The 144179-nt window shown below is 37.3% G+C and overlaps 1 protein-coding gene and 1 long non-coding RNA gene across 5 annotated transcripts; one reads left to right on the top strand and one right to left on the bottom strand.

Moving 5' to 3' along the window:
- Positions 1 to 750: 750 nt before the first annotated feature.
- Positions 751 to 79879, bottom strand: SHOC1 (shortage in chiasmata 1). Of its 4 annotated transcripts, XM_047701084.1 has the most exons (28): positions 79798 to 79879; positions 77975 to 78055; positions 75307 to 75430; positions 71354 to 71444; positions 67225 to 67409; positions 59302 to 59464; positions 58460 to 58556; positions 56473 to 56623; positions 55463 to 55564; positions 53712 to 53820; positions 48458 to 48552; positions 47495 to 47737; positions 41192 to 41605; positions 39017 to 39142; positions 37654 to 37830; positions 35530 to 35634; positions 32579 to 32757; positions 31217 to 31289; positions 25626 to 25698; positions 23889 to 24067; positions 21900 to 22017; positions 21156 to 21267; positions 19272 to 19393; positions 14626 to 14719; positions 9043 to 9174; positions 6834 to 6983; positions 5147 to 6110; positions 751 to 920 (listed from the first exon to the last, which is right to left on the bottom strand). In XM_047701084.1, the coding sequence occupies exons 2-28, from the start codon at positions 78017 to 78019 to the stop codon at positions 820 to 822; spliced, it is 4524 nt and encodes a 1507-aa protein (XP_047557040.1). In that variant the 5' UTR covers positions 78020 to 78055; positions 79798 to 79879; the 3' UTR covers positions 751 to 819. The 4 variants fall into 4 exon arrangements, with proteins under 4 accessions (XP_047557040.1, XP_047557041.1, XP_047557042.1 ...); XM_047701085.1 differs by lacking the exon at positions 9043 to 9174; XM_047701086.1 differs by lacking the exons at positions 75307 to 75430; positions 79798 to 79879 and having other exon boundaries at positions 77975 to 78024.
- On the top strand, positions 5964 to 24098 carry LOC125084013 (uncharacterized). The gene is made up of 3 exons (XR_007122436.1): positions 5964 to 6052; positions 6860 to 6967; positions 23823 to 24098. It is a non-coding gene; the product is annotated as an uncharacterized LOC125084013 (long non-coding RNA).
- Positions 79880 to 144179: the final 64300 nt, after the last annotated feature.

Genomic DNA, 144179 nt, shown 5'->3' on the forward strand with positions numbered 1-144179 from the left:
TCCTGGGATTAAGTCCCTCACTGGGCTCTCTGCTCAGTGGGGAGTTGGCTTCTCCCTCTTCTTCTCCCTTTGTGCACTTTCCCTCTTCTTCTCTCTCAAATAAATCTTTAAAAAAAAATGGGAAGTTCTCTAACTTCAACTTTGCCTAGATTTTAACTTTCTTGGTAATGTAGGGTTGACTCTGGTGATCTTCACTTCTTGACTTAAAAGGTCAGCCTAAAATGGAGGCTCATTTTAAAAAGCTTGCTGGAGGGGTGCCTGGGTGGCTCAGTGGGTTAAGCCTCTGCCTTCAGCTCAGGTCATGATCTCAGGGTCCTGGGATCAAGCCCCGAATCGGGCTCTCTGCTCAGCAGGGAGCCTGCTTCCCCTCTCTCTCTGCCTACTTGTGATCTCTCTTTGTCAAATAAATAAATAAAATCTTTTAAAAAAGAAAAAATGGCTTGCTGGAGGAAAGGTGGGAAGCAGTGAGCCCTTCAGAAGACAACTAAATAACCCTTTTATATATAGATACAATACTGTATATACTGCTGTTGCTCTAGATGTATATATTGTACCTACTGCTCTAAAAAAAAAAAAGGCTTGCAGTGTTCAGGTGAATCTAGAAGATAATTGGATCTTATGATAATTATGCCAATTAAAATATTTAACATACAAAGATGCAAACAATAGGGCAGAATATATATTTTGAAAATTTAATATGGAAAAACCAAGAACATGTAACAAATGTATTTTATTTAATGAATGAGCAAATCTAAGTCATTTTGTTACTAGATTTTCATCAAAAACAAAAGAATGTGGCACAGAATACTATCCTTTCCTTCAAAAAAACCTCAGACGAGTTTGTCCATCAGCTCTACCAGGGACTTTTTCATACACCAGACGCCGTTTTTTGAATTGTGGTAGTTGTGAGCACATGAAATCTGTTAAAAGGAGAAAAAGGAAAACCGTTTTATTTCTGATAGTAATAAAGTATAGCTATTTTTTCTAGCTATTCTGATGCATCCTATTTCTTCATCTATCTACAAAGTGCTAAAATTTCCAAACTGAGATAAAATGACTATAAAAATTACATTTTTATCAGAAATGCACCTGTAGGGGCGCCTGAGTGGCTCAGTGGATTAAGCCTCTGCCTTGGCTCAGGTCATGATCTCAGGGTTCTCAGATCAAGCCCCACATCGGGCTCTCTGCTCATCGGGGGGCCTGCTTCCTCCTCTCTCTGCCTGCCTCTCTGCCTACTTGTGATCTCTGTCAAATAAATAAAATCTTTAAAAAAAATGCACCTGTATCTAATAGCCCAATACTAATTAGTATCATGTACACATATTTTTATGCTCATACTTTGCACAAATAATTAAATCTCCCTGGATTTAAGACCCTTTCATTTAAGTTTTCCCTCATTAATTACCTTCTATCTGTAATGTTGTAGAATTTATCCTGAGCTCTGATATATGATAGGTGGTGATCATGTATGGACTCACCTTCTATGACTGTATTATATATGACACTTTAGCCTGAACTACCCCAAATTTGGATTCTTATAGAGGTTAATTAATTAAATCAGTAAAAAAGGAGGCTAAAATATTTAAAACTATTTTGGTAATTATTCCTGGAAATGTAATCTCATAATTAGAAGAGTTGGATGCCATTATAAACAAATTTAAAAAGCAGTATAATAGGTAATTTTTATCATAGAGATCACAAATACACTAAGACAGATGGAAAATTACCTTGAGATTATGCCAATAGCTTTGGATAAATTGTCTAGGCCTGAATTAATATGAATTCTAAAAGTTTATATCTTAAACAGTGAAGGTAATGATGTGCTATGGGAAACCCACAGTAAAAAAGTCAAAAGTTTCCATAGTGATAATGATACTAGTATCAAAGATTCATGTAAACTGTTTAAATAAAATTATTTTATGGAAGAAGTTTGAAAGTGGAAAAAAGCAATATTTCTAAACAAAATTATTTATCTAATATATGATTTAAAAATATATTTATAATTAAGTTAGTGAATTAAAATATAAGTAGATATTGACTATTCCATCCATATCCCCAAAAGCTTAAATATAAAAGTTATTAGAAATAATTTCTGAGGGGTGCCTGGGTGGCTCAGTGGGTTAAAGCCTCTGCCTTCAGCTCAAGTCATGATCCCAGCGTCCTGGAATCAAGCCCCGCATCGGGCTCTCTGCTCTGCAGAGAGCCTGCTTCCTCCTCTCTCTGCCTGCCTCCCTGCCGGCTTGTGATCTCTCTCTCTGTCAAATAAATAAAATCTTAAAAAAAAAAAAAAAAAAAGAATTTCTGAGATCTTCTCATTGAGAAAATGGGAAGATTTTCCTATACATTGGGATGACCTAAGTTCAAGAACATATAGTAATTCACATGCTTGATTTGGTTCAAGATGGGAAAAAAATGGAATTTTTAATTCAGTTCACTTATGAAGCTGGAATAAACTTCATGTCAAAAATGTGACAGTACAAGTAAAGAACACAATAGGTTAATTGCATTATGAATATAGATATGAAAGTCATAAATATTAGTAACCATATTCAACAACAAATTGAAAGAATCACTCTTCCAAAGCCAATTAAGTTTATTACAGAATAATAAGAATGATTTAATATTAGTAGACCTATTATAATCCTTGACTTTAATGGATCAAAGGAGAAAACATATTTGATTTTCCCCAATAGGCACCAAAAAATATTTGGATAAGATTCGGAAACTATTCCTCACAGAAGTTCTTATAAAACTGGGATAGAATAGTTCCCATTAAGATCAGGAACAAAACAAATTATGATTATTAAATAGGATCAAATCCAAGTTTTGTGAGTCCTGGCGTTTATACAGTTGATCCTTGAACAATGAGGGTGTTAGGGATGCTGTCTCGCCCTACTCAAAAATCTAAATATAGCTTTCTTTTAAAGTAATCTCTGGGGGCGCCTGGGTGGCTCAGTGGGTTAAGCCTCTGCCTTCAGCTCAGGTCATGATCTCAGGGTCCTGGGATCGAGCCCCGCATCGGGCTCTCTGCTCAGCAGGGAACCTGCTTCCTCCTTCTCTCTCTGCCTGCCTCTCTGCCTACTTGTGGTCTCTGACTGTCAAATAAATAAATAAAATCTTTTAAAAAAATAATAAAAAAAAAATAAAGTAATCTCTGCATCTAACATGGGGCTCAAACTCATGACCCTGAGATCAAGAGTCACATGCTCCACCAACTGAGCCAGCAAGTCACCCCAAAATTCTATATATAACTTTTGACTTCTCTAATACTTAACTACTAAGAGCCTACTGTGGACTGGAAACCTTACTGATAACACAATTAACACATATTTTGTATGTTATATGTATTATATACTGTATGCTTACAAGGAAGTAGGCTAGAGAAAAGAAATGTTATAAAGAAATCTTAAGGAAAATATATTTATAGTACCATATTGTATTTATCAAAAACTCCGTGTGTACGTGGACCCATGCAGTTCAAACCTGTGTTTTTCAGGGGTCAACTGTACAGGTTGGGAGGTCCTCTTTATTTTATTTTATTCTTAATTTTTATTTATTATTATTATTTAATCCCAGTATAGTTAACATACAGTGTTATATTAATTTCAGGTGTACAATATAGTGATTTATCCAAACCCATATATTACTCAGTGCTTGTCATGGCAAGTGAACTCTTTAATCCCCATCCCCTATTTCACCCATCCACCCACCTCCTCTCTGGTGACATCAGTTTGTTCTCTATAGTTAAGGGTATGTTTCTTGGTTTGTCTTTTTTTTTTCTTGTTCCTTTGTTTTGTTTCTTAAATTCCACATATGGGTGAGATCATATGGTACTTGGGGAGGTCTTCTTTTAACAAAACAAAGAATACCAGATTTTCTGGGAGTCCCTCAAGCCTCACAAAAGGACCTCTGCAAAAAAGGAGCTTTGAAGTTTAAGCTTCTCCCCTTTTTATTTATTTTTTTCCTATCGTGATAAGGCTACATTTGTATGGCCATTAGAACTTAATATTTTGTTCTAGATGTTCAAGCCAATGTAATAAATGACATAGAAAATAGAGGTACAAGAGGTATCTTTACCAGGAAAGAGAAAACTGTCCTTTTAAAAATAGATATGATTAGGGGCGCCTGGGTGGCTCAGTGGGTTAAAGCCTCTGCCTTCGGCTCAGGTCATGATCCCTGGGATCAAGCCCTGGATTGGGCTCTCTGCTCGGCAGGGAGACTGCTTCCCTTCCTCTCTCTCTGCCTGTCTCTCTGCCTACTTGTGATCTCTGTCAAAAAAAAAATTTTTTTTTTATATGATTAAACGTTCAGAAGCATCAAATGTAAAGTAGAGCTAATAATAGTATTTATCTGATATCTATTTAATAGTATTCTCAGAATTCAGTAATCTGCATAAAGGGCCTAAAAGGGTATCTGGCCTATAATAAGCTCTTAATAAAGGTTATCCCATTAAATATTCCTGCCCGGGGCGCCTGGGTGGCTCAGTGGGTTAAGCCGCTGCCTTCGGCTCAGGTCATGATCCCAGAGTCCTGGGATCGAGTCCCGCATCGGGCTCGCTGCTCAGCAGGAAGCCTGCTTCCCTTCCTCTCTCTCTGCCTGCCTCTCTGCCTACTTGTGATCTCTCTCTGTCAAATAAATAAATAAAATCTTTAAAAAAAAATAAAATAAATATTCCTGCCCAACAAAGAAGTTAATTTTCTAATTCATTGATTTCTCTGGTTAATCTTTGCTAATTTTATAGTGTTCAGCTTTACTTAGACTTATTCTAAGGTTTTATTTTTAACTTTTTAAATTGAATGCTTAGTTCATCTAAAGCTATAAGAATTTGACATATTTTGTTTCCATTTATTTTCTTAGATGTCTATAATTAGAATTTTGATTTTCTTTTTGACTCCAAAGTTATTGAAGATTCTTTAAGTATATTAATTAAAGCAAACTTTTTTTTTTAAATTTAGAGATGGTTCTATCTTTTAATATTACATCTGTAAGGGGTACCTGGCTGGCTTATGTTGGGATGGCATGTGACTCTTGATCTTGGGATCATGAGTTTGGGTCCCACACTGGGTGTCGATATTGGAAAAAGAATAAATAAACTTAAAAAAAAATTACATCTCTGAGTAGTTTTATTAACATTAGGTAGTGTTACCTGGTAATGATTTCTTGTCTCCTGAGTTAGATGAGGAGTCAGAATGCCTCTTCTGTCCTAAACATTTTCCAGCTCTTTGTTGGAAATAAAGACTGTTGAATTCTTGTTGATTTACATTAGGATCAGAAGCACAAAATAAATCCAAACTGGGGGCAGACGGTAATTCTTTCCAGGAAGTCCTTTTAGTCCCAGCATTTGACCTTTCACATATGAAGTCTTCTAACTCATCAGATAGGCATTTTTGCTGATTAGTGAATAAATTATCTTCCTGAGAGTACCATTTGTCACATGCAGTCTGCTTTGCACCATATTTTAAGTTGAATGAGTGATTCTTTTGTTCCCATACATCTTTCTTAAAGTTCCAGGGAAGAGGAGATTGGGAGCCTTCTAGTGAAAAGCTAGGGGCAGACACTTCTTTATTTATATGTCCTTTTGCATCATGTGTTCCCTTTTTCTGGTAATTTATAAAATTAGGGGCAACTCTCTTCTGAGTGTCAATTGGTGATACTATGTTTTCATAGTTTATTTGTGTTAGATCCAAACAAAAGACATCTGACTCTGAATCATTTTGGTTTTGAAAGGAGTCACCAGCTACATTCCTTGATTCTGTATTAATCAGGAAAGGATTATGCACTATGTTTGGGTTACAACTGGAGTCTTTCCAGCAGCTGGCCTGATTGTAAGAAGTCACAGGTGGTAAAACGCATGGCATTTCTCTTAGTTCCATAAGGGAAGAGTTATAGTTTGAAGAGCTGTTTGTGTCTCCATGCACTGCCTCTCCTATATCTGAAAAGTGGTAATTTTCATTATGTCCTTGAAAGACAGAGTTTGAAGGGCCAGAAGCTGAACTCTGGGAGGTGAAGGTACTAGTCTGATTTCCATTTTCCTGAGGTGATGGACTTTGAGGTGAGTTTGTTATGGAAGAAGAACTAATCTTGAATAAGGAAGTGATGCTACAAAAATGCTAAAAAATTTTAAAAATTAATTAATATAATACAAATACAATATAAACATCAGTCAAGTAATATAAACAAATATAACATAAACATTAGTCAAGTAAATATAAATAACAATGCTTATCTATATGTAAAGAAAGTAAAATAAAATAAAAATAAATAAATAATATATATAAATATACATATAAAATATATAAAATAAAATAAAATATAAAATAAATAAAAATATAAATAAGTAGGGTATTATAGTGATCCATGTTGTAAGAACAGAATTAGGCTCCATTAAAAGAAAAACTTATTATAATTAGAAAATCCATTTTCTAATCCAATTTCTAATCCATTTTCTAATCATAATTTAATAGAGTTTTGAGTTATACAAGTTACACATGAATACCATCTGCTTGATAAACATTTAAAATTTTTACCAATAAGACTAAAGTTTTCTTTATTACTATAATGAAGGGCATCAGGATTGTAAGCACATATGAATAGAGTGTGTGATCACATACTTGTGGGCACAATAACATTTCAAAATAATTTAAAGTGTGATAAACTGTACTGAATTATCTATATAGGATAGCTTGAGAATTCTATGTGAAATTTAGTTCAAGTAAATTATTTCTTTGCTACATGAAGTCCAAAACAATCTTGGATACCTTCATTTTGAAAACTGCTACGGTAAGTGGAAAGGAAATAAACTCATGTAAGACTACGGAATTCAAATAACTAACCTTTAACACTTTTTCTGGAACTTCAGGTAAAAGCTCCTGAAGTTGACACAGAGTTGCTAATAATACCCAGTGCAGTGAACGTCCTTTATTTAACATGAGCTGAGCCACCAATGGGTTAATACATGGAAAATCAAGTAAGTACATTTCTTCCTAGAAAAGAGTTTAAAGGAATAATCAGCCACTAGTCATTTGCAAATGACCCATTTTATTCTGCTCAATCTAGCATATTAAATTTTTTGTCATTGCATCTCTCCTCAATTTGAGATGTCTGGGAAATAAGTATGGCTAGTAGGGAAAGGAACTTCTTTGGCAGTTAAGATTCATATGCTCTCAGAATTAAGAAAGATCTTAAAGTTCATTCACTTAAATCACTCATCCAAAAAATTTTATTACAGTTCATCTCCTTTGAATGACAACTGTTTTACCTAACGGTAGATTTTCTAATGAGAAATGTGTTCTAATGAGAAAAGGGGACTTTTATAACTCAAGATTTCTTTAGCTATCCCTTTGTAGGCCCTATACCACTATCACTATTTGATTAGGATGAACCATATTTATGAGAAACCATGTTTATGATACTTTCAGGAAAGCCTTGCTGTGAAGAGTATAGGAAGAACTTGTGTCGACCATAACTGACCTTAATGGTCTAAAAATGTGTGTTTTCAGAGAGATCTCATAAAAGTCTAGAAATATAGCAGCCATGTTTTACTATTACTGCATTTCGTTTTCTTTCTGCATTACACTGGCTTTTTGCACTCTCTTTGATTTTATCAAATGACAGACATGTGGGTAGATTAGACATGCCTTGGTGAGAGAGAACCTGCACAGACATACATGCATCCATAATTAATTATACCCATACATGCTGAGAGTACTATTTTCTCTTTAGGCATATAAAAATTCTATAATTTAATAAATATGAATGTTTGATGAACGTATATGAATACATTAATATTTTATTAAATTTATTTGCTTTATAATTTTTTTTAAAAGATTTTATTTATTTATTTGACAGAGAGATCACAAGCAGGCAGAGAGGCAGGCAGAGAGAGAGGAGGAAGCAGGCTCCCTGCTGAGCAGAGAGCCCGATGCGGGGCTCGATCCCAGGACTCTGAGATCATGACCTGAGCCGAAGGCAGCGGCTTAACCCACTGAGCCACCCAGGCACCCTATAATTTTATTTTTTAAATAGGTAAAATAGTCACATGGTTCAAAATTCAAAAGGTACTAAAAGGTGTGCAGTAAAAACTCTCATCCTAACCCATTTTCCTAGTTCTCTTTGGAGATAACTAATGTTATCATTTCTTGATATCCTTGCAGAGATGTTTTATTCATTTACAAACACTTATAAATATTAATTTCCTTTGTTTTATACAAGTGGTAGTATACACGCTCTATGCTGCAACTTCATTTTTCATGTAATATATCTTGAAGATCATTCCATATTAGTATGTAAAAAGCTTCATTTTTTTTTTACATTTTCATGATTTGAATATATTAAAAAAAAGGTAACAAAGATACTAGGTTGGTATAAGAACTTGGAAATATTTATGCTTAAACAAAAGGAATTTCTAAAAATTAACTAATCAATCTCAAATATATTTCAAAACTCTACTTGCAGTTTCAATTATGTAACTGAATTACTGAAAAAATGGAAGGATGGAATTTTGCTGTACTCATGTTTACTACTCTTAAATGTTAAAATTTAGGAACTAGAAAAAGTTATCTTTTGAAAATATTAGACATTAAAGTCATTATATCACACTATAATACACTTGATTTGAAAGTTCATTATAAAATATCTCATTAGTATACTTCTGTGAGGGGCGCCTGGGTGGCTCAGTGGGTTAAAGCCTCTGCCTTCGGCTCAGGTCATGGTCCCAGGGTCCTGGGATCAAGCCCCACATCGGGCTCTCTGCTCAGCAGGGAGCCTGCTTCCTCCTCTCTCTCTCTGCCTGCCTCTCTGCCTACTTGTGATCTCTATCTGTCAAATAAACAAATAAAATCTTAAAAAAAAAAAAACTTCTGTGAAGTTGAAAAATACCCATGATTCTGGAAAATGATCTAAATAAATGTTGTACATATGGTTACTGCTATATATGCTCATGCAAACATTAACGGACAAAAATAAGCTACCAAAAAGAGAATTCCAGTACATGTATTTATATTTGCCTTGCAAATATCTAATTTACATATTTAGGAAATGAACCTTAGATGGTGAAACTTCAAGCCAGGATTTATCCAACCATTCACGAGGATCTCTCTTCGAGGTCATTAAATTGTGATCAGCAATTTGCCGAATTATCAGTGCAGCCTCTTCCACTCCTGGGGCAATTATAAGCTAAAATATATTTTTTATATATTAGATTATAGGAAATATTAGGAAGCAAAATATATAATTCAGAAATTGTTTGTAATTAGAAGAAAAAAAGCCCAGCAGTTTTCCATCTTTGAATATAATTTTAGATATAATTTACTAAAATATGTGAAAGCCAGCATATTTTGTGAGGATAAGGAGTTTTCTTTCCTTCTTTAAATATGATATCCTTATAGTTTTCCAATTTTTGGAGCTAAATTTCTTCATTTCCATTTTGTATTTATTAATAAATTTATTAAAAATTTGGATGCTGTTTATAATATTTACTATTTTTGTTTTTTCCAAGTTAAATCTAGCAGTTCTCAAAAATAAGAATTTAAGGGGCACCTGGGTGGCTCTGTTAGTTAGGTGTTTGCCTCCAACTTAGGTCATGATCCTGGGATCCTGGGATCAAGTTGGGCATTGGGCTCCCTGATCCATGGGGAGACTGCTTCTCCCTCTCGCTCTGCCAGCCACTCCCTGTGTTTGTGCTAGCTCTTTGTCAAATAAATAAATAAAATCTTAAAAAAAAGAATTGGGGCGCTTGGGTGGCTCAGTGGGTTAGGCCTCTGCCTTCGGTTGAGGTCATGATCTCAGGATCCTGGGATAGAGCCCCATGTCGGGCTCTCTGCTCAGCAGGGAGCCTGCTTCCCCCTCTCTCGGCCTGCCTCTCTGCCTACTTGTGATCTCTCTCTGTTAAATAAATAAATAAAATCTTTAAAAATAAATAAATAAAATAAATAATTTATTTTTTAAAAAGATATGATTTTTCAAAATGATATTAGAAGATAAAGGATAGGGGCACCTGGGTGGCTCAGTGGGCTAAGCCTCTGCCTTCGCCTCAGGTCATGATCTCAGGGTCCTGGGATGGAGCCCTGCATCGGGCTCTCTGCTCAGCAGGGAGCCTGCTTCCTCCTCTCTCTCTGTCTGCCTCTCTGCCTACTTGTGATCTCTCTCTGTGTCAAATAAATAAATAAAAATCTAAAAAAAAACAAAGATAAAAGATATTTGCCAATGAATTTGATGCTGTATTTGATGCTAATGAAAAACATTATTTTTAAAAAGATTTTATTTATTTGACAGCACAAGCAGGGGGAGCAGCAGGCAGAGGGCAAGGGAGAAGCAGGAATTCCAATGCAGGGCTCTATCCCAGGACCCTGGGATCATGACCTGAGCCGAAGGTAGATGCTTAACCAACTGAGCCACCCAGGCACCCCAAAAAGGAAGAAGTTTTGATTTAGAATATTTTGGGAATTGTTCCATCCAATACTGGCTTATTTGATGCTAAGCTCTGTGTGTGTTAAACCTAACTCTAAAAAAAAATTTCTTAATATCTCCTACTTCCTGTCACTTGTGTGTTTCCTCCATGCCTTTCTTTCGAAATGCCAGCCTTTTACGTCTGCTTTCAGTTCCATTTTTTACTTCTTCATCTTTTAGATTCAGTTGAAGTAAAAATAGTCCATGGGTTAGCAGGCTTTTAAAAAAAAAAAAAAACTTATTTATTTAATTTACAGAGAGAGGAGGTTGGGGAAGAGGGAGAGGGAGAGAGAGTCTTAAGCAGACTCTGTGCTAAGCAAAGAGCCCAACAGATGGCTCAGTCTCAAGACCCCGAGATCATGAGTGGAGCCCAAACCAAGGGCCAGTGGCTCAACTAACTACCACCCAGGCACCCTAGTCCATGGGTTAGCAGTTTAATGTGAATAGGAAACACTGCCCTAAACAATCATATCTTAGAAATATAAACATCCTGTCCTGTAGTGAAAATTCAAGAAACAAAGACTGTACAAACCTCATAAAATAATTATGACAATATTTTCTTTCACAAGATAACAAAAAAACTGTTAGTACATAAAACTGGGGAGTATATGTATTCTAAAGAAGGATTTTCTTTAAATTATATTAAGTAGGTATAATTTTTTTTCTTTTTTTTTGAGAGAGAGGTAGAGTAAGCAGTTGAGGAAAGAGGAGGAGGGGCAGAGTGAGAGGGAAAGAGAGAATCTTAAGCAGGCTCCATCTGCCGTGGACTGGGGAGCCTGACTAGGCCTCAACTCAGGCTCAATCTCATGACCCTGAGATCATGACCTGAGGTAAAAATCAAGTCGGTTGCTTAACTGACTGAGTCACCCATGCACTCCAAATATGTATAGAGTGCACAGACATAAGAGTATTTGATTCCAAATTAATTTTTTAAAAAGATTTATTTGACAGAGATCACAAGTAGGCAGAGAGGCAGGCAGAGAGAGAGGGGAAAGCAGGCTCCCCGCCGAGCAGAGAGCCCGATGTGGGGCTCGATCCTAGGACCCTGGGATCATGAACTGAGCTGAACGCAGAGGCTTTAACCTACTGAGCCATCCAGGTGCCCCTCCAGATTAATTTTATTGCAGTTTTGGATATTTTAAGAAGATCTGATGCTTTTATTTAAATATAAAAAGGCACAATTTTGTGGTGATGGTAATGAATATTACCTTAATTTATTAGGCAAGAATTCTGGAGTTCATGGCTAGACTTTAGGAGATTCAGGAACCTCAACATTATTTTCAAAATTTTTCATATATGTTTATCTATGCTTTTTTCTGTAAAAGGAGCTAATAACAAATTTATAGAACTTTTTGACATTAGAATAAAATACAGCATAACACTACTAGCAGTATTTTCTTTTAGCTTAAGAAAATGTCGTTAAGGGGCGCCTGGGTGGCTCAGTGGGTTAAGCCTCTGCCTTTGGCTCAGGTAATGGTCCCAGGGTCCTGGGATCAAGCCCCACATCCGGCTCTCTGCTGAGCAGGGAGCCTGCTTCCCCCTCTCTCTCTGCCTGCCTCTCCACCTACTTGTGATCTCTGTCTGTTAAATAAATAAAAAAATATTTAAAAAATTTAAAAATAAATAAATAAATAAAAGAAAAGAAAATGTCGTTAAACTTCTTAATGTTTCCTTTATGGCTAGGTCTTCAGATGCCTAAAAAAATTTTTTTTACATCCATACTGATGTGCTCTAACAGGCCCAAAGCCATATTACTAAATTCAGTAAACTAAAGCAACAATATACTCTAAAATAATATGAGTCTAGGGAACCACTTGTATTTTTATTAATTAATTTATTTTTAATATTTTATTTATTTATTTGACAGAGAGAGCAAGAGAGCACAAGCAGGCAGAGCAGCAGAGGGAGAGGGAGAAGCAGGCTCCCCCTGAGCAGGGAGCTGGATACGGGCTCTATCCCAGGACCCTGGGATCATGACCTGAGCAGAAGGCTGTTGCTTAACCACCTGAGCCACCCAGGCGCCCCTTTAATGTGGTAATGTCATCAAGTCAGGAGAATAGGAGGCTTGAGTACTGGTGACATATTGATAATAGAGCAAACTGGTATTTGTTTCTTAAATTCTATGGAAAAACTGATTTACTTTTAAGATTATTATGTATAACTTGAAAAGCTCTTGGAATAGTTTGATTCAGTTGGGAGCAGAGTTTTGTTTGGAATGGATTGTGCCTGGGCATACTTCCTGTGTCATCCCTAAATGCCTTCCTTGGAACATGTCCTCTTTGGGCCATGTCACTGTACCTGAACAGAGCATTGCTCACTAGTATCATATAACCCATATATAGTGGAATAAAATGATTCCCTGAAGGATATTTTGCAAATAACTGCTTAGCATTAGCTGAAAAGAGGCTGGTTAAGTAGTGAAACCACACTTGAATGGGTAAGGGAAATATACTTACATTTGCCATTCACTAATAACTTTTCCAAGAATTTTATTTCAATGTTTAATATGCATCACAGGATCAAAATGATTAGGATTCTATTTCAAATAGATAATTTGTTAATTTTCTTAACAGGTTGTACTTTGATTTAATTCTATTCAGTAGATGTTTGTTGAACATTTTTACTGGGTACAAAGTACTGTGCTGGATGCTATACATTTTTCAAAGAAAAAGGCTCTTCCCTCCAGAGTGGAAGGCATATGAATGAATACATCACGCTACCATAAAGATATGAAGTGCTCTTGCGAGAACAGGAGGAGAGATTTATCTTGAGAGGGCAGACTTGGGACACATTTCTTAATGGAGGTAGTGTTTGAGCTGGGCAACAAAAGATATAACTCAAAGGCTAGCAGTAGGAGGAAGGGGGAGACAGCGTGTGATGACATGTTTGTGGACTGGCTGACTGTGATAGTGTGGACATATTCAGGAAATAGTGAGTAGGATGATGCTAAAGGAAGAATTACTAGGGGCCAAATTATGAAGTTTGAATCCAGCTGAGTTTGATCTCTATTTTGAATGAATTAGGGAGCTACGAAAGGTCTTTCGAGCAAGAAAATTTTGATTTAACAACACATATTATCAAGAGTCTACTACATACTTGGTGCTGTGCTGGGTGCCAGGAACACGAAAACAAATAAACATGTTTCCTTTCTTTCAGGAGTTTACAGTTCAGGAAGTGAAATGTTCACAGCTTTATTTCAGAAATGTAATTGGTGTGAATCTATATTATGCACCGAAGGAGGACAACTAGAAATAAGGAGATTAGTCAGGAAGTTGCTTTAAAACTCTAAAAGAGAGCCAAAGGTCTGAATTTGGGGAAAAGCAGTAGGAGTAGAATGAGACACATATTCTAGGGAGACATTGCAGCTACAGATTAAGTTATAGTACTAATGCCATAAACTAAGTTTGGGGAGAATGAGAAGTTGTGTTTTGGACATATATTATTTGAGGCACCTGTTGGATATTCATGTAGAGATTTCCAGTAGAATGCCAGAATATTGGTGCAGACCTTAAAAAAAGTCAAGAAATTTTTAAGAATTATACTCAGAAATGAAAGCTAAATTTGTGGGAATTTTGAACTTATTAAGGAAAGAGTTAAAGTGGTAACAGAAGAGGAATGAGCCCTGAATTTGGGGGATTATCTAAATTTCATAATGGGACATTGAAAAAAGAACCAAGAAAGGACACTGGTTAGGGATCACTACAGCAGATTAAAAAAAAGTGTATGTTTCTTAAGTGAACATATTTGATCAATGCATATTTACTTTTATTCATATCCTGCCAAGCAGCAACTAAGAGATAAAATATGACTTTAAATTTTTTAAGGGCTTTAATATTTATTTATTTATTTTATTTTATTTTACTTTATTTGAGAGAGAGAGAGCACAAGCAGGGGAAGTAGCAGAGGGAGGAGAAGCAGGCTCCCCGATGAGCAAGGAGGCCACACATGGCTTGAACCCAGGACCCTTGGATCATGACCAGAGCCAAAGGCAGGATGCTCAACCAACTGAGCCACCCAGGTGCCCCAAGGGACCCTTCTTCTAGAACAGAAGTTTAAATGGAAAGAATATTAATTTTTCAGTTTATTATTTTAATATTTCTTTGCACTGGGCACTTGAATTTGAGTATAATTTTGGTTTATGAAAAATACTTATAAACAAACATTTAAAAAAAAGAATACCTTTACATCCAGTTCTTCTGATTTTAGACCAAATGATACCAAAGCTGCATAAATCAGTGCTAGATGATGAAGTGTTTTTTCTGTAAGATGGTATCTAAAAAAAAATTATATTACTATACTTATACTCATTTGATATCTGATTGTACCTATTAGAAGTTCAATTCTTTTTCCACATTTCATGTTAGGAGAATAATGTGACTAAGTTAAAGCTTTGTGGCAGACTGAGCACTCTTTTAAGAAGATGTTTCCACCTCCGTTCTTTAACAATCCAGTTGAATCTAGGGGATGCTGAGTGTGTGTTTGAGGGGAGAAGTTTAACTCATCCCCTTACTGGCTCCAGGAATGGTTATCTGACTGATCCCAACTAAAATACTCTATCTTCCTGGCTAAAGTAACAGGTTCAGATAGGAACACGTGACCAGAACCAGGATAACTAGAATCCTTCCTGGGTCGTTTCCTTGAACTGTTCGAAAAAACACTTTTTAAAATGATCATTATGTGATGTGATAGAGGTGTTAGCTAACCCTACAGTGATAATCATATTATAATATATAAATGTATCAAATCAGCATGTTGTAGACCTTAAACTTACACAATCTGGTATGTCAATCATATCAATTAAAAGAACACTCCTTTTCCCCCCGCTATGGGTATTAAGCAGATCAGATGTGAGTCTTGAGCTATCTGCCTTGAGCTACTGACTTTATCCACTTTAAGTACCCTAAGCGCAAAAAGGAAATTTATTGGTTCATAACTACTAGGAAGTCCAGGAGAAGACATTATTGGATCCAGGGACTCAAACCATGTCATCAAGACAAGGTCTCCTTAATTTCTTGGCTCTCCTTTCCCCTGCTAGTTTTTTTTCCTCGGGTTAGCTTTTCCATGAGTGGCTGACAAGAGTGGCTTACTGTGCTTACTTAAACTATTTGTACAAACAATGTGGTTTCTGCTGAACACCTGCTTTTCTTCTTGGGAGTCTAGAATTTTAATATGTGCTAGGCAGAGAGTGCCTACATGATCAATCCTTAGTGAAAGCCCTGGGGATTGAGTCTCTAGTGAGTTTCCCTGGTACACAACACTTTATAAGTGTTGTCACAACTCTTTCCTGTGGAAATTAAGCATATTCTGTGTGATTCTACTAGGAGAAGATTCCTGGAAGCTTCCTTCTATCTTCCTCTGGATTTTGTTCCATGCACTTTTTCCCTTTGCTGATTTTGTTTGGTAACCATTTACTATAATAAATCATAGTCATGAGTATAAGTAAGGCCGAGTCCAGTGAATCCTTTTACCAAATCATCAAAAATGGGGGTAGTCTTGGGGACTCCTAACACATTTTCTTAAACAAGAACTTATGGCATGAACTACGAAGGTAATTCAAGCAATTTTATTTTGTATGTTGAATTTTCCTCATTTGGTCAGTTGATTAAGATATTTCTTAAACGTTTTATATATCTAAAAATATGGAACTGAGAAACCTAGAAGTCTGAAAATAGCTACATTTTATAATAATATCTTATTGTAAATAAATAACTCTTCATATCTTGAACATCAAACTATCTCAGACTATTACATAACTGGGTTTTTTTCCCATGAAAATCTGGGTAAAAATAGGTGTGAATCCCTCTTTTTTGCTGTACTTCAATTATACCTCTGGAATACAGGTGACTAGCAATCTAAAAACAACCTAAATTTTTTTCCTAAACAGTTTTATCTATAAGATACTTCCAAGATCTTGAAAAAGTTAAATGCTTTACAAGTAAGTTCCAAGCTTAAAATGCTATACAGCCTTTACTAATATTCAAAATGAAGATTTTTAGACCTAAATTATTATTTTTATTTTTCAATTTTGGTAGTAAGGAAAAGCAAGGTTAAATGATTTGCTAGATGTTATTGTTATTAGAAAAAGAAATAAGAACCAAGGTGTTTGGACTCTTAAATTTTAACTCATACTTATGGCCCCCCCCATAACAATAATAATTGTATAAAAAGAGCTTGTATATTGGAGCTGTATACTGACTGGAAAGTCAGTAAAGGAAAAGAAACCACAAATGCAATGTCAAATAAGGAAAGATCTCTATACCTTCTCTATACCTATCTCTATACCTTCTTTTTCTATACCTTCTAACTAAATAATATATAAAGACTTTACTTATTTGAGAGAGAGAGAGAGAGAGAGCGAGCACAAGCAGGAGGAGAGGCAGAGGGAGAGGGAGAAGCAGACTCCATGCTGAGCAGGGAGCCTGACACAGGGCTTGATTGCAGGACCTCAGGATGGTGACCTGAACCGAAGGAAGATGCTTAACCAGCTGAGCCACCCAAGGCATGGCAGAATAAACAATACTTTAAAAACTTATACTATAAGTGATGTGGTATGTGTTATGAGATACTGTAGAGATGTAAAAAAAAAAAAAAAAAAGGAGACCAGTTTGCAATTTAGTAGGAAAGATTCATTCATTCAGTCAAGGAATATTTACCAAGTATCTACTATATGAAACAATGTGCAGTGCCATGGGGCAAGTACTCCTAAATGGTAATACAAAGCAAAATGTGATAAATATCAAAGAAGAGGGGGCACCTGGGTGGCTCAGTGGTTAAGCCTCTGCCTTCGGCTCAGGTCATGATCTCAGGGTCCTGGGATCGAGCCCTGCATTGGGCTCTCTGTTCGGTAGGGAGCCTGCTTCCCCCCCCCCTCTCTCTGCCTGCCTTTCTGACTACTTGTGATCTCTGTAAAATAAATAAAAATCTTAAAAAAAAAATCAAAGAAGAAGAAAAGATAGAGAGCTAAGGAGTCCCAAGGATGGAGAGGATGGAGAGGTCACAATTAACTATCTATTTTTGTGTATGAGATGGGGGTATTAAAGAAAGATAGAATAGAAAAAGTGATATTTGGGGATAGGTTTTGAAAAATAGGCATGATTCACCATATCAAATAGTTGGAGGAGATAGAGAATATTGTAGAAAGAGAGAAATGTATCAGCAAAAGTAGAAGCAACAAAGGACCATATTTTTGAACCAATGAGCAATCCTTCTGGCTGAAATGGAAAACAGTGAAAATTAAGCCTGAAAATATAGGTCAGGATTATATTCTGAAGATTTTGAGTATTAGGGTGAATAGTATGTATGTATGCAGTAGATAATAGGGAAGTCAGTGAAGGCTTTTTTTTTTTTTATCAGAGTGAAATAATAAAGGCTTGATTTTTGAAATATTAATCAAATGTATGATAGATTATGGAGAGTAACATGGAGAGCCATGAGGTGGGAAAATAGTTGGTAGTCTGTGTTAACAGTCCACATAAGATCTGAACTAAGATGTTGGTAATATAAATGGAGAGAGGGGATAGATAAAAAAGAGACTAGTGGTTATATCCATAAGATATGTTTTCTAACTTAGGTGACTAAAAGAAAGGCAAGTCATAAATAGCCAAAGGGCAAAAAAGAGGTGATATTGCTTCAGAAGGGATAGAAAATATAATGAACTCACCCTGGAACATGTTAAGTTTGAGAGTCTATAAAATATTAGGGTGAAAATATTTAATAGAAAATTAGAGAGAGGGACGCCTGGGTGGCTCAGTGGGTTAAAGCCTCTGCCTTCGGCTCAGGTCATGATCCCAGGGTCCTGGGATCGAGCCCCGCATCGGGCTCTCTGCTCTGCAGGGAGCCTGCTTCCTCCTCTCTCTCTCTGCCTGCCTCTCTGCCTACTTGTGATCTCTCTCTGTCAAATAAATAAATAAAATCTTAAAAAAAAAAAAAGAAAATTAGAGAGACATGTCAGCAATTTCAAAGAGAGAAACTGCAGCTGCATATAAGTATAATAATTATAGGCAAAAAATGCTAATTGAAGCTATGGCAATGAATAAGGTTTCTAATGGATTGAATAGAAGAAAAAAGAGAATTTAGATGTATCTGTGGAGACTGGGACAAGGAAGAAGAAGAGGTAAAGACAGAGAAAGTGGTTAAAGAGAAGATCAAAACTGAAGTGTCATAGGACTGAAGAGCTTCAGATAAGGAAGCACTGACAACAGTCTTCAATACTGTAAAGCAGAGAAAGATAAAATGCTTTTTTGGAGGTGGAAGTGACACTGAGAGACAGATTAGTATGGATGTAGGAAAAAAGCCATACTGCAGAGAATTAAAAAAGGAGGTGGAAGCTGTGGGTTCATAAAATTTTGAGATGAAGGAAAGAAGGGACATATAATGATAACTTGAGCCAGTGTCTTGGCATGGATTTTTGTAATTTTTAAGTTAAGCATGTCAATGAAAGAAAGATTAGCAAGGTGCTATTTAGTTGGTAAACTTAATAAGCATTTAGAGAGAAGTGATTTAAGAATGGGATCTTTTAACAGACAAGTCAGAACTAAAAAGTAATAAAAAGTGAAACACTTAAAGCAGCAACTCTTAGTGAACTAGAGAAGGATGATTTGCACAGAATGTCCCCCAGAAATATATCATCTCCAAAGTTCTGATTTGTTTTCCTTTCATTTTCCCCCCCCATTTATTTCCCTATGGGCACACCTCCACCTTGAAGATCCCTGACTCAATGCAAACTAGATAAGCAAGTGGAAAATTTGCATAGCTACTTTTATTCAAAGAGGAAGACCAAATAACTTAAATAAAATGTGACTGTGGATGAAGAAATGTTTACTTACTCTGAGTTTAATGTTTTTTTGGTATACAAGATTATCCAACAATAGCTGTACTGGAATGATAATGCCATCAGTCTCATAATGATATTGTCTGATGCCTTCTCACAGTTCAATTCTTCTAGGTCCTACCAGAAAATAAATAAAATAAAAAGATTCACTAGGTTGAATAGTTGTTATGAAATTATTATTACCATGTTTCAATAATCTAATATATATACTAAATGTAATATATATATAAACTATATTGGGGCACCCAGGTGCCCCAATCTTAGCAAACCTTAAGCAGGCTACATGGAGCCTAACTTGGGTCTACAATTAATTATTTTTTAATTTTTTATTTTTTACTAACATATAATGCATTATTAGCCCCAGGGGTACAGGTCTGTGAATCACCAGGTTTACACACTTCATACAATTAATTTTTGATAAATGATTCAGGAAGTTTCTTACTCTAACATTAAATCATGTAACTATGAACTAAAATTAAATGTTTCGGGACGCCTGGGTGGCTCTGTCAGTTAAGCCTCTGCCTTGGGCTCAGGTCATGATCCCAGCATCCTAGGATCCAGTCTCGCATCAGGCTCTTTGCTCAGCAGGGAGCCTGCTTCTCTGCCTGCTTGTGCACGTACTCTCTCTCGCTCTGACATATAAATAAATAAAATCTTTAAAAATAATAATAAAATAAAATTTAAAAAGTTTCCCAAATGATATTTTGCCCTAAATAATTGTTTTTTAAAAAAACTTTAGGGGCACCTGGGTAACTTACCCGGTTAAGCCTCTGCCTTTGGCTCAGGTCATGATCTCAGGTCCTGGGACAGGGCCCCATATTGGGCTCCCTGCTCAGGCAGGCACCTGCTTCTCCCTCTTCCTCTGATGCCACCCGCCCCGGCTTGTGCTCTCTCGTTCCCACCTTCTCTCTCTCAAATAAATAAAATCTTTTTAAAAAGCTTTAAATATATAAGACATAGTAACTCTTAAGAAACCCTCTAACAGAGCTTTGTGTTTCCATTATATAATTCTTATACTGTTAACATTTGCTCATGACTAGACTTCTACCTTACCATATTTGCCATTAATTTATATTCCATCCCATCAAACTTGGTTTCTGCTCCCCATTTCCACCCTACTGAATTAATTTCTTTGTAATTTGTACTCCAATCAAGCAAACATATCAGGGAGATTTAGTCAAGAATTTGCACATCTTAAATTCTAAACTATAAGGTTTTTTTTTTTTTTTTAAGATTTTTTATTTATTTATTTGACAGACAGAGATCACAGGTAGGCAGAGAGGCAGGCAGAGAGACAGGAGGAAGCAGGCTCCCTGCTGAGCAGAGAGCCCGACGCGGGACTCGATCCCAGGACTCCGAGATCATGACCCGAGCCGAAGGCAGCGGCTCAACCCACTGAGCCACCCAGGCGCCCCTAAACTATAAGGTTTTTTTAAAAAGAATTTTTCTTTTTTCTTTTTTTTTTCAAACTGGCTTACTTGCAAGTAATCCCCACTTACCTTAGAGGAAATCCCGTATTACTAAACATGCATTAATTTACTACCACCTTTTAAGAAACATAATGGCTGGGATTTGATTTTTAAGGTTTTCAACACTTTAATTATTCTATAAATATATTTTAAAATAGGTCAATATATAACATTAAAGATTCCATATTTGCTTTGTCATCTTAAAGTATGGTAAAAATTGTAAGACATTAAAGAAGCTTGATAATAGTCATTTTCCATAGTGATGATTTTAATACCTGTCCATTTGCAAAGTTTTGGAAGAAAACACTAATGGATTATAGTTAAGCTCTCTATAGTAAAGCTAATAATAAATTACATGGTCAAATATACTGTACTATATTTAATTTATACTTTTTACTGTATAATTTTACCTGCAAAATTATGGCAGTGTGTTCATCAACTGTCACCACTACATAACACTCTGTACCTCCAAAGAGTTTCAATGACTCACTGCAGCATCTCTCCACTAGTGTGATATTATACCTGTAAAAATCCATATTTTGGGGTGACATAATAAAATGGCCAAGAAAAATTCTTCAAGAAAAGTTGTATACTATACCCTGCATACTAAATTATTTGAACTTCTGTGCTTTTTCGTACATCAATTTATTCCACTCTACAAATCTGAGGAATAAAATTAAAATTTATTCAGTATATGTGACAAATTAGTTGAGATGTGCATTGCCTTACGTACTTCATTTAGAACATCATAGTTCTATTTCCCATGCAATATTTAAAGCCCTCTAAATAGGAATATACATTTTCAATATTATCAATGACCAAAAGATATGATCATAATATTTGCAGGGAAAAAAACACATAAAGTGTTCATATTGGCTGATAACAAAAGAAATTAAGTTAAGATATAAATTTAGACAATAATGAAATATTTTTTTTCACAAAATTGATATATATTGCTAAAAAAGATAATATTCAGTAATTATGATGTATACTACAGGGAGAGAAGTGTGACTTGACATAAACTCTCTGGAAAACTATTTCTATGTGATATAATTGCAACTTAAATCAGGGAGAAATATGTCACATATATAGCACAATGTTTAGCCATTTAGGATATATATACCTTTGTTAAAGTTATGAAGTCAATAACTTACTTGGATTCTAGCAACTGAAGTATTTCTTGAGTATTAAGAAGTCCTTCAGATGCAAAAAACACATATGGAATCTGAATTTCCAAAAGAAATCCACCAAAACTATCCAGCAAGGTGCTTCCTGAATAAGAGAAAGTTTATAAATACTTCTCTTTTTTCTCATCCTTCATCTCTTTCTCTTTTTTACTTAACATGAGAATAGCAAGTGTATGTTCAAGGAGTAGTACAAAAATAAAACATAGTCATTGTAAAAAATCAGAAATCAGAATAAAGAAAGGTCTGAAGAATAAAATAAAAACCACATGTTATCCTACTACCTAAAAATAAAACAACATTAACAAAATTTACTAAAACTACTATATGATACATTAACAGGAAAATATAAATACAGCAACAGATAAATGGACAAAGAACATTAATAGGCAATTTACAAAAGAATGGCTATACAAGATCAAATCACATCTGAAAAGACATGGATAATCAAAGACATCATCTGTAATTAACTATAATATAACATATTATATATATTATATATAATATTTTATGCCTATAATTCTGTCAAAGATTCAAAAGAATAATAATACCTACTTACAGTAAAGATACTGGGGAAAGGATTCTCTTATACTTTCTGTACAAATATGAATTGAGATAGCATTCCTGGAAGGCTATTTGGCAATATATAAATGTGTGCATACCTTTGACCTGGCAACTCATTTTACTTCTTAGAACAAGTATATAAAAATAAATAAAATAGGGGCACCTGGGTGGCTCAGTGGGTTAGGCCTCTGCCTTCGGCTCAGGTCATGATCTCGGGGTCCTGGGATCGAGCCCCGCATCGGGCTCTTTGCTCAGCGAGGAGCCTGCTTCCCCCTCTCTCTCTGCCTGCCTCTCTGCCTACTTGTGATCTCTCTCTGTAAAATAAATAAAATCTTTAAAAAATAAATAAATAAATAAATAAAATATATAAGCTACAATAAATCTTAGAGTACAATAGTTGAAAATTGAAGCATTATAAATGCTCCAAATAAGGAATTGGTTGAATCAATTAAGTTTATCTTTGAGAGAATGGAAGAAGCCTCTACATATAAACTGGGATATTTATCTTTTATCTTTTTGGGGGCCCTCACTTAATCAATTTAACATTTCTTTTTTTTTTTAAAGATTTTATTTATTTGACAGACAGAGAGAGATCACAAGCAGGCAGAGCAGCAGGCAGAGAGACAGGGGGAAGCAGGCTCCCCACTGAGCAGAGAGCCCGATGTGGGGGCCCAGGACCCCGAGATCATGACCTGAGCCTAAGGCAGTCACTTAACGACTGAGCCACCCAGGTGCCCCAACATTTAATTCTATATATCAAAGATTACAAAGTAATCATTATGGTGACTCTACTTTTAGCATTGAAATGGAATATCTCAGAATTCAAACTTCCCACTCAGACTTGAGGTGAACAGAAAATAACTTATGGCAAGTATTGAAAGGCTTGCACTGGGACTAAATGTATATAGGCTTTTAATTTAATGGACGTGAGAATTCACAACCTGAGTCATATGAAGTGCTGCTGAGAAATACAAAGAAACCAAAAGAGATTTAAATTATTTTTGAAGTGTTTGTGTATAATTTCTTTTTTGCACATTAAGTTTTCTGAATCGGTCAACCTACTACAACAGAATTTTCCCTTAAAATTCAATAAAAAATACTATTGCATAGAAGTATCAGGTGAAGATTAGATATAATTGTAATAAGTTGTGCGATAATAAGTAAAATTTAGCAGGTAAAGGGATGATGACAAATATAATCAGTAAAGCTTACTTCACAAATGAGCAAAATAGGGTAAGGGGTAAAGAACCGGCCCAAGGTGACGTGGAGTGCTGAGGTTAGAGCTTGAACTCAAGTTCTCTAATACCATTGCTCATTCTCTTTCCACAGACCAGAAGCAGAAAACAGACAATTTCCATTCTACTACAACAAAAGGATTTTAGTTTATATCCTTACTCTGTAAAACTGTGTCTGGAAGAATCACTTTGAAGACCTTGTGAGGAATATTCAATTTCTTGCAGTGTTTAGTCCAACAGGAGTTTTCTACAAAATTATATTCCACCACAAATGAGAAGTTACTCCAGGGGAAATCTGATCCAATATATTGATTATGCACAACTACACAGGAACTTTTACTGAAGACAAAATAAAGCCAAGAAAATGGAATTATATTTGTGTCATTATTTACTTGAAAGGTCAAAAGATGATTGTTTTGGCTCTTTTATTCTTCTCTAGTTTATACTTGCTTATCCTGGAAAGGCACTGGTGTATTTTCTGTTGATTTGTTCTCCAGTTGTGCTAATTCCTTTTTATCTTTCTTTTTGATGGTCATACATTTTTTTAAAAAAATTAAAGTTTAAAGATTTAAAAAAAGATTTTATTTATTTATTCTAGAGCTAGAGCCAGCCTAAGTGGGGGAGGGACAGAGGGAGAAGCAGGCTCCTCACTGACCAGGGAGCCCTACAATGAGTAGGATGATGATGAGGATGATGATGACTATGATGATGATGATGTGGAACTTGATCCCAGGACCGTGGAATCATGACCTGAGCCAAAGGCAGCTGTTTAACTGAATAAGCCCCCAGGTGTCCCTTTTAAGATTTTATTTTTTAAGTAATCTCTACACCCAATGTGGGGCTCAAACTCACAACTCTGAGATCAAGAGTTGTATGCTCTTCCAACTGAGCCAGCCAGGTGCCCCTATGGTCACACATTTCTTTAAAAAACAGGACCTAAAAAACTGTTGACTACTTCACATTCTCAAATGCAAGGGACCCTAATTTTATTAACTGAGTCCTACCAATAACAGACAAGTCACTATGAGAATCCATTTTTACACATGGAAGGTTTCATCTTTGAGGATCTACATAATAGAATATTACCTGACAACTTTGAAATGATTTTTCTTTTTCTTAATGAGCTTCATAGGTGATTTAGCAATGACAAAAAACAGATACTTAAATATCATAAGTTTATCTTTCCTATCTTCAAATTCCATATAATAGCACTTATTGTAATGAAAATTCTCTACTGCTGCTTTCTATCTAAAGCAATCTAGATAGATAACAGACATAAGTTAAATGCTTTTATGGGCTTCTATTTGACTTACAACTTCTCTTTTTGTTATCTGGCTCCCAATATTAGCAATAAAAATTTCTACATAAAATAAGGCAAAATAAAAACATTTTTAGATAAGTCAACACTAAATATTATTATTAGCATGCTTTCACCAAGAGAATTTCTAAAGGATGTACTTCAGGAAGAAGGAGAACTCAAAAGAAAGGAAGAAGATAAAAGAAACAATGCTATGCAAACTTAGAAAAAAAAGAAAGGAAGAAGATAAAAGAAACAATGCTATGCAAACTTAGAAAAAAAAGAAACAATGCTAAGCAAACCCCCCAAAACTGGTATAACATGGGTAAATCTAAACGGGTACTTCCTGTACTAACAGTAACACTTATAATGGTAAGTGGGGGACATTATAGCAAGATTAAACTAAAATTCTGGACAACAAAAATATATAACACACAAGGCAATGACCGGAGTTGAAGTATTCTAATGTAAAACACTTTTCAGGAAGAGAAGAGACACATTGATTTTGAACCTTTTAAAAAGTTAAATTCCAGGAGAAACTGGGCTTTTCCTATGGAACTGGTATGCTTATTCCCCATAGGTGAAGAAGTACATTTTTACCCATTTAAAACACCTTCAGATTCCAGAAAATCTTTCCTTTTGTTGTTTGAATGTAAGACAGTCAATGTTAAACCTGTTGGAGAAAAAAGAGTAATAAAAAAAGTGTTTTTCAGTGTTTTGTTCATAGATAATTTTTAGATGTTATATATCTCATTACTATAAAAAATGAGATAAAGGCCTTGAATTTGTTGAATTATTCTTCTGTCTGTGGGTATCAGAAAGTTTGAAGCTTGGGCAATATTTCTGTTGTGTGTGTATGTTTTTTACACACAAGCATGAAATTCTGAGTTTATTACGTAAAATAATAAAATGTATCAAAGTCTTAATTTTAAAGTAGCCAAATTAAACACTCATCCATTTTGCGTATTTCACTTTGCTAAAAACCCTGGTCGATTTTACCTTCTTTCTCTAGTCAAAAATTTAAGTATGTAACTAAATAGCAAGAGACTAATTTTGATGTCCCTTTTTCCTTTTTTCTGTATAAGAAGCAGAAATCCTATTGGGTGCCATCTGCTCCTTAGATTCACTTCTGCTTTTTTTTTTTAAAAGATTTTATTTATTTATTTGACAGACAGAGATCACAAGTAGTCAGAGAGACAGGCAGAGAGAGAGGAGGAAGCAGGCTCCCCTCTGAGCAGAGAGCCCGATGCAGGGCTAGATCCCAGGACCCTGAGATCACGACCTGAGCCGAAGGCAGAGGCCTTAACCCACTGAGCCACCCAGGCGCCCCTAGATTCACTTCTGCTTCTTAATCATAATTTAAGTTTCTTATGTTACTGATTTTTTAGCAAAATAAAATAAATTTTTAAAAATTCTGTAGCCACAATACAGTTTATTTTTGGTAGATATCATTGGTTTAAGAATAGCTAATTCTAGTTAAAATAAATTTTACACTCTATTGGTGTATTTTTGTCAGTTGTAAAGTTGACAAAGGCATATGTGATAATGACAGAGTAATGCTTAATAATTTTATGTTACTTGGCTTGATATGTCAATAGTTTTGGTAGCAATAAGAAGAGGATGAGTAGGGACGCCTGGGTGGCTCAGTGGGTTAAGCCTCTGCCTTCGGCTCAGGTCATGATCTCGGGGTCCTGGGATCGAGTCCTGCATCGGGCTCTCTGCTAGGCAGGGAGCCTGCTTCCTCCTCTCTCTCTCAGCCTGCCTCTCTGCCTACTTGTGAGCTCTCTCTGTCAAATAAATAAATAAAAATCTTAAAAAAAAAAAAAGAAGAGGATGAGTAGTATTTTTCTTTTTATATAAATTTATAAAGTCATATTATTATTATTATTTTAAAAGATTTTATTTTTAAGCAGTCTCTACAACCAACGTGGGGTTCAAACTCACAATGTTGAGATCAAGAGTTGCATGGTCCACCCACTGAGCCAGCCAGGCACCCCAAACTCAAACTATTTAAAACCTAATCTCTTTAGCTGATTTGTCTTAGCTATAATCTTAAAGCAGATTACTTGCTAAAAGCATTTCTAGGATCTTGCAAGCACAGAGGAGATGAAACCACATTTCTACTTGCTAACACTAGACAGAAAAAGAAGGCCTCACTCCTAGACATAGAGGATAGCTGCAAATTAGAAAGATAGAAAAAACATTTTTTTCAGCTTAAGGAGTAAAATATTTTTGTGTCAGTAAACCTTTTTGAAAAAAAATAGCAGAGTAGTGATGATATAATCCCAAAGCCAAAAGAAATAGAATAATTTCTATTATTGATATTATTAATACTATTAAAGCCTATTAATAATAGCCCAATAATAGCCTATTAATAACTATTAATAGCCTAGATAAGAAGTGATACATACAATAATAGTTTGTCCATGTGTCTTAAGTACACCAAAAGAAAGGGTGCCCCATTAAGTAGGTTTAAGTAATCTTCTCTATGGGGCAGGAATATTTCCTCAGCCTCTTTACAAAAGTATTACTTCAGTAACCTAAATCCCTTTGTTTCATAATGCTACATTGCTTAGCACTTTCCTAATTAAAAAAAAATGTTTTCAGTTACCCTGATTCCAGACACGTGTGTCAAGTTCAAGCCTCACCAATTGTCAACTACTACTTTAACATTTTTGGTACTAGTAAAATATTGTGAATTTGGTGGATAAGACCTCATCTTCCCAGGACAGGAAACCTGGATGAAATAATAAGACCCAAGCTTGCAAATTTGGACTCTAGACATATGATAATGTCTAGAAATAGCACCTTATAAAGTTCTATTGGAAAGAGACTTCCATTCTCATATTACTATAATTTAAAAGTTAATTTTACCAAGAGCACTGATAAACCGACATTTGTAATATTTGTATATAATTCAGTTCAATTTTTTTCACTAGTCTCAGTCTACTATGTATATAGAGAGGCATTCATTAGTTCAGTTATTCAATTCATTTTTATTAAGTTCCTTCTATATTCCAGACATTTCTGTGGGTGCTGGGAATACAAATTAGGGCATGGTCCTTACCCTCCAGAAGGTGACATGCTAGTAAGGAAGAGAAAATAGAATCAGTTGTTATAGCCTAGGATGGCAAGTAGTGCCTTAAAAATATGCACATAATACACTAAGAGCACAGGGGAAAGCATTTACATGAACAAGTGTTTTAACTAATTTTTAAAGGATGTGTAGGAGTTAGCTGCTAAAGAAGGGAGAAGAACATTCTGATAGCAGGAACAGGAAGCATAATATAGGAAACAGCATGATAAATAGCTTGGTAGGTGTGGAGGCCAAGAAAAACAAGGCTGTATCCACCTCCAGTCTAGCCCTAACATCGCCCTCCCCTCCATAAAACTGAAGGAGGCTGAGGTGGAAGAAAATGCAAACAAAGTTAAACCTAAATCTCACTAACAAGAACGCTTTAGGAGAAATGTGACATTCCACCAGGAAACACCCAATTGTCGTCATGTTAGTGCCTCATCAAAGGGAGAAACGGCCTTAACTTGATAATAACCAGGCCTCCAATATCCTGACAGTCTTTTTTACCCTGATAGCCCTTCTGAACATCCCCTTTGTCCTCACCTACTGCTGAGCCAGCAGTCATGGCCCAATTATTACTGCCAAGTTCACCCCCACTCTGCCTTTAAAAACCTCTGACTGTAATCTGATTCAGGGTCCAAGTCCCTACTCTGCTGTGTCGGGTATACTTGGGCCTAAGCTTAAGCTTGTCAAATAAACCCTTGTGTGATTGCATCGGTGTTGGCTCCTTGGTAGTCTCTCGGACACGAAAACTTGGGTGTAACAGTAGGGTTACAGCAAAGGTATATTTGGAGATGGTATGGAGGGCAGAGAAATAGTAAATAAAGGGTGACATAGGTTGAGGGTGGTGTTTTATTTTATTTTAAGATTTTATTTATTTATTTGACAGAGAGAGAGACACAGGGAGAGAGGGAACACCAGCTGATGGATAGGGAGATAGGGATAGGGAGAAGCAGGCTTCCCACTAAGCAGGGAGCCCAAAGCAGGGCTCGATCCTAGGATCGTAGGATCATGACCCAAGCTGAAGGCAGATGCTCAATGACTGAGCCACCCAGGCACCCCTGGTATTTTATTTTTAATACTGGAGGGCTTAAAGATTAAGGAAGAGTCTTTGGAGAGGAAGGTTGGGCAAGGAAATAACTGATGGAGGAACACTGATGCAAGAAGACATGGGATCCAAAGCAAAAGTGAAAAACTGGTTTTCAAAAGGAGGAGGTTCACCTCCTTTACAAAGGAAGGAAAAGATAAAAGAATAGAAGAAATGAAGTAAGTTTGTAGATGGTAGGTTGTAAGATGAAAGGTTGTTAAGAAGTATTAAGAGATCATTAAAGATCAGAGAAGTTAAGTTTGTAGTGGTATTAAACTATCTGATTTTCTCTGATAATGCTCAGGAACTCGTGTATAGGAACAGAGGGGTTAAATGTCTTGGTGGATTCAGAGCTGAGAGTAAATGGAAGGTACAGCAGAAGGACAAGATTGATTAAAGTCATGGGCACATCACCAAGTCTGGAAAGAGAAAAATACTGAGGAGTTAATTGATTACAAGAAAGGAGTTGACTGATTACAGATCTCTAAGTTGCTGAACCTCATGGAAGAGGTAAGACAGTTGTGGACAGAGAGCAATGTATCAGAGTTTAAAGTTCAGAAGTAGCACAATTCTGCACAATTACAAGGTTGATGGCATAACCAAAAAGTGAATACTATTACTCCTGTGGAGGTCAATGAAACTACAAGGTCAAGGTGCTGACCTTGTACAAACAACAAGGTGTTGAATGAGCCATTCACATTAAAGACACCTAGGATAATGGCAGGACTAGGAGTGGAAAGAATACCATGAACCAGGTGCGCAACTGTCCGGGAATGTGTGGGTGGTTACTAGATGATGGCAAGACAATGCTGTGGTAATATGGCATAGCCTCAGATGATAGAGAAATAATGTTGTTGGTTTTTTTTTTAAGGTTTTACTTATTTATTTGAGAGAGAGAGCACAACAGGAGGAGTGGGAGAGGGAGAAGCAGGTTTCCCACTGAGCAGGGAGCCCAATGTAGTGCTTGATCCCAGAACCCTGGGATCATGACCTGAGGCGAAGGCAGATGCTTAATGACTGAGCCACCCAGGTGCTCTGAGAAATAATGTTTTGGAAAGGATAATGGAAAGCAAGAAATGGCCCTTTCAATCCTATGATGGGTATATATATATATATATATATATATATATATGTGTGTGTATATATATATGTATCTATGTGTGTGTGTATACACACACACACACACACACATATATATCATATATAAGAGGGAGAAAATTATCAGCTTCTATATGAAAGGGATACAGAGGAGGCTGTATCATCTGCAGAAAGCTGGGTTCACTTAAGACAAGGATATAAAATGGGTGCCTGGGTGGCTCAGTTGGTTGAGCGACTGCCTTCAGCTCAGGTCATGATTCTGGAGTCCCGGGATCGAGTCCCGCATCGGGCTCCCGGCTCCACGGGGAGTCTGCTTCTCCCTCTGACCTTCTCCTCGCTCATGCTCTCTCTCACTGTCTCTCTCTCTCTCTCAAATAAATAAATAAAATATTTAAAAAAAAGACAAGGATATAAAAAAGGAAAAGGGTTTACATATAAGCAATGGGTTCCATGGCACAAGGTGGAAAAGGTTGGCAGAGAGACCAATAGTTGGTAGAAGGGTTGAAGAATGACACTAGAATAAGACAGACCTTGGTTTAAATCCTGATTATCTCACTTACTACCTGTGATGTGCGGCATGTTACAATATCTCTATGAACTTTAGCTTTTTTCTTTGTAAAACTGATTTATAGAGTCGTTGTAAGTATACAGAATCGTTTAGCAACTATTGGACAATCAATAAAAGGTATCAATTGATAATAATAATAAACAGAAAAGCATATATCATGTACATATAAGTACATTATAGTATATTTATATTGCAGACTTAAAGTCCAGATTTATTTAAAAACTGGTTAGATTCCATTGAGTTATATACTTTTAAAGAATGAATTTTATGTTATTATATCTTAATTTTAAAACTTAGATCACTACATTTTCATATGTTTCAAACATCTGTTATCAAATGAGGCATAATTTAAAACTCCCTACCTTCCATTTTGTTAAGGATTTTAATGAGTAAATGTTTTTCACCATCTGAGTCCATTCTTATTATAATCAGCACCTGATCAAAAACAAGAATTTCATATATATCTGAATAATTATTCTTTTTCATAGTTTTGCTACTGTGATAAAACAAGCTTCAATGGTTACATGAAACTATTGACAAAAAGATTAGCAAGTAAATATTTGTGCTGTAAAAGATATCAGTGCTTAAACACAAAGGAATAAATTCTGGTAAGATCAAATATCAATTAGGAAAATATTCTGGAGTGGGGCATTTTTAGCATTCATGTACTCCCATAAGGGTGACTGTATACATAAATTGTTTTTACCAGCATTGTTTGTGTTAAATTCAACCCAGACAAGTTTGAACTAGTGGGAAAAAAATCAATGATTTGTTGCTATAATTTCCTAGTTATCATTATAGTTTTGTTTTTTTTTTTTTTGGTTGAGTGGGGGGAGAGTACAACAAATAAACAACAATTTTTAAATTTCTTACTGATTATTTTACTTTATTTTAATGACAAGCAAGTTATCTAAGTAACCAGAGAGCTGGAGACAAAGACACAGGAGGGACAAAGAAAAAAAAGGAAGAAAAAGGCCAAATTTGTATCTAGATTTAGCATAAAGCATTTGAAATGTTTTTCAGCTTGAAAACATTTAAGAAAGTCTTTCCTCGTAAGTCTTTATCAATGTAACCTTCATATGCTTGAGGTAGGGTGGATGAAAATTTCCAATATGATCCAAAACATAAGTTAATGCTTTTTTAATAGAATCACATAAGATAAGCTTCTGGCTCAATATCTAAAATTAATTACTGTAGTTCAGTTATTTGGTATATGTTCATGAATTTAGACATACCAGACAACAGTTTTGAGATTTGGAGAACCAATTCATAGAAAACTGCGTATAATAAAAATGAAAGTTTTTTTTTTTTTTAAAGATTTTATTTATTCATTTGACAGAGAGAGATCACAAGCAGGCAGAGAGGCAGGTAGAGAGAGAGGAGGAAGCAGGCTCCCCGCTGAGCAGAGAGCCCGATGCGGGGCTCGATCCCAGGACCCTGAGATCATGACCTGAGCCGAAGGCAGCGGCTTAACCCACTGAGCCACCCAGGCGCCCCTAAAAATGAAAGTATTTTTAAGTTCAAGATACATGAACATTGATGCAAAGCATCCTTTCTCTGGGTATAATTCTGTTTTGTTAACTTACTCAAAGAGAAAACTATCAAGGTTTTCTCTAGAAATAGTCTAGACTATTTCATAATTTCAGAGTTAAATGCAAAAGTTTATCTGACATTCAATTCTTGTTTAAGCTGATTACTGTCATCTGCTTTATTCCAGCACTTACCTTAATCTGTTGTCCACTTTGCATCCAATTTAGTATCTGACATTGTAGTTCTTGTATCTTGTGGTTGGTTTCAGGCTTTGTTTCCCTAATAAACTGTACAATCTCCAGCTGTCTGCAAATGTCATCTAAATAGGAGCCTAAAATGCTTTTGTAGATATCTTTTGCATTTGACAAATATCCTGTTAAAAACAAAAGTGGGGGGAATGCAGGAAGGCCTATCTTTTTGTTCTTTGAGAAAAGCCATGTGTCATAACAGAGTTAAAATTTCCTTTAATCTTTTTCCAATTTTGATTAAAGATATTGACTAATGAAAACCTTAAAACTGAGTGAAGCTGAAAAATAATACCAAATGTCTTCTTTTAAGCTACATAATGACATACTCTATATATCTTCTGAATATACCCCCATCTTTTCCTGCCTTCTGGCTTGGTCTACACTTACATCCAAGTCCTATGGAAATGTCACTTCATTGGAATTTTCTTGGTATTTTATCTATAGAGATTTTGTACTTGATTTCTTATGTATGTATATGACAATCTCATTAGTCTATAAACTCCTGGGATATAATCCATGATACTTATGCATAATTCATTTATAGAGCTGCTAAAAGAGCAGAGCCTAAATTCAGACTCACTAAAGCAGTTTCTAAACAGAATCCTGAGACCAATCCCTGAAAGTTCATATTCAGTTAATCTGGACTCTTTCTCAGGGATTTCTGCCTAAAAGCTCTTCCTGCTTCTCTAGACCTCATCTTCTGAAAGAGAAGCCCAAGCCAGTAGCATCCGGTTTCAATGGCTCACTATCATCTACAGGATAAGGTCTGAACTCTTTTTTGTGCAGCCTAAAAGTCTATTCATGATTTGTTTCTTTGTTATGTCTTCAGGCTTAGTTCCTATTCCTTTCTACCTTATTCTCTTCAATTTAGCTACATGCAGCACACCCACTGGGTCATTCTTCTGGCTCTCAATTCTGCCTATAATACCCTTTCATCCTTTCTTTTCTTGGCAAACTCCTACTTGTTTTTAAACAAATATTCAGCTTTAAGGGTAACAGTCTTGATCCTTTGTGCCATTAGTACATGTTGCTGCTCTAATGCCCATTACACAATACTGAATTTATTTCTGGGTTAAACCTCGAGAGTGAAACTTTATACCTTTAGTCTTGAAACTCATTAACTTCCTAGCTTGGGAGAGGTAGAAAACCAGAAGCTGGGAGAAAAATCCAGAATTCTGGAAGGCAGCAGGCAGACAGCCAGACCCCCATGGATCTTTCTTTCTCTGCCACTATGCAGAGAAAAAGGAAAAAGAGGACAATCTAACTCACTCTTTGATTTTGAGAGGTTTAGAGGAGTGAGACATCTCTCTACTAAAAATGTCCAAGCTGGTTAGGTTATTCCTTATGGCTTGGTTTGTTTTCCAACAAGGATTTTACTTTCATAGTGTTCCTCAAGGTAGCCAAACAGCAATTCTCAAGTTTGATTTGGTGAAAGTATTCCTTTAAGGAACAAAAATAATTCAGCTGAAGTACATAGTTCTTAATGGTCTCACCTAATCCTAGAGTAGATTGTGAAAGTACAAAGTACTTAAACGTGAATATATCTCAAGTAACCCTCCATAAATATTACTTCTCTAATTCTAGCTCTCTAATACTAAGTATTGAGCAATAGTGAGTCAAAATTGTACTCTCTTTACAGCACTGGGAGCTCAGATATTCTAGATTCTGACACTCTGCCTTATGTTATGCTTTAACAATCAGCCTAGCTTTTGAAAGAACTGATGATCTTTTACGGAAGCTGAAAAGTATAATGAAGACAGGTGACTAAACAGAGGGGCATGTAAAACTACGCCCTTACACCAATTTCAGGTACTGTAAACTAGGGTAAGAGTCCCCAATCCATACTTGTCTGGGGATGGAGATAGAACAACCAAATCCAGCATCAACACCCAAGTGGTTTAACTGGAGGAAAAGCACCACGTTGGGCTTTCTAAAAATAACTGTAATTTAGTTTTAATACTCGGCCAGATAATACTAATATAATACTTGGCCAAATATTATAACTCCCAGTGCTGCTGAGGGAGTACAGTTGTAATTCACTGCTGCTCAGTACTTACCAAAACCTTGGATTAGAAAATTCTTGTCTGGGTCACAGATAAAACAAAACCTCTGGGTCACAGATCATAGTAAAATTATTTTCACTTTATATTTCAAGCAGGTTCTAGAAATTCTAAACTATAAAACAATTCTATAAGTATACCGTTACTAAACAAGTCTAAATAATCCTGCAATAAGGAGTCTCAAGCAGTAGGGTATTGAGACAGATATTTAAATGATTTTGATAGTTTAGAAGAAATTTCTAAAATCTTTAAATTTTCCAATGTATTCAAAATAGCTTGATTTTTATTCCTCCAGTAATTCATATCCTAATTTACAGAAAAAACTAAAAAAAGAAATTACAAAATATCTACTATTAATAATTTGGTTATAGTATATATATTATATATATTATTACATATGTATGTAACATATGTTATAAATAACTATATATACATATAGTATATATAGCAAAGATTCAAAGATTCAAAGCCACATTCAATGAAGACCTAAAATGTACATGGCAAAATATCTTACATTAAAAGGTAGTATATGACAATGATTATACAATCAAATCTGTTTAAGGCATTATGACTCTGTAATTCAGGCCTAGATTAGAGAATCCTAAACCTATTTTTCTAAGTGATGATATTTATTACAAATTGTTTCTTTTAAAGAATACAGGCAGAATAAAACATATATTCTATTATAATTATGTCAAAATGTATATAAAGTTTAATGTGGAAGTAAAAGAGGCTACATAATTTCTTAGAAGGTGCATCTTTTTCAGAAAAGTAAGTTATTTCAGATGAAATATTTCAATAGGAAGAAAAGGGGAAATAAAAATTTTCCCCACTAACCCAATGCTGTGTCCAAGCTACATGTTAAAAGGACATCTCTAATTGTTACCAGAAGATGTAAGAGAGCAGCATGCTTGAACGTCACTTCTTTTTCATCATTTGTACCTAAGCAAGCAGAAACATATTTAAAAACAGAAGATACACATCAGAATTTTAGAATATGTATCAGAATGCTTAACAATAATAGCTAACATTCTTTATTAGGTGCTTAGTATGTACCAGGCTGTATGTAAGCTGGTTATTCCACTGAATCTATAATGATAACCCTGTCAGACAAGTTTATTGTGAACCTCATTTTTTGGATGAGAAATAGTCCGAACAAGGTTAAGTAACTGTCCAAGGCCAACATGTGAATAAATGATGGAGCTGGCATTCAAACCCAGATGACTAACCTTAGTGATCATACTCTTGCTGCTTTCCCGCTTTTGGTAGGAAAAAAGATCAGTGATTCCCAGTTATAAAACAAGAAGAAAATTAAACTTGTAACTTGCCAACTGGTGAAGATAAAGATGGGTGATCCTAACATAAAGCAATACCTTGAAATGGAGGCAGAGATACCTGGGAATAATAACTGTCCAAAGATATGACTTGAGCAAGAGATGTGTTCACAGGGACAGGCCAATTGTCTACTTAATGTGTTCCATATAGTTTTAGAGTTTTTTGAAGATGATAGATTGGATTTTACTGTGTGCAAAAGTGAAACCAAAAAGATAAGGAATCTAGGCCACTGCCCCAATTCAACCAGAAAAGCTCTACTTTTCTGTATTATATAGTGGGATCCCATGAAATATTTATTTGTATAAAAAGTTCTGCTAAAAAGTTTGAAAAGTGCTCATCTAATCAATCAATAAAGATCAAGGCAAATATGAAGTAGTCACTGGGAACCAAGAGGCAACAGGAGAACCATTTATGAGTAGTATATTCAGCCCCTATAAGGACTTGTGGAAACAAGATGACCTGGAAGGGATGAGAACAGGGTAGAGAAACCAGATTTGGTATCATTTTTCTTCTTTAGGAGAGTATTTCTTGAACATCTCTTAGAGTGAAGATTTGCAGCTGATGAATTCTTTTAGTTTTTGTATGTATGAAACATCTTTATTTCACCTTTGCTTTTTTTTTTTTAAGATTTAATTTATTTATTTGACACAGAGAGATCACAGGCAGGCAGAGAGGCAGGCAGAGAGAGACGGGGAAGCAGGCTCCCTGCTGAGCAGAGAGCCTGACACAGGACTTGATCCCAGAACCCTAGATCATGACCTCAGCTGAAGGCAGACGCTTAATCAACTGAGCCACCCAGGTGCCCCTCACCTTTGCTTTCATAATGTATGTTTGCCTAGTTCTATACTAGGATTTTTTCTTTCAGTATTTCATTTTACTTTTTAAAGATTTATTTATTTAAGAGAGAAAGTGTGGCGGGGAGGGACAGCGGGAGAGGGGGAGAGGGAACCCTCAAGCAGACTCCCAGCTAACTGCAGAGGTGGACCCTGGGCTCAATTCCTGGACCCTGAGATCATGATCAGAGTCAGTTCTGTTGCCTCAACACAGAATGTCCGCTGGGCTCTGTTCCTACTATCTGTCCTTGTGCTATGGCCTGGTGACTTTTTCAAGGGAGTAAGCTAGGCCAATAGTAGGGCTCACCTTACTTGTTTCCCATATCTCAGAAATCACTGTTCTTCACTGCCTGATGTCTAGGGTCTTAAAAACTGGTTTCATGTATTTTGCCTTTGTCTTTTCTTTTTTTCCTGAAAACTCCATTCTTGCCCAGAAGAAAAGTCCAGGATTGACTTTAATTAATCTATTTTTAACCTCCCCCCTACCTTAGGAGGGAACAGGTGGTTCAGATGTTCATAATAGAGAGTTAATTTAGTTTTTGCAATAGGAATCTGTCAAGTAATATATGTCAATTAGGAGCATTACTGAGAAGCAATGCCAGGTGGTATTTGTTACCTTTTTCTCTTACTTAGCTCACCCTCCAGTATTAGTTTATAGTGTCATATTCTGAATTAAAGTGATGCCTTCATCCATGACTAATTTCTATACCTTCTATATTCAATTTTTACTCATTTGATACAATAACCCATACGTTTTTATCCTTTTAAATAACATGATTTTATTTGTACTCACCTTGCTGAATAGCATCACTTATTACTTTTTCTTGTTCCTTTAGGAGGAATCTTGTTTGGTCAAAAATGACAGTGGCAAATGTCCAATTAGCAGCAGGGAGAATACAGAGGCATGCAAGTTTTTTTAAAATAGGAGTAGCTGCTGCTTCTAGGAGACAGAATGCTTGGCACTGGCTATCTGTGAAAATAAAAGCATTAAAGATAGTGTTTTATAAGGGTGGCATGCTGGGCACCTGGGTGGCTCAGTTGGTTAAGCAATTGCCTTTGGCTCAGGTCATGATCCTGAAGTCTCGGGATCAAGTCCTGCATCAGGCTCCCTGCTCAGCAGGGAGTCTGCTTCTCCTTCTGACCCTCTCCCTCTCATGCTCTCTCTCATTCTCTCTCACTCAAATAAATACAATCTTAAAAAAAAAAAAAATGATGGCACGCTCCTTTTGACAAACCAATTAAACATGTCACTTGATGGAAAACTGAACTACTTCCAAATTATTTTCTGAGTTAAAAATCATGAGACTGAATAGAGGTTCATTTAGGGTATTTATTCTAAATAAACTCATAACAACAAAATAAAACAAAAACCTTCTGTAGAATTTGCATAATTTAATGGTTATTCTGCCTATTAAATGTGCATTCAGTAACTAATTTGGCATGGCAAGCATGAGGAGCCATATAAAGACAATTACATTTTTTTTTCTTTTCCCTCCACAATTAGCTTACAACCTTAAGCTGAACAAAGTTACCACAATGACAAACTGTTTCTAGTTTTCACTAGAATAGCAATACTTTAAGATTTGCATTATCATCTAAAGGTCATAAATAAAACTGAACCAAAGAATTGAAAAGATACTAGAAACTAGTGTCATATTTCCTTATTGATTTTAATTATGAGCATGATGTTCTTAAGCAGACTATTCTTTAGGAGTCAAGGAATATTCTTCACAGCAGAGGCAAAAATTTTAATCAGTATAGGAAACAATAATAGCTTCTTTAACATCACCCTGATGGTGGGTAAGAGAACAGAGGGAGTAAGCCTCAGCAGTTCATTCTTCTGACTGGGCAGAAGCGTCTCAGCAGCAGCAGTTTGCTGTTGTCTGAGGAATGTAGGGAAGCAGCAATTTAAATGAAGGAAGAAATAACAGTGAGTGGACTGGAGCAGGGAAATGGAAAGAAGAAGAGGCAGTGAATGGGGTGTTCAGGTGTGGGAATATCTTAAAAGTAGAAATGGAAGAAGAAACATCTGAAACAAGTGAAAAAAATTACATGGAAAATCGGGTATGTCCTGATTCATACTCAGGAAAGGGCTTTCAAATTTACTTACTTAGAATGCATTTTAAAAGCATACAGCATAAAAGCATACAGCATACCTGATGCTTGAATTTCAATGACATTATCCACTATCCTTTCCTGATTTATTTTCTCTAGAGCTTTATTAGTACAAACAGGAGGACTTTCTTCCTGAAGAGTCAAAGAATGTTCTTTATCTTGAAATCCTAATAAAAATGTTAATTCGCATTATTCAGGAAAACTTAACATTGTTTTACTTAAAATGCGTCCATGTAATACAATCACAATTGTTAAAGCTCTTCCTTGAAACACATCAGTATTAAATTGAACAACTACTCAGGTTGATGGATATAACACAGTGCTGAATGGCAATAGCAGAAAGAATCTTGACATTGAATCACTGTTTCAATCTCAGTTCTGACACTAGCTTCAGTGTCCCCATATGTAATATATAGATAAATCTATCTATTTTGAATATTGTTATAAAGATTAAACACCAAGTACAGTTCCTGACACCTAAAATGTACAAAGAGCTCAATATCATTTCTCTATGACTTTCTACATACCCCCTCCTTCTGCTACTAATTCTCTCCTATGCCCCAAGTCCTCCCTGGCTCTGTCCTTTCTTAATTAGGTCAATTCTTAACCACTCACCTTTCAGCTCTCAGGAATTTTTCTATAACCCTACTCTACTATATTGCAAGCTTCTCGAGGTCAGCAGTGGTATCATTTTTATCTCTAATATGTATTTTAGTGCCTGGCATACAACATTCAACAAATGTCGCTTTTCTTCCTTCTTTCCTAGGTATTATAGAGTATTGTAGAGGATTACAAATATATATATATACATATATATATGTATATATAAAAAAACTATTTATAGTTTTATATACATATAAAACTAATTATTTATAGTTATATATATAACTATATTTTATATATATAAGTTAATGTATATATAAGTTATATGTATAACATATATATATAAACATATATATAACTAATTATTTATAGTTACTTATATTAACTAGATAGTAATGTTATCTGTTAATAATACAATTACAGGGTAATTTTAAAAACACAATACCATCTTAAAAGATTTTAACATATGAGTTTTAAATACATGGTGAAAATTAATGGAGTAAAATATCCTAAACTAGATTATGCTATTATTTTCAAGTATGCTTTTAATTAACTATAAATAACTGGAATAGCTAGGATTAAATTATATGAATTACTAGAGTTTTTGAGGGGGCCCAGTAAGTTGTAACATTCTTTCTTGCCCCTGAATTACCTATAAAATAAGGCAAGAAGTAAAATATATACCAAAATATTACCTCTTTTACTAATAAAGTTTAAGCTGGAGAAAGGAACTTAGTTTAAGAGTCAAGTGGGCTTACTAGCTAAACAGCAGAATTGAATGTTAATAATATATGAGACTGGGATGCCTGGGTGGCTCAGGTGGTTAAGCGGCTGCCTTTGGCTCAGGTCATGATCCCAGCATCCTGGGATCGAGTCCCACATTGGGCTCCTTGCTCGGCAGGGAGCCTGCTTCTCCCTCTGTCTCTGCCTGCCTCTCTGTCTGCCTGTGCTCACTCGCTCTCTCTCCCTCTGTCCCTGACAAATAAATAAATAAAATCTTTAAAAAATATATATATATATATATATGAGGCCATAAGACCTAACTATGCTGTAATTCTCTCACATAAATATTTTTGTACTTAATTCTTCTGGGTAACATATGTCAAATATATTCTAGAATACTTACTGTTTCTTTACCAGAAATGAAATGATATGACACATACTACCTTTGACATGGTCATAAGCAGTGAACGTAAAATAATTACAACTTACACAGAACTCTTCAGTAAATTTAAAAGAGTAATAAGCAATCAAATGGGCAAAGTGTTTTTAAGTACACATTAAAATGTAATACTGAGAACTGTCAGCTAAAAGAGAAAAAAGAATGGCAGAATGATCAATAAAAGAAATACTGACTCTGTGTGGCCAAGTTGCAGAAAGCAAGTTTTACAAATAGTGGCTTTTCTTACAAGTTCAAAAGCACTTATAAATTTTTTGGAAAATACCTATCCACATCTATACCTAAATAGCCACATGAATATCATTTTCTTTGACTTTGAAAAAGAATATATTCTGTTTGAAAGATCTTTAAATTTTCTTACTTTCTCTAGTAAATTATACATTTAGTCCTTAAAGCTATTATATCTATGCCAAAATATTACTAAATTACCCACCATCATTTTCTTTACTGCCTGTGACTTCAGTCTTTGACATACAAGTCTTATATTTATTTCGCAGTGTAATAAAGTCACTCAAAAGGTCCAAATCATTCTCCGATTTTTTACCATGTTTAAAAGATGCTTTATCAATTTTTGGAGAGGAAGATGGTTCAGTAGATGGTACTGTGCAGTCAAGTTCTAAGTAATCTTCATTTTCTTTATTTTGGCTTATTCTATCAACTAGTTCTAGATCATTCTTTGGTTTTTCTTCTTTTGTTGGTTGTTTAACAGATAAATTGTCATCAGAAAAACACAGGTCTGATACTTCTGCCAGAGATGAAATCTTTTGTGGAAGTAATAAATGATCATTTGTAGATGTCTCATTAATAAGTACAATAGATGAAGAACAACTTTTTTGCTCTAGCCATGCTGAAAACAGAAAATAAAAATACCTAAATAACTTTCATGCATAAATGAGTGTTCTTACTAGGGTATTAAAATAACTTTTATTTGTAAGTTCTAATTAATATATTTTATCCTTAGAAGTACTTTGTCTCTTGCTTTGAAAATCAATTTTGGCCTGAATAAAATAAATTTTTTAAAAAGTGCAAAAATTCAGCACCTCTTATTCTTAATCTTGGAGCTAGGTTACCAAGCAAAGAAAGAATTCCAGAAAAGCCCTATTGCTAACAGGCTTGCAATTAAGTCTAAAGGTCAAAACCTTAAGTACCAAGCAATCCACAGAACAACAGAATATACTTGCAATACGTACACTTGAAAAAGGACTGTATCCAATATATCCAGAAAACTTATAGCTTAATATTTAAAAAGAAAGCCAATTTAAAATTTGACAAAATATTTAAATAATATTTAAACAATACATAAGATATGTACATGCTGTAACATGGATGAATCTTAAAAACATTCTAAATGAAAGAAGCCAATCACAAAAGACCACATATTGTATGATTCCATTTACATCAAACATCCAGAGTCAACAAATCTACAGAGACAGAAGATAGATTAGTGGTTCCACAGCTGGGAAAATGGGGAAAAATGGGGAGTGACTGCTAACGGGTAAAGGATTTCTTCTGGGGAATGAGAAAAATGTTCTAAAATTGATTGTGGTGATGATTACAACTCTGTGAATACACTAAAACCACTGAATGGCATACTTTAATGGATAATTGTATGGTATGTGAATTATATTTTAATAAAGCTAATATATATGTGTATATATATGTGTATATACATATATACATATACTATATGTATACTATACTATACTATACTATACATATACTATATGTATATATGTATATATACATATAATATATATTACTGTATTAATATATATGTATAACATACATACATATATATTAGCTTTATTGAAATATAATTCAATATATTCAATAACAATACATATATTCAAAATATGTATGTGTATAAATATAAATATAAATATAAATATATATAAAAGGTTTATTTATTTTAGAGAGAGAGTGTGCATGTGCAAGTAGGGGGAGGGGCAGAAGGAGAGAATATTCAAGCAGACTCCCTCCTAAGCATGGAGCCCACTCCCTGGGGCTCGATGTCACCACCCATGAGATCATGACCTGAGCTGAAACCAAGAGTCACTTAACAGACTGAGCCACCCAGGAGCTCCTATATTTTTTAATTTTTTATTTTTTAATAATAAATAGCTATTTTATTTTTTTTAAAGATTTTTATTTATTTGTTTGACAGAGAGAGACAGAGGAAGAGAGGGAACACAAGAAGGGGGAGTGGAGAGGGAGAGGCAGGCTTCCTGCCAAGCAGAGAGCTGATGTGGGGCTTGATCCCAGGACTCTGGGATCATGAACTGAGCTGAAGGCAGATGCTTAACAACTGAGCCGAAGGCAGATGCTTAAAAACTGAGCCACCCAGGTGCCCCTATAATATATTTTTTAAAGGAAGATATAAAATGGCCAATGACCATGTAAAATGATATTCATCACCATTAGTCATCAGGAAAATACAAATTAAAACCACAATGAGATACCACAAGACACCCATTAGAATGGCTAAAATTAAAGATTACTATCTTTTGTGTGAATGCACAATAGTGCAACCACTTTGGAAAACAATTTAATAGTTTCTTTTTTTTTTTAAAGATTTTATTTATTTATTTGAGAGAAAGAGAGAGACAGAGATAGTAAGAGAGAGCACGAGCTCTCAGAGCTCATTCCCAGAAGGGAGAAGCAGGTTCCCCATTGAGCAGGGAGCCTGGGCTTTATCCCAGAACCCCAGGATCATGACCTGAGCTGAAGGCAGACACTTAACTGACTGAGCCACCCAGGTGCCCCTTTAGTAGTTTCTTATGAAGTTAAATATATACTTACCATAAGACTCAGTAATTGTATTCATAGATATTCACTCAAGAGAAATAATAACACATGACCACAAAAAGACTTCTATAAGAATATTATAGATTTTTCTTAATAATAAAAATCTGGGAAATAAATCCAGGAGAGTTGATAAGCAAACTGGGGTACATTCATATGAAAAATTCCTCAGTAATAAGAAAAGAACTAGTCACACACATAACATCATAAGTGAATCTCAAAAGTATTATGCTGAGTGAAAGAAATCAGACACAAAAGAGTTACTATATGATTCTATAAACAAAATTCTAGAACAAGGAAAACTAATACATAGTGATAAAAAGTAGACCAGTGGGTGTGACCTGGGTCAGGGGTGAAGGTTGGAAGAAGAGAGGAATGTAATGACTATAGAATACAAAGGGGCACAGGGAACTTTTTCAGTGAAAGAAATATTCTGTAACTTTAGATAAAGAAGATATGGTGTATATATATACAATGGAATATTGCACAGCCATCAAAAAATGAAATCTTGTCATTGGCAATGACATGAATGGAACTAGAGGTTATTATGCTAAGTGAAATAAGTCATTCAGAGAAAGACAATTAATATATGATCTCACTGGGGCACCAGGGTGGTTCTGTCAGTTAAGTATCTGCCTTCCGTTCAGTTCATGATTCCAGGGTCCTGGGATCAAGTCCCTGCTCAGCAGGGAGTCTGCTTCTCCCTCTCCCACTCCCCTTGCTTGTGTTCCCTCTCTTGCTGTGTCTCTCTGTCAAAGAAATAAAATCTTAAAAAATATATATATATACATATATACATACATACATATATATTTTCTTACAGATATGTGGAATTTAAGAAACAAAACAGAGATCATAGGGGAAGAGAGGGAAAAAATAAAACAAGATGAAACCAGAGAAAGGAACGAGAGAGAGGAAGACAAACCATAAGAGATTCTTAATCATAGGAAACAAACTGAGGGTTGCAGGGGAGGGTGGAGGGTGGAGGTTGCAGGGGAGGATAACTGGATAATGGACATTAAGGAGGGCATGTGATATAATGAGCACTGGGTATTATATAAGACTGATGAATCACAGACCTGGACCTCTGAAACCAATAGTATATTATATGTTAATTAAATGAATTTAAATAAAAACATGTTAAAAAAGAAATATTCTACATCTTAATTGTGGTGGGTTGTTTCATTGGTATGCACATTTGTCAAAATGCATAAAACTGTACAGTTAGAACGGGTGCATTTTATTATATGTAAAGTATACCCTAAAATGTTTGAGAAAAACTTAAATACCTATAGGGTCAGATAAATAAGGTATGTAAATGGATGAAGTATATGGCCAGTGCTTAAATCATAATCTTTGGGAAGATAAATTTTGAACTTTTTCTTCCAAATGTAGTCTGTAGTTTTTTTGTTTTGGCCTTTATCAGAGATACTGGTTTACGAAACATTCTACTTTCCTCCTAACTATACTAAATGTAAGACAAAAGTGCAAGAGTAATGCTAACTTCCGCTAACACCTGGCCTCAATTTATGAGTGCTGGGAATGATGGTGAACTGGAGGTGGGTGAGCTATTAATGGCCTATCTAAAGTGGTGAGCTGCTCTTGGTTCCAACCAATTGTTGCCTTATAAGAGTATAGGTCTGGTTTTTGGAATTTTTAAAGACAATCTCAAAATACAGACCATTTATCTGCAACCCTCCAAACTGTAAATGTTGGTAACTAATTAAAACACCATATGGATCAATAATATGTGGGCCGACTAGGACCAGAGGCTACCAATCTGCAACCTCTGAGATACTTTCCATAGATATCCTGGTATATTTAGCTGGCAAATACGAACTGTTTATTTTTTCCCTTTTCTGATTATTTTCTTCTACTTCTCTCTGTTTAATCACCCATATCCTGACATATATAGTGATATATACCTGATATATAGTTCTTGTCTTTCACTTATTTTTATTGTTTTTCTCAGTTATTGCTCTTTAAACTTCATAATTAAACTATCATCATAATTCTGTTGGATGCCAAGGTGAATTACATGTTTTACTTTAACCTCAAAATAGTTACATTTCATAATAAAGACTATACATAGTCTTAAAAATTTAATACATTATTCTGGATATTTGAAGACCCAATAAAACCTTCCTCTCCCTTTTCTTTGTCTAGCAATCTAACTTAATCTCTTTTAAAATTCTTCTTCTAGGGGTGCCTGGGTGGCTCAGTGGGTTAAAGCCACTGCCTTCGGCTCGGGTCATGATCCCAGGGTCCTGGGATTGAGCCCCATGTCGGGCTCTCCGCTTGGCGGGGAGCCTGCTTCCTCCTCTGTCTCTGCCTGCGTCTCTGCCTACTTGTGATCTCGGTCTGTCAAATAAATGAATAAATAAATCTTAAAAAAAAAAATTCTTCTTCTACCCTGAGTACCCACCTATGCCTTAGGATAGATCGAATGGTGTACATTTCCTTGACATAGTCTATTTTCCTTTCTACCAAAGCCCTCCATCTTCTGTCTTTGAAACATCTCTTGGTGACAACAATTCTTCCTCCAGTTCCTATTTCCTTAGAGCAGTCTCCCAACACACACAATAATTTCTAAAATGCATTTTTAAATATATTTACTTACTCTATAATAAACTAAAAGTGAACTTTCCCAACTTCTTTAAGATCTAAAGCTATTGCACAAACGGATTTAAAAACAATCTATATATACTTCAAAAAGGTGTAATTCAGGGGCGCCTGGGTGGCTCAGTGGGTTGGGCTTCTGCCTTAGGCTCAGGTCATGGTCCCAGGGTCCCATGGTCCTGGGATCGGGCCCCACATGGGTCTCTCTGCTCGGCGGGGAGCATGCTTCCCCATCTCTCTCTGCCTGCCTCTTGGCCTAGGTGTGATCTCTCTATCAAATAAATAAACAAAATCTTTAAAAAAAAAAAACCAAAAAAACCCAAAAAGGTGTAATTCAGACTGAGTATGTTCCATTTATAACAATGGCATATATAATAACCAAAATAACTCAAAAGATACTTAAAAGACATTTCTGCCACCTTAAACTATATAATTAAAAAATGTTAACTGAGTAAACTCTTTAGAAACAAAGGAAGATTATCTACTGTTAAAGAAAGTTTACTAGAGGGCGCCTGGGTGGCTCAGTGGGTTAAAGCCTCTGCCTTCGGCTCAGGTCATGATCCCGGGGTCCTGGGATCGAGCCCCGCATCGGGCTCTCTGCTCAGCGGGGAGCCTGCTTCCTCCTCTCTCTCTTTCTGCCTGCCTCTCTGCCTACTTGTGATCTCTATCTGTCAAATGAATAAATAAAAAAAATCTAAAAAAAAAAAAAAAGAAAGTTTACTAGATATTATTGAACACGCAGAGTTTACCTGTCAGATCAAAAAACAATAGTCCTGCTTTGAGTCTAGTCTGATGTAAATAAACACTGCACTAGCAATTAATCAATATAAAAAGAAACAAAGTCACATTAATTGAAAATGGCCAGAAATTTAAAAACAGACTATACAATTTTAGGACAACAAAGGACTTCAGGATGAGCAAGTCAAACTTCCTTATTTTTTTCAAGGAAAAGAATGGGGCTTAGTGGAGCACAAAATGATAAATTCTGGGACACCTGGGTGGCTCAGTTGGTTAAGCGGCTGCCTTTGGCTCAGGTCATGATCCTAGCATCTTGGGATCGAGTCCTGCATTGGGACTCCGCAGGGAGCCTGCTTCTCCCTCTGCCACTCTGTCTGCCTGTGCTCACTCTCTCTCTCTCTCTGACAAATAAATAAATAAAATCTTTAAAAAAAATTATAAATTCTGGCAGAGCCAGGGCTAATACTGAATGCTGGAATTTAGTTTTATTTTCTCAATCACCTAGTGGAAAGCCAGCATCTAACATTTTCTCATTCTGAAAAATTCACAGTGTGGATATTTACTATTGTGTACTTACATTCTAACTGAGGCACTTTTGTTGGCAAAAATATCTCCATTTTAGTATCATCAGATGATAGGTTATCATGACACAAATACATATTTGGATGTTCCAAAATTTCTGCCTCTTTCAGATTCACTTGTCCCTTTTCCCACCACTCTGTGCTCACAAGATTAACTACAAGGCTTTCTTCCTCAATAGAAAATATCTTTTTCAAATCCATAATTGAATATTGACTGTTGGGCTCTTTAGTTCTTGGCACTTAAAAAACAATAACAAACCGAAAATAGAAACAGTTCATAGGGCAAAAGAGATGAAAAACACAATAAATAGAACCACACTGAAAATTCCTTATGAAATAGATTTTCACACATTGGGAAAAAAAAGTGAAACCTGGAGTTATATAGCTAGTATTTTGTCTTCAAGATACTAAAAATCCAGAATATTATAGCAATAGAAGTCACATAGGGATTTATTTTAATCCGTGGAAATATCATAAAGTTAAAATTATTCTAACACATACTAGGAGATAGTACCATTATTTTGTTTGAACATTTTAGTAATTAATAAATTTTAACACATTTGATAACATTCTGAGGAATTAAAGTAAGATTTACTAAATTTGAAATTCTATTTTATTATAATGAACCTAAACTAGAAGATATATTTGATCAGATTTTATGATGACTATCATCTTAGATACTGTGGCACAGAGCTTTCCACATCATTACTTTTAACCTAATAATAACAAATCATAATGTATGGAGGAACTGAAGTAGCATAACTACTTAAATTATTATCTGCACTATACGCATCAACCCAAAATTAAGATGAAAAATTTTGAAATCCTAATTTTGGATCTGTGTTTTTTTAATGACAGTAACAATACTAAAAAAAAAATAAAGCTGACAATACATTTCTACTAACTATATCTTCTCACCTTTACTTTTTGTTTAGCATTCAAAATCAATTAATCTTTACCTGTAAGCAGAAACGGTTTCAGTGAGCTTCTGCAGCTTTCTAACTGCCACATCATATGGTTTTTGTTAGCTGATTCTTCAGCAGTAAGCAAACTACTGAAAAAGAAGACTTAGAGCCTAATATATTAATAATATTGAGCATTTTTTATAATAAAATTTTATTTTTCCTTTTTTAGATTTAAATTCAATTAGCCAATATATAGTAGTACATCATTAGTTTTTGATGTAGTGTTCAATGATCCATTAGTTGCATATAACACCTAGTGCTCATCATCATGTAATAAAATTTTATTTTAAGAAAATTATTTTTCTAAGTATTTTTTTACATACAAAAGCAAGTGAAAAACTTACTCTATAAATGTGTAAACTGAAATAGAGATTTACATAGAACAAATTTCATATACTTACTTTTCCTCCCCTTGGAAGTTTTGACAATTTGTTAGCTCTTAATTGCTCGTGCTTGCCTACCTTAACTCCTCTGTCTCCCTCAATGAAACTTGGAGACAAAGGAGGCTGACTTAGGAGGGTTTTAGCACTTCATTAAATGAAGTGTGCCAGCACTAACCCTAAAAGCCACCCAAATTAAAAATATAATTTAAATAAAATTACTGTGCTTTCCATACAAAAAAGTAGTTTTAACACAAATTTTTTACAAAATTGTTGTCCCCAAGTCCATTCTAAACAAATTCTGGAGACTCTACTAGTTGAGCATCAGAAATTATGAAAATGTTCTGCCTGCTCTACCTTCTCAGGAAGGTAAAAGGTTTTTTTTTTGGTGGAGGGTTGGGGGAGAAGGTGAAAGTTTAGTGGGGAAGTTTAGTTCAGGTCCTTTAATCTTGACAGGTGTGTGAATGAGTGATGTGTGTCTGCTTACCCGTTTAGGAGACTAGGAAGAGAAAGGAAGAAAGATGGATGACAATTAGTGTAAATCACAGCTTATCAGTAGCTATGAAGGTACTAGCCTTGGTAGGGAAGATAACATTAACCCACAAACCCCTTAATCTATGCTCTCAAATCTCTCACTCCAAGTTAAGAATTGATTGTATTCTGATTCTCTGTTCATATGGGACATACATGAGCACTCTAATTATAATATAATTATACTGCTAGTTGAGTTGACAGTCCTGGGCAGCAGAAAGCTGTTTTATATCTAAGCTATCCATTTTACCTACATAATCCAAAATCTAGGATGAGGTGACAAACTGAGATTCTAGGTAATTCTTGAACCTTACCAAGATCTCTTTGACAAACAGACAGCTCAGATTATAGGCAATTACTTTTTTTTTTTTTAAAGATTTTTTTTTAATTTATTTGACAGATAGATCATGAGTAGGCAGAGAGGCAGGCAGAGAGAGAGAGGAGGAGGAGGCAGGCTCCCTGCTGTGAGCAGAGAGCCCGATGTGGGGCTCGATCCCAGGACCCTGAGATCATGACCTGAGCTGAAGGCAGAGGCTTTAACCACTGAGCCACCCAGGTGCCCCTTATAGGCAATTACTTTAAGCAAAAGGAAGGCAAGCCAAGTCCAACAGAAGGCCATAATGTAAATAAATATTCCCACTCTTAATGGAACTGTCTGAAGATATGTCTGAATTTGATATATTGTTTCATTATAAATAAAAATATGTTCACAATTCAGTAATCAGTGTGGAAATAAAGTCTGGCGCTACACAGACTTTTCTTTTTAGCTCCATAAAGTCTAGCAAGAGAGTTTGACATGTGGTAAGCTCTCAAAATATTTGTTAACTGGATATATTTCCAGCCAAAATGTTGTGTTCTGAAATAAAAGTAACTGGGGACATAAAAGCAAATTAAGAGTACAGTAACATTACACATTATTTTTCCCTTCTGTTTTTTTTAACACTTTTTTCTTTTTTAGATTCACAGATGAGGTGAAAATCCATTTTTAAAATAGGAATTTTAAAGTTTGTATATTAATAAACCAAATGGAAGTGATTTACCTCTTGCTAATGAAAATAGCAGTGAAGAGATGACCTCTTTAAGTTGTTTCAAATAGAACAACTTTGGCCTAGAACCTTTGGCTAATTTTAAAAATCCTTTTGTGCTCTAACTTAGGCAAATCATAAAACATAGATGAGACTTGTTTCATCTATGTAGTTGAGTTACAACAATAAGTAGATATATAACTTGTGTGATTAACAGGAATTTATGACAATTAAGTAAATGCTTTTAATATTAGATTGAAATTCAAAATTGTACTAATTTCTTCTAGTTTCTGTTTCTGATTGCCAATCTGCCTTAACACATAGATTCAGATATGTGGAGTAAAGGAGCACTACAAAAAGATGGTATAGGTCCTGCGAATAAACATCTGCACCTCAGCAAAGGGACTAAAAGTATTTAAGCAGTGTAAGTAGTTTCTATACTTGTTCCATGAGATTTTTAAGAGTTCATTTCTGATATGGGCAGTTCCAGTTCATGGCAGAGTTTTGTATGTCACAGATTTATCCTCCAAATGACACTATTCTTTGCCAGAAGATGAAGGTAATTGGAGCCTTCAGTACCAGGCTCCTCCACTGTGTGCTGTGATATCTTCCTGAGATCATTAATAGAAACCTGAGCAGCTAGTGATGAGTTGTTCCAGTTGCTCCCAATTACACAACAGAATTCTCCTTTGACAGATTACAGCTAAAAACTAAAAACTCAGTACTCAGCTCCCACAGCATTCATTCTGGGGACAATTCATTAGAGACTTGTAGACTTTCCTTTAATTTTCCTGAAATGTATTATTTTTGGACTCATTTAGTTTCAGGACTACAGTGGGAAAGAAAGAGGCTATACTGGTTATGCTCCTAGTTTTGTAACTGGTGTAAGAGCAGGGGAATAGAGTCTCAATTCCAAGATAGCAGACTAATCTAACTTAGAACACATTAAGTTACATGTATGCCACATGGTAGAAGTTAGCAACCCAAGCTATCTCCGACTCCATTGGAGGGCAAATATGCTGGGCCATTAAGCTATACAATTTTGGCTCAAACTAGAATACAATGATCCAGCCCTGCAATGTCAGTTCTGAGATTATACACCATTCTGTGCAGCAACAATCGGGTATTGAACAGATTTGTGGATCAATAATACTTGGTTCTACATGTCTAGTTTCCCAAAACCAATACCACATCAACAGAGGTAAACAAGGTCAGTGGATGCCTTCTGTTAGAGATGGGATATGATCCCTAGTACTCCTAGGAAAGTAATTTGATAGACAAATCTATTTATTGATCCCTATCCACACTGCCCTGTGATCCTTGGCTATTCCTGGTCAGAGAGTTATGATGCCTGGGTGGCTCAGTTGGTTAAGTGGCTACCTTCAGCTCAGGTCATGATCCCATAGTACCAGGATTGAGTCCTGGATTGGGCTCCCAGCTCCATGGGGAGTCTGCTTCTCCGTCTGACCTTCTCCTCTCTCATGCTCTCTCTCACTGTCTCTCTCTCAAATAAATAAAGTCTTAAAAAGGAAAAAGAAAATAAATAAAAGCTCAAGTAAATAAATCAATAAAATCTTAAAAAAAAGAAAAAAGAAAAAGGTGGAAGATAGCTACCTAAGATGAAGCCAAGAAAAGATATCTCATGATGAATCCAACCCTGCTAATATCTTAATCTTAGACTTCTAGCCTCCAGACTGTGAATAAATAAATTTAAATTTATTTACCATAGACTGGGTGTTTAGGCCATTGTCTCTGGTATTTGTTAAGGCGGCCTGAGCAAATGAATATACACTACACTATCTTTCGTAGCAGTGAGTGCCAGTAGAGGCAGTACCACTGGCAGGTATCCAATGGCAATGTCCTAAGCAAACTGTTCTAGTGCCAGAATCTTTACAGTCTTTCAACTTGTCTATTTTTAATGGTAATATGTTCACATTCAAAATACTAAAAATATAAAAGAACCTGGGTCTTTCACTTACTAGCTCCCGTATTGCCAGGTTACCCAGGTCCCTTCCAGACACAACCGAAGCTACCTGATTCTTGTATGTCTTTCTAAAGATATTCTCTAAATACAAAATCAAGGATGTACAAATGGCCACAGACACATGAAAAAATGTTCAACATTACTCAGCATCAGGGAAATACAAATCAAAACCATAATGAGATACTACCTCACACTGGTTAGAATGGCTAACATAACAACAGATGTTGGTAAGGATGTGGAGAAAGGGGAACCCTCCTACACTCTTGGTGGGAATGCAAGCTGGTACAGCCACTCTGGAAAACAGTATGGAGGTTCCTCAAAAAGTTGAAAATAGAGCTACCCTACAACCCAGCAATTGCACTACTGGGTATTTACCCTAAAGATACAACTGTAGTAATCTGAAGGGGCACCTGCACCCATATTTAAAGCAGCAATGTCCACAATAGCCAAACTATGGAAAGAGCCCAGCTGTCCATTGACAGATGAACAGATAAAGAAGATGTGGTATATATACAATAGAATACTACTCAGCCATCAAAAAATTGAAATCTTATTTGCAATGACATGGATGGAACTAGTGGGCATTATGTTAAATGAAATAAGTCAGTCAGAGAAAGACAATTATCATATGATTTTACTCCTATGTGGAATTTAAAAAACAAAACAGAGGAGCATAGGGGAAGAGAGGGAAAAATAAAACAAGATGAAATCAGAGAGACAGACAAACCATAAGAAACTTTCAATCATAGGAAACAAACTGAGCGTTGCTGGAGGGGCAGGGCATGAAGGAATGGGATGGCTGGGTGCTGAACATTAAGGAGGGCATATGATGTAATGAGCACTATATATTATATAAGACTGATGAATCACTGATCTCTATCTCTGAAACTAATAATATGTGATATGTTAATTGAATTTAAATTTAAAAAATAGTATCAAGAAATTTTAAAAAGTATGTACATATATATTCATATATTCTATTTGCTTACTATAGATACTGTCCTCTCTTACATTTTTTTCACAGAGGTATCTTGTAAACTACCTTTATATGGAGGGATTTGATTAAGGACTGGTTATTCTGGGGGCACCTGGGTGGCTCAGTGGGTTAAGCCTCTGCCTTTGGCTCAGGTCATGATGTCAGGGTCCTGGGATCTAGCCCCACATTGGGCTCTCTGCTCAGCAGGGAGCCTCCTTACCCCTCTCTCTCTGCCTGCCTCTCTGCCTACTTGTGATCTCTGTCTGTCAAATAAATAAATAAATGAATAAACTCTTTAAATAAAATCTTATTCTGAATTGCAATTTGAGTTCTAGCTATAATCTTTACTTACATTTTACAAATAGGAGAAAATGGAAATGTCTGAAGTCCTGTACATAATGAAGTCATGGGAGAATGTTGGTTTGTTAGACGTAGATGAGTTAATGGCATTTCTAACTCTACTAGAATACAAAAAGTTTAAAAAACAATTAATTACATAAACATGGCATAAAATTAAGTATAGTTTAGAACTTTTTGTAAGCAACTATTATGTTGATCATTCTGCTACAACAAAAATTTTCAATAAAAAGACCCTTGGGTTACTTAAAATACAAAATAACAGTTTTAAATTTCCATCATAAGGAATTACACATGTATCACATGCTATCTCAACAGTGGCAGTGGTGCTTTAAAAAAAATATATTAACAAGTGGGGCGCCTGGGTGGCTCAGTGGGTTAAGCCGCTGCCTTCGGCTCAAGTCATGATCTCAGGGTCCTGGGATCAAGTCCCGCATCGGGCTCTCTGCTCAGCAGGGAGCCTGCTTCCCTCTCTCTCTCTCTCTCTCTCTGCCTGCCTCTCCGTCTACTTGTGATCTCTCTCTGTCAAATAAATAAATAAAATCTTTAAAAAAATATATATATTAACAACTAAACTTTATTGTTCACTGTATGAGATAAATTCTAAGAGTTTTATGTTTAATAATGTTTTCAATTCTGACAACTTGTTGTTACGTACTTAGGAGCCAGTACTATTTTTATGTTCATACTAAATGAACCTACTATGTTCATACATAGGGTGGCCTTGAGAAACTGAAATTCATTTATTCATAAGTAGTCAGTGTGTTTCTATCACTTTCATAAATAGAGCAAAAACAAAGAGATGATTAATATGATTCAATTATAAATGTAACTAAAGGAGCACCTGGCTGGCTCAGTTGGTTAAGCATCAGACTCTTGATTTTGGCTCAGGTCATGATTTCAGGGTTGTGAGATTAGGCCACACACTGGGCATTGGAACCTGTAAGATTCTCAATCTCTCTCTCTCTCTCTTTGCCTACCTTCCCCACCCCACTAAAATAAATAAATAAATAAATAAAATACATGTAACTAAATAATAGTATCATCAGCATGTTAAGAAGCAACACAAGTTGGCATTAAAGTGGAACAAAAGATGATTCAGAGTCCAAATCTGGTATGATAATAATAGTAACATTAATGATAGGATTGCTTTGGGCGATTAAAAAGTTAAATTTACAAAAGTATAACAAGAGTCAACAAGATTACTAATACTGAAATTAAATATAAAATTTTATTTACTGAACTATAATATCATAAGATTTCTGATTTTAATATTAATGCTATTCCTTCCATTCCTCTTCCTCAATCTTTGTAACTCTCTGTACATTATTCAGCTTTGATGCCAGAAGGATAATGAGTTAATGACAGTAACAAATGTAAATAGATAAGAAAAAAAAATGACAAGCTGGATTGCAATAATCAAGTTTTATTTATTTTTTTTTTAAGATTTTATTTATTTATTTGAGAGAGAGACAGTGAGAGAGAGCACGAGCGAGAAGGTCAGAGAGAGAAGCGGACTTCCGGCGGAGCCGGGAGCCCGATGCGGGACTCGATCCCGGGACTCCAGGATCACGACCTGAGCCGAAGGCAGTCGTCCAACCAACTGAGCCACCCAGGCGTCCCGCAATAATCAAATTTTAAACATGAAAACTGTCTCACAGTAGACCTCACATGTGAATATACTGTACTTTCACATCAGATATAGGTAACTGCTGATAAACTCAATGATCTATCCAAAATTTCTACCTGGTTCACTGTACTCTGGTTCACAATGGTTTTGAATGGCCAAAATCTCTGTGGAGCTGCATTTTATATCCTCAATGTCAATTCCATGCTTAGCAGTAAGATCTGAAAAGTAAGAAAGTCTACTATCAGCATAAGTACTTCTGTAACAGTTTTTTTGGAATGTTGTCCGTTCCCCTGTTCTCAATGGATATCATAAATCTCCCTTCACTCTTCCCTAATATTATTATCTTTGATGATTTCTACTGGAATATATAAAAGGGTAGTTAAATATTTGGGGTTAAACTGTCATTAGAAAGAATTCAAAAATATTTACTAAATCTAACTGGGATAAAAGAAGCATCTATATTTTCAGGTTATGATTCTCCCAGTCATCTGACTCCATGAATCAACACCTTCTCTAAGTTTCTGCACATCTAATGAAAGTCAGCATAAGGGCGCCTGGGTGGCTCAGTGGGTTAGGCCGCTGCCTTCGGCTCGGGTCATGATCTCAGGGTCCTGGGATCGAGTCCCACATCGGGCTCTCTGCTCGGCGGGGAGCCTGCTTCCCTCTCTCTCTCTGCCTGCCTCTCTGTCTGCTTGTGATCTCTGTCTGTCAAATAAATAGGTAAAATCTTTAAAAAAAAAAAAAAAAAAAAAAAAAAAAGAAAGTCAGCATAGAAGTTGTTAGTGCTTTGTCACTGTTTATAAGAAAACAACTTAAAAAAATTAGTAAAGTCATATGTGATTTAGCTTTATTTATATAATTATCTTGAATTGGTTAATTTCAGAGACATTTTAAGTCTGTAGTTATGTAAGTTAACTTATATATACATATATATATATGTTAAGATATAAAGAGAAAGACAATGAGAAAAGAGTCTCACCAACAATAATTCTGAGATTTCACCATGTAAGCTAAAGAGCAGTTCTTAAAAATCTGGAGGTTCAGAAAATAGTTTAATCAATATATTTTTATAACAAACATTATTAAGTGGATTTCATAGGTAATAGATTTTTTAATTTGTTCTCACCTATTTTGAAAAGCTTTTCATTTTCATCTGCATAATTTATTATTTCTGGCACTAAGTTTAAGGATTCCTTCAGTTCGGAGAGTGATAGACTATCAACTTCTTGTTTGAGGCTTGTAGGTATTAAGAATTCACACTCAGGCAAAGTTGATGGCTGAAATAGTATAAGTAAAAAAGGCTTTTAGGGAGGTTTTCCAGATAAATATTTCTAGACTCATAAACATATGTAATTTGTTGAATTGTTGTATCAAATTTTAAATTAAACATTCAAAATTTTTAATGTTATGAAAACATAAAAAAAAAAAAAAGGTATGGGGCGCCTGGGTGGCTCAGTGGGTTAAAGCCTCTGCCTTCTGCTCAGGTCATGATCTCAGGGTCCTGGGATCGAGCCCCACTTTGGGCTCTCTGCTCAGCGGGGAGCCTGCTTTCCCCCTTTCTCTGCCTGCCTCTCTGCCTACTTGTGATCTCTGTCTGTCAAATAAATAAATAAAATCTTTAAAAAAAAAAAAGGTATAGTAGCCAAAAAAATATATTACAAGCAATGTTCTGAGTAACATCCTTTATGGCCACTGATTATACTTGTGATGTACAGTATCCTGGATGCAGAAATATCTTCTTTTGGGCTAATAACAAATTTTTAAACTTCTGAATTAAAAATAATCACTGCAGTAGATGAGAGATGGTGAATGGGGAGAAATAAAAAGGGTAGATGAAATGAAATGGATCTTCACTACACTCCATTAAATATGTTTCTCTTTCATTCCTAAAGAACAAGATTCTATGTGCACAATTCTCAGAACTAATGGGTGAGGGAGAGGGGGACAAGGGAAAAGGGGATAATAAGTGAATTAATATTGTCACCGTGTGTGTGATTTTTGTTTTTTTACCATGTGTGTTAAAATCTTTTTTTTTTAAAGATTTTATTTATTTATTTGACAGAGAGAAATCACAAGTAGGCAGAGAGGCAGGTGAGAGAGAGAGAAGGAAGCAGGCTCCCCGCTGAGCAGAAAGCCCGACGCGGGGCTCGAACCCAGGACCTGGGATCATGACCTGAGCCGAAGGCAGCGGCTTAACCCACTGAGCCACCCAGGCGCCCCAATGTGTGTTAAAATTTTTAACTGTAAGGAGACTCTTTAAATGCCTAAGATATCTATATCTGTATCTACAGCTATATCTTATCTCCTTTGAATGTTTTAAGAAAAACCCCAAATGTGAAATATTTTCACATTCACAATATTTTCAGTTGTCTCCAAAAAAATGTTTAAAGTAACTCTGTAAATACATCTATTCTATGTGGGCCTAGGTTTTCGAGTTTGTTAAATTGCAAAAAGTTATTTGTACTCTCAACTGCTAAAATTCTTTACATATTAATATCACAATAACAATTTTGTGTGCTTTGGAACTGTACACTAAAAAAAGAAGGGTTGCCTTTGAGACATTTGATCTTTAATATGCAAAGATGCTACGTTCTTTATTAACCACTGGCAGCACCTAAAATGAAGTCTCAGAACATCTTTACTCTTACTACCTCAATGAGATCCCTTTTCTTACATAGTGTAAGTCCTATTTTGTGTATAACTCACAAATCAAAATCAACATTTTTAGCTCTGGTTTCTAATTTTTAAACTAGAATATGGCCACTTAATGTCCTATACCAGGTAGATTTATTAATATCATTAAGAGACATTTTTAAATTCATTATACCTGGGCTGCACAACATACCAGTTCAATCAGAATACATCTGAGTAGGACCCAACTTCGGTATTTTATTAAAACTCTCCAAGTAATACCAATGTGTAGACAAGGTTTAGAACCACTATCTTAAAGTAAATTTGACTTCATTATTGATATATTTAACCCATTACCAAATCTTTTTTAACTTGACATTAGTAGATGGTCAATGTATATTACTAAAATTACAAAAATGTGCTTTACTAACTTTTATAAAAATATTACTTTAAGCAAGTATTACAGTTTTATGTAAACCTACTGTATCTTCTAGCTTTTCCTGACAAAAGTTCTCTTTATCCATGTAAAAATCTTCTTTCACTAGACCTTTCAAATCTTCTTGAAAAGAGGAACATTCCCTTAACAACAACAAAAAAAACATTAGTATTTAACTAAAAGCAAGGTACATACCAAATGTAGCCAATCAAATTAAATAATAATTTAATACAATGATTAAAACTGGAATAGATGTAAAGCAATAATTTATTATTGATAATGTCTAGACTTATGAGCATACAAAGAGTATTTTCTCCTTTAAAAACATTTACATCGGGGGGTGGGGTTATGGATATTGGGGAGGGTATGTGATATGGTGAGTGCTGTGAAGTGTGTAAACCTGGCGATTCGCAGACCTGTACCCCTGGGGATAAAAGTATATGTTTATAAAGCTGTAAAAAAAAAAAAAAAAGAAAAAAAGGAAAAAGAAAGGATGAATACCCAAGTTTTGTAGCAACATGGACGGGACTGGAAGAGATGATGCTGAGTGAAATAAGTCAAGCAGAGGGAGTCAATTATCATATGGTTTCACTTATTTGTGGAGCATAACAAATAGCATGGAGGACAAGGGGAGATGGAGAGGAGAAGGGAGTTGAGGGAAATTGGAAGGGGAGGTGAACCATGAGAGACTATGGACTCTGAAAAACGATCTGAGAATTTTGAAGGGGTGGGGGGTGGGAGGTTGGGGGCACCAGGTGGTGGGTATTGTAGAGGGCACAGATTGCATGGAGCACTGGGTGTGGTGCAAAAATAATGAATACTGTTATGCTGAAAAAATAAAAAATTTAAAAAAATAATAAAATAAAAACATTTACATCAATTAAATACCTGAAGAAATTAGCTTCTGTGAAGATCTGTCCTTTGAAATCTAAAATGGGGTCCTTTACCAAAAATAGTTTTAGCCTACTCAACAAAGTATGCAAAGTTGGTAGCTGACTTTTATAGGTCGTCAAGTTATTTAAAAAAATTATTTCTTCATCAATAAACAAATCTGAAAAAAGAAATGTAAAGGAATAAGAAAAAAAATCTAAAAGTTATACAAAGGGATCTAGATAGTTACTGCAGTCAGACATTCACACACACTTTAATTTTTTAGTTCTTCATTGTATTGTGCATATAAAGCATACAGCATAGGATTAGCATATAGCTAAAAGCTCAATAAATTTTAGTTATTACTTAGTACACTGACTAGTAACCAAATATCCTGAAAGAATTGTAATGTTCATTTTCTTTTAAATGAAGATTAGTTTAATCAATGGAGGAAAATATCTTGCAGCCTTATGCTTGAAAACAGTCAGGGGTAGCCTAAGCAAAGTCGTAAAGAAATAAAAGCATTTGACTTTTGTGGAACCTAGTTTTTCTCTGCATCATTTTACCTCTTAAAGTCTCTAATTCGTCCCTAGAGGCTCTGAGATGTAGGGGAAGAGATGGTCTACAAAACCTATAAATTAGATCAATTTGGACTCTATCATTGCAATGACAAAAAAAACCTTTCTATTGTAAAATAGAAATAAAATTTTCACTGTAAAATTGATTACAATGAAGGTTACATGGCAAAATATCTACTTGAGAAGTGTGATACATTTTATATATTAGGAAACACTACTGCTAACAGTTAATTGCTGGAATAAATTTCTCCTATCCCCAACCTACTATATTCAGCTTACTTTAAAATCTTAGCCAACTGTGTCAGTGCTTTAACAGTTTCTGAGCCAAGGAAGGGATCATAAAACCTGCTCCCATTCTTTAATAAGCTCCCGAGTGGAAAGAAGAAAAGGAAAATATAAGTTCAGATGAAGAAATGTTCAGAAATCCAGACTCCCCAAAGCAAAAGCTACATTGAAGAGAGAGCAACAATTTCTTGTTCTGGGTAGTGACCTTTCAGTTAGGTAAATTTAGAATAACATGAGAGAGGAATAGCCTGGAATGATGTCTCCCATGACCAATCATTGGTATGCATATGTTTAATAAATATGTGGTGTTAAACAAGCAACCACGAAACACCCCTTTGCCTAGTGCCGCCTTGAAATGCCAAAAGAGAAATTGTTCCATTAACAAGCCTCTTAAGAGATTACTTATCTGAACCTGCTAAGTTCCTGATAATTTTGTAGCTAAGAGCTTCCCATGACAAATTTGGCATAGTTCTTTTATATACCAAAGAGAGCAAGCAAATCAATTCCATATCTAAACACGGCTTAGGTGAGATAATTAAAGATGGTTCATTTGTACATCCACTCTGAAAGTATTAATGAAGTCATGTTAATAGTAAAAACCCAAACAGCATTTACTCATATCCCTCTCTCCATCTTCCATTCGTACAGGCTCATCCTAGTATTTCTGCAAGTCCAAGAAAAGAAACATCTATCAGTTATGAGATCTTGTTTTCCAACCACCCATTTTTGACAGATCCGCTTGAGGGCAGCATCACACCACAACCAATGTTTTTTGTGACTACACAAAAGTTGTTTTAGGAGGGTGCTACTTCCTTATATTCTTAAGGTCATACATTTCCTGGTGTTCTTACTTTATTACAGCTCTTCTATTACCCACACAAATATGAGGAGACGGTTTTCCTTTATTGTAAAGAAGTGTTAAATTGTCACAAAGAAGCAAAATTTTAGCTGGTTAACTATGAAAAGAAACAGAAAATAGAGGTCTACTTGGCAGAAGATTGCTCTACCTAGAAAACCCAAGCTAAATGAAAACAAAAAAAGGAGTTTGTCTGATAAGAAAGAACTGTAAAATCTCTGGTTTTCAGGCATACATAAAAAACCCCCAAATTAATGGAAAATTCATTCATAATGGTAACAAGTATACAAACATCAAGGAATCAACATAATAAAATGTACAGAGAGTATATGCAGGAAACCACTTTTTTATTTTAATGAGAACCACTTAAAAAGTTGAATAAAAGGCAAGATAAACCATTTTCCTGGCTAGTAAGACTATAGTTAAAAAAAAAGTGAAAAAACACAATGACTTTTCAATTTCTCAAGAGATCTGTTTTGGATCTTGAAAAACTGATTTACTGAAAGTAAATCTAGAAGAATAAAAATGCGAGTCTAGGAAAAAATAACAACAAAAAAAGAAGAGACTATTAATAATGTTATAATTATATATTAAATAGAACTGTATGATACAATAATAGACAAATCAATAGAACAAAATAGAAAATCCAGAACACTCTAATTGGGCAAGGATTTAGCATATTTTCTAAGTGGCTTTTCCAATCAGTAGAGAGAGGAAAGACTATTCCATAAGTGATAGTGAGATGACTGCCAAAACATTTGGAGAAAATACTTTTAACCCTTACTTTTAAACATATACGAAAATTTTAAGGAAAACCTTAAAGAAAATATGAATAAATATTCATCTAATTTAAGGAAGAATTTTCTAAGTATAAAAGCAATGAAAGAAACCGTAAAGGGAAACACTGATGGGACTGGTTAGTTTTTTTTGTTTTTTTTTTAAAGATTTTATTTATTTATTTGACAGAGAGAGATCACAAGTAGACAGAGAGGCAGGCAAAGAGAGAGAGAGAGGGAAGCAGGCTCCCCACTGAGCAGAGAGCCCGATGCGGGACTCGATCCCAGAACCCTGAGATTATGACCTGAACCGAAGGCAGCGGCCTAACCCACTGAGCCACCCAGGCAACCCGGGACTGGTTAGTTTTAAAGATGTATTAAATATCTCTTTGACATACACAGATAACATATAAGAATAGAAAAATACATAAAAGAATCACTTCACAACATAAAAATATGCAAATGGCCAGTAAACATGAATGATTTTTTATAAGTTTTATTTATTACTTAGAGACAGAGTGTGTGTGCAAGGGCACACAAGTGCAAGGAGGAGGGGAGGGCAGAGAGGGAGAGAAAGGGAGAGGGAGAGAATCTCTTACAGACTCCCTTACCCAGCACGGAGCCCCATTCAGGGCTTGGTCCCATGACCTTGAGATCATGAGCCATGCCAAAATCAAGAGTAGGATGCTCAACCAACTGAGCGACCCAAGCATCCCAAACATGAATAATTTTTAAAGTCTAAGTAAAAACATAATTTTTGTCCATCACATTGGTTAAAATGTATTAATACAATATCAGTAGTAATATATCCAATGATGATAAGGATGGTATGAACAGGATATTCTCATATCATGCTTGTGGACGTATAGCTAAAAGAAATACTTATATCAAATAATTCCATTTCCATGAATTTACTCTATGGAAAGAAGTGGAAATGGAAGCATATATTTATGTCCATACTTGAAATTAAAAACAACATTAGTGTTCTCAAATTGGGAATGAATGATACATACATAAGATTTAAAAGTGCAGTCACTAAAAGCCATCCTTTTGAAGACAAGTATATGGTAAGATAATATTAACATTTAAAAATAATATAATGCAGACACAATATGATCCCAATAACAAATGATTTATGTTTAGATTATAGGCTTGGAAGTTTTTAATAAAGGGACATTCTACATATTTAGGATGTAGATATCTTAATAGATGTGGAAAACATTAATAAAATTCAGTCCTCATTCATGATCAAAAACTCTTAGTAAACTCCAAACAGAAAGAGCTTCCTCAACCCAATAAATTCTTCCAACATTTAACCACTGAAACTGACATAAACATTGTAAATGATTCACCACTGAAATGATATTTACATCATTTTTAATGATGAAATTTTAAAGTATTTCCTTTAGTGTCAAGAACAAGACAAGGATGACAACATCACTGCTTCTATTAAACAATGTACTGTAGGTCCTAGTAAGCACAATAACACACACACACAAAAGATATAAATGTTGTGAAGGAAGAAACAGATGGTCAACAAAATCACTGTCTTAAAGAGATATCTATACTCCCACTGCAGCAGTACTCACAACAGCCAAGGTGTGGAAACCATGTAAGTGTCTGTCCACAGATAAATGGATTAAAAAAATGTGTTTTAAGGAAAATAGGTTTTATACACACAGACACAAGAAAATATTGTTCAACCTTAAAAAAGAAGGAAATCCTGCCATTTGCAATATGGGTGAACATGGAAGACATTTTGCTAAGTGAAATAAACCAGGCAGAGAACAACAAATACTGCGTGGTATTACTTGTAAGTGGAATCTTTATTTATTTTTTATTTTTATTATTTATTTATTTATTTGACAGGCATAGATCACAAGTGGGCAATGAGAGAGGTGGAAGCAGGCTCCCTGCTGAGCAGAGAGCCCAATGCAGGACTTGATCCCAGGACCCTGGGATCATGACCTGAGCTGAAGGCAGAGGCTAAACCCACTGAGCCACCCAGGCGCCCCTACGTGGAATCTTAAAAAAAAAAAAAAACAAGTGGAACCAATGTAAACAGAGAGTAGAATGGTGGTTGCCAGGGACTGAGGCTGGGCTGTGGGGAATAGGGAGAGTCTGGTAAAACAGTACAAACCTCCAGTTATAAGGTAAATAAAGTATGAGGATCTGATGTATAAAATGGTAATTACAGTTGATACTACTGCAGTGTATAACTGAAATTTGCTAAGAAAATAGAACTTAAGTGTTCTTACCAAAAAGAAAAAGAAAAAAAGAAGGTAAATATGTGAAGTGATGGATGTGTTAATTCAATGATGGAAATCTTTTACAATATATACACGTGTTAAGCCACCACATTGCACACCTTAAATATATTTTTAAAAAGGAAAAAACATGGGTAGTTGAAGTCAGAGGACTGCTACTTTTTATTATAAATTTTGAGTAACTATTTGATACTCTAAACTGTCTGCATGTACAATTTTTTTCTAAATTAAAAATAAAGGGATGTCTGGGTGGTGCAGTCAGTTAAGCATCCAACTCATTTCAGCTCATTTCATAATCTCAGGGTGGTGAGATCGAGCCTTGCGATGGGCTCTGTGCTTAGCACAGAGTCTGCTTAAGACTCTCTCTGCCCCTCTCCTCTCTCTCTGAAATAAATAAATCTTTAAAAAAATAATAAAAATTAAATTAAATTAAAAATAAAAAAATAAAGCTACATTTGCATTTGCTTATATATTCCTTGGACATCTGAATGGATATTCATAAAATAATTACATTTATTAAAATAAATGAATGTTGTAGAAATATTAGTACATATCAACAAACCAATAAACAATAAAACATTTGATTAATTTATTTGAAAGCGAGTGAGCAAAAGAGATAGCATAAGCACTGGGGGAGGAGCAGAGGGAGAAGAAGAAGCAGAGTCCCCACTGAGCAGGGAGCCTGATATGGGGTTCAATCCCAGGACTACAAGATCATGACCTGAGCTAAAGGCAGACACTCAACCAACTGAGCCACCCAGATGCCCCACAATAAAAGAAAATTACTCACTGTTTTTATGTCTTAAAGAAATATAGGTTTTTAAATTAAGTTATAATTTAGCAATTGACTAAATTTCTGTTAAGACAGAAAATTTACAGTATCAATTGAATTTCAAAACGTAATGCATTCCTTTGGATTTAGACACTGAGACCAAAGTATCTATAAATCTGGCAGCAATCAATATAGCTGCAAAGACAATAAATGAAATTGCAAACCGAAATTTATAGAATGATGTCTAATGACAGAGGACCCCTCAGGCAATACAGGATACGGACAATTTATATGTATTTCGGAAACCCAAGTATATTTTCATTCGATGAATAGTAGTTAAGGAAGCTTCTGACTCTGGTTGATGATAGATAACTTTATAAGAGCTTGATGTTTTCCACATTAATAATAGCTATGTTTGGATATCTTTTATTTTTTTTATAAACTATCTTACTACATGTACAAATATATTAGTTGATCCCCACAAACATTTTTATAAGAAATTAGAAGAATAAGTTAAAAAATTAAAGAAGGGGGACGCCTGGGTGGCTCAGTTGGTTAAGCAGCTGCCTTCGGCTCAGGTCATGATCCCAGCGTCCTGGGATCGAGTCCCACATCGGGCTCCTTGCTCATCGGGGAGCCTGCTTCTCCCTCTGCCTCTGCCTGCCATTCTGTCTGCCCGTGCTTGCTCTCTCTCCCTCTCTCTCTCTGACAAATAAATAAATAAAATCTTAAAAAAAAAAATAAAAAAAAATAAAAAAAATTAAAGAAGAAAATTGAAAACTATAAAATTTTTAGCAACTGTCTTCAAATTGTACCACATTTTTTTTTTTAGATTTTATTTATTTATTTGACAGACAGATTACAAGTAGGCAGAGAGGCAGGTAGAGAGAGAGGAGGAAGCAGACTCCCTGCTGAGCAGAGAGCCTGTAATGGGGCTCGATCCCAGGACTCTAAGATCATGACCCGAGCTGAAGGCAGAGGCTTTAACCCACTGAGCCACCCAGGCACCCCAAATTGTACCACATTTTAAAGATTTTATTTATTTATTTGACAGAGAGATCACAAGCAGGCAGAGAGGCAGGCAGAGAGAGAGGAGGAAGCAGGCTCCCCACAGAGCAGAGAGCCCGATGCGGGGCTCGATCCCAGGACTCTGAGATCATGACCTGAGCCGAAGGCAGCGGCTTAACCCACTGAGCCACCCAGGCGCCCCATTGTACCACATTTTAAAAGTAGATTTGGACTACAATCAAATCTTCCAAATCTTTAAGAGTGGATTTGGACTATGATCAAATTTTCATTTGGACTATGATCAAATTCAGATTATTCCTAATATAACATGTTCTCAAGTTTAGTCTTTATTTTTTCGTAAAGATTTTATTTTTAGAGAGAAAGAGAGTGTGTGCATGAGTGAGCAGGGGGAGGGGCAGAGGGGGAGGAAAAGGGAGAGAAGTAGACTCCCCACTGAGTGCAGAGCCAGACCTGGGGCTCCATCTCAATCCTAAGATCATGACCTGATCTGAAATCAAGTCAGATGCTTAACCAACTGAGCCCTCCAGGTACTGTTCAAGTTTATTCTTTAACGCAATCTCTCACTCTCATTTCAAACTGAGAGGGATCTAACTCTGTATCATCACACACCTATCTGCCAACACTAAAAATTTAAACACAATTTATGTATTTACATAAAAATAGCCGTTTAAGAACCAATTATATATTCTACATCTATTAGATTATTGTAGCTCAAGCTATAGTATATCTTAAACTTTATTTTAAAAGGGAACAGGCTAAAAAAAAAAAAAAGGGAACAGGCTATTCTACATACAAGAAAGGTAGTTCTCAGCAAGTTTTTATACAATTGGAAGGATTCAGCACCCTCTAGTAGGGATGAAAATTTGGAATACAGCTCGGATAAAATGTACTGTAATTATTAATTATGGTTAATTTGTAAAAATGAGGTGAATTTCCTGATATAATACTACAACGACTCCATCTCTACTTTGAATTATGGTTTCATGTCAACCAGATGAGATTCAAAATCTTGAGCATATTTTGAAAATAAAATATGGCATCATTTAGTAATCTACTGTTTTAATGTTATACCAAATTGCTCTGTCATCAGGTCTGGTTATGGTAATATGGTGTGGGCACACTATGATCAAATCCCTGATGCTATTTTGATGCCCAGCACACATAAAACCCCCCAAACAACCAAATTCACAAAAAAGGGACTAATAGGAAAGAGAAAGTATTTCCCTAATGTGGCAAAGCTTAGAATTATAATTTTGCAGGTGGATACCTTTAATAAAATAGAAAAATTAAAAATATAATAAAACAGAAAAACACAAAAATGAAAATCTGCACATTAGTAAGAAATGTTTTATAACAATAGAAATAATAAATGTTTTACCTTCATTCTGTGTTTGAAGTGCTGGACATTTTTCTAAACCGCTGACAAGTGTAAAGACTTCAGTGTAGTCCTTATGGGTATATAAACTGGCTTCCTCTACTTCAGTTTGGGAGTTTGGGTTTGAACTTGGAACAACTTCCTCAAAGTCACAGTCAATCTGAGTCACCATCCCTGTAATTGTTTTTCTATGACATTATAAAATTATTGATTTTATGTATGTCCTATTTTAAAACATCTTTATAAATAGTATATGTTCTTTGTAGAAAAATTACAAAATTCCAACAGATACAGAGAAAAGTTACCCATAGCCCCAACAATCAAAAGATGAATTAAAAAATTATGTATTTTCTCAATTACTTTTAGGTATTTTTAAACAAAAGTAGATTCATGTACATAGTATTATGAAACCTGCCTTTTCTGGTAAACAATAAAACATGAGCACATTTATATGTCAATCAATGTACATTCACTTCATTTTTGATAAACAGGATCCCACTGCATTGGTAGGCCATAATTTACTGAAAGAGTTCCTTATTGTTGGCAATTTAAATTTATTGTAATCATCTGCTATTATAATGCAAGTAACATCTTTGTGCACTTGTCTGTTTTCCAAAATATGTTTCCTAAAAATGGAAATGATCAGATTAAATGTATACAGATTTTTAGACTTTGCCATGCACTGCCAAGTTGCCCTTCATTGGATGTTCAATATTTGTTTTCCCACACCATTATCCAACCTTTTATATTCTGTTTTTCATCCTGGGAGGTGCATCTCCATGACTGAACTAAGCTCCCTTGCTCTCTGGCTTCTGGTTGTGTTCGGCCAATCGGAAGCATTGTCAGGAGATCAAAGTTGGGAAGAGAGATAAGTTAGGATATTATTGTTCCCAAATGTTTCTCTCCTGGGCCACAGTTTAGACGTGGCTGCATTCTACCAAGAGTTACATCTCTTGTCAGACAGGCCCTCTCCTACAGCTAGTCGTAGTTCTTACTGGGCTGATTACTGCTCAGTCTCCTTGTTCCTACAAGCTTAGAGTGTTAACAACTTCCTGCTGTTTAGGGGCACTTTTTTTTTTTTTTTTTTTTGGGCTCCCTTGACCTTGCCATATCTTGCCTATTTCTTGATTCATCCAGGTATATCTGCCACTGTCTGCAATATTGGGAGATTTGGACTTTTATAAGAGAACTTTTTAATGAATTTTCTGACAAATATATTATTGGCAATTTAACTACACATTCTAATATACCCCTTTCCCCCTGATATCCTAAAATATTTTAGTCTCAATAATTCCCTACCCAGACTGAGAGAACCAAAGTCAGTATCATTCCCTATGTAATTGGAGAAAAATGAATACACCATATCTTCAAATCACGTATAGAAAAATCTCGAAAGTTTCTCCCTGACTCTTTAAGAAAATACAAGGCACAAGAAAAGATATTTCAACTTACCCAGGTCCATATTACTCATGAGACCATTGATTTCTATGGGAATCTTTATAGACTTCTAAATTTAGCATTTATACCACAATTATCTTTTTTTGTTTTAAATGTTACTAATAGGGTCAGTACTTTGTAATACTCCTTGGTATTAGAGTTTTGAGAAAAACCAGTCAATCCTCTTCCTCTAGATATAAAGGTTCTATGAAGAAAAGTAATTCCTGGATCTCTTCCTACTTCTGAGTCCAGTATTATCTATTCTTTGTTCATTGGTGTCTTCTTTTCACCTAACCTGTAGTACTGATATCTCAGGATTCCAATCTGGATGGTGTCTGCTTTCTTTCCATATCATTCTATCTGGGTAAGTTCATCCACTCCAATTCACTAATTCCTTAACTTAAATGAAATATTTACTGAGTGTCCACAGTGTGCAATACCATTTTAGGCACTAAGAAGGGAGTGATAGAGCAAAACAAAGTTCTTACCCCCATGAAGCTTACCTGTTAACAGAATGATAGATAAACAAATAACATAATGTCAGGTGGCAAAGAACTGTTATGAATAAAATAAAATAAAATATTAGGACACCAAGTAACAGCCAGAGATTGGTAGGAGGTCTATTTTGGAGAGCGGCCACCTGAGGAGCTGATAATTCCACAGCTACCTGAATAATGGTAGGAAGTGACCCATACAAAGGCCTAAAGTGGGGGAACAGGGTTGGTATAGTCTCAGAAAGGCACAAACGTTAGGGTTACTGAAAAAGAGTAAGGTTAGATAGGTAGGAAGGGACCAGATCATGTTGGGTATTACAGCACCTGGTAAGAACTTTGAGTTTTATTCTATGTGCAACGGGATACTGTCAGTAGGTTATAACAGAGATAGTTCATGATCTGATTTGTGTCTTAAAAAAAAAAAAAGTTCCAGGAAAACTATTAGAAGAAAATAGAGGAGTAAATCCTCATGACTTTGGATTAGGCAAAGCTTTCTCAGATATGCCAAGAGCCCAAGTGACAAAAGAAAAAATAGATAAACTGGACTTCATCAAAAATTTTTAAAAACTGTGCTTCAAAGGATACTATTAAGAAAGTGGAAAGATGGGGCGCCTGGGTGGCTCAGTGGGTTAAGCCGCTGCCTTTGGCTCAGGTCATGATCCCAGGTCCTGGGTTCGAGCCCCGCATCGGGCTTTCTGCTCAGCAGGGAGCCTGCTTCCTCCTCTCTCTCTGCTTGCCTCTCTGCCTACTTGTGATTTCTCTCTGTCAAATAAATAAATAAAATCTTAAAAAATAAATAAATAAATAAAAATAAAGTTTGAGAAGCACTGATCCAGTGTCATTATACTGATAGAGAGTGAGGGTCAGAGAGAGAAGATAACCTGTCAAGTAGGTAGTACTTGACTTTTCAAATCAAGACTTGAAATCCACATTTTTTTTAAACTCATGGAGCAGAGCTCTTTTCACTACACCCTCCTGCTTCCTCATTGCTCAGTTTAGTCATGCAATAGGCACTTTGTATTGGCCTTATGCCTTGTGATAGAATTTCTGATGGTCATCTTATATTATCATTTAATTTTTACATGGTTAGTTTTTTTGATGTCTATATATTATCTTCCTAACTTGACTTTTAAATTCTTAGACGATGGAGATGGTATATTGGGTTTCTTTGCATTTGGAGTCTAGACACATTTAAATTGGTTATTTGTTTCTTTCCAGCAATTTCCAATAATTAAGGAAAACTTAAATTACTAAAACCTGAAAATGTGAAAAACTAAATCCTTCCTGGGTCTCATCAGCACTCTTTATACAAAGTGAAGCAACAGAGTAAATTATTTACCTTTGCACTGAAATCTCTAATTTTTGTCTATATTAACAATGTTGGGTTAGATGTCCTTCCTTGTATTATGTATGCTCTGTCTTCCTATATCTGTCATTATATTTTCTATATTATATTGTAATTATTTATTTATAAATCTCTACTCCCTATTTTTTTTTTTAAAGATTTTATTTATTTATTTCACAGACAGAAATCACAAGTAGGCAGAGAGGCAGGCACAGAGAGAGGGTGAGGCAGGCTCCCTGCCGAGCAGAGAACCCAATGCGGGGCTCGATCCCAGGACCCTGGGATCATGACCTGAGCCGAAGGCAGAGGCTTTAACCTACTGAGCCACCCAGGCGCCCCTCTACTCCCTATTTTCTTGTGTTCTTTGAGTAGAGACTGTATCTTATTCAGTTGCGTATTCTGTATCCAGCACTCAGGATTGTATATAATAAATATTTGATGAATAACTGAACTAATAATAAAGAATGTATTGACAATGTTAGAAAATAGCCTTAAATCTGCATTTATACTACAAGAAAAAAGACCAATTTTAATATAAAGTGTCTTATAGACACATTCTATAAGAAGTTTACTTATTGATTAAAAGCATAATAATATATTTGCTTTCTTTCTGTGTGCATTTTATAGCACAAATGCATAGAGAAGGGTTAATATGTGATAACTGAAGACAAAATAAAAAGGGTATAAATCACTTGTATTAACCTCTCTTTTGTGACTCAGATTAAGGCTTTTTCTTCAGATAAAAGAATAAAATTGGTAAGGATACAAAAGAAAGGATATTCTCTCTGCAGGTGTCTGGAGAACTTACTGTTTCTGTCCTAGATGTAAAGGGGAAATTGAGGTTAAGGATACATACTTCTCTAGGAAATCTTCCACAAAGAGACTTGCTTTCCATTGATCCAAGACTGAAATATCATCTGTCATTCCCCACACCGAAACAGCTGAAACTAGAAAGGAGAATGGTGAACATTAACTTCTAGAATTTTCTTTTGCACTTAATACAAAGAAGCCAAACATGAACCTTTTACATTGTTATCTTTATTTGTTCACAAATGTAATTTTTCCCCAAATTTTACCAGATTCCAAATATTTAAATAATCATTCTCATTATTACAATTCACCCTGCCCACACCACTCAACTATAGTCAGAATAACATCACCTGAACATACCATCCTCATTTTTATATCCTCTCTTTTGCTAATGCAGCACTACCATCCTAGATAGTCCTGTTCAACAGCTCATATTATTCCTCATAAAGTTTTATTATCAACCATTTCAGTTTGTTCTGATATATTCTCCTTGAAGGGCCAAAGTTGTCAGTAGCACTCATTCTGGTACATGACCATACACAGCCATATTTTAAAATTTTAGGTATCTATAACTTGTCTCTCAAATTAGACCCTTGGCTCCTTAAGAGAGATCATGTCAAATACTAATCTCAGAAAAAGCAACTGAGTGAAGTTAAGAGTCAAAGGACCTGTATTCTACTACCAATGTTACATCTTAACTAGTTTTGTTATCTTGAACAAGTCACTTTACATCCAAGTCTGTGTGTCATTGAAAAAATACAAAAGTTTAGTGGTAACAAGTACAGGTTCTGGAATCACCCTGACTAGATTTTAATACTTGTATTGCTACTTATTAAGTGTATGAGCTTGGGTAAACCTCTTAACCCCTTTGTACCTGTATTCCTTATCTACAAATTAGGAATAATAATAATGGCCTTTTCCCAGTGTTGTGAAGATAAAATGTGATGAGACATATAAATTGTTTAGACAGTGCCTTACATATTGTAAACAAATTTTGGCTATTAATGGGGATGCCTGTGTGGCTCAGTCCATTAAGCGTTTGCCCTCAGCTCTGGTCATGATCCCAGGGTCCTGGAATCGAATCCCACATTGGGCTCCTTGCTCAGCAGGGAGCTGCTTCTCCCTCTGCCTGCCATTCTCCCTGCTTCTTCTCTCTCTCTCTCTGGCAAATAAATAAATAAAATCTTAAAAAAAATTTTGGCTACTAGTGTGATTATTGTTTTTAAAAAGAGAAAAAGAAATAGGAAAAATGATAAACTCATTTTTCCTTCTGTACATTTATTTTTCCTTCTGTACTTTTAGATAAGCAGATTAATGAAAGCTATTCTTTAACTTACTTCCAACCTGATTGAGATTCATTCCATTTTTACAATATTCGTTGTAAAATGAATATTCCTCCTCCCTCATGTCCTTACTATCCTTACTACCTTTCTTACACAGTTCAGTTTCCATAGCCAGTCCCATAACCACTATCTTATAAAGATCCTTAATTTCTTTGCCTCTCTTTCCCTTGTACTACCTTAGGAAAAATTCTACTCTCTACCTTGTGTACATACACTAGAACAGCTGAAAATTATTGGAAAAAGATCATCCAGTCATGCTGAATGAACTCATTTCTGATTATGACCATAAATTTCAAATGGGCATCCAATATTGACAGATGATAATAGTACACCTTCCTAACCAAACCGGCTTTCTCATTCTTCTTCTTTTTTTTTACTTATTTATTTTATTTTAGAGAGAGGGAGAAAATGAACATGTGGACAGGGAAAAGGGCAGAGGGAGAAGGAAAGAATCTCAAGTAGACTCCTTGCTGAGGTAGGGCTCAATCCCAGGACCCTGAAATCATGACCTGAGCTGACTGCAGATGCTTAAGGGACTGAGCCACCCAGGTGTCCCTATCTCACTTGTGTTCTTATCTGGTTCTGCCTTTTCACTGCTGGAGTGTTTTAGGATTTTGTCCTAGGATCTCTGCTTTATATATATTCATGCTCTCAGTGACTGCATCCACTTCCATAAGTTTATGTGCAATCCATGTATGATTACTTCAATTTGAAACTCCAGCAGTGCTCAAGATTTATATAATAAATTACCTCCTTGATGTCTTCATTTAGATGCCTAAATAGGCATTTTAACCTGGCCAAAGCAGAGCAATTGACTCTAGCCACCAACTGGCTTTCCCATGAGCCTTTCCTTATCTTAGGAAACATCACTGCCATCCACCCAGTTGCTCAGGTCAAAAACCTAGAAGAGGGACGCCTGGGTGGCTCAGTTGGTTAAGCAGCTGCCTTCGGCTCAGGTCATGATCCCAGCGTCCTGGGATCGAGTCCCACATTGGGCTCCTTGTTCTGTGGGGAGCCTGCTTCTCCCTCTGCCTCTGCCTGCCACTCTGTCTGCCTGTGCTCTCTCTCTCTCTCTTTCTGACAAATAAATAAATAAAATCTTTAAAAAAAAAAAAAACCTAGAAGAAATTATTGTTCTGTTTTTTTCTTTAACCCTCACACTGTTGGCTGGACCTCTAATATAATCTCAATCCAACCACTCCTCACACATCCATTAATATAAGCCTAGTCCAAGTCACTATCATCATTTATGTAGAATATACATTCACTTAGCAGTCTAGATTCTGAACCAATATGATAGCTTTCTGATTGATTTTATCTCTACTCTTCCCAATCCCTACCCCTTCCATACTCCAGCCAACCAGAATGATTTTTCTAAAGCATATATCAGATTGTCACACCCTTTTTAAAAACCGTCCAATGATTTGCCACATTAGCCATAATATAAACAAGCAAATAAACTCCGTATTATGGCCTATAATGCCTTATATCTTTCATAAACTGCATACTTCTTAAATATCCCCCTTTCATTAACCTGTCATGGTGGCCTAATTATCTGGTCCTAAAACTCATCAAGTTTATTCCAGAGTCAGAAACTCTGCATTTGCTTGAAAGCCTTCTCCCCCATTATCTTATTGTTGTTGCCTTCTCATCATTCAGATCCCAACTCATATGTCCAGCTCCTTCCCTAAGCATCTTAGGAAATAGTGCTCCCTACTAAATCTTTTATCACATTACCCTATTGTGTCTTCTCTACACATTAATACCAGACATTAGCTTATATATTTAATGGTTTTTTTGCGGCACTCTTTTTACCAGTCTGAAAACCCACGGAGGGAAGGAACTACTTCTGTCTTATTAGTACCATCCTTAGCACCTATAACAGTACCTGGTACATAATACATGCTAAAGAAATGTTGTTAACTGACTTGACTCCGCTATGGAAGCTACCTCTTTCTTTCTTTCTTTCTTTCTTTCTTTCTTTCTTTCTTTCTTTCTTTCTTTCTTTCTTCCTTTCTTTCTCTTTGAAGCTATCTCTTTCTTAAATCCACAACATGATAAGAGCAGAAGATAGTATTTTGTACATATACATTTAAAAATAATTTTATATGCAGTATATCATAACATTTTAAAGTAGCCCTCCTACAGTTGAGCAAGATCTTATTACAAAACAACAAATGTTTGCAGTGCTAGAATATTTTAAGACTTCATCATCTACATATTTTTTATTTGTTCTATTCATATCTAGTATAAGCTTCCCAATTCCCTACTTCGTCACCTAAATTTTGTCATAAAAATATTAATTTTTAGCCTTCTTAGAGTTCTTTTTTGTTTTTAAGATTTTATTTATTTATTTGAGAGAGAGAGAGAGCGCGCGCACACACAAGAAGGGGAAGCTCAGAGGGAGAAAAGCAGACTCCCGGCTGAGCAAGAAGCCCAATGCAGGGCTCAGTCCTGGGACTCTGGGATCATGACCAGAGACGAGCTAAAGGCAGAAGCTTAAACTGACTGAGCTACCCAGGCACCCCTTGGAGTTCTGATATGAATAAATGCAATGCAGTTTTATTAATAAAAAAAGCACATTTTCTTAATTTACTGTGCTAAACTCTCACATCACTTTTAAAATAGATTTTTGAGAAATAAAAGTAAAACATACCTCTCATCCATGGCCTCCTAAACTTATTATCAATAACTCCTGCATAATAATTTCCATCTTGATATAAACATGAAGGGACTCGAAGCAATAAAGCATCTCTGCAAAACTTCTTTCTAACTATATTCTATGTAAGAAAGTAAGATTATAAAATCTTTAAAAATATTTATCAGATGCAATTAACAGTATTCAAAATATTAAAATTATTTATTCTTTTAAATTAATATCATTTTTATTTAAAGGTAATACCTACTCATTATAAAACATAAAATAACACAGAACACATAACTGAGAAAGTCAAGGTCCCTAGTAATTTAAGTAAGAGTTTGGCATATTTTCCAGAGACTTCCTTTTCTAGGCTAGGCTAAATATGTGTGTGTGTGTATGTTTGACACAAATGAGATCACATCATTTATACAGTATGCCATTTAGCAATGTGCTTTTTTTCACTTAACAGTATAATATGGCTGTCTTAATTTTGTTTCTATGTCTTTGCACTAGCGACAACCAGCAAATAAATTTCTAACTTGAAAAAAAATTAACAAATAAAACTATTTCTTTAACCTCGTCTTTGGTGTGCCTCTGAAAAATGTCCCACTATTCTTCTCAGATTATCAAAATCCTATTTATCAAAAAAAATCCTATTTATCTTTCAAAGCCCATCTTAAGCAATATCTCCGCTATGAAGCTTTTCCTCAGTAACTCTCAACTTCCCACAAAATTCATTATTCTATGTATTTGGACAAATGATAGTTTCTTGCATTACTTCCCAAGAGTTCTTTGTTTGCTAAAGGTGTTAATCATATTAAATAAAAGGTATTAATTATCCAAGAATAAATAAATAAATAAATAAAACAAAGGAAACAGAGTTAAAGTAATTTATATAAAATGAGGACCAAAGGTTCATTGCAAAACAGAAAAAAAGCTTGATTAATACTTTGTCTAAAAAAAAATGAAACAAAGCTACAGAAATTAAATTTTGTAGCTAATAAAATTTTGGTTATAATTAGCTTGTAACCATAACTGGTTTTTTGTCAAAATTCTCCCATAAACTGTATTATGTAATGATATGGATATTAGTCATTGCCTCACCTTTGATTATAAAGAAGATATTTTTAAAAAATATTTAACCAAAATATTCCCAAAGCATCTCTGACTCCTTTAATATGCAAATCATTCTCTTCCTCTTCTCTGTAACTAATCTAATGTTGCAAGGTCTTCATTTGACAATAGCTTTACCTGTTGAGTGGCTCCTCAATACTGATTTCATGAACTTTACAGAATTCTACAACTTTTGCAAGAAATGCCATCAGTCAGTATCATATTTGTACTATATCATGGGATGTGATCCACCAGTGAGAAACTAAGATACTACAGGCAAGGATAAAAGTTTAAGGATGTTTGAATACAGACTAATTTTGAAGCCAATATATTCATAAATATATCTGGTTAACAATGACTTCTGATTCCCTACCATTTAAATGTTATAATAACACGTTTACCTCCCACAGTTATGAAGAAATAATAAAACCTGAAGATGTCTAAATGTCTTTCTTATTTCCTATAAAATGTAACAGTTTTAGTTATATTGGAATAACTTTTTCCTGGTAAAGAGGTCAAGGTTATAAAGAAAATAAAAATTTAACTTCTCAGTTAAGATTATAAGAACAATGATTTATTGTATGACGACTACTCCAATTAGTTTCTTTATTTTTTTTAAGATTTTTTTATTTATTTATTTGACAGAGAGAAATCACAAGTAGGCAGAGAGGCAGGCAGAGAGAGAGGAGGAAGCAGGCTCCCCGCTGAGCAGAAAGCCCGACGTGGGGCTCGAACCCAGGACCCGGGATCATGACCTGAGCTGAAGGCAGCGGCTTAACCCACTGAGCCACCCAGGTGCCCCTCCAATTAGTTTCTTAACAATGTACTAGACTTGAATCTCAGCCTTTTATAAGCTGTTTAAGTCCTCTAGACATCAGTTTCCGAACCTGTAAAATTGTAAAATCTAGCTCTTGGAGTAGTCATGATGATCAAATGGCATAACCCATCAAAAGAGCAAATGATCGGGACGCCTGGGTGGCTCAGTTGGTTGGACGACTGCCTTCGGCTCAGGTCATGATCCCGGAATCCCAGGATCGAGTCCCGCATGGGCTCCCAGCTCCATGGGGAGTCTGCTTCTCCCTCTGACCTTCTCCTCGCTCATGCTCTCTCTCTCAAATAAATAAATAAAATCTTTAAAAAAAAAAAAAAGAGCAAATGATCAAAAGATATAATCCATCAAAAGAGCAAAGTATCTGGCCCATAGCAAGTGGCCAATACATGCTATTACTGTTATTTCCTCATAAAGATAACCGGGACTGCTTCCCCCACCCCACTCTTTTCAAGGACGATCACTCAAGAATGTTGATACAAAAGCAGCCTAAATATGCCAAGTTTCCATTTTTTTTTCTGCTGACAGCTTCAATTCACAATACATTGCCAATAATTTCCTTCCAAAAGTGGCATTTTTAAGGTATACTGGAAGTGGGAAGAAATTTTAAATAAATCTCAAAGTAATTAGATTAAGGATTAATTTAAGGACTACTGCAAAATTATCATAATCATGTAGTGAATGTAGATAGTACTTTTCATATCATAATTCTTGGTAGTTAGTGATTCAGCAACACGCTACCTCATATAAATAGTCTATTGCACAATATTTGAATGTTGAAAACATGTCTTCTTTCTTTGAAAGTGGTACAAATTTCAGTATCTGGAAATACAAAAATCAAAATTAAATGTTGGTAAAATAGCAAAACAAGGAGAAAGAAACCATTCTTAGTCACAAAACTTTGGTTCATTCATTTTTAAGAAGGCACTGAGTGATTAAAAAAACCTAACTATTAAAATAACAGTTATTACTATGATTTAAATCTAATATGAAAATAATGTATGTTGATATGAAATCATTCATCTAATTTTCATATATGTTCATATATTATTTAATCCACACAACTTCTGGCTGGTGGATTAAAGTACATATTTTGTGATCATTTTGTTGCAAAAGAGGCAGGAATTTGAAAGAAAGGTACAGTGGTTTTCTCAGGATAACCGTATTTCTTAAGTGGTCTTGAAATAGAAAAACCACAAGTAAAACTGTGCTGAAGCAGGGGAGAAGAATCTGGGAAATTGCAGTCTTTTAAAAAATAAAAAGCCCAGGGGGGGTGCCTGACTGGCTCAGTTGGAAGAACATGTGACTCTTGTTCTTGGGGTCATGAGTTCAAGCCCCTGTTGGGAGTAGAGTTTACTTAAAAAAAAAAAAAATTAAAAAGGCTGAAGTTAGAATTCCCTAATAGCCCATTTGGAATAAAGCCACTAAGACATAGTATTCCTAGGTCAATGTGTACATTATTATTGGTAAATAAACAAATTCATCTAATGAAGCGGTAGGTAAATTTTAGAATGCTGAGAATCCAAGATGGTTCTCATTTATGTGATAACCAGAGCAATTACAGCTTATGAGAGTCACTCTAGAATAGAATCAATGTATCAGGTAGTTCATAGCATTTTGATCAATTACTTAAAATGTTTTGGGTAATTCAGATGTAAGCCAGAAGTCTTCATATAGTAGTTTGTCAGTAAGTTTTTAGTAAGTGAAATAAACATTTTAATCTGAATGGCTTTGCCTTAGTTTCATTATTATTTTAAATCTGTTTGAAGTTTACCTGTTTCTTTATCTAGGGTGAAGGTACAGTACCAGAAGACCTTAAGAGTTCATCTACATTCATTAGCTATGGATCTATTCCTATTTTCAGTCATCATTGAGAGAACATTCTTAACTACTCAATTACTGTATTAAAAAAACTAAGAGTAAACTGATTATGGAATATAATTACTTTATCTGATTAATGAATCAGAAGACATTGTGGATATTACAATAAGCTTTCCAATTAAAACAAACCCAATAAGCTATCTGAATTATTTTTAATATACTGAAATATTTTTAATATTGTTAGATTCTGTGGTATCAACAGATGTGGGGAGTACATAGTGTGGGTGCCCTCTTCCACTCTTAATTAAACAATGTCAACATAACATTTTCTTACTGATAATCGCTTCTCCGGAAATATTTTCCAATCACTGTACTTCCATACCTTTTCCATACAGTGTTCACTGATCTTTGAGGCAAATATTAATTTAGAATTTCCATTTCATGATACTGTGCTTTCAAAAAAACATTATCTGATGTACTTCATTCTAGAAGTCATTTCAAAAAGTTTAAAACAACCAGTGGGTTAACTAAGTAGTTAATCCATTCAGTCATTGTCAGCATTTATCTTAAATTTTCCTTTCTTGTGAAGCCTGTATTTCTACTAGGTTCAGATTCATCACTCTCATCAACTATCTTAAACAATAATTACTGTTGTATTGAAATTAATCATTTAAATTCATGTTGAACATACAGTACTTAAATAAGATACTATATATCATATATACTCATAGAACTCCTCTCACCTGTCAACTTTACTTCATTGCATTACAGGTATTTGACTCCAACTTAAAATAGTGAACGGATAGGAAGAGATCAGCCTTATTTCTAAAGTCAAAGGGAGAAAACAAGCAACATCATGGCTAAAGAGAAGTTATTTTAAAAATAATCAATCAGGGACGCCTGGGTGGCTCAGTTGGTTAAGCAGCTGCCTTCGGCTCAGGTCATGGTCCCAGCGTCCTGGGATCGAGTCCCACATCGGGCTCCTTGCTTGGCGGGGAGCCTGCTTCTCCCTCTGCCTCTGCCTGTGCTCACTCTCGCTTCTCTCTCTATGACAAATAAATAAATAAAATCTTTAAAAAAAAATTAAAAAAAAATCAACCAATCAGGAATTGCAGTAATTCCTGAAATATTTTTCCTTACCTGTTTCTAAAGATTTTATTTCTCTTGTGCTACCTCCTGACTGGGGCCAAAATGGAAATGCATATAAATAATTAGGTTAGGCTCTTACGCAAAAGACCAGAGAAGGAAGGCAGAAGATTTTTTTCCACCCAGTTTTACTGAATTATCATTGAGATAAAAGTTTTACATATTTAAAGTGTAGGTATATATAATGGAATATTATTTCCAAGATTATTTAAGACACATACGAGTGAATATGAATTTTAGGGCTGGCTTTCCACCTCCTCTCACCGGGCTCAGGCATATGGAGATTTCTTCCTTTCCTCACTCCTTGGCCTAAAAACCACACTTTAACCATGTAATATCCCAGAGGAGGCAAGGTTCACACATTTTCTTGTATTTTTTAATCTGTACAACTTGTTAGTGGGTTGAAATACCACTGGCTTTTCTGTGCCCTTCGCCTCTATTCCCGCCACATTAGGTTACGTGGACCCTGGTTCTGGGGTCTTGTCCTCACAGAGCCACATCAACCGTACTTCACAAAGATATTTTCCAGAAAATTTGGAGCTGCCATACTCTAACCCTGTCCTGACCTTTTCTTCTCCTCTGCTCAAGAACACCTTCCCTCTCTCCTCTCTTCAGCCTCTCAGGGTTGCTACTGAAGGGAATATCGCCACCGACCCGTCTCCGCCTGGGAAAATTCCCGCCTACTGAGCATGTGACCTCTGGCCTGGGCTCAGCGCAGGCATTGGCCAACTTGGCCAGGCCCCGCCCCTCGGGCTCCCAGCACTTCCGCCTGCCGTTGCCCAGTGCCTAGGCTGCGGGGGTCGTCGTTGGTGTGCGGAACCTTTGCAGCATCGAGGGGAGAGTGACAGCAGAGAAGGTGGTGGGAAGCCCGGAAGGAGCCCGTACGAAAGGCAGGGAAGACCAGGCCAGGGAATCAGGAACATTATTTATTTATTTATCTATTTATTTGAGAGAGTGATGTTATTGGCTAATCCTGACCAAACGGGAAAGGAGCAGAGGGAAGGCAAGGGCAGAAGCTTTCCCGACGTAAAACAGGATTGAGCCATCAGATGCAGGGAGACAAGAAAGTGAAAGGGAGGAGGCCAGCCTGATTCAGGTGTCTGGCTAGGTGTTGGCCGTGCTTGGCGGAAGAGCATTTGAGGAGGGGCAGGAAGATAGCTAGAATTGGGACATGCAGATTGTACATGTTGATTGATAGCCACCCCTTCACAAACACACTCATTTAGGAATTACTAGACCCACCTGATCAGGAAGAATTGTAGCTGTATTTCTTAACTCCTATCTTTCTTTCCGTGACATAACTTGGCATTAAATTTCTCCCCAGAATATTGCAAGAAGTAACATGCATTTATTTATTTTACTAACACATGGGTGTTTTTCCAGTTAATTACTAACAAAATGGTAATTATGAAACATCAGTGGATAAGCCACGTTACTCTCCCAAGTTACTGACTTCATTGTATTTTGCACAGGTTTGTGCAGTTTGCTTCACCCATACGGATTTAATGTTTGGCGGTAATCAATATAAAGATGTTCATCTGTCATTGAGGTACATTACTATGTATTCTTGGATGTATACCTTTTATTAAAACTAATTTTAAATTTTGTAAAAATTACAAAAGTAACACTCATTGTACTCATATTCATTGTAACCGGCAAAACCATCCTAAAATGAATTAAGAAAATGTAATCTCTATTACGAAACTTATTCCCCAATAACCTATGTTAACAATCTGGGTGTATCTTTTAAAAATTAAATTAGGGGCGCCTGGGTGGCTCAGGGGGTTGGGCCGCTGCCTTCGGCTCAGGTCGTGATCTCGGAGTCCTGGGATTGAGCCCCGCATCGGGCTCTCTGCTCGGCGGGGAGTCTGCTTCCTCCTCTCTCTGCCTGCTTGTGATCTGTCAGGTAAATAAATAAAATCTTAAAAAAAATAAAATTTAAATTAAATTTTTAAATTTAAAATCAATTAACATATATTATATTATTATTTCAGAGGTAGACTTTAGTGATATATCAGCTGCATGTAACACCCGGTGTTCACTTTATCTAGTGCCCTCCTTAACGCCCATCACTCAGTTACCCCATCCCTCCACCCAGGGGAATATCTTTTCATACCTTCTTGTATGTTCATACAAATTTATATGGACATGCACACACAAAATAGTTTGGCCAATTATATAAAAATGGATGACTTATTTTTCACCCTCCTTCACTAAACCATACATCATTAACAACCTTCCAGTTAAAAATATATAGATTTAACTCATTTTAACAGCTGCATATTATTTCATAATGAAAATATGCTATAATCTATCCAAACATTCTGCTACTGATGGCTTTAGCAGGTTGTTTTCAGGGTTGTTGTGTTTTTGTTTTTTTTTTATCTTGACAAATAATGCTGCAATAGGAATTCTTAGATGTAGAGTTTTGAATATTATTGCTGTTATTCCTATGGTATAGATTTGTGTTGCTTTGCTGCCTTAAGGGGTAAAAGTGTTTCAAATTTAATAGGGCCAATTTACCTTTCAAAAATTTGTAGTGATTTATGTTAACAATGCCTGAGACGGATCATTTTCCTGAGTACTCAACAGAAATGAATATTTTTTCTTTTATTTTCTGGTCTGATACATGAAAAATACTATCTCATTATTGTTTTAATTTACATTTTCCTGATTAATGCTGGGATTAAACACTTTTTAGATGCCCATGAGCTCTTTGGATTTCTTCTTCCATGAATCCCATTAATTGCCTAATTTTGTGTGTGTGTGTGTGTCTGTGTCTGTGTGTACGTGCAAGATCAGGTGATTTTTCTATCCAGTAGGTTGTCTCTTGAAGATCTTGTAAATAGGTACATTAGTTAATACCAGATTTGACTGTGTAGATAACAGAAAATCTCAAAGCAATATAAAATTTATTTCTCTGTCCTGTAAATGAGGTACAGAAGTAAAAGGTTCAGGTCTGATATAGCAGCTGTGCCCCACAAAGTCCTCAGGGACTTAACCATCAAGCTCATTACTCTGATATTCCTGTGCTGTGGTCCTTGGTCTCAGGTGGCAGTGTTTTTATGTTTCAGGCAGCAAGATGGAGCAAGGAATGAAAAAGAGGAGAGGCCAAGAGCACAATGTTCCTTTATATATCTGTAATTAAAATTGTGAAATATAATGTTCATAGAAGAATGCTAAAGACAATCTATAGCTTAAAAAATTATTTTAAAGAAACATCTATGCAACCTCCACTCGAAACAGAGCATTACAAGAATTTGAGAAGCTGTGTTTCCTTTTCTAATCACAACTCTCCCTTGAGGAAGTCTCCCTCTAGACCTAGAGATTACTATAATCCAGACTTTATGGTAATCACTGCTTTGCTTTTGTTTAGTTTCACCCAAGTATGCTTTCTAAATGATATAGTTTTGCTTATTTTTAAATATTGCTGTTTGTGTTAGTTTGGTTCTTGTTTCTATCCAGTGAGCGACATTGTATGTATGTATGTTAATTCAGTTTCATTGCTGAATACACCATAGTATAAATATACCTCAATTTATTTATCTATTCTATTCTTGATGGACCTTTGGATTATTACAGATTGCAAATAGTGCTTCTATCAATATCCTTGTACATATATCCTAATATACATGTACATTTTTCTGGAACATAATTTTAGGAATGAATTTCTGGATTATTGAGTATGCATATCATCACATTTTTTCAATAATGGCAAACTGGGGCGCCTGGGTGGCTCAGTGGGTTAAGCTGCTGCCTTTGGCTCAGGTCATGATCTCAGGGTCCTGGGATCGAGTCCCGCATCGGGCTTTCTGCTCAGCAGGGAGCCTGCTTCCCTTCCTCTTTCTCTGCCTGCCTCTCTGCCTACTTGTGATCTCTGTCTGTCAAATAAATAAATAAAATCTTTTAAAAAAATGGCAAACTGTTTTCCAAAGTGATTATACTAATTAACACTCCCACCAGCAATGTTTTAGATTCCTATTGCTTTGTGTCCTTACCAACCCTTAGCAGCTTCATGTTATTTAATTTTTTAAAAAAATTTTTTACAGATTTTATTTATTCATTTGACACAGAGAAAGAGATCACAAGTAGGCAGAGAGGCAGGCAGAGACAGAGGGGGAAGCAGGCTCCCTGCTGAGCAGAGAGCCTGATGCGGGGCTCGATTCCAGGACCCTGAGACCAAAGGCAGAGGTTTAACCCACTGAGCCACCCAGGTGGCCCCACGTTATTTAATTTTGAGTATCTGGTAAGTATCTAGTTGTCTTTCAAGGAAGGTTCTCATTAGCTGCCACATGACACTTCTGCTTACATCTAATTGGTTAGGCCCTGGACACCTGGTCAGTCTTAGCAGTAGTAAAGGCTAGAAGATTCATTGTTTATTCTGGACAGTCATATGCACAGTTACAACTTGAGATTCTATTATCAAAATAAGGAGGAGAAAACAGACTTTGAGAAATATAATATTTCTGCTACTTTAAGAATAATAATTTAAAAATACCTAACTTTTATTGACCACTTACGATGTGCCAAGCACTATTCTAAACACTTTGCAACTACTTTATAAACTAGATACTATATTACAAACCCCAGTTTATAGGTCAGAAAACTGGGACATTGAGAACTTAAGTGTCTTACCCAAGATTAAACAGCTAGAAAGTATATTGCAAACCCAGGTAGTCTGGTTCAGAGTGGGCCATATACTTTTAGGTGGGCCATATACAGTTTAAAAGGAACATTTGTTCTTGGTCTGCCATGTTTTTTACAAAGATTTTTCCTCCTGTTTATCTTTGGAAATTTCTAGAAGTAGTTTTGTTTATATATTCAGAGTGAATTTCACCTGTATATCTAAGTCGTCTGTGTTTTTTCTCAGTAGATAATGTTTCTGCATCATTTCTAAATTATGCATATGAAAAGAATCTTAGAACAATTAGTTTGCCATATAAATTTTAATTTACCATTATTTGTTAGTATTATTTTGTATCTAGGTGGAAGTAAATTTAAACACACTTGAATATAAAGATTTTATTTATTTATTTATTTATTTATCTATTTATTTGAGAGAGAAAGAGATAGAATGAAAGAGCACACATGGGGAAGGGTAGAGGAAAAGGGAGAAAGAAAACCAAGCAGACTCCATGCTGAGTATAGAGCCCAATGCAGGGCTCGATCTTACAACACTGAGATTATGATCAGTGCCAAAACCAAGTCAGGTGCTTAACCAACTGAGCCACTCAGGTGCCCCTAAACACACTTTAATATAAACTAAGCTGAGGAGCCATAAAGGAGGCTGGAAAAACCCTCTGCTATCCAGATCAATTCCATATACTTGTGGAAATCCCTTATAATAATATTAAGCTTCGTTGTTGTATTCACATGCTATGCTGTTGAGGACAGAGTAATAATGTTTAATGTTTACTGAGAACATACTTTGTGCCAGGCACAATATTAGGTACTGAAGATGAAAAATAAAGAGATCTTAGCCTTTGAGAAGCTCATGAATCCTTGTCTGATGTTATTCGTCTTTTTCATTTTTCTTTTCTTCAGACAATTCTGTGTATTGTTGCCAGGATGATATTTCTAAAACAACTAGCTGAAACTATCATTTCCCTGCCCAAACTTCATAATTTATCACATATCAGATGAAATCTGAATTTCTTTGCATGGAACAATTATTTTGCCCCATTTACTTTGGAACTCGGAACCATTAGCCATTCCTTGAACATCTCCCAGATCTTTCAACTTCCAAGTCTTTTTTTTTTTTTAAAGATTTTATTTATTTATTTGACAGAGAGATCACAAGTAGGCAGAGAGGCAGGCAGAGAGAGAGAGGAGGAAGCAGGCTCCCTGCCGAGCAGAGAGCCCGATGCGGGGCTCGATCCCAGGACTCTGAGATCATGACCCGAGCCGAAGGCAGCAGCTTAACCCACTGAGCCACCCAGGCGCCCCAACTTCCAAGTCTTTGTTCCTGCTGTTTTATTTGTATTCTGATCACATGTTGAAGACCTATTTATTCTACAGGGTTCAGTTCAACTGTTTCCTCTTCCCACTGATAATCTTAGAATTAGTTGTCACATTTTTAGCACTCTAACATTCTCAGTGTCCCACTTTGGGTAGTTTTCATGCTTTACATTATAATTGTTTTGTTCATGCCTTCATCTCCTACCTGTGTTTTTGAGATCATGCGCCATGGACCACGTCTTAATTACATTTACACAATTTGTATGTACTAGCACAATACCTTATCTAGAGTAAGCTCTAAAATAGATACTTAATTCACTCCTTGCTGTGTTCTTGAGATCATGGGCCATGGACCACGTCTTAATTATGTTTACACACTTTGTATATACTAGCACAATACCTTATCTAGAGTAAGTTCTAAAATAGATACTTAATTCACTCCTTGAAATTTTGCACTAAGTCATTTTGAAATAATAAAAAAAATTTTTTCCCTTTTCTATTAAATGTGAGTTTTCAGTGTTTTTGCAGAAGCATTAATGTGTATGAAATATTACACATGCATACACATACATCAGCCAAAGAAGACATGGCATAAATATGATGGATAGTCAATTTGAGACAGAGTTGCAGATTAGGATGAACCAGATTATGCAGAAAATCTGGATATGTGGAATAAAATAATATTGCACAAATGTGTTGCATAAGTAACTTGTCTTGTGGTTGCTAATTTATGGGTGTAGTCTTACATACTATCTTTTGATCAGTAATGAACTATTTTACATCAATAGAATGAGAGCAAACATTTTGGCAAAACATATTTAATCTAATTAAACTAGATAATAATGCTAGAAACAAGCTGTGGTAGCATCAGCATGTAAAGAATTTTCAGAACTATACTGTTTATATAGTTTAGCTTTTTTTCAAATACAGAAGCCACGTTATTGTAGCCTATTTTTGCAACATTTGTCTCTATAAACACTATCATTTTTCTCTTTTCACATGTTGAACCCCTACACATTTTGCTGGTTATGAGTCATCTCATGCCTTATATATATATATATATATCTTTTACACACATTGAAAAATTCACTTAAGCTAAGCTTCTGGCTAGGATAAAAACATTATCCGTGTTTAGACTTAACTCTGTTCCCCTACAGAAGGCTTAGGCTGGAATAAGCAGTTTTACTTGTATCCTTTTCCTTCTGAAAAATGGAAGGGCTAGCTCTATGCTTTAATATTTCCCTGGGTAACATTTATCCTAACACCTCTCGTATTTTATGGTCCAGTGAAATTAAGGCATTTATCAAAAATTAATAGGTGGGATAGGAATATAGGTCTTTGGACTTCTACCCAGTGAGGTATAATTGTTCACTCAGTGATGTATCCATCAATTTCTTTACGGGAGTGGGACAGAGGAAGAGGGAGAGAGAGAATCCTAAGCAGGCTCCATGCCCAGCATAAAGCCCAGCACAGGGCTGGATCTCATGTCGCTGAAATTACGACCTGAACTGCAATCAAGAGTTGGATGCTTAATTGACTAAGCCATCCAGGTGTCCCTACTGATCGATTATTTTTGAGCACATGTTATGCACAAGGAACTATGCTGGTTGGGGAGAGCAAATGATTCTCCTCTGTCAATGTGGCAGGGGAAATAAGATATTTACATAAAAACTAGTTATTCCCTGAGGAAATTAATGTCATAAGAGTTATGGGAACTTCAAGGAAATAATGCTTTATTGTTTTAACAAATAAGTTGTAGAGATACAGAATAAATGAATAAATATCTTTTAGATATTTCATCAGATTAACCACACCTATGGGAAATCTAGCTGTTTGAAGCACAAAAGCATAACAGCACCACTGTGTACCTAATGGAAAATGAACCAACTTATAAAATAAATAACTTCCTGAGGTCTAAACTGCATATTCGAACTGTAAGTTGTAACAAATCACCAATATGCAGGGTAGCCAATATCATCCTTATACAAGATGGGAAAACTATTTCTCTTTTTCTCTCCAAAAGAAGTCTTTTTAAAAAAATTTTTTTAATTTATTTTTACTAGAGAGAGAGAGAGAGAACGAGCAAGGGGAGAGACAGAGGGAGAAGCAGACTCCCTGCTGTTCAGAGAGCCCAATGAGGGACTGGATCCCAGGACCCTAGAATCATGAACTGAGCCAAAGGCAGACACTTAATCAGCTGAGCCACCCAGGCGCCCCTCTCCAAAAGAAGTTTTAATGTTGTTTCATAAACAACAGTTCTCACAATTTCATATTTTGAATTTAGACCCAGTCTCATACCTCACAATGTAAATTAATTTAACAAATAATTTTTGAGCACCTACTACGTGCTTGGTATGTACAAACTTAGCAGATTAGCAACTTGTATTGTCTCTTACCATAAAAAAGAAAAAAAAGTACCCTGAAACAATAATATCTAACCCTATCGAGCACCTTCTCTTTTATTTATTTTTTATAAGCTGCTTTTTATTTGTTTATTTTTTATTATGTTCAATTAGCCAGCTTATAGTACATCATTAGTTTTTGACGTATTGTTCAACGATTCATTATTTGCATATAACACCCAGTGTTCATCACAAGCACAGAGCACCTTCTCTTTTAAATATCTTTCTCTTTAGGCTTCAAGCTTCCTGATTTCTCCCATCTGTTCTGCATCTGGACTCTCTGTAATTTGGGGAGAAAACAATAAAACCATAATATTAGATTTATTGGTTCTACTACAAATATATGTTATGCAACTTCAGCAAGTCCTTCAATGCTGATTGTCAATAATTATTTTCCTTCATTTTATATATAAAATCATTATATATATATATACATATATTATGTATATATACATATACATATACATACATATCTCATATATATATATATGAGAGAGAGAGAGTTTATATGTACCAGCAATGCTCTGAATGTGAGAAAGAGGAAGGAGTCTCAAGACAGCGTCCCTATCTTTAGGCCCCTTGTCATATTCCAACAGCTAGACCAGTGGTTCTCATTTGAGGTGATTTTGCCTCTTAGAGGGCATTTGGATGTATCTGGAGACATTTTTGGTTGTCATAACTGAAGGAAGGGTTGCTACTGGCATCTAATTAGCAGAGGCCAGGATCCTGCTATGAATATCCTAAAATTAAGAGGAAAGTCTACCACCACCCTTAAGTAAGAATTATCCAGCCCAAAATATCCATAGTATGAAGGCTGAGAAATCCTGACCTTAGGTGATTAAAGACTAAACTATATCCACACTCTTCTAGTCATATATATATAACTTACCCCATTCCCCGGAAGTGACTTCGCCTTCTTGAATGAGAAACTGTGTTCCTTCACTTTCCTCTTTTTATATCAAAATGTCCATATATTCTCATCTGGCATTTTCTTCTTTCTGTGGATAAATATTCTTCTTTCTTTCCAAGACTAATCTCTTCCAGTATTTACACCCTGCCCTATTTTCCAAATTATTTATGCTGCTGACAAGAGTGCATTCTGTATCACAGAATAAAACAGATAAGAAATCAAGCAGAGAGGGTGCCTGGGTGGCTCAGTAGGTTAAGCCTCTGCCTTCAGCTCAGGTCATGATCTCAGGGTCCTAGGATGGAGCCCTGCATCTGGCTCTCTGCTCAGCAGGGAGCCTGCTTCCCCCTCTCTCTCAGTCTGCCTCTCTCACCTACTTGTGATCTCTCTCTTTCTGTCAAATAAATAAATAAAATTTTAAAAAAAAATCCAGCAGAGTAGTTTTCTCTGAATTCTTTATCTCATCCCCACTCACCAGCTCCAGAAATTTGGTTCACAGGTTATTTCCTCTCATGTATCTTCATGCTTTCCCCTACAATGGGTTCTCTCTGTGTCTAAAAAGTACTTAATTATATTCTATCTTAAAATATTCTTTAAGGGGCGCCTGGGTGGCTCAGTGGGTTGAGCCGCTGCCTTCGGCTCAGGTCATGATCTCAGGGTCCTGGGATCGAGTCCCGCATCGGGCTCTCTGCTCAGCAAGAAGCCTGCTTCCCTCTCTCTCTCTCTCTGCCTTCCTCTCCGTCTGCTTGTGATCTCTCTCTGTCAAATAAATAAATAAAATCTTTAAAAAAAATAAAATATTCTTTAAAACTCTTATTTTGATCCTTCTGTTTTTTTAACTTATCTGTATCCCCTAGGACTCCTGTAATTTTCTAACTGTTCTCCTAGCCTTTCATCTAGTCTGCATTTTGTGCTGTCGGATTTATGTCAGCTACTCTCATCAGAGTCCTTCAGTAGTCAACCAGTGCCTATCACAATGACTAAGTCACATCATACATTTTTTTATTCACAAGTACTGTGCTTGGAACTTAAGTTAGTATTAGTATCTCCATCATATAGATGAGAAACTGAGGCTTAGAGAGGTTGAGTGTCTTGCTCAAAACTCTATAGCTAGGATGTGAGGAGCCAATTCAAATCCAAATCAGTCTTATGCCAAAATCTTTATGAACATTTTACACAACTCTTTATTCCCCAAGGCACTGGGTCCAGACTGCCGAGTTTGGCCTTCAGGTCTCTCTCTGATCTGGCTTCACACTTTTTCCAGGTCCTGCCAACCTGCATCCACCTTACATTCATGTTAAAATACTGCTGTTCTGTGCATACTCTTTGCTTTTTATCCTTCTCTTTGCTCCCTTTCATATCATACCTTCTATGTCATCCTTCTTTCTCATGCATCTCCTGAGGTCCAAATACTCAACCACTTTCAAGCCCAGTTCAAGCTTCCCAGCCGAGTTCCCTAATCTCAGATCTTTTCCTCCCTGCTCCCCCAGTGGTGTTTTTCTCACTTACAAATTTTGACATTATAAAGCATGTATATGCTTTTTTTGCCCTCTCTCTATTTTTACCTCCATTAGAACAGGAAACTCATTGTGATAGTAACATATTTATCTGTAGAATTTTATAAGCACTCTTGCAAATATGTTAAGAACCTGGTAAAGAACAAGAGCTCAATACAAGTTTGTTTGCTTGTTTGGTTCTAATCTTCATAGTAATTCTCCAAGGTCTACTTTACTAACAGATAAGAAAACTGAGGCTCAGGGAAATCAAGTGACCTGCCAAAGGGCAGAAATATTACAATATGAACCAAGATCTAACTCAAGAGTTCTGTCTCTAATTGAGGGTTCTTCCTACTATACTACCTAGGGCTTCAGAATTTTGGTCCCCCAGAATATCCTAGCTCTATACCTTGGTCATAGTAGTTATTGAATATGAGCTGAATGAATGAGTAAAAGTCTGTTAACATATTCTTTGAGGTTGAAAGTCATGAGAGGCTCATTGGCCACCAAGAATAACAGCACTTTGGGATGTGATTCATCCTCATACATAGTATTTAGGTAGAAGGAAAACAACCCTCCCATTCTGATCAAATATCTTAGGCAACATTAGGTTCAAGCTGTATTATTATCCACTTAAGAACACCCATGTCACACACCTTCCACAAACAAGGTTTTATGTTATTTAAAATCAGTAGGTAGGAAGAAAATTGAGAGTAATTTTTCAGTTTTTGTTTTTCATTTTTAGTAGCTAAATTGATCATTCTCTTTCCTTATTATCTCTACTTTTTGGATCATGTTTAGAAAGGTCACCTCTATCCCAAGAACTCTACAGATATGTATTCGTCTACTGTTTTTATCATGTCATTCTTTACATTTAGAATCTCTGGGATTATGTGTCTGTGCATGTGTGTGTGTTTCTATGTGTATGTGTAAGGCATGAAATAGGTTTATAATTTAATATTTTTCTTACATAGTTTAGTGAGTTATTTATTAATTTTTCCCTTCTGATTTAAATTACATCCTTAGGGGCACGTGGGTGGCTCAGATGGTTAAGCATCTGCCTTCTGCTCAGGTCATGATGGCGGGGTCCTGGGATTGAGCCCTGTATCAGGCTCCCTTCTTGGCAGGAAGCCTGCTTCTCTCTCTCTCCCACTCCCCCTGTTTGTGTTCCTTCTCTTGCTGTGTCTCTGTCAAATAAATAAATAAAATCTTTACAAATAAATAAAGCACATCTTTATCATATATGTCCATACACAGATTATTCTATATGTAAACTAAACTTTCCAGATTTGTAATTTATTCTGTTGATGGTTTACTCCTGAGCTGTATTTATTTATTTATTTATTTATACTGTTTTAATGATTAAAGTTTTAATTTCTGGGCAGCAATCTCATCCACTTTTTAAAAAAAATTTTTAAAAAAATATTTATTTGGGGGAGAGAGAGTGAACAAGTGGGGGGAGGAGTAGAGGGAGAGGGACAAGCAGACTCCACGATGAGCACAGAGAGCCCATCTTGGCGCTTCATCTCACACCTGCAAGATCGTGACCTAAGCCAAAGTCAAGAGTTGAACGCTTAACTGACTGAGCCACCTAGGTGGTCCCACTACTCTTTAAAAAAAAACAAAAAACAAAAAACCAGAAACAATTTGTGCCTACCCTCTAAGGTTTATTCTTTTTTTTTTAAAGCTTATTTATTTATGGATTTATTTAAGTAGTCTCTACACCCAATGTGGGGCTTGAACTCATGACTGTGAGACCAAGAGCTGCCTGCTCCTCTGACTGGGCCAGCCAGGCACCCCTCTAAGGTTTATTCTTTAAAAAAAGCATAAGAAATATTTTGCCAAGATCCCACATTTTCTTTTACTGGGATTCTGATTAAGATGAAATAGAAGTGATAGATTAATTTGGAGAATTGACTCATTTTAGTAGGCAATCTTTGGAATCAGAGAACCTAATATGGTTTTCCATTTACTCAAGTCTTTTGTCATCTTCCCCAATAATTTTATAATTTTACAATTTCTTTTTTTTTTAAGATTTTATTTATTTACTTGACAGAGAGATAGCACAAGTAAGCAGAGCATCAGGTAGAGAGAGAGAAGCAGGCTCTCTGCCAAGCAGGGAGCCCAATGGCGGGGCTTGATCTCAGGACTCTGGAACCATGACCCAAGCCGAAGGCAGCCACTCAACCAACCGAGCCACCCAGGCGCCCCTGCAATTTCTTTTTTAAATATATATTTTTATTTTATTTTATTTTATTTTATTTTTTTTTTTTTTTTAAAGATTTTATTTATTTATTTGACAGACAGAGATCACAAGCAGGCAGAGAGGCAGGCAGAGAGAGAGGAGGAAGCAGGCTCCTTGCTGAGCAGAGAGCCTGATGTGGGGCTCGATCCCAGGACCCTGAGATCATGACCTGAGCCAAAGGCAGCGGCTTAACCCACTGAGCCACCCAGGCGCGCCCTTAAATATATATTTTTAAAGATTTTATTTATTTATGTGAGAGAGAGAGTGAGACTCTGGGACTCAAGTATCATGACCTGAGCCAGAGGCAGACACTTAACCGACTGAGCCACCCAGACACCCAGCTTGGTTTTTTTTCCCAAAAGATTTTATTTATTTACTCGACAGAGAGAACACAAGGAGGGGGAGCAGCGAGGGAGTGGGAGAAGCAGGCTCCGCACTGAGCAGGGAGCCCAACTCGGGCTGGATCCCATGACCCTGGAAGCATGACCTGAGCCAAAGGCAGATGGTTATCCAACTGAGCCACTCAGGTGCTCAATTTTACAATTTCTCTGTGTGTGTATGTGTGTACACTTTAATAGAGCATAGTGCTTTAGTTCATATATGCAAGAATCAACTGCCTGGGTTCCAAACTCACCTATGCTGTTACTAGCCATGTAAACTATTCATTCACCTTTGTGACTTGTTATTTATCTCCCCCTCCTATAATATGGGTGCCTTGCAGAGTTATCATGAAGATTAAATGGGTTAATATATCTAAAGTCCTTAAAACAATACCTGGCACATAGTAAGTGCCCTATGAGTACTACCTATGATTACATGATTATATAGTATATATATATGCATTTCATGTTTCTTATTAAATTTATTTGTGTTTTATGTAGTGTTGTTAAAAATGGATTTTTTTCCCCCTACTCTCTGTTTATTGGTGGCCATTTTGTTAATTTTGATTATGGAGGGCAATCTCAATAAGCACTAAACTTTGAAATTTCAACCTCCAGAGGGCTCCCCTTTCCTGTGAATTACTATCATTTCCTGTAACTTCTTTTTTAAGAATTTTATGTCACTTAGAGCCAAGTGATGAAAAAGAAAATGTGTGTATGATGCATTTGAAAGGTCAAGTAAGATAAATAAGATCAGGGCGCCTGGGTGGGTCAGTGGGTTAAGCCTCTGCCTTTGGCTCAGGTCATGATCTCAGGGTCCTGGGATCGAGTCCCCCATCGGGCTCTCTGCTTGGCAGGGAGCCTGCTTCCTCCTCCCTCTCTCTCTGCCTATTTGTGATTTCTCTCTGTCAAATAAATAAATAAAATCTTTTAAAAAAAAGATAAATAAGATCAATAGCTAGTCCATTGAAAATACTAACAGGATAGGGCACCTGGGTGGCTCAGGTCATGATCCCAGGGTCCTGGGATGGATCCCTGCATCAAGCCCCTCACCAGGCTCCCTGCTCAGCAGGAAGTCTCTTTCCCCCTCTCTTCTCCCCCTGCTTGTGCTCCCTCTCTCGCTGTGTCTATCAAATAAATAAATAAAATCTTAGAAAAAAAAAAGAAAATTCTAACAGGACAAATAGTCCTCTTGCAAAACTGAAGAAAGAGAATACAGCTGAAAATGCAAAAAAGAAAAAAATGGAATTAATAGATGCATGTAAATATCCAAGAAGTTTAAAAATTACAAGAATACTCAAAGTTTAACCTACCAATAAAGTGAAAATTTTGACACTGGGTATTATTTAATAAATATAAATTATGAAAATCGATACAAGAAGAGGCAGAAAACTTGAATTGATCAATAGAAGAAATGGGAAATGTTACCAAAGTTCTACCTCTGAAAAAGGCACCAGGTCAAGATTTTTTTTTTTAAGATTTTATTTATTTATTTATTTATTTGAGAGAGGGAGAGAGAGCAGGGGGAGTGGCAGAGGGAAAAGGAAAGAGAGAATCTTGAGCAGACTCTACACTGAGCAGGGAGCCCGATGTGGGGCTCAGTCTTGTGACCCTGAGATCATGACCTGAGCTGAAATTAAGTCAGGTACTTACCCTAATGAGCCATCCAGGCACCCCTATGTCAAGATGTTTTAAAACATGGATTCTACCAGAACTTTAGGAACAACATTATTTATAGAACTTTGAAAAAGATGGAAAACTTTATAACTCACTATATAAGGCTAACAAGTATGAAACCAAATTAGTGAGGAATAGCAGAAGAAAAAGCAATAGGCCAATTAGTAATAAAATAAATGCAGAAATCCTAAATAAAACATTAACAAATTGAATACAACAGCATTTTAAAAGTTAGCATGACCGAAATAGATTTTATTTTAGGAATGCAAAGATAATTTAATATATTAAGACATGAGCCTCTGGTGATTTACAGCTAAATAATAAGTAAATCTTTAAATATTTCATAGCATTTTTTCTCCTGATATTATCCCACTTTACTACCTTGTTTGATCATCTCTCCCTGGAACATTTTCTTTTCCATCCCGTAAACTCCTACCTCTCTTTAAAGACTCAATTCGGCTTACTTATGTTTCTTCTTCTCTGACCCGTCCCTACCTGAGGGTAAGAAGCTGCTGCCTTTATACTTCCACAATACCTTGTATTTACCTCTATTACAGACTTATCATACTGTTCTGGAAATGCTAGTTAACTTGTCTCCCCCACCAAACTGTGAACCCTGGAGATAGAGTCAATTTATTTCCATGTTTTGGAAGCCTGACATATAAAAAATTGGCAGAATCCATTGAGAAATACACACAGATCAAAACTGGAAATAAAAACTGTTAGCTAATTACTTTAAAAGCTGTTTTGGAGGGGCGCCTGGGTGGCTCAGTGGGTTAAAGCCTCTACCTTCTGCTTAGGTCATGATCCCAGGGTCCTGGGATGGAGCCCCAAGTCAGACTCTCTGCTCAGCGGGGAGCCTGCTTCCTCCTTTCTCTCTGCCTGCTTCTCTGCCTACTTGTGATCTCTGTCTGTCAAATAAATAAATAAAATCTTTAAAAAAAAAAAAAGCTGTATTGGAGGGCATGTTTTTAGTCTAGACTGGACTTCTTAATATTTCACCTTAAAATCAAACTTCTTTATCCTTTTATAGGCAAAGTTGGGCAACCTCAGGCCTCCCTGGAAGATACTAGCTTCTTACCTGTAGTAAAAACAAACTAGTGTTGGGGCAGCTGGGTGGCTCAGTGGATTAAGCCTCTGCCTTTGGCTCAGTCATGATCTCAGGGTCCTGGGATGGAGCCCGGCATCAGGCTCCCTGCAGAGCAGAGAGCCTGCTTCCCCCGCGCTCTCTCTGCTCTCTCTCTCTGCCTGCTGCTTTGCCTACTTGTGATCTCTCTCACTCTGTCAAATAAATAAATAAGATTAAAAAAAAAAAAAACAGACTAGTGTTAACTTAATGTGTAGGGAGCCTAGAAGATGCTAATGTATTTATTAATGTTCTAGTCAAAAGTACTCATCAAGTGAGTTATTCTTCCTATGGTTATGTGAGAGACGAAGAGAAGGGCCAGGAGTGTTATTCTAGCTGAAATACTGCATGGGGACATGAAGCCAGAGAAATAGAGGATACCCCCTGTAATCGCTACCTAACTTAGAATATTTTCCTTTAGAGCTTAGCTGCCTACAATTTTAGAGAAAAAGATTTCAACTGCACTAACTATATTTAGCCTGAGTGCTCTCATTTAACTTAGCAGGACTTTGTTCTTTAATTTATAATTTGATTTGTTTGCTTCCATGAATATCTGTTATAATAGATGGGGTAAAAAAAAAGTAACCAAAAGACGTACAAAATTTCCTCACAAATCTATTTGCATCCTGTTATGTTCTCTGTACTTTTTTTTCTAGTTAATGCAACATTGCTTTGGGTGCTCTTAACGAGGTAAACTGTTCCTTGTATAGCCTCATGAAATTGAGTAAGAAGGAATTGTCATCTGTATATATCCTGGACCTGCAACCGGAAAGTGTGCTCTGTTGACACTGCCAGAGGAGGGAAGGGCCGGCCAAAGTCAGAGAGTGAGGACTTCCTTGACTTAGAACATGAGTCCATTCACTTAACGTTTGTTTCACTAGCTTTTTTCCTTTGCTACCAATACAACTAGTAGATAAATTTTGGAGATCTAATGCATAGCATAGTGATTATACTTCAAAACTGCTAAGAGACTAGATCTTCAATGTTCTCACCACAAAAAAGAAATAATAATTATGTGATGTGATGGAGGTTTTAGTAAAGCTATGGCAGTAATCATGTTGTAAGATATACATATCAAATCAACACATTGCGCACCTTAAAGTTATGGAATACTACATGTCAATTATTTCTCAACAAAAAATAAAGATACATCAGAATTTGTTCTCACCTATTGATGCACATTTAGGTTATTTAACAACTTACTACAAGTAAAGCTGCTGTGAATGTTTGTGTACAAGTCTTGGTGTGGGTGTGTTTTCACTTATCTTGGATAAACACCTAGAAGTGAATGGCTCGGTTTTATTGTTTGTGTACCTGTAATTTCTTATTGTTATATAATTGACATGTAGTATTATATTCATTTCAGCCAGACACCATAATGATTCAATATATGTATACATTGTGAAGTAATCACCGCAATAATTGTAGTTAACATCCATCACCACACAGAGTCACAAATTTTTTTTCTTGTGATGAGAACTTTTTTTTTAAGGGTTTTATTTATTTATTTGAGTGGGAAAGAGAGAGAGAGAGCACGAGGGAGGGGGAGGGAGAAGCAGACTCCCCACTGAGCAAGAAGCCCAATACAGGGCTCTATCCCAAGACCCTGGGATTGTGTGACCTGAGCTGAGGGCAGATGCTTAATGGACTGAGCCACCCAGGCGCCCCATTATTCCCTCAAATCTTATTGAGGACAGGCTCTTATTTTCCGTCTTCTCATCTTGCCCCTTTCCTCCCCAATGTTTTCTTTTCTTATTCCTCTTCTTAAAACATGTGTTTTTCCTACTCCTGGTCCTCATCTTCCTTCTTTTGACTTCCCCCTTCATATTCATGTCATTTCTTCTTCTCTGTATTTATTTAATACAAATTATGCATTGCTTCTAACTTAAGTGGCTAAGTGAGAATATTGCAGCCTTGGGGAAATTATCAGTGGTACCAAGGTGCAGATATCTGTGAGTGTAGGGAGAGTATTGAAAAATGCTATGAAGGGGCGCCTGGGTGGCTCAGTGGGTTAAGCCGCTGCCTTCGGCTCAGGTCATGATCCCAGGTCCTGGGTTCGAGCCCCGAGTCGGGCTTTCTGCTCGGCGGGAAGCCTGCTTCCTCCTCTCTCTCTCTGCCTGCCTCTCTGCCTACTTGTGATCTCTCTCTGTCAAATAAATAAATAAAATCTTTAAAAAAAAATGCTATGAAAAAATTAATTGGATTGTCAGTGCATATAATGATGCCTGCAATGAGAGGAAGTTGGGAAGAGTATATCTCTCCTCAAAGGAAATATATACTAAATATCCTTGCAAAATATCACAGAAAGAATGAAACTGAGATACTGTGACTTATAATAAGAAATAAATATTTGGTCTTCCTTTTGGTTCCTGGTTTAGGACTTTTTTTTTTTAATATTTAATTTATTCATTTGAAGAAAGAGAGCATAAGCAGGAAGGAGGGTCTGAGGGAGAGGGAGAAACCCACTGAGCAGGGAGCCTGACACCAAACTCGGATCCCAGGACTTTGAGATCATTACCTGAATCCAAAGCAGATGGTTAACCAACTGAGACACGGCAGCATACGACTCCTTAAACCCTTGGAATTAACTGTGGAGAAAGAGATTGTGTCTTTTATCATGTTAATGAGGGAACTTTTGTAAAGCACCTAAGGCTAGGGCTGGTTGCTCCTTGAACCAACCTTGTGATTTGAGGGTTGGAACTTTTAGTTTAGTCCTTCCCCCACCTCTGGGGAGGGGAGAGGGGGCAGGCAGTCAAGTTCAGTCACCAGTAGCTGATGATTTAATCAATCATGACTATGTAATGAACCCTCCATAAAAGCCCCAAAGGACAGGGTTCAGATAGCTTCCAGGTTGGTGAGCACATGGGGATTGTGGGAGGGTGGTATGTTTTGAGAGAGGATGGAAGCTTAGTGTCCCTTTTTCCTTACCTTGTGCTATGCATCTCTTCAGTTTGGCTGTTGCTGAGTTATTTCCTTTTATAATAAACTGGTCATGTAGTAAGTAAAATGTTTCTCTGACTTCTGTGAGCCGCTCTAGCAAATTAATGAAAACTAAAGACAGGGGGCGCCTGGGTGGCTCAGTGGGTTAAGCCGCTGCCTTCGGCTCAGGTCATGATCTCGGGGTCCTGGATCGAGTCCCGCATCGGGCTCTCTGCTCAGCAGGGAGCCTGCTTCCCTTTCTCTCTCTGCCTGCCTCTCTGCCTACTTGTGATCTCTCATAAATAAATAATAAATAAATAAATAAATAAATAATCTTAAAAAAAAAACCAAAAAACTAAAGACAGGACTTGGGAATCTCCCAGCTGGTCAGAAGTATAGGTGACCACCGGTACTTGAGATGGGTGTCCGTAGTGGTGTGGTGGGGACGTGTTGGGGAGCAGTCTTGTAGGACTGAACCCTTAATATATGGGATCTGAGGCTATCTCTGGGTACATAGTGTCAGAATTAAGTTGTGGGACACCCAGCTGGTATCAGAAGTTGCTAGCTGTGGGGGAAAAACCCATGTATTAGAATTCAGTGTAGAATCTTAGCAGCACACTCACTCTTTGTGTAATTTCTGAGAAAACAATCCAAAACCCTGGTTATGAAAAACTAAGAAAAAATGCTTCTATAGACTTTAGGTGACCTATTACTTATTTCCTATAATTATGGAGACTTCCACTAAATCCGGAATTGAGAGACTTTAAAGGACATTGTAATATAATCACCCCATGATTTTTTATATGTGCTGAGGTTCCTGTTAGCCAACAATAATTTGATCGGGCCATTTGGTAAAACTACCTTAGATTAAAGTGTGAATACTGTTAAGATTTAATTGCTTTGTAAGGACCACCTAACACTAAGAGGCTGATACCAGGCAGGCAGGTAGGCCTTGTCTAGTAAGGATTGCTGAAGCAATCTGTGTACTACTACTGAGTTTTGTTTTGTTTTTTTACTGCTGAGCTATGTTGTGTCATTGAGCTCTGATCTAGTACCACTCTATTCCAGCAGACACATCTATTTCACAGAATATTCTTAATTTTTATACCATCCTCTCAACCAGTGAGGTGTGACAACAGACGGCAAGAACTAAAAAGAAAAAAAAATAGTTCTAAATAGCCCTCTACATAATTTGACTTTGGTATCATATAACTACCTAAGGAAACAGAACATTTTATATAATAGTGATGAGGGAACAGAAGGCTAGCTGAAGACAAAGCAGAAGCTGACCCCCTGCAACACCCCCCACCCCGCACTCCGGGGTGGGACATGCGAGACATTCTTCCAGGAATCTCTCAGCTATCTTAATATTAATGCCTTGCTAGAAGGGAGAAACAACCTTAACTTGACAGGGGCAAGGCCTCTGGTATCTTACAGATTGTCTTTAGCATATGAAAGTTCTTTCGAAACTTCCCTTTTCCCTGACCTGCCCCAACCTAGTAGTATATAATCAGCTAACCCTCACAACCCTCTTGCAGCAACCTCCTGCTCCTGGGTCCTGTTCCAGTGCTTTAATAAAATCACCTTTTTGCACCAGAGATGTCTTAAGAATTCTTTTTTGGTTGTCAGCTTGGGACCTCTATTCTAAATGGGACCTCAATATTCTAAAATTTTATCAATAGGGCAGTATGTTTAATAGAACTCTCTGCTAGAGAACTTCTTTAGTAGTTCTGCTAAAGCTATTTAACTTACATTAACTCAGCTAATTTAGGAATGTTTGCCAGAACCTTTTTAGAGTGGTGCCAGCATTTATGTAATCACCTGTGTGTGAGAAAGGATTAGACGTAAATACAAATTTTGACTTGTTGAAATGTAATCCTCGATAGTTAGAAAATATTACATTGACATGAAACCGGAACTTGGGAGATTAGATTATAAATAAAGTTATCATAATTTATTGTCTAAATCTGACACTTTTTTTTTTATAAACATATATTTTTATCCCCAGGGGTACAGGTCTGTGAATCGCCAGGTTTACACACTTCACAGCACTCACCATAGCACATACCCTCCCCAATATCCATAACCCCGCCCCCCCTCTCCCAACCCCCCTCCCCCCATCAACCCTCAGTTTGTTTTGTGAGATTAAGAGTCACTTATGGTTTGTCTCCCTCCCAATCCCATCTTGTTTCATTTACTCTTCTCCTACCCCCTCAACCCCCCATGTTGCATCTCCTCTCCCTCATATCAGGGAGATCATATGATAGTTGTCTTTCTCCAATTGACTTATTTCGCTAAGCATGATACCCTCTAGTTCCATCCACGTCGTCGCAAATGGCAAGATTTCATTTCTTTTGATGGCTGCATAGTATTCCATTGTGTATATATACCACATCTTCTTTATCCATTCGTCTGTTGATGGACATCTAGGTTCTTTCCATAGTTTGGCTATTGTAGACATTGCTGCTATAAACATTCGGGTGCACGCGCCCCTTCGGATCACTACGTTTGTATCTTTAGGGTAAATACCCAGCAGTGCAATTGGTGGGTCATAGGGTAGTTCTATTTTCAACATTTTGAGGAACCTCCATGCTGTTTTCCAGAGCGGTTGCACCAGCTTGCGTTCCCACCAACAGTGTAGGAGGGTTCCCCTTTCTCCGCATCCTCGCCAGCATCTGTCATTTCCTGACTTGTTAATAAATCTGACACTTTTGAGAACAAAAGAAGCAAATTAATAACCATATGGTAAGGGCCTATTCAGCCAGAGCAGCCCCACCCCAGTTGAACTGCCATTTTGTTGTAAAACTTAAATTTGCTCTGCCCCTCCACCCCCAGGGTACTTACTTAAAAACAAGTCCCCCAAACCAGTCCCAGGAAACAAAGCCCAAATACAAGGGTGGGACAGGCCAGGTGGAGACATCCAGTCGGCGGGGGGGGGGCTCCACTCAAGGGTATGGGCCCCCCACTTTGGGCACCTTTTGGGTGCCAATTCTGACCAAGGTGATAGGCTGATTCAAATGTCTACTAGGGTAAATTGTAATTCAATTGGTCACTTAGCATGACTGTGCAGTTTTCTCTGTGTGTTACAATTTCATTGGACATCTTTGCTCTATAAAAGTTAGTCTGTGAAATGGAGAGTGGTCGTCCTCTCTGTAAGGGGCGGCCCAGGCTGGTTTGTTTGAGAGTGGTTTAGATTCTTGATGCTTGGCCTAAATAAAGCTTTGCTTGACCTTCGCTTTATATCGGTCTCGCTCCTTTAATCACGGACCCATTATTGGGGGACCCAACATTGGGGACCCAACAGTACCATGACAACAGAAACAGAGTTTGTCCCAGGCAAACCAAGGAATACAGTCATCCTGATTTTAAACTGTTTTTTTAAAGATTTTATTTATTTATTTGACAGATAGAGATCACAAGTAGGCAGAGAGGCAGGCAGAGAGAGAGGAGGAAGCAGGCTCCCTGCCGAGCAGAGAGCCCCATGTGGGGCTCGATCCCAGGACCTTGGGACCATGACCTGAGCCGAAGGCAGAGGCTTCAACCCACTGAGCCACCCAGGCACCCCAGTCATCCTGATTTTAAACTACATTTTGTGTAAACATATTCAGGATTTTGCAAGTGAAGAATGGAATTCTGGAGAAATTCTCTCAGTATCTACTTTCTCACTTTCCTTCCTCAACCCACTTTCCCCTAAGGTTTTCTGATGTTTCCTTCAATATACCAGCCCCCTTTTCTCATTTTTATCTATAAGAATATGAAGTGAATGAAACATTAAAACTAGCTTCACACATAGTTGAACTTCAAATGCTCTCTCTGTTTAATAGCAAAACAGATGTAGTTTTGAGTCCCAACAAAAGTTCTGAGTTCCCAGTATGGCTGCTGGAGGTACAGCATTTATGTAAAAGGTTAGTCTGTATTTCCTATTTTCCTTTAGAGAGGGAACTTTATGTCCCCTGTCTGATGTGTAAAAAGTCAACAGTATTAGAATGTTAATCCAAAATTACATAAAATTCATGCAGAATAGCTTGTAGATTAATAAAGTACTCTTGATTCTTTTTTTTTTTTTACTGAGATATAGTTGACATAATATTGTATATGTTAAAAAGATGTACAAAATGCTGATTTATGTACTGCAATATGATTAACACTGAAGCATTAGCTACTCCCTCCCTCAGGTCACATAATCATTTCTTTTTTGTGGTGAAAGTACTCTTGAGTCTATCCTATGTGGCACTCACATGGCTTTTCATATGTCCCCCAAGCAAAGCGAGAACAAGTCTGCCTTATTCATAAATTTGTGTATCCATGGTGAATGCTATAGATGTACACACTGTGCATGTCACAAGACATAATCATGTTTTCATAAAGTTGAAGAAAGAGGTAAACCTGTGACAGCCAGCCCAGTGCCCTCTGGGGACTTCAGAAAAATGTCTTCAACTTCACAACGGACAGAAAGGTCAGAGGGAGGCCATATGATCAGAGGAAAACGTACTTTCAAACAACCTTTAAAAATTGGCTTTTTAGGTGGAAAACAGGGTGTCCTCACCTATAAATTGGACGCATACTTGTTCTCAAGTTCCTTGTATGAATGGGACCTGGGAATTGAAGGGGACCAGAATGTGCCACAAAATAATCAAAATGTAGATTATTTTGAGCTGAAGTCAATTAAGATCCAGAAGACTCAAGAAAAACCTTTGCCTCTCAAATACCTAAAAGAATTTAGAAAAGGGGACTGGCCCAGAAAAAGAGCTATTACCAGAGATAACTTTTTTTTTAACGTATTCTTTTTTTTTTTTAAGATTTTATTTATTTATTTATTTGACAGATCACAAGTAGGCAGAGAGGCAGGCAGAGAGAGAGGGGGAAGCAGGCTCCCCGATGAGCAGAGAGCCCGATGCGGGGCTCGATCCCAGGACCCTGGGATCATGACCTGAGCTGAAGGCAGAGGCTTTAACCCACTGAGCCACCCAGGCACCCCTAATGTATTCTTTTTTTTAATTTGAAGAATAATTGATATGTAATGTTACATTAGTTTTAAGTGTACAACATAGTGATTCAACGACTGTATACACTATGATCACCGTCTGTCCCCATACAACGCTATTACAATATCATTGACCATATTCCCTATGCTCTACCTTTCATCTCTGTGACTTATTCATTCCATAACTGGAAGCTTTTATCTCCCACTCCCCTTTACCCATTTTGCACAATCCCCCCAACTCTCCCCTCTGGCAATCATCAGTTTGCTCTTTGTATTTATGGGTCTGTTCCTGTTTTTTTATTTGTTAATTTATTGTCTTTCAGATTCCACATATAAGTGAAAAATGGTTTTTGTCTTTCCCTTTTCTGACTTATTTCACTTAATGTAATATCCTCTGTGTCCATCCATGTTGTTGCAAATAGCAAGATCTCACTCTCCTCCACATCTCCTATATCCGTTCATCTGTCTATGAACACTTCGGTTATTTCCATATCTTGGCTATTATAAATAATGCTTCAGTAAACATAGGATGCATATATTTTTTGAATTAGTATTTTAATTTTCTTTGAGTAAATACTCAGTAGTGGAATTACTGGATTGTATCATATTTCTATTTTTAATTTTTTTTTTTTTTTTAATTTTAAGTAGGGTCCATGTCCAACATGAGGTTTGAACCCATCAACTAGGGATTGAGAGTTGCATACTCGACTGACTGAGCCAGTCAGGTACTGTGATCTTATTTTTAAGTAATGTCTATACCCAACATGGGGCTCGAATCCACAATCCCAAGATCAAGAGTTGCATGCTCCACTGACCGAGCCAGCCAGGTACCCATACTGGCTTCCACAGTGGCTACACCAATTTGCATTCCCACTGACTGTGGGTGAGGGTTCCTTTTTACCAGAGATAACTTTTTATCTAAAAGACCTATCTGTAGATCAGGGCAAAATCTAATTACCAAATGTATCTTCTTATCCTCCTGGGAATTACCCTCCTTCCCTCTGAAGCCCCAGGTCCCTATCCCGTTCCTTCACTCAGGATAGCATATAAGCCTCAACTGCTCTACTCTCCCTTGAGTCTCATATATCTTTGGGGCTTCTGTATGTGCAAAATTAAATTTCTTCTTCTTCTGTTAATCTGTCTTATATTGATTTAATTATCAGATAATCCAAAGAACCTAGAAAGGAAGAAGGTAAAAATTTTCTTCCCCTACAGAATGAAGTCATCTTCAAGTAGTGTCTCCACATTCGTCCCAGCACATGGGAATCATTGTCAGGAGGAAGAGGGGGCACTCTTGAGAAATACTGTAATGTGTAATAATGACTTAAAGAATATCTGGAATTTACATGGGACTTACTATAAATCAGGGACTGTTATGAATAGTTTTCATATATTACCTCAGGAAGAACCTGGGCTTGGAGTCATACAGGTCTGAGTCTGAATGCTGGTTCTATCAGTTTATAGGTGTGTGGTCATAGGAAGAAGGTTCTTAAACTCTAATATTAAGTTTCTTCAAATGCAAAGTAGGGTCATTGTGTAAATAAATGAGATCAGGTACATAGAAGCTCTAGTAGTGGGCGGCCACATAATGGTCCTTTCCCTCTTGTGTTTGTTGGTTACCCAGTGAACCTTCAGATGACAAAAACTGTTGCTAAGTGAACATTGTCTGAAGGCCAGGGAGTAATTGGCTATTCTAATATCACATGACATGGGACATTCACATGAGTGCCCATTAACTTTAAAAAGATTATGTATCTTCATCTGCTTGGAAAAAATAGTCCCTGTTCCTATGACCTGTTTTCTGCAAACATGGAGAGTTTGGAAACAAAGAGCCTGGTAGGATTCACCAAAGCCATAGAAGACATTACAAGGATGGCAAAGGCTAAAATTATAAAGATAATGAACTTAATTTGCATTTCTAGGGTCCTGAGATTTAAGATTTTTATTTTCCTAGAAGGGCATCCATGGAGAGATATCTAAGTACCTGCAGTATATAGACAGAAACACTTACTTCTTGTGAACTAGCACTTGTTGAAGAAGAAATGACCTTTACATGGTTCCTTTTTGTCAAACCTTCAGATATGTGATATTTGCATCCCAACCCGTACAATTACCAGTAAAGAGTATAGATGGTTTATATTGATAATCCTTAGTACTAAAAGACTTGCTAATTAAAATAGTCAACAACAACAAATCACTTTGGGAGTGAAGCTGGTCCTTATAATTAACTTCATTTTGCAACTGAAGGAACTTGAGTACTGAAACTATGTGACCAAGCCTAAGCCACAACAAGGTAAGGGCAAGGATAAAGACTAGACTTCAACAAACCCTGAAAATCAAATCACAGTGTCTTGTATAATCAACTTTTGTTAACCTTTAGCAATGATTCTTTTCTGTGGTTGTGCTTTTGGGATTCAGAACTGGCCTTTATTGTTGGTCCTTGGTATGTTTAATAAAGAAGTAAAGCAAATTGTGCCTAAAATCAATCAATCTCTCTCTCTCACACACACACAATCTGTTGAGAAAATTCATTCCTAAATAACAACCTACTAATAAGTACTTTTAGATAATCAAAGGATAAGTGCATCAAAAGTATGTTCTGCTGAGTTCCTTTAGGGGGACTTTCAGACTAGGATGTTATATATAGAGATACCAGGAACACTTTAGGATATAACGTAGTTCACTCCCTCCTTGTGTGTTACTCTGTTTCTGGCCCTTGTGATTTAGCCAACCTGTGAGAGTGTGTCACAGTCAGTCACCAGAACCAGCTCTTGATGCCAGTGGTATTTGCCTAGGATCCTGGCATTTGCCTAGTTAGAATCCCATCCCAGGATGCATGAATATTTTGTTATTTTGAGCTTTTGGCATTCAGAGCTCTCTCATGTTCTCTTATACTCTGATTTTGAGAAATTGTCTCAGGCTCTTCTCTGGCTGCCTGGTGTCATACCCCAGGAGCTAAGTAACACACTTTGTATCCACAACATGTGGTACAGCCAAGGGAACAGCTGTAAAATATTTCGAGATAGTGAAGATTGTTTTCCTTTTGCCCTTGTGCTTTCTTGAATAAGCTACCCTCTTCCTAGCTTTCTTGAACAAGCTATTGCAGCAAAGCTTCTGAAAGTACTGATCTAGAGGGGTTGGTCTATACAGTTAAGAACAAAAAGTCAAATTCTTGGCCTTGAGTTCTAAAGTAGGCTGTTGAAATTGATAGCAGAGAAAACAGGCTTGCAAGCACAGACTTTTAAATTCCAATAGTTGGGCTGTTTGAGAGTGAAAGTATTTTTAAGTTCAGAAGCTTGTCTTTGAAAACCAAGAGCCAAAATCCAAATACAAAGTTTATACCATAATTATCAGATTTTGGAACAATATAGGATTCTGGAAGAGCAGTTTTCCTAGCCAAAAGAAAGCAAGATTTCCAGGACTTGGCAGGAGAAAGAGAATTGGAGAAGACATGAAAGGAACTTGTCTTTATGGGTATAGTTTCTATCCTTAACACTTTTTAGGCTGAGTCCCAAGAGGGATATTGAAGAAACTCATCACCTAGCTATTCCAATGAGATTTAGGGGGCTGTCAGAGCAGGAGAACCACTATCAAACTCCCCAGAATGTTGCCTGATGAGATGGCACATCTTGTAGTGAAGGCTTAGTCTCTAGGAGAGCTAGAGACTCTGAACTGAGGAAGAACAATTGCTAAGTGAGGTCACCAGGTAGCTGGGCTTGAGACAGCTTCACACCCCAGTGGAGTGTGAAAGAACCTATGAAAGTTCCTATGTCAGAGTATGATAGCTCCTCAAAAAAGCAAACACACTTATCATTTGACCCAGCGATTTCACTTGTAGCTATATACCCCAGAGAATTAAAAGCAGAAACTCAAACATGCATTTTTATAATCATGTTCATAATGGGATTACTCACAATAGCCAGAAGATAGAAGCAACACAAAGATCCATTGATAAGTGACCACATAAGTGAAATGTGTTATATACACACACAATGAAATATTATTTAGCCTTAAAAAGCAATATAGTTTTAATGCATGCTACAATAGGATCGAACCTATAAAACATTATGTTAAGTGAAATAAGATGCCAAAGGACAAATACTGTATCATTCCATTTGTATGGCATATTTAGAATAGTCAAATTCAGAGACAGTAGAATAGTGATTACCAGGGGCTTGAACGAAGGGAGAATGGGCAGTTTTGTAGGTATTGGGTTTTAGTGAAGATGATGAAAAAGTTGTGGAGGTGGATTATGATGATAGTTGCAGAAAAATGAGACTATGAGGGGCATCTGGGTGGCTCAGTAGGTTAAGCATCTGACTCTTGATTTCTACTCAGGTCATGATCTCAGGGTCGTTAGACTGAGAACCATGTCAGGCTCTGCACTCAGCACAGAGTCTGCTTGAGAGTCTCTCTATCTTCCTCTTCCCCTCCTCCCACTTGCATGTGCACTCTCTAAATAAATAAATAAAATCTTTTTAAAAATGAGAATATGAATAATGCCAATCAACTGTACACTTAAAAGTGGTTAAAATGGAAATTTTTATGTAATATAGATTTTACCAGAATTTTTAAAATTTTAAAAATCAAGGAGGAAAAAGTTCCCATGCCCCCAGTAGGAAGACAAAATAACTGAAAATCAAGCCAGTGGGACAGGATATAGAGTGATTTGTGAAGCCCTGATGACTGATAAGCTAAGATGACACACAGTTTGGCATGGTTATAGTGGGAATAGGCAGCCACTACACGGGAAATAGATTTTTCCTCTCAGTAGAAGCCACTGGGTGGTTTGCTAATGACTGCAAAACATATTACTCTCCCCCAAAGTCAGAGTGATAGACTACCCAGGAATAGGATCATCCAGATCTTAGATGACTACTAAAAAGTGATAGAAAAAGATGAAAGGAAAAATACTAATTTGACCATTCATCCAAAAAAGATTGAGTTTAAAATAGAATTTACCAAGATTACTTTGGATTACAGGGTTGGGTTTTCCATTATTGGTACAATAAGGACTCCAGAGCTAAAGTAAGTTGAGTTATAAGTAAATTATTTCCATTTTGCATGCATGAATGTGTATGACAGTGAAATGTATTCCCATTACATTGCTGTATGCCTTTTCCAAACCTAAAACTGAGGTGCTTCTCAAAGCTATGGCAATTTTGGAGCAGTTCTGTGAGGAACATGGAGTTCTGGCTGGTGCAAGCTTAGTTCAGCTTTCTTGGGCTCACCATCAGAGATTGCCACACAGTTTCACTGATGGCCAACCTTGAGACCAACCCCAGAACATGGATGTTCATGAAGCTGCATCTTTGGGGTACCTACAATTAAAACAGTGAACAAACCTGACTCTCCAGGTCCCATGATACACATTGGCCTTTGAGAACACTCTTGGACTATTGGGACTATTGGATAACCCTCCCACCATCATCTTCCAGTGGTTAGTGATAAGGATACAGAAGGGGCTCCCAAAGTAATAGCTATTAATAACTGCTAATCTGTATTACATCGTATTCTCTGCTGGCACTGTGCTGTGAACTTTACACGATTATCTCATTTAGGTCTTGTTATGCCCCAATAATGGGTCCATGATTAAAGGAGCGAGACTGATATAAAGCAAAGGTCAAGCAAAGCTTTATTTCATGCCAAGCATCAAGAATCTAACCGAACGTTCGGGGACGCACCTCTTACAAGAGAGGGCAACCCTTCTCTGTTTCACAGACTAGCTTTTTTTTTTTTTTTTTTAAAGATTTTTTATTTATTTATTTGACAGAGAAATCACAAGTAGGCAGAGAGGCAGGCAGAGAGAGAGGAGGAAGCAGGCTCCCCACTGAGCAGAAAGCCCGATGCGGGGCTTGAACCCAGGACCTGGGATCATGACCTGAGCCGAAGGCAGCGGCTTAACCCACTGAGCCACCCAGGCACCCCACACAGACTAGCTTTTAAGGGCAAAGGCCATGTGGTCGGGCTTGGCCACGCACAGGTGGCCAATGAGATTGTAACACACACAGGAAAATTCCACAGTGATGCTAGGTGACCAATTGAATTACAATTTACCCTAGTAGACATTTGAATCAGCCTATTACACCTTGATTAGGATTGGCGCCAAAAAGGCTCCCAAAGGGCGGGGGCCCATACTCCTTGGTAGCTAGGGAGACAGTATGCAAACCCCCACTGATCGATGTCTCCACCTGGCCTGACCCACCCTTGTATCTGGGCTTTGTTACCTGGAGCTGGTTTCCGGGACTTGTTTTTAAGTGAATCCCCTGGGGAAAGGGGAGCAGGGACAGTTTAAAGAAAGCCTCTTGCTAAAATATAAAATAGGTCCTTACAGGTCTCACCACACATCTGTGAGGTTAAGTACTAATATTAATCACATTCTGCAGAAAAGGAAACTGAAGATTAATAAAGGCAGATAACTTGCTCTAGGTCACCCAGCTAGTAAGTAACAGAGCAAGGAAGAACCCAGAAATCTGACTAGACAGCCCAATTGCTAATCATGACAGTACATGGCTTATTGTTTGGGGACATCCTCCTACTCTAAAAATCTAACTTGACATGGATATTCCTGGATAGTGTAGTAAGAACTGGCTTAACTGTTAGATTTGTGTTTGAGGACTCACAGGTCCTCAAACACTGGTCCACATAAACAAACAAGGCTTCCTTCCATGTGATACCTAGTAATTTAACAATGGTTTTGAAATAGGACTTTTTCAAAAACATTTAGCATATCTTGGGGTTTATTGTTTTATGAGCAATTCATTACTCCAGTTTTATCCAGTCACCTCAATAAAGAAAACATGCTGCATCTTTAAGCTGTGAAAAACTCCCATTGTCCCAAGCCTTCCCTGCCCCCCCATACTGTTGGAAGCTTTACTTTTATCTGTGATATAGGGTTATCATATTCATATAGGCACAGATAACTGACTTCCACAACTACCTCCTGTGGGAGTGAGAGCTAATGGTTTTAAAGGCTGCCTTAGAAGCATGAGGGCTAAGCCCAGGGAGTAAGCTTGGAGCAACTGAGACCCAGAGGCTTACCTCACTTACCTCACTTACCTCACTTACCTCACTTACCTCCTACAACAATGGTCCAGATTTTTTGTTTCTGTCCCGCAGGCACTGCGCAGGCAGGTAGATAATGCTTTATCTCACAAACAAGGGGAATAACAATATAAACACTTTGCTATTCCTCATTCCCTCCATCCTGTGCTGTCTCAGCAGTCCAGCCCCAGTGATGACCGGGCACTGTTTGGTACAGGAAACACACAGATGCTGTGTACCTGAGCTTGATTATGACCACCCAGCCACCCAGAGCTTGCCTATGGGAATGCAAAGTGCAGAGGGGAACTCTTCTGACTAGGAACCGTTATGAATGAAATGAAATTCAGGCCAGAGAAGCCCATTTCTGGGTGTTTTATTTTTGTCCTAAAATGAATCTGGCCAACCCCTCCAGGCTATCCAAAGCCCTTACCATGCCCCACAGAGACATCTGGGAACCTGACATATCCCCCCTTCTAATATTCTCACACTTACAGCACCTGAACCAGATGTAAAGTCAGACCTCCAGAGGCCTAAGGAACTGCTTACCTATTTCTGATCATAAATGTCCCTGGGCCAACTTCCAGAACATGTTCCTCCATACAAAGTCCTTCCAGAGTTTTAAAGTTCTGAGGAAAGATTATTTTCAAAATATAATCCAACACTGAGCAAACTATTAATCAAGGATAAGGGAAGAGAACATCTTTTCAGACATGAAAAGACTAAAAATTTTACCTTCCAAGTAACTGTTCTTAGGACTTACTTGAGGATATAACCCAGCAAATTTAGAGAACAGACCAAGAAAGAGGATATACGGAATCCAGAAAAAGTGCACCACTCTAACTCAAAAAAGCACAGAGAAAAGACATTCCCAGATGAAGCTAATTAGCAAGGCTATAGAACAGATACTCCAGATTGAAACTGCAAGATTAAGGGCTCTTAGACAAAAGTTTACAGAAATAAAGGGAACCCAATATTAAAGAAAATATTTTTGACAACTTGGAAAACTTGAGGAAACCATAAATACAAATAAATCAAGAAGAAAGAAAAGTCATTAGAAATCCCAGGAAAAGAATTAAGAAATAGAGAAAGAAGTCATGACCCAAATCTGAAACAAAAGACTTTCAGATCAAGATGGTACAGTGGATTTATATCATGAAATCCCACTTTGCTCCATATATATAGCAATAATAGAAATATGAAGAAAGAAAACCAAAAGGCATAAGTAGGCTAAAATATCAGATAAATGCAAAAAATCCAAAAAGGATTAGAAACAAATCAGTAAAAAAGACTAAAGCTGGGGCAGCTTGAAGTTTGCCTGTTATAAAGTGAAAGGGATTGAAAAGATGCCTATGAGACAGGAGACTGGAACCCTGAGCAGTAGTGGGTATCTTCAACACCATGGAAAGAGAATGAAAATTAGCTACTGCTAACTGCTGTCTGGGACCATAACTTCTAATGAACTGCAGGCCCAAGGAGGTCAAGGTCAAGATCATAGTCTTGCAACTGGGATATAAGCCAAGACACCCACTGGTACATGACTAGATCTGCCTTATCCTCACTATCAGCTCTGATCCACTATTATGAGACCTAGTTCTGAATTAGGGACCCAGAAGGCTGATTGGAGGTAAAAAAATAATAATAAATAAAAATAAATAAACAACAACAACAACAAAACTGATAGGCAAGGAAGTGCAAGGAGAGAGGTTAAGAGAGAAAGAGTCATAGAATAAATGACAGATTCTCATTTAAAACGAAACAAAAGGTTGGGTTATGGACATTGGGGAAGGTATGTGCTATGGAGAGTGCTGTGAAGCGTGTAAACCTGGCAATTCATAGACCTGTATGCCCGGGGTTAATAATACATTTTATGTTAATAAAAAAAGTAAAAAATTTAAAAAAAAGAAACAGAATTTCAAGACAGAAATTTCTTGCTAATAAAGATGACTACTAAGCAGAGGGGAGATAGGAGGATGTGAAGTGTTGGTGGGATGCAAAAAAAGGTGGCTGCTAAAGTCTAAGGGACACTTACTTTTCTTAGTCTATACTTTGGTACCTTTCAAATTTGGGGAGTGAATTTTCTTTTTTATTCAAAAAGTCTATGGAAACCTACCTGCTTCAATCTATAAATCTTAAATTGATAATATTCCTTATTTTGAAGGCTCTCACTGGAAGGCTTTTTTTTTTTTTTTTTAAGAAGAGAAGGTCTTTCAGAACCTCAGCCCAAAGGTCCTATTGACAGTTTTTACAGAGAAGGCACCTGACAAATATTTGCTGACATTGCTGTTGTTATTGTTGATCATGATTATGACAGTGCCAGTGATGAGACGAGCAAGAACTCATTTCATCACTCCCCAAGTCGAAGCACCAGAGCTTTGTGAAGAGTCAACATCTTGATTTCCCTGGAATGCCATGTCAACAATGTCATTTCCCATTTCCTTCAGGGCCAGGCACTGCCCTTAACATGACTTCTCCTTGCTATAAGGAGTTTCTCCTGTGTACTCTCTTAGCATATCATTCTGTCCCCAAAATGGATTTTCAGGTGTCATTGAATCTGGTAGCCACGACTCTCATTAATTCTCTCCTTTTGGTAGCTGATGCTGCGTTGAGAGTGACCCATGCATTGGGGAACCTACATTTTAGGAAGCCGTACATGCTCACTAGTCAAGAGAAGAATCTCAGAAAGCATATTATTAAGCGATGCGTTCTAATCACTCAGAGGCCAAACACATCCACTACAGATTGTCTGGCAATTGCAGACATGCAGACTAGGGGTGGGGGAAAGACATACGGAGATCATTGCCACACAGCATACCATTTAGCCCAGTTAATCCTGCATCAGCTCTCTGAATGGAGGATGGCCCAAGGCTGCTCCTGGAATTCTGTATTCTTTTTTTTTTTTATGTTTTAGGCTTTTTTTTTTTTTAAAAGATTTTATTTATTTATTTGACAGAGATCACAAGTAGGCAGAGAGACAGGCAGAGCGAGAGAGAGAGGAAGGGAAGCAGGCTCCCTGCTGAGCAGGGAGCCTGATGCGGGGCTCGATCCCAGGACCCTGAGATCATGACCTGAGCCGAAGGCAGAGGCTTAACCCACTGAGCCACCCAGGCACCCCTGGAATTCTGTATTCTTCATCACATAGACACAGTCTTTGTCACAGAGAATACTCTATCCTTGCTGGTCCCCCCACCCCTTCCTCTTTTCTTTCTTCCCTTTTTCCTTCCTTCACTCACTAGGCATGCTTTGAGCTATGTGTGTCAGACACTATTCCAATAAGAAGGTGGTAAGAATCACATGCCAGCTTTATTTTTAAAAAATATTTTATTTCTGGGGGCGCCTGGGTGGCTCAGTGGGTTAAGCCGCTGCCTTCGGCTCAGGTCATGATCCCAGGTCCTGGGTTCAAGCCCCGCATCATCGGGCTTTCTGCTCAGCGGGGAGCCTGCTTCCTCCTCTCTCTCTGCCTGCCTCTCTGCCTACTTGTGATTTCTCTCTGTCAAATAAATAAATAAAATCTTTAAAAAAATATATTTTATTTCTGTACATGAGAGAGAGCAAGAAAGAGAGCCAGAGAGCACAGAGGCAGAGAGAAAAGCAGACTCCCCGCTGAGCAGGGAGCCCTACTCGGAGTTCCATCCCAGGACCCCAAGATCGTGACCTGAAGCCATAACTGACTGAGCCACCCAGGCACCCCACGTGCCAACTTAGGAAAAATTAGGAAAATCTGAAAGACCCCTATATTAGGAGCTGAAGTGGGTTTTTATCAGACTTTAACTGAGTAAGTGGAACAAACTCCAATCAAGACTGAGCAGTTCCCATCAGAGTTGTCTGTGCTTGAGTAACCCCTCCCCTACACCCACTCCTGATTTGTTGATAAGATCCTGTGGGCAGTTGTAAATACACGGATAGAAAGATTTGCCAGTTATCTGAGCTCTTTGAAGGAGGAACAGAAAGGGCCACTGCCCAGTATTGTGGTGGTAAGTTGCTATGAAAGGAGTGCCTGGAGGAGGAGATTCAGGGCAGAAATCTTACCTGTGCTCTGGGCACTAACCCGTCTGGCGAGGGCTGCTGGGAATGGGCGCATTTTTCAAATTCCCTCAAAAGTAGTGTATGTTGTAGGACGTTCTTTGATTGTAATTCTCTGATGGGAAGGTCAAGGAGTTTTAAACCAGAGGGGGAACGCAGGCTGTGTGAAGAGACACAGGCTTACCAAGCGAGGTACTGAGTGGACATCACCATCCACATCAGGTCCCCTGCTTTGAAACAGCCTAGAGCCCGGGTTTAACCTGAATTCTGACTTCATAAGGGGTCTTCTGATTTCTAGCCAGTCATTCCTCACATTAGTCCCATGGATACTTCTCTCCCCTGAATAGGAATATATGCTCTTCATCCTCACTGACGTCTTTGTATGGGGAATTTGTGGAGAATCCCCAGGAAGATGCAATTGAACTTGAACACTAGCATTAGAGGAAGTGTGGCATAGAACTGCTGATTTCCCAGGGCCAATCTTGTTGTCCCCTAAAAAACCTGCCTGGAAAACGCGAGGTTCCAGTTGTGGTTTTGATTCAACTTCTGTGCCTGCTCCTGCATAAGTCCTTACCTCTCCCTGGGTTTCCGTCTCTTGGTCTATACAATACTAGGACTGGGTCTTTGTTGTTCTGTCAGGCTGTGGTTATACCCTGCTTGGCTTTCAGAGGTTGGAAGCATAAAAGTCACTTGGCAGCAAGGGCTTTTTTGTAGTCCCATGGAGCCTGCATCTAGAACAAGAGGAAAGATATGGTTGGAAGGCACAGAGCCCTGTCTTCTCTCCCTATTCGGGTTCATGCCAAGTGAATCAAGGGTATAATTGCCCTTGGCATACCAAACATTACTATACTTATTTCAGTTCAGGTTCTCCTTTTATTCGTTAAGCCCTTGTGGAAGTTGTCATCCCTCCCACCTGTACGTCAGTATGCAGGTTGTTACAGTAAAAACCCAGGAGCTTTGAAGTCCCGGTTTCACCCCTTAATAATTATGTGACTGATTCCCAGTTTCCTAATCTGTAAAGTGGAGATAATAATGTTTATGTCATGGCATTGCTGTGAGGATTAAATGAGATTCTGTCTAAAAAGCATATAGCACAGGGCCTGGCTGACACATGATAACTTCCTTTCCTCTCTTACCTATCCGCCCTCCCCCTGCTGGTGCCCCACTACCTAGTGCACACATGTCAGTAAAGACTATTAAAATACTGCACCCCGGAGGGGTGAATTGACTGTCTAATGACACAGGTTCAGGCATGAAACAGGCATGCACTTGGGTATTTGTGGCTTGAAATCTCACTCTTGCCATTTTTTCACTACAGTTTCAGCTGAAGAGATGTCTCATTAGAATGATTAAAAAAAAAAAAAAAAGCGGGGCGCCTGGGTGGCTCAGTGGGTTAAGCCTTTGCCTTTGGCTCGGGTCATGGTCTCAGGGTCCTGGGATCGAGCCCCGCATCGGGCTCTCTGCTCGGCGGGGAGCCTGCTTCTCCCTCTCTCTCTGCCTGTCTCTCTGCCTACTTGTGATCTCTGTCAAATAAATAAATAAAATATTAAAAAAAAAAAGTGTATGTTTTCCCCCTGAAGTGATAGGTTCCTCCAGTTATGCTGGACCTGATAATTGTGTGTGTGTGTGTGTGTGTGTGTGTAAGAGGTTAACATCCAATGGGTCTATATAGATGGCATTGGGAAGTCCCCTTAAATTTCAACCTTAACATTCCCTGATAAGTTGACTATCTCCCATCACCCATCTGTGATGTGAAGCCCAGTTGTTTTGTTATTGACCCAAACAGAAGAATTCTTCCAGAGTTTCACTCCCTCCTCTAGGCAGCCCGTTCCATCTGTGGAGAACTCTCTTTTAGTGAAATGTGGTATCTGCGACAATCATACACCGTTTCCATCTATATAAAACAAGCAAGTTAGTATAATGCACTAGTGAAAAGCAAGGTCTCCATTTTCAGACTGTGATTTTGAAGACTGACTTTGCTACTTACTAGCTTTGTGACCTTGGGTATAGTTAGTTCATTTCTCAGTTCATTATCTTAAAAAAATGGACCCGATCTGATAAGACTGTTGAAAAGATTAGATGCATACACACACACACACACACACACAAACACACACATACATATACATATATATACACACATATGTATATATATAATGTGTGATACATAAGTTCTCATAAATGTCTAATAATAATGGCACAGATCCTAGGATGAAGCTGAGAATGGCCCAGTTAACTGCAATAGAACCAGGTAGGTGAGAGGAGCAGTGCCTAGAACTTGAACCATCCGTTTCAGAGATACACCCAGCTGCCATTCCTAGAAAACTTATCTTGAGACAGACCACCATAACTGGTAGGAAAGACCACAGATAGCAGGTGGATGATTTCAATGTGAAAAGCAGTTTTCTGCTTATTTATTTCCTGCCTGATCATTTAAGAGCCTCTCTCTGCCAGGTGGGACACCTAAGCCCTGTAAGGTCAGAATGGCTGTGAATTTCTGATCATCAGCCATCTTTGCCTTGTTGGTTTTATGGCCACGAGCTTCCAGACCACGTCCTTTACCTCAGTCTGCTTCTAAGAACAGAATATGCAACTTGTGTCAGCTACCAAATGGGTCCACCAGGACTTGGAGTACCTGATTAAGAGAATTTTGGGGAGACAAACCATAAGTGACTCTTTTTTTTTTTTTTAAAGATTTTATTTATTTATTTGACAGAGAGAGATCACAAGTAGAGAGAGAGGCAGGCGGAGAGAGAGGAGGGAGCAGGCGGAGAGAGAGGAGGGAGCAGGCTCCCTGCTGAGCAGAGAGCCCGATGCGGGACTCGATCCCAGGACCCCGAGACCATGACCTGAGCTGAAGGCAGCGGCTTAACCCACTGAGCCACCCAGGCGCCCCCCATAAGTGACTCTTAATTCACAAAACAAACTGAGGGTTGATGGGGGGAGGGGGTTGGGAGAGGGGGGTGGGGTTATGGATATTGGGGAGGGTATGTGCTATGGTGAGTGCTGTGAAGTGTGTAAACCTGGCGATTCGCAGACCTGTACCCCTGGGGATAAAAATATATGTTTATAAAGCTGTAAAAAAAAAAAAAAAAAAGAAAAAGAAAAAAGAAAGGATGAATACCCAAGTTTTGTAGCAACATGGACGGGACTGGAAGAGATGATGCTGAGTGAAATAAGTCAAGCAGAGAGAGTCAATTATCATATGGTTTCACTTATTTGTGGAGCATAACAAATAGCATGGAGGACAAGGGGAGATGGAGAGGAGAAGGGAGTTGAGGGAAATTGGAAGGGGAGGTGAACCATGAGAGACTATGGACTCTGAAAAACGATCTGAGAATTTTGAAGGGGTGGGGGGTGGGAGGTTGGGGGCACCAGGTGGTGGGTATGGTAGAGGGCACGGATTGCATGGAGCACTGGGTGTGGTGCAAAAATAATGAATACTGTATGCTGAAAAAATAAAAAATTAATCAAAAAAAAAAAAGCATATACAGACAAAAAAAAAAAAAAGAGAGAATTTTGGGGGAAAAAAGGAAAAAGAGATGCCCCTGGCTCTGACCTCATGCCTAAATCCTGAGAGTATGCTGTTTTTTGTTTTTTGTTTTTTTTTTTAAGATTTTATTTTTATTATTTATTTGACAGACAGAGATCACAAGTAGGCAGAGAGGCAGACAGAGAGACAGGAGGAAGCAGGCTCCCTGCTGAGCAGAGAGCCCGATGTGGGGCTCGATTCCAGGAACCTGGGATCATGACCTGAGCTGAAGGCAGAGGCTTTAACCCACTGAGCCACACAGGCACCCCACTATGCTTGCTGTTGATGCTGAAGTCCTGAGTTTTTAGAAAGGACACAAACGGACTTGGTAAACGTTTATCTGCCTTTTGGTTACCCTACTATGTAAAAAAAAGGGGGGGTGGCACCTGGGTGGCTCAGTTGGCTGAGCATCTGCCTTCTGCTCAGATTGTGATCCGGGGGTCCTGGAATCTAGTCCCACACTGGGCTTCCTGCTTCATGGGGAGCCTGCTGCTCCCCCCACCCCCCCTTTTTCTCTGTTTCTCATGAATAAATAAATAAAATATTTTTAAAAGCAGGGGGCAGGAATCAGGGTATGTTAGGATTCCTAAGGCTTCTTGGTGGTTGGAGCATGCAATAACCACCTACAGCTGATCATTCTCAACTTGCTGGACCAGTTGAGGAAAGCTGGACTATTCACAAAGTCTTAACTCAGGTATGTAACATCAGAATCTAGGAGGATGCCTGGAAGGCAACCTTCTACAATGATGCAAGCAGTCTGAATATTGAAGGATATCCTTCATTTTCTGCACTTGAACACTTAATTTTTAAGAAGTGCAGAGAATAAAGGATAAATAAAAACTGCATTGGTGGGGAAAAGTTCCCTATGGGAAGTGGTCCACACTCTCTACTTCTACTTCTAAGACCAGCTTCCCCACTTTCCCTTCACTTGCACCCCGGATCATGTTAACTCAGGTCCTCTACATCTTTTTTTTTTTTTTTAAAGATTTTATTTATTTATTTATTTGACAGATAGAGATCATAAGCAAGCAGAGAGGCAGGCAGAGAGAGAGGAGGAAGCAGGCTCCCTGCTGAGCAGAGAGCCCGATGCGGGGCTCGATCCCAGGACCCTGAGATCATGACCTGAGCCGAAGGCAGCGGCTTAACCCACTGAGCCACCCAGGCGCCCCAGGTCCTCTACATCTTTGACCTGTTCCTCTTGTCCTAAGAGACACAGGTTCTCTCTGAGGGACACTACTTCCCCTCCTGCCCTTTCCATACTCCGTCAACCACAATTGCCAGAAGAGCATCATTCTTACATCCCAGTGTACTTTTCAAGCTATTACTCCTATACCTTCAAGTAGAATATGTTCCTCTGTTGAATTTCAGGTCACTAGGTTATGCCACAGTTCCCTTTCTTGACTCAAGCTACCATCTTCCTAGTCCTTCCCCCACATTTACCTCTGGCCCCTGATCCTATGTCCAGTCCCTTAATAACCATGGGTGACCACAGTGTCTGTGGGGATAATCTACCCAATAATTTCTTGACCTTCTCAATGTCATGATCTCCATGTAATTTTAGTCACCCCTCCTTCCAGTTATGGACATCTTGGATCTTGTCAGTTGCCCCAAACTACACCTCCAGAATCATAACTCTAGTACCCTCTGGCTTCAGTATTCCTCTTCTGTCACTCCTTGCTCTTTCTTTTAAATTTGCCCTTTGATCTTAACAAGACCTCCAGTATTTGATTCTTCCATTTTCTTCCAGTCTATTTTTCCCTCCCCTATTGAACCTAAATTCTCAGCTCTTCAGATCAATTATTGATTGGCAAAATTTTCTGTTCTTTAGTTCCCTTGACTTTTTATCTAACCCACTTGGAAAAACAGCTGGACCTTCCATGACACATCACCAATTAGCGGTCCTAAAATTTGAGTAATTTTTAATTTCTCTATTCTCTGCAAACTCTCTACCCCTTCTGTGTCTCACCCTACCTCATCACTCTTACAAGGTGGCCATGTTTAATACCTCACACAGAAAATAAAAAGCATTAAAGAGCAGTTGCATTAAGTTTCTGTCCCTCATCTCCAATATGCAAAATTACCTTCATCTCCCTCCTCTGGTCTAAAGCTAATCTAAAGCCGAAGCTACCTGTGGTCTGAATTTTATCCCTTTCTTCCTCCTCATGGGTCTTACTCCATCAGTTAACTCTTTGGATCATTAATGTCTCCCTCTTGACTTACACTTCAGAAGCTTCTATACCAAGTAGGTCTCTGTTCCCTAGGCTTTTGCCTCACCTGGGAAATATCCACTCCGAGCATCACTTCAGGTTGGCATTGTTAAAATAAGAAAGTCAGAAAAGGGGAAGTATTTTTAGGAGCAGGTATTTGGGATTTTAGGGGTCTTGTTTTGTCTTGTTTAAGATTTTATTTGAGAGAGAGAGAGCATGAGCAGCAGGGCAGAGGGAGAGGGAGAAGGATAAGCAGACTCCCCTCTGAGCACGGAGCCCAATGCAGGGCTTGATCCCAGGACCCCGAGATCATGACCTAAGCCGAAGTCAGATGTTTAACTGACTGAGTCATCCAGGTGCTCCTGAGGCTTTAGTTTTTAAGTACAGAGTTTGATGGGCTATTCCAGTAGAAATGTAAATAAAGTAGGAGGTTTGGAGATGCACACATATATCTTTAGGAAAGAGATCAATCCTAGATATCCAACTTTCTTCCTTGCTCTGACACATTGAGGGCAAATAACTGTCCATTAACTTGGATAGGACAGGGATGGGGCTTATCCCGAAGTATTTCTTTTCCTAGTGTTTTTCTACAAAGGGCCTCTAGGTTTTGGCATATTAACATATTTATTTTAAAGATATGTTCATGGTGTTGAAAACCCAGATGTTACAACTTTGAATTTCATCTCAATCTCCAGATGTGGAATCCATAAAAATTTCTCCAGTCATAGAGCAGAAAATGACAGTGTAACTCTGGATCCTTATTAGGATTTCTTATATTTTTTGTATAATTGAGGAAACCCATAGAGTCAATATGCAGCCATGTTTATTAAAAGAAAGGCTCCCCAAACTCTAAAGAGAATGACTTTACTGGGACACCTAGCTGGCTCAGTCAGTAGAGCATGCAACTTTTTTCTTTTTTTTAAGATTTTATTAATTTATTTGACAGAGAGAGAGAGAGAGAGAGCAAGCACAAGCAGGGGGAACAGTAGGCAGAGGGAGAAGGAGAAGCAGAGGAAGCCTCTCTGCTAAGCAAAGAGCCTGACTTGGGGCTCAATCCCAGGACCCCTGGAATCATGACCTGAGCTGAAGGCAGAGGCTTAACCATCGGAGCCACCCAGGTGCCCCAAGCATGCAACTCTTGATCTCAGGGTTGTGAGTTCAAGCCCCACATGGGGTGTGGAGTGTACTTAAAAAAATAATAAAGCAGGATTTCCTTCCTTCCTTTCTTAGTTCCTTCCTTCCTTCCTTCTTTCCTTCCTGTAGGGCTTGCTTTAAAAAAAAGAAAAAAAGAAAAAGAAAATGACTTTACTATTTCTCTGGGAGTCAAAGTGAATTATTCTCTAGATGCTTCAGCCTACTACCTCCTAACAGAATATCGCCTACATTTAGAGTAGAAGCAAGCAGAAGCTAAGAAATGCTGATGAACTTTGGGTAGCATGTCTTTAGCCTTTGGTTTAACTACTCCTCTGAAGTTTATCGTATTCTAAATTCCCTTTGATTAAATTGAGCTTCCTCTGATGGATAATTGCTGTCAGTCTCAATCACCTTACATATATTTAAAAATTATATTATGTTGCTTTGAACTGCCATAATCGACAGAGTTTTTTGATGACAACACACTGGATATAAATACCATCACATGCGGAGAAAGGGGAACCCTGCTACACTGTTGGTGGGAATGCAAGCTGGTGCAACCACTCTGGAAAACAGCATGGAGTTTCCTCAAAAAGTTAAAAATAGAGCTACCCTATGACCCAGCAATCGCACTACTGGCTATTTGCCCTAAAGACACAAATGTAGTGATCCGAAGGGGCACGTACACCCGAATGTTTATAGCAGCAATGTCCACAATAGCCAAATTATGGAAAGAACCTAGATGTCCATCAACAGATGAATGGATAAAGAGATGTGGTATATATACACAATGGAATACTATGCAGCCATCAAAAGAAATGAAATCTTGCCATTTGTGATGACATGGATGGAACTAGAGAGTATTATGCTTAGCGAAATAAGTCAATCAGAGAAAGACAACTATCATATGATCTACCTGATATGAGGAAGTGGAAATGCAACGTGGGGCGTTTTGGGGGTAGGAAAAGAATATATGAAACAAGATGGGATCGGGAGGGAGACAAGCCATAAGAGACTCTTAATCTCACAAAACAGGGGGGCAGAGAGAGGGTGTTTGGGTTATGGACATTGGGGAGAGTATGTGCTATGGTGAGTGCTGTGAAGTGTGTAAACCTGGCAAATTCACAGACCTGTACCCCTGGGGCTAATAATACATTATATATTTATTAAAAAATTATTAAAAAATTAAATCAAGTTTCTGTTATTAAAAAAATAAATATCATCACAAAGTACACTTGAACATTCATCAGAAACATGAGGATTTATGTGAACTAATAGGATGACATTCACCAATGTGCTTGATATCTGCAGTGCAGCTCTGCTAAATGGTCATGTCTTCTTTTTGAATCATGGGTCTTATACAGGATTTGGATGGACGAAAACTTAGAAATAAAAAGATTAGAATTATAAGACATGAATTATAAGATTAGAAGAGTCTTTTTAAAGGTCACCTATGGTTGAGATGTCAGTTAAGCATCTGCCTTTGGCTCAGGTCATGATCTCAGGGTCCTGGGATGGAGTCCCAGGAGTCCCACATTGGGCTCCTTGCTCAGTGGGGAGCCTGCTTCTCCTTCTGCCTGCTGCTTATGCTCTTGCTCTCTGACAAACAAATAAAATAAAATAAATACAAATAAATTAATTAATTAAAATAAATAAATCTTTATTTTTTTATTTTATGTTTTTAAAATATTTTATTTGGGCGCCTGGGTGACTCAGTGGGTTAGGCCTCTGCCTTCGGCTCAGGTCATGATCTCAGGGTCCTGGGATCGAGTCCCGCATCGGGCTCTCTGCTCAGCGGGGAGCCTGCTTCCTCCTCTCTCTCTCTGCTTGCCTCTCTGTCTACTTGTGATCTCTCTCTGTCGAATGAATAAATAAAATCTTTAAAAAATATATATTTTATTTATTTATTTGACAGAGAGAGAGAGATAGCAAGAGAGGGAACACAAGCAGGGGGAGTGGGAGAGAGAGAAGCAGGCTTCCTCCTGAGCAGGAAGCCTGATTCGGGGCTTGATCCCAGGACCCTGGGATCACGACTGAGCCACCCAGCTGCCCCAAATAAAATCTTTAAAAAAAAAAAAAGGTCACCCTACTCTATTCAGGCACTGGACCATAAGTCATTCTGTAGGATGAGATTTTATAATATGTTCTTTTTTTAATTAAAAAAAATTTAGTAAAATTCTTAAATTCCAGTATAATTAACATACAGTGTTATCTTAGTTTGAAGTGTTCAATATAGGTGATTCAACAATTACTCATTACATTACTCAGTGCTCATCGTGATGAGTGCACTCTTTAATCCCTATCACCTTGGGCGCCTGGGTGGCTCAGTGGGTTAAGCTGCTGCCTTCGGCTCAGGTCATGATCTCAGGGTCCTGGGATCGAGTCCCACATCGGGTTCTCTGCTCAGCGGAGATCCTGCTTCTCTCTCTCTCTCTGCCTGCCTCTCCATCTACTTGTGATCTCTCTCTGTCAAATAAATAAATAAAATCTTAAAAAAAAAAATCCCTATCACCTTATTTCACCCATCCCCAACCCACCTCCCCTCTGGCAAACCATCAGTTTGTTCTCTATAGTTAAGAGCATGTTTCTTGGTTTATTTCTCTCTCTCCTTTTTTCCCCCTTTGCTCATGTTTTTGTTTTGTTTCTTAAATTCCACATATCAGTGAAATCATGTATTTGTCTTTCTCTGACTTATTTCACTTAGCATTATACTCTCTAGCTCCATCTGTGTTGTTATAAATGGCAAGATTTCATTCTTTTTTATCACCAAATATTTCACTATATAATTAAAATGGAATATATATATGAATATTTTACACACACACACACACCCCACATCTCCTTTATCCATTCATCAGTTGATGAACACTTGGGTTCCTTCCATATTTTAGCTATTGTAAATAATGTTGCTATAAACAGGGGTGCATAAATCCCTTTGAATTAGTGTTCTTGCATTCTCTGGGTACATACGCAGTTGTGAGATTGCTGGATCATAGGCTAGTTTCATTTTTAACTTTTTTGAGGAACCTCCATACTCTTTTCCACAGTAACTGTGCCAGTTTGCACTTCTACCAACAGTGCACAAGGGTTTCTTTTTCTCCACATCCTCTCCAATCATATGAAGAAATATGATGAACAACATCATGGAAGAGTGAGAACACATGGTGAAATTATAAATGGTAAAATGTAAGTGAGCATATTGTGTGAATGTGGATAAAAGAGTGTCTGGTCACTTATTCTGATGATATTTCAGTGAAAATAATGATTTTAACCATTCTGACAGGCATGAGGTGATATCTCACTGTAGTTTTGATTTGTATTTCCCTGATGCTGAATGATTGAGCATCTTTTCACCTTATCTTTTCATGTGTCTGTTGGCCATCTGTACATAATATATTATTTCCTTCCCTTTCTTCCTTCCTTTCCTCTCTCCTTCCTTGTCCTCCTCTTTACACAAACACTTCCTGAGCACTTACAACATGCAGGGTCCTATGTTAAGTATTACTTAGTTTTTAGTATTAATTTAGTGATGAACAATAATCAGTTCCTATCTTTAATACTATCTAGTAGGAAAAAGAGGGAACATGTTACTACATCCAGGAGACTAGGCAGGACATCTATATTCCTTAACTCAACTGAGTGACCAAGAAATATTTTTAGGGAGGTTATGCTTGAATTCACCCTTTAAAGGATGAGTAGCAAGTAGCCAAACAAGCAAGGGGGAACAGAAGAGATATGATGAACAACATCATGGAAGAGTGAGAACACATGGTGAAATTATAAATGGTAAAATGTAAGTGAGCATATTCTGATGATATTTCAGTGAAAATAAAATTAGACCTTAATTTTAACCTTCTTCTTTGGCAGAATCCTTAATAGAACTGGCAAGAATAAAATCTGATTCTATATCATTTAATTAGATGGGCCTTAGTATCAGATGTAGGAAGAAGAAACTCAAAGGAAATTTTTCATCTCTTCAACTTTTAAGAGTTACTCTTACTAATTGCTGAAGGCAAAGGTTATTAATGGGAATAGGCAAGGGAGCAATGTCTCAGTTATTCTCAGCCAATCTTCCTGACAGTATTTCATTCAAATCAGAAGGATGTTAATTCTATTTTTCATAAGTTAGAGGAGTATGACCAGTTGTAGCAAGCAGAATCCCAGCCTCAGAGAGTCAGTTGGATTAGCCTCAGGAAATCCTGATTTTTATCCAATGTGGCCCATAAACTCAATTATTATATTCATGAGAGAAGTTCTTTAAAGACTGACTATTAGCTTCATTTTGCATTCAAAGGCAGGAAGTGATAAGCCTTAAAACAGGGTCACATGACTTTGAGAGATAATGTCACTGAGGTCTCACTTCATCTCTCCCTCTTGATCTCTAGCCTTTCCTTTTGATTCTCATCCTTCCTCTTTGCTCTTTCTTTCTTTCTTTCTCTCTGTCTGTCTGTCTGTCTAAATTTCTTCTCAATTTATGTCTTATGCCTACCAGTGCCTCTTTGGGCATTTAAATTTTTCTGCTAGTGATTTGGGTTTCTAACATTTTACCTAAAAAAAAGATTTCACATAACTCTTTAGACTGCTCACTTGTCAAGGAATGTCCAACAAATTCCTCTGATGATTCCTCACATATTCCCACACCTGACAGAACCACACCTAGAGGAATGGGATTATTATTGTTTCTGTGTCACTCAGGAGCAAGTCTTTTGTGGAGGATCCTGTCATCCTTGGCCCTGCCCTGTTTGGCACTTTTAATAAGGATGTGTATGAAGACATAGATGACAGAATCAGTTTCTGAAATGATCTCAATTGGCTGGAATGCTGGTATGAAATCAGCTAGTTGAAATTTAAATCAGGCCAATGTGAAGTCCAATGTGTTAAATTTAAAGAGAACCAGCAGAAACTCAAGTCCTGACTGGGATTAATTCACTGGACTAGATTGGAGGTTTTAATTGAATATTAGCTTAATATAAGCCCAAAGCATGAAGCAGCTGTTGAAAAGCCTAACATATTATTAGATTGAATTAAAAGTAGCATCCAGATCAAAGGAAGGAGTTGTTGTACTGTACTCCAGGTTGTCATATCTGAAACTTGATTTTCTATGGTGAGGCAAATCAGGTAAGGTAGATGGAGGGGGAAGGACAGTGAGAGGTCAGAAAACTAGAAGAGGGTCTATATACTATGTCAGATGAAAGTGGTGGAAAAAAACTTGGAAAATAATGAGTAGGAGGAGGCTTGCTATCCCAAGGTCAATGTGAGCCAGACAACAACTCAAGAGGAATGTAGTAATAGCTAAAGTTGATCCCCACCTCTGTCCTCCCTGTGCTCCCTGTCTCTGCCCAGTTCCTTTTATCCCTATGAGTTCTAAAATGAGTTCAGACTTCTTCCATCCCTGGCCCTAGCTCTAGAGCACAGATTTTATCTATCATGACTAAGGTATGGGAGGGGCTGACTTCATGGGTATATGATTTGTGCTCTTGCACAAGGCTCTGCACTTAGATGGACCCTGTGCTTGGTTTTGTTTTGTTTTTTTTTGTTGTTGTTGTTGTTTTAAATTTATTTATTTATTTATTTGTCAGAGAGAGAGAGAGGGAGAGAGGCAGACAAAATGGCAGGCAGAGACAGAGGGAGAAGCAGGCTCCCTGATGAGCAAGGAGCCCGATGTGGGACTCGATCCCAGGATGCTGGGATCATGACCTGAGCCGAAGGCAGCTGCTTAACCAACTGAGCCACCCAGGCGTCCCGACCCTGTGCTTGGTTTAATGTTTCCTTGAAATTCATAACAAATTTCAAACGAGGGGCCTGGCATTTTCATTTTCCACTGAGACCCACAAATTATTTAGCCCATCCTGGGTGTAGAAAACACCCTTTTCTTCTTAGACCAATTGGAGTTTTCTAGAAGGAAGATTTGCTGTGAAAATGAGTTAACAAATAATGTCAGCTATACTAATAGCTAGAAAAGAATAAAATTGCAGATTACAGGTTAATCCCAAAGTGAACTAGAACTCAGCCAAAAAAAAAAAAAAAATGTGATAGCATTGTTAAGGGGGTCTGTAGCTTCTGGCTCCCTTCCACCTCATTTTTTGTGGCCCTGAATGTTAAATTAAGATATGTACATGATTTGAAATGGATTTTGGTTTGGCAATAAAACCAAGCTGTGGGATCTATAATACAGGGTTTATGCCAGTAATGGACCCTAGGTCACTGGCTTGAGCTTCATTACCACTTATCAGTCCCCTGTTTCTTACCTCTTCCTCCTGCCTCTTTCTACTCATTAGAGATTGGAACTCTGGTGTCTTCTTCTTCTTCTTCTTTTCAGGTTTTATTTATTTATTTGACAGGAGCCAGAGTGGCAGGCAGAGGGAGAGGGAGAAGCAGGCTCTCCATTGAGCAGGGAGCCCGATGTGGGGCTCAATCCCAGGACCCTGGGATCATGACCTGAGCCAAAGGCAGCCACTTAACGAACTGAGCCACCCAGGCACACCTAGAACTCTGGCTTCTTAAGTTTGACTCCCTTTACTTTCTGTTTACTAGTCAATTAAAATGGCCATTCACACAAATTGGAGAATCTTGTCTTCCTCACCAATTATTGGCATCATGTAAAGTTGCCAGATTTAGCAAATAAAAGTACAGGATGCCCAGTTGAATTAGAATTTTTAATTAAAAAATGTATAATTTTTTAGTATGTGTTCCAAATATTGCATGACATATACTTACACTAAAAAAATTGTTGTCTTGCTGAAATTCAAATTTATTTGAACGTCTGTGTTTTATCTTGGAACCCTAGCATCATTGACACCTGTGGATCTTTGGGCTGCCCTAAATATCTGTGATATGCCTACCATCTAATTTCCTTGGAAATCATTGGCATGACTTCAGTTTTTTTTGTCTCCTGGTCTTGTCTAATGCCAAATCCTCGCTCCTGCATTTTCTGCCTCCTCTCTAATTCCCATGTCAGCAGAGAGCAGAAATGCAGAAATAACTAAGAGATACATCCCAAGTTTATTAAGCAACCACTTATCTTTCCCAATTCATGTTACCAATTCTTCCCACTTACGGAAGCTCTCCTTCATTTCCATCTCCAAGTATGGCTACTAAATTTTGCAACAGAGATTGTGACTGTTCCCCCCAGCAACCCTGGCATCCTTACATGTCCTTCCTCTCTTCATGTTGTAGTGTGAGGGAAAGAATGAGGTATCTGTGGTAGAGTTGTAGTTGAGCAATGCATGATGTTGGCAGGGGGCAGGGGGTAGCAGGGGAGATAAAGAGGTATAGGAGAGTGGAGGCAAGATGAGTGATGGGGCTTCTGGGTGGTTTAGTCAGTTAAGCATTGCACTGGTGGTTTTGGCTCAGATCATGATCTTAGGGTCATGAAATTGAGTCCCCCAACCCCGCCTTCCACCAAACCCTGCATCAGGCTGTGCACTGAGCATGGAGTCTGCTTGAGATTCTCTCTCCCATTCCCTCTGCCCCCACCCCCACCACATGTGCTCTCTCTCTCTCCCTTTCTAAAATAAAAAAATAAATAAATAAAATCTAAAAATAAAAAAAATAAAAAGATGAGTGATATCCCTGGGGCTGGGATAGAGAGTGTGTGACAGCTCCAGATGTGTGTGTCAGATGTGAAAGCGGAGTAGAGGCAGGGTATGTGATTATACACTCAGTAATATTTAACGTAATATTTCTTTAAATAAAAATGCTTTGGATGATGAACATGTTTTAAAATTAGAGAATGGTAGGGTGCTGGGTGACACAGTCAGTTGAGTGGCTGAGTCTTGGTTTCTGCTTTGGTCATCATCTCAGGGTCCTGGGATTGAGCCCCTCAATTGGCTCTGTGCTCAGCACAGAGTCCACTAGAAATTCTCTCCCTCTGTTCCTCCCCTGCTCATGAGCTCTCTGTCTCACACTCTCTCTCTAAAATAAAAATAAATAAAATCTTTAAAAAATTAAATTAAATTAGATAACAGCGATGGTGGTATAACTATGAATATACTGAAAACCACTGAATTGTACACTTGAAAAGGATGAATGTTATGGTATGTGAATTATATCTCAATAAAGCTGTTATTAAAAAATTAATACAAAAAAAAAACCCATAAAACTTCATGATGAACAAAATACCAAAAATTTTTTTTAATTTTTTTTTAAAGATTTTATTTATTTATTTGAGAGAGAGACAGTGAGAGAGAGCATGAGCGAGAAGGTCAGAGGGAGAAGCAGACTCCTCATGGAGCTGGGAGCCCGATGCGGGACTCGATCCCGGGACTCCGGGATCATGACCTGAGCCGAAGGCAGTCGTCCAACCAACTGAGCCACCCAGGCGTCCCCAAAATACCAAAATTTTAATGAAAGTAAGGATCAGGCTGGAACCCACCCAAACCCCAGAGCACTGGTTTTTAGATCTCAGGACCACCAGTATTGCCTGAAAAATGTGGAAGAAGGAAAGAAAAGGGCCTGCATACAGCAAGGAGGAACAAATATTTTCTGTCTTTTTGTGGTTTCAGTTTTTCCCTCCTAAGCCGCAAAAACTAACTTTCCCTGAATTCTTCTTTGAACAGTCCTCTCCAAGTTTGTTCCTTCCCCTTCCTTTCTCTGCTCCATAGCCTACAGTGGAGCGCAGGGAAGATGGGGAGAGAAGCAAGCCAGGAGCAAAGTTTGGATGGATAGAGAAAGTCAAGGTTATCCTTTTTTATTTCAGGACCACCTCTAACTCTGGCAAAAATGTTTGTAATGAAGTGAGGAAAATATTCAATTAACAAACGGAGGAAAGAACTCAATTAACAGGTGTTTTTTTTTAAGATTTTATTTATTTATTTGATAGAGATCACAAGTAGGCAGAGAGGCAGGCAGAGAGAGAGCAGAGGCAGGCAGAGAGAGAATAATGTAATTCCTTACATTATTACTTGACACCCCCCCCCGATGTGGGGCTCGATCCCAGGACCCTGAGATCATGACCTGAGCTGAAGGCAGAGGCTTTAACCCACTGAGCCACCGAGGCGCCCCCTCAATTAACAGTTTCTAAGGGAGGAAATGTAAGGAGGGAGAAATGCCTCAGAACTCTTTGGGGGTAGAAGATGGGGTCATAAGAGCATGTGGGTCAGCCTGATTGCCAAGCTAAGGAGACCAGCCTTGCTACCAAGTCAAAGAGAAAAATTTGTTTATCTGGAGAGGATGGGTAGCAGCGGGCCAGGACAGAACAGTTGGTTGTGACAGCGGAGGGAAAAGAGGGACCCTGGGGAATATATGAGACTGGGTTCAGCATAGGCTGATTGATCAGGAGAAAGGTCCCCTAAATCAGGACTTTTAAAAACAGTATGTAAAGTGGCTTTTAAAAGTTGTTTAATGTGTTCTCTGTGTTGTAAACTCTCCCCTCTACAAGCCCCTGCTCTTAAATAAAATCTATGTGTATGAGTGGGGTTTGTGTGAGAACCAATGAAGAAACTGAATTTCGTGGACAGAGTGACCTGCTCAGAATGGAAAATGGGGCAGAAATGGCCAAAGCCCGGCATGCAGCAAAGACTGTGAAATGTAAGCCCCCTGCACTGTGCAGAAGAAGAAGGGACACCAATATTGCCTCAACAGACTCAGTTTACATATTTGGGGCCCAATTCTCTAAGGTTCGTCCTTACATTATTACTTGACACATTTCATGGGGTTTTTCACAGTCAAGATATTAGAATCTATATTAAGCTCAAGATCCCAGCTAGATAAGCAAATTTCTTATTTTCCTAATAGATGTTCCAACTTAAGGGCAGATATTTGCAATATATACATATATATACATAAATATATATACATATATACATATATACGTATATACATATATATACACACATAAATATATACGTATTTACCTTATATATATGATTCTCTTCTTTCCACATAAAAAAAGGTTTCCCATTGGGGCACCTGGGTAGCTCAGTCATTAAGCATCTGCCTTCGGCTCAGGTCATGATCCCAGGGTCCTGGGTTTGAGCTCCACATCGGGCTCCCTGCTCGGCGGGAGGCCTGCTTCTCCTTCTCCCATTCCCTCTGCTTGTGTTCCCTCTCTCGCTGTGTTTCTCCCTGTCAAATAAATAAAATCTTAAAAAAAAAAAAGGCTTCCAATTGAAAACGATAGTTTAATATGAACCATGACAGACCCTGTAGTTTCATCGCACTTAAGAGGCATGAAAATAACTATCTATTGGCTTTTCTTTACTCATTTCTTGTTAATAAGTCACACCCCCCCCAGCCCAGAACTTTCTGACTATAGCCCTATTCTGTTTTACAGTGGAAAAGCCTCAAAAAGACTCACTCTAACCCAAATCAGAAATTCTAGAGTTAGGTTTCCAGGCATCAGTACTTTTTGAAAGCTTTTGAGATTTTTCCAGTGTTTTGCCTTGGTTGAGAATTACAGGGACTGAATCTTCAGAGGCATGTGTATTTTGAAAAATTCTCATCCCCTCCTATCAGTTGAGACTTATTTAATTCTATGGATTGAATAACTAATTATTTAAGACTTACTGTGTTTTTCCCCTCACTATCACTTGTCAAAAGCACAACCTAAAGAATGAGAATTTAGAAACCAAAGTATTAATCCCGAAATACCCTGATTGTTTAGTTCCTAATAATAATTTGAAATACTCCATTGATAATTGATTAATTCATTAATTTGTTCATTAACTCATACATTCTTTTTTTTTTTTTAAAGATTTTATTTATTTATTTGACAGAGAGAGATCACAAGTAGACGGAGAGGAAGGCAGAGAGAGAGAGAGGGAAGCAGGCTCCCTGCTGAGCAGAGAGCCCGATGTGGGACTCGATCCCAGGACCCTGAGATCATGACCTGAGCCGAAGGCAGCGGCTTAACCCACTGAGCCACCCAGGCGCCCTAACTCATACATTCTTAAGCACCTTTTATGTGCCCATACTCTTCTAAGAACTGGTGATATAAAAGTGAACAAGATACACTCCTTACCCTCAGGAAAAATTGACAAGTTGATAGGCAATTACATATAGTGTGATGCATATTAATAAAAGAGTAAATGCTTAGAACCCTGGGTGCTCATTGAAGGGCATTTTAATGAAGCTTAAAGATGAAAAGTTTAGAAAGTATTGCCTAAACTGAGACTCAGTGGATGAGAAGAACTCAGTCTGAATGTAAAGACACAAGAGATGAATAGTGCAAAGACCAGTAGAATGAACAGAATGAACCCAACCAAAGAGCTCTCAAAGATCCGCAAGTAGTTGGGCAGGATTATAGCTTAAAATTCAAGGAGGATATGAGGCTGAGCAGATAAGCAAAAGTCAGATGATGAAAGACTCTATCCATCACATTTTGGAGTTTACACTCTATCTAGGTGGGGTGTCACAAAGATTTTTTGAAAGTCAGGATGACTAAAATTGAAAATATTGACAACACCAAGAATTGATAACTTGATATGCAGTAACTGGGGTTCTCATATAATGCTCTACAATCCAGTAATTCCACCCTGGTTACATACGAAAAGAAATGAGTGCATGTGTTAAACAACTGATATACACAAAATGTGGAAACAGTTTTGTTCATATTATCTAAAACCTACAGATGGCCCAAATAGCTATCAACAGGAAAAAGGGTAAATAAATTGAGGTATATTCATAGAATGAATTACTACATAGCAATAAAGAAGAATGAACTACTTATATATGCTACAAACTGGATGAATATCACAGACATTGAGTAAAAGTATCGTACACAGAAAAGAACCTACTGTATGATTCCATTTATATGAATTTTTTTTTAAAGATTTTTATTTATTTATTTGACAGAGAGAGATCACAAGTAGACGGAGAGGCAGGCAGAGAGAGAGAGAGGGAAGCAGGCTTCCTGCTGAGCAGAGAGCCCGATGTGGGGCTCGATCCCAGGACCCTGAGATCATGACCTGAGCCGAAGGCAGCGGCTTAACCCACTGAGCCACCCAGGCGCCCCCCATTTATATGAATTTTTAAACTAGACAAAACTCAACTGCGGCGATAGCAGTCAGAATACTAGTTACCTTGGAGGTGGAACACGAGTCAAGTAGGGGCATGAGTCAGCCTTCTGGCATGCCAGAATGTTTTGCATCTTGATCTGGTAATCATAACTGAAGATATATCAAGTCATATTTAAGATTTGGGCACTCTACTAGGTTACACTTTGGGCACTTCACTAACTTAACATCTTTATTAAGTTTATAACTCAATAAAAATTAAAAAGGAGAGTGCTATAATAAGATTTGCATTTTGAAGTGGCTACTCTAGTTGTAGAATGGACTGGAAGCAAGAAGAAAAATGAGCAAAAATATCAGTAAGAGAGTGGTGGCCTGAAATAGGGGATGGATGAATTTTACACATAAAAGGTAAGGAAGAGGGGCGCCTGGGTGGCTCAGTGGGTTAAAGCCTCTGCCTTCAGCTCGGGTCATGACCTCAGGGTTCTGGGATCGAGCCCCACATGGGCAGGGAGCCTGCTTCCCTCCCTCTCTCTGCCTGCCTCTCCGTCTACTTGTGATCTCTGTCAAATAAATAAATAAAATCTTTTTTTTTTTTTTAAAGGTAAGGAAGAAGCAGCTTGGTATTTCTTGCATGTGGTCGATGAGAGAGAAGGAAGTGTTAAGAATGGTTCAGAAGGTTCTGGCTTAGGCAACAGGACGGATGATGATGACATTTCTGAGAGAAAGAGCACAGAGGTGGAGCAAACTTGAGGTCATATTCAGTAAAGAGAAAAGGTCTGGGAAGGAGAACTGGGTGTGACCAAGGCAGGCCATCCACTCTCTCGGACTGGTCTGATGAGAGGGTCATAATCTCGATTTGAGTCACCTGCATTTGGTTAGCACTGGAAGGACAGGCTCCAGCCAGTCAGAGTGGTTGAGGGAGGTATTAGGAGCCTCTGTCACCTTGTGAATAGGTATCTGTGGTTTGCAAACAAGCCTGTGAAAAATAAAGATTGATTTAGAGCAATGGGCCTCAAGTTTCCAAAATGTCAGAAAATGAAAAAGTAAGGCAGGTTTTGCCAAAGGAAATAAATATGCAGACCATTTTCACACATGTGGTGAGGAACGCAAATCTTGGGACTTTGAGAATGAGTTTATGTGGTTGGTTGTGTGGAATGAGGGGTGAGGGGAGGCACTAGGGCTCTGGGGCCCAACAGACATAGGCTCAAACCCCACCTCCACTACTTACTTACATTATGACTGAGGGCAAGCCTTAAAAATCTATAAGCCTCAATATCTTTATTTAAAAATGTAGCAAATATGGGGCACCTGGGTGGCTCAGTGGGTTAAAGCCTAATGCCTTCGGCTGGGGTCATGATCCCAGAGTCCTGGGATCCAGCCCACGTCGGGCTCTCTGCTCTGCAGCGAGCCTGCTTCCCTTCCTCCTTCTCTGCCTGCCTCTCTGCCTACTTGTGATCTCTGTCTGTCAAATAAATAAATAAAATAAAATCTTTTTAAAAATGTAGCAAATAATGAATAATGTCCATACTCTTAACCTGACTTACAAAGTTTTTAAACCCCGAAGCAGGGTGAAAGACTGTTGTAGGTTGGGTTCTCCCAGGAAGCTGACTCAGAGATTAACATGCAGGAAATTTCTTAGGGAGTCCTCTTGGGTACTGTGCTGTATCTACAAAGGAGAAGGGGAGAAGTAAGAGTGAACTGTGATGTGGTCACATTGGAGGCCTCCGATACCAATATGTCTCCATCTGAAGCTGGATGACCCGTCAGAATTGTCCTAAATTGGAGCAAGAGGGCTGGGTCTTTATATCTCCACAGTGATCATCCATTGGCTATGGGTTCCTGGGAAGAGGACATGACCTTAGATGAGGCCATCCACATATTCTACAACCTCCAAGGCTAACGCCAAGCCCTTTTTAGAACTTGTACTCAAACTCACCACTTCCATGTGCCACACCCTTGCGTATTTAGGACCTCACACTTAATTTTCTCAGCTGACTAATTAATCATGTTCTTCCCTTTCATCCCTTTCTTTATTTGGCTTCTATAACACTGAAGTCTTCTCATTTTCCTCCCACTTCACAGGTTATTCTGTCTCAGTTTTCTGTGTGGCTTAATTCAGTTTGCTAACTTATAAACATCTGAGTCTGAGTGTCTTCGAGTTCAGTCCTTAGGCCTCTTCTTTGTCAATGCTGATGATTTTATCAATCTGTTTGATCAATGCTGATGGCTTTTCAGTCTAGGGGTAAGTGGATAGAATGATATTTCAGTATAATTGGCTTCCTTTTGAATACTATATATCTAATATTTTACATCTAAAAAAGGGATCCATAAACATTTCTAGATTACCAAGGGGTTCTGTGTCATACAAAAGGCTAAGAACAACAACAACAACAAAAAAATGCTAAGAACACGTACATCGTACTTTCCTTTATGCTCTTAAAGTTTATTTACATGTAGATGACCCTCAGGTTTATATTTTCAATGCTTGGATCTTATCCCAGTTATTTACTGCGGTGTAACAAATTGCCAAAAATCATAGTGGCATAAAACAACAGCTGTTCTCTTTCACAATTTTGTAGGTGAAGAATTTGGCATTGACAAAGATGAGCATTCACTTGGCAGATGGCCAGGTCTGGAGAGTCTAGGACAGCTTCACTTCGGTAGTAACAGCTAGAAGCTGAGCTTATCAGGGATCATTGACTGAAATACCTACTGGGGCCTCTCCAGCATGGTGGTCTGAAAGAGTGAGATTTTTTATGTGGAGGATGAGGGCACCCTAGAGTATGTTCCAGTAGGCCTTGGTAGAAATAGCAAGGCTTCTCATGGCCTAAGCGAGGGTGTTCCAAAATGTCACTTGTCTCAATTACAGTCCACATTCAAGAAGAGAGGAAGAAGACTCTGTCTCTCAAAGGGAAGGGAAGCCAAGAATCCATGGCCATCTTTAATCTATCACAGATGCCTAAAAGGTATCTCACTTGTAACACATCCAAACAAGACTCTTAATTTCCTCTTCAAATCTGTTCCTTGTGGTGATTACCATCCTAGTGAATTGGACCACTGTTCACCCAGTTTCTTAGGCTCTGCAACTTAGAGCCATTCATGACTGTCCTCTTCCTCTCATACTCTATCCTGTTTATTAGCAAATCCTGTTGGCACCACCTTCAAAATACATCTTAAGTCTAACTGCTTGCTCACTTCTCCACTGTTCCTGTTCTCACAGAATCTATATTTTAATGGAGAAGGCAAACCATAAAAAAATATATGTACCCTAATACAATCTACATCATCCCTTTCCTGGACTGCTTTAATAGTCTCCAGCTGGATTATTAGCTTCCACTCTTATTCTCATGGACTCTTCTTCACTATACAACAGTCAGAGAAATTCTATTAAAGTCATATCAAAATTATGTCACCCATGTGCTCAAAATGTTCCAGTGGCATCAAATCTCAAAGTAAAATCCAAAATCCTTACTATGACTGTCATAGCTTTATATTATCTAGACCCTGGCCCTTACTGTGACCAATTTCCTACCTTTCTTCCCTTCACTTACTCTACTCCACCCCCACTGGCTTATGTGCTCTTCCTCCAAGAAGCCAAATGCTCTCTTCTGCAAGGCCTTTTCTTTGCACTTTGCACTAAATGGAACTCTACCTATTTATATATTTACATGGCTTACTCCCTCTCTTTGTTCAGATCTTTACTCAAATGTCAACTGTTTAGAGAAGCCCTCTTGACAACTGCAGAGATATTTACTCTTTGCCCCCTCTACCAAACTATACTATGTATAAATTTTTATTGCCTGCATTCTCTATTAGAATACAGGCTTCATGAGAAAGGAACTCTGCTCACTGCTATTTCCCCATTACTCAAAACCGTGTCTATTACATAATAGGTACTCAACAAGTATTTGTTAAATGAGTGAATAGATAAATGTGCTTAGTCTGCTTTGGAGCCAGAAGAGGATTTCAATAAAATTTTGAGAGTAATTTGGCCTAATGTGGAGCAGCCACTTTCCCTAATATTAATAACGAGGAGATTCCATTGCAAATCCAAGAAAGGTATAAAATTTGTGAATCTGCCTCTCATTCATTCTCTTCTAGGGATCTAACCAATATTCCTTCTTGGAAGAATTATGAATTGCCAACATTAACACAACGATTTTCCTTTTATTCCTTCTTCAGAATACTGGATTATTTCCCCCCCCCTCTTTTTTTTAAGGTTTTATTTATTTATTTGAGAGAGAGAGAGAGCGTGAGAGGGGAGGGGTCAGAGGGAGAAGAAGATTCTCTGCTGAGCAGGGAACCCGATATGGAACTCGATCCCAGGACTCCAGGATCATGACTTGAGCCGAAGGCAGTTGCTTAACCAACTGAGCCACCCAGGAGCCCCAGAATATTAGATTACTTCCTCTTTCCTGCATATACATTTTATAGTCCTCTGACAGGATTCCAGTTCTACCGATAAATGTATGTATCCTAGGCAAAGTTAGTTGGTAATATAAACCATGGAATATATCATCAAGGCCCATATGCAAGATGAGCTGATCAACGTGTTAGGAGGGCATAGACATAAGAAGAGTTTGGGAAACTGACTTTAACATAGGAGGTTATAAATGCTAGTAAAAATTTCCCTTTCCTAAGCAGTCTTAAGACATAACTTAGCTCCCATTTTACTATGTATGCTAAGTGGTTAAATATCACAACCTAAAAACATTAAATTCTATCTTTTGAAACACTAAAAGCATTGTGAACACTAGCAGAAACTGTCAAAATTAAGTTTTTTTCAGAACTCTGTAAGTTAACCAAAACCAACAACCATCTGAGGAGACATTATTTAAGAAAGATGGCTGAATCTGAGTAAGAACAGTTTGTTTTATGACATATTCATTTGCCCTGTTTGCATACTTTGAGGTGAATGGAAGCAAAACTACAATATCCCAGAACTTATGAGGGATACTAAGGCACTGCAGAGAGAAATTTATAGCTGTAAACATCTATATTAAAAAAGAAGAAAGATCTCAAATCAAGAATCTAAACTTCCACCTTAAGAAACTAGAAAGAAAGGGGTGCCTGAGTGGCTCAGTTGGTTGAAAGACTGCCTTCAGTTCAGGTCATGATCCTGGAGTCCAGGGATCCATTCCCTCATCGGGCTCCCTGCTCACCAGGGGGTCTGCTTCTCCCTCTGACCCTTCCCCTCTCATGCTGGGTCTCTCTCATTCTCTCTCTCTCTCTCTCTCAAATGAATGAATAAAATCTTTTTTAAAAAAGGAAACTAGAAAAAAAGAAAGAGCAAGCTAAACTCAGTGTAAGCAGAAATAGGAAACTAATCAACATGAATGTGGAAATAAATGAAACAGAGATTAAAAAAATAGAGAAAACCTGCGAAATGAGAAGTGGGTACTTGGAAAAGATCAACAGAATTGACAATATTTATCTAGACTGACCAACAGAAAAGAGAGGACTCAATTACTAAAGTCGGCTGTGAAAGAGGGGACTTTACTACTGAGCTTACAGAAGTAAACAAGGATTACCAGGGAGTAATATGAACAGTGGTTTGTCAACAAAGAAGATAACCTAGATAAAATAGAAAAATTCCTAGAAAGACATAAATTATTGAAACTGATTCAGGAAGAAATAGAATATCTGAATAGACCTATAAGAAGTAAAGACATCAAAATGATAATTTTTTTAAAAAGACAAAAAACAAAGAAAAACCCAAGCCCAGATGGCTTTGCTAGTGAATTCTACCAAACATTGAAGGAAGAATTAACACAAATCCCTCAAAAACTTTCTAAAAATTAGATAGAGGAGGTAATGCTAACCAGTTTTTCTATGAGGCCAGTATTGTCAATACCAAAACCAAAGATGTTGTAAGAAAATAAAACTACAGACTAATATTCCTTATGAATGTAGGCATAAAAATCTTCAACAAAATACTAACAAACTGAATCCAGCAATATCTAAAGAGGTTTATACAACATGACCAAGTGGGATTTATTCCAGGAACACAAGGTTGGTTTAACATCTGAAAATCAATCAATGTAATACACTGTATTGTTGGAATAAAGAACAGAAACTGTATGATCCTTTTAGTAGATGCAGAAAATAAATGTATGTGACAAAATTCAGTACCCTTTCATAACAAAAATATTCAAGTCTGGGTATATAAAGGAACTTCCTCACCCTAATAAAACTCACAGCTAAGATCATAACTAGTGGTGAAGGACTGAAAGGTCCCCCCTCCACCCCATTATCAGGAACAAGACAAGGATTTCTGATTTTGCCATTTCTATTCACATTATGTATTATACTAGAGGTTCCAGCTGGGACACTTAGGCAAGGAAAGGAAATAAATACACTCAGATTGAAGTGAATGTAAAACTATTTATTTATTTTTTCTAAGTAAAACTATTTCTATTGGAAGATCATGATCTTACATATAAAAATCTTAATGAAACCACAAAGAAGCCATTAGAACTAATAAACAAGTTCAGTAGGGCTTTAGGATATAAGATCAATATATAAAAATCAGTTATGTTTCTATATATTAGCAATGAACAATCCACAAATGAAAATAATTCCACTTACAATAGCATCAAAGAGAATAAAATACCTTGGAAATAAATTTCACAAGAAATAAAATACTTGGGAATAAATTTAAGAAAGAAATAAGACTTGTGCACTAAAAAGTAGAAAACATTGTTGAATGAAATTAAAGAAGACCTAACTAAATGGAAAGTCATCCCATATTCATGGATCAGAAGACTTACATTAAAATGGTAGTACTACCCAGGGGCGCCTGGGTGGCTCAGTGGGTTAAGCCGCTGCCTTCGGCTCAGGTCATGATCTCAGGGTCCTGGGATCGAGCCCCACATCGGGCTCTCTGCTCAGCAGGAAGCCTGCTTCCCTCTCTCTCTCTCTCTGCCTGCCTTTCCGTCTACTTGTGATCTCTCTCTGTCAAATAAATAAATAAAATCTTAAAAAAAAAAATGGTAGTACTACCCAAATTGATCTATAGATCCAGTGCAACCTCTATTGATATGTCAGCTGTCTTTTTTTGCAGAAATTGACAGGCTGATCCTAAAATTCATAATGAACTCAGGAGCCAAAGCAATCTTGAAAAAGAACAAATCTGGAGAGCTCACACATCCCAATTTCAAAGTTACCGCTAATCTATAGAGATGAAGACCACATGGTACTAGCAATAGAATTGAGAGTCTAAAAATAAACCCATACATTGATGGTCAGCTGATTTTCAATGAGCATGCTAAGACCTTTCAAGGGGGGAAACTGTCTTTTAAAGAAATGGTGCCAGGAACAACTAGATGTCATGTACAAAAGAATGAGGTTGGACCTCTATGTCACGTCATATAAAAAATTAATTTAAAAAATGAAATCAAATTGGATCAAAGACCTAAATACAAGAGCTAGAACTATAAAAGATGAAAGCAGAGGAGGGAGTCTTGTGACCTTGAATTAGAAAATAGTGTCTTTGATACGATACTAAACCATAAGTGACAAAATTAAAAGTAGATGAATTGGATCATTAAAATGAAAAATTTTGTGTTTCAAAGGGCACCATCAAAAAAGGAAAAAAGGCAACCCACAAAATGGCATAAATGTTTACAAATCATATATCTGATAAGAGATTTGTATCTAGAATATATAAAGAACTTGTACAACCCAATAATAAAAAAAGATAAAAAACCAATTAAGAATCAACAAGGGAGGGGCACCTGGGTGGCTCAGTGGGTTGAGCCTCTGCCTTTAGCTCAGGTCGTGATCTCAGGGTCCTAGGGTCGAGCCCCGCATAGGGCTCTCTGTCAGCGGGGAGCCTGCTTCCCCCCACCCTCTGCCTGCCTCTCTACTTGTGATCTCTGTCAAATAAATAAAATCTTAAAAAAAAAAGAATCTACAAGGGATTTTTTAAAAAAAGGTTTTATTTATTTGACAGAGAGAGAGATCACAAGTAAGCAGAGAGGCAGGTGGGGTGGGGGGGAAGCGGGCTCCCCACTGAGTGGAGAGTCCGACGTGGCTCTCAATCCCAGGATCCTGAGGTCATGACCCAAGCTGAAGGCAGAGGCTTAACCCACTGAGCCACCCAGGCACCCCTCAACAAGGGATTTTAATAGACATTTCTTCAAAGAATATATGCAAATAGCCAATAAACACATGAAAATATGCTCACCATCTGTCTTAGTCTATTCAGGTTGCTAAAACAAACTACACAGACTGGGTGACTTATAAACAATAGAAAATTATTTCTTATAGTTCTGGAGGCTGGGAAGTCCAAGATGAAGTTGCCAACATGGTTGTGTCCTGTTGAGAACCCTCTTCATGGTTCATAGGGAGCATATTTTGACTGTACCCTCACACGGTGGAAGAGTGGGGACCATTGTAGGATCTCTTTTATAAGAGCAGCAATCCTATTCTTTTTTCTTTTTTTTTTTTTTTTAAAGATTTTATTTATTTGTCAGAGAGAGAGAGCGAGCGAGCACAGGCAGACAGAATGGCAGGCAGAGGCAGAGGGAGAAGCAGGCTCCCCACCAAGCAAGGAGCCCGATGTGGGACTCGATCCCAGGATGCTGGGATCATGACCTGAGCCGAAGGCAGCTGCTTAACCAACTGAGCCACCCAGGCGTCCCCAGCAATCCTATTCTTGAGGGCTTTATCTTCATGTCCTACTCACCTCCTAAAGTCTCCACTTCTTAATAATGTCATCTTTGGAAGTTAAGATTTCAACATATGAATTTTGGGGGGGGGGTCACAAACATTCAAGTTAAAGGATTTTTGTGTAGACATGTATTTTTATTTCTCTTGGATACAAATCTAGGAGTGCTGAGTTGTGTGGTAACAAACTTCTTGTGGAACTGCCAGACTTTTTTCCAATGTGGCTCTACCACATTTTATAATCTCACCAGCAATACATGTGGGTTTCCATTTTCCCATATCCTCACCAAAACTTGGTATAGCCATATTAGTAAGTGGGAAATAGTATTTCATTATAGTTCCAACTTTAGTTCTATAGTTGCCTTTTGTTTCTGTGGTCTAAATGTGATTTCAATTCAATGATTTTTAGTGTATTCACAGAGTTGTACAACCATTACTACCTAACTTCAGGACATTTTCATCACTGTGAAAAGAAACCGCAGACCCATTAGAAGTCATTTCCCATTTCCCTCTCCTTCCAGCCCATGGTAACCACTAATTTAATATCTGTCTCTATAGATTTTCCTATCCTGGTTATTTCATTAAAATAGAATTATGCAGTTTGTAACTATCATCTTTCATAGCATGTTTTCAAGGTTTATCCACATTGTAGCATTTATCAGTACTTTGTTCCTTTTTCTAGCTACATAATCTTCCACTATATGGATATACAACATTTTACTTATCCTCTTATTAATTGAGTTGGATTTAGATTGTTTTCATTTTTTTTTGGCTATTATGAATAATGCTGTAATCTTTGAAAGAGTGAGTTTTATGGTATGTGACTATAACTCAATAAAGGTATAATAAAAATAATAAAAATTGAAATAGGTTAAATGGAATTTCATATTTAAGACTTTCTAGAAATTTTCCATTGTTTGAGAAAACTCTGTAGTGAACATTGTGGTTATCTCTCCAGTTCTATTTTTCCTCCATTCATTACATAACTGCTATGCAGTTTGAGTGTGATTACCTCTACTACCAGCTTCAGTGGGTCCTGATTTGACCATTCTAGTCTCTTGCCATAGCTTAACCCAGTTAACAAGTGACATCAAGGGTTTTTGTTAGGTGGGTTTGAATAACTAACACATTTTCCTTCTTCTTGCAGGGAAAACTTTCTTCTTGAAGGGAAAACTATAAGGTACAGGTAACTGTTAGCTGCTACCTTACAACCATGAGAGAAGTCAGCTGGAAGATAAAACTGACACATTGAGAAGGAAAAAGCCAAGATTATTACAGAAAAAATGGAGCAAGAGCCTAACGGAGCTTTGGCTAACTCCTGTGT

This window comes from Lutra lutra, chromosome 13 (assembly GCF_902655055.1).
Source record: "Lutra lutra chromosome 13, mLutLut1.2, whole genome shotgun sequence".
Classification (NCBI taxonomy): domain Eukaryota; kingdom Metazoa; phylum Chordata; class Mammalia; order Carnivora; family Mustelidae; genus Lutra; species Lutra lutra.

Excerpts from the sequence above, each read along its gene's own strand:
- SHOC1 (XM_047701084.1), bottom strand. The coding sequence starts at position 78,019 with ATGTTTTCAACATTCAAATATTGTGCAATAGACTATTTATATGAG. Across the intron at positions 56,624-58,459 it reads AGGAAAAGCTAGAAGATACA|CCATCAACTTTGCCTGAGTG; the intron begins GTAGGTTTACAT and ends ATACTATTTCAG. Across the intron at positions 32,758-35,529 it reads TAGCTTGGACACAGCATTGG|GATATTTGTCAAATGCAAAA; the intron begins GTTAGTGGGGAA and ends TGTTTTTAACAG.